This window comes from Pagrus major, chromosome 8 (assembly GCF_040436345.1).
Source record: "Pagrus major chromosome 8, Pma_NU_1.0".
In the NCBI taxonomy this organism is placed as follows: domain Eukaryota; kingdom Metazoa; phylum Chordata; class Actinopteri; order Spariformes; family Sparidae; genus Pagrus; species Pagrus major.
In genome coordinates this window covers 30,602,539-30,724,434 of record NC_133222.1, presented here as the reverse complement: position 1 = coordinate 30,724,434, position 121,896 = coordinate 30,602,539, and the positions used below count along the sequence as shown (strand labels likewise).

Genomic DNA, 121,896 nt, shown 5'->3' with positions numbered 1-121,896 from the left:
GGAGGAGATCCATTTGAGTTGATTTTATGACACATTTTAGCAAATTTGCAGGGGGGAACTTTAAATGCCTTGTAAAACCTGTTCCACGACGTGCAAGACCACCCCATTAAGTCTGACATCCCATGTGAATATAAAGGAAACTGACTCAGGACTGTACTTGTTGCTGCCGAGTGTGAAGGAAATGTGACTTTTTTGCATGGCGGAGAATGAGAAATCCATAAATTAAAATGCACAGGAAGCGAAACAAAAGCAGAACACCATAAATTTATTGTGGAAAAGAAAGCAACATCGGGAAGAAAAAAGTCTATCCTGGCACATTGTTCATCTTTATATTACAAAAAGGAGAGAAAGGCTACAAATCTCGATAATTTATACAAATACAACAACTTTCAAAAATAAATCTTTAATTTAGTAAACGCTCTGTGAACACGATTCTGCAACAACCCACCGCTTGAGATCCCTGAGCAGAGACACAGAGTGAAACGCTTGTTTTTTCTTTTTTTCTTTCTTTTTTTACATCTTCACTCGAGCAGTAACAATTATCAGTGTTTGTTCATCAACACTTTATATACACACACGGGAGAAATGAGAACGCTGCTTGTCTGTGGGGAGTGTGAGGTGTGTGGGGCACGAATGAACTGTGAGGGTTTTAGTGTCGACACCACTGTGACTGCAACACGTGACGAATATATTCAAAATTTGTATCCTCCATTGTGGGTGTTGCTCTGTATTACATTTGTAAGGGGCCACTCGACTGCATTAGGACATCATGTCTGCTAATGTCCTTCGTTTAACATGTAAAAAAACACAGTGCCAGCTGGTTCAGTTGCTCAGATAACACAAAGCAATAACTTACAATGTATAAACTCAGGACACAGATAGCTCAGGAGGTTTTGCGGCCAATAACAATCAAATGATGACAAATACTGTACATATTCTTACTTCTGGGGGGGAAGGTGCCGTTTCACTTACTGTATGCTGACGACAACAAGCAAACAAATAGACAAATAGATGTTAATTACACAGAATATATACAAAATGAGACCTTAAGACTGAGTTTTGACAATATTGGAAATACTTCATGTAAGGAACCAAACTCGCCCAGAATCTGAGCTTCCACTTTTAAGTCTGGCTGCTTTTTTTTTGCCGCGTGACTTTTTCTCTATACTGTACACAATGTAGGTATATATTAGGATTCATTTATACAAACACAATGAAATTAGTTCTATTCCAATAAAAACAATAGGCATTAAAACATTTCCCTCAGACGTGCTATGTCTGTGCATTGTTCTGTGATGAAAAGGTGTGCATCGGCATAGCTTTTGTATTTGGTTATAGAAGAACTTTCATCTGTTTTGACTCCACGCACTCGTACAAGCATGTGGGGAGAAGCTGTCACCAGATCTACCGTACCTGCCTCTGTGTTGTCTGTGACTTCCACAGGAAGATAGCTTACTATTTCCATTTGTAGCTTCTCACTGTTTCTTTGCCAGCAGAAGTGGTAAAAACGCCACCTGCATGCTACTTTACACTGCCGAAGAAGATTCACACCTTCTATTCTAAGGCATTACTATGTGAAAGGAGGCCCATTTCCTTTGCTTTTGAGGTCTCTTGCCAATACGTACTGTGTTTGGCAAAATCCAGCCTTCCGGGAGCTTCGAGAGGCTATTGTTGTGCTGCGATGGCTGCTAGATTAAATTCCCTTTTTCAAGTTTTTCACCAATTATCAGGACATCTGCTGTTTGCAATGATGGTGCTAATTTTCATGCCTTCATTATGAAGTGTGTGTAATCTCATTAGCAAAACTAATTGACCATTGAGGATGTGCATGGAGAATTAAGTGATTTAAACTTGATTAAATTGGTGATCCTTGATGGTATCAAATTCTTCATATTGCCTTATTTTCTTCATTATCTGATCAAACCAGGAATTTTATTAAATGATGATGGAAAATCCCCTCAGTGCAGTGCTCTGAGATTATTTTCCCTCTTTTATATTTTATCTCACACTGCTCAGGGAGAAATTTCACTGCTTTGAACTAAAACAGCCTGTTTATTAAACCCTAATTCATCACAAATGTTGAAGGATGTACCTAACTCACTTCAAGTTCAAGTGCTCTAGTTATAGAAGAAAAAAAAAAGACCAAATAAAGCATGGTTCCTGTGAGAGCACTAAGTTTGAAGAAAGTTCTAAAGAGTCCAAATACCATGTAGCGCCTGCCAAACTGTGAGCAATGCTTTAGAGAAAAGCTGCTGGCCTGAGGTGTATGCAGAGCTCAGGAGTTATTAGGAGGGCCTGAGCGGCACAGTCACGGCCTCTCTGAGCAAACATCCTCCCTGAGTCTCTCTTCCATCTCTCCTGGATGACAAGAGCGAACGCAGAGCGCGTAGGCCGTCCTCTCCCCCAGGTCTGGCGTGCAGATGGCAGGTAGGCGGGCGGGCAGGGTGAGCTCAGGGGCTCATGGTCCTCAGGCCCTGTTTCTCCATGATGTTCCACAGCTTACGCAAGTTGGACTGGGTGATGGTGTCATCCGGTTTCAGATGAAGTGCTCGGAGGTAATTGGCTTCAGCTTCTTGCAGTTTCCCGTTGAGGTGGAGGATCGCCCCCAGGTTCATCAAGGCTGCAGGATACTGAAACCAAAAAATAGAGCATCTTAGTCAGTTCAGGATTAGATCAGATCAGATACACCTCAGGGTAGCTTAAAGTGGTCTGTCCAAGAATAGCAACACAAGACTTCACCCCGTTATTGAGAAGCTATGAGTATGAAGAGAGTGATTCAGCTGCCGAGACACAGTGAGCTGACATACAGGCAATAACAGCTGTTTACTCACCACCAATAGTTTGTTTATACCAAGGACATTTATGATGAAAAATTTACAACTTCAGAGGCCATGTGTGGATATTTGGTGAGATGAATAATGCAAATGAACACTGGGGGTATACATAATTTAGCAAGGATTGGAATGTGACCAGAAATGTTTTATATGTCAGCCACATCCAAACTTTGAACAGATTTAGTTCTCATTTCTGTAAATTTGAGATTTATTAAAAAGAAGAAACTAGTGTAAAACAAAGGAAAATGTCGGGCTGAATGAATATATAAAGCTACAGAAAAAAATAATTATTTTGTCACCGTAAAAGAGCGTCTGGTCATCTTGTGAGGCTTTATAGCAGACCCAACATGCTATTGGTTCCTGTTTTTCAGATTACCCAGACTGTTTGGTGTTTGGTTACCATGCTGCTTTTCCGTGTCCCTGTGTCTTGTCATGTCAGAGGGAGCAACCACCACTTTGAAGTGGGTCTACATGAATGTACTGTATAATCCTCCTGGTGCCAAGGGGCAAAATCATCATCAGTGTGACAGGGGGGTGAGTCATGATGAGGACATAAATACAGAAAAGTGTCCGGGATGCAATCACAGCGAGACCATGAAGCATCGAGGCCAAGGGAGGGACCACATCTGATCTCCATTTGAGTTTAAAGTGTGGAAAAGATGTCTAATCCTGCAGCGAAGCTACTGTTTTACTGCTTCAGACTATTGTAATTTATGTAATTGAATCTCCAAGGAAACAAAGAATGTTCAAATAAAACAGTCTCAGAGAAAATGGCCAATCATGTGCTTTAACTGCACTGTTTATGACTTGTTGTTCCCATAATTATCACTTTATACCAAGTTATCATCCAGAATGGCATCTTAACATTTAGTGATGTGTTGAACCATTAGCCTTAATTTTTTTCTCATGACCTATTGAAAGGTGCACTGTGTAGTTTTCGGGAAGAAATTTTAATCTGAAGAGGAAGATCTTCATTGATTGACTTCTCTTTGTCTTTCTGTTTTCATGACTAATCAAACAAACTGACCTTAAAGGACACACACTGTTTTACTTTGTTTATATGTGGCGGACCCTGCCACCTTTCTAGCTTCAAACAGTGTTCTGGGACCTTATTTTCCTCTGAGAGCAGCTTGTTTATTCAGTTATGGAAAAAATAAATATTTCTGAGATTGTACTACCAAAATTGAGTTTGAATTTCTTCTGCAAAACTAGTGTCCCTTTAAATATAACTTAACTTCAAGGGTAAGAGCAACACTCTTCGAATGAGAGAATACTGTTTTCTATAAATGCTACAAAAAACTGTGGATTATTAGGAGAAATGTGTGGAAATGTGAACCATTTCCAGCAACAGCAGTGCTACGTAAAGACATTGAGTGCTTTCTAAAAATAAAAAAACGTATAAAAGGATTTAATAACCCTCTTCATGCACTACATAGCTCATAAAAAAGTTTTTGATCCAATTTGGTCAATGGTTTTTGAACACCTAACACACTATGAAATGTAAATTATGTTTTTGAACAAGAGGGCAGGCAACCACAGATGACTTTTTGAACCTAAACACTTGCCGTATATCTATTAGAGTGAATCTGAAGTTCATACTTTGCATATTCATGGTTTAGTTATCCATGCATTGAGAGAGTTTACCAAGCACAACCGCCCCCCGATAGTACGGCCATTTATCTTGCTTTGTCCACGCTCGTGGTTGTGTGATCTGCCCTCCTTTCCTCGGCTGTTCCACCCTCGTCTACCACACTCACAAAACTCTCAAAACATCTTGCTGTTTTTCCAGTGTCAAGCTTGGGTGAGTGATACCCCATGCATGAGAATTTCAATGGGAACAATATGTCCAATTGTGCTGCTTTTCTCATAGGCAGAATAAAATTGATGAATAAATCAAAGAGTCTCTGGAATAATCCTGTTGTCCTTAGAGAGGAGCCACTTTTCCCCTGAACACATATAAAGCTTGCAACAGAAGCCTTGGGCCAAAGTAAAGGCTGGCATGACCATCACTTCTACTGCTGCTTACCAACCCAAAAGGTGCAGCATTAATGTTACTCGACACCGATGCACCACACTCCCTGCATATTGTGCAATTAGATTAATCCCCAAGCAAAATAACATTTTCTCTCTGTGTTTCAATTTTTGCTCACAGGAGCAGCCAGAGTTTTTGACTTTAATGGTCGGGGTAATTCTGAGGCTGTTGGCGCAGTAAATTACCTTCAGTTTGACCCGCCATTTTAAGGTCGAACCACAAAATAACGCTGGGGGATAAATTTGCAAGTTAGGGGTTTTTACAACTCAGAATAATGCAAGCCAAAATCTAACTGTTTATACATATGGACATAGTTGGAAGTGACAGTGAAGGGGCCACACATAAATAATGTATCAACAACATGTATGTGACAAGTAGGTGTATATTGGCAAATAAGTGTTAATGCTATTAGTGCCGTTGGTGATGCGCCAGGGTTAGTGAATTGCAGTTATCCCTTAGCCTCAGTTGAAGACATTAAGACTGGTTCCAGAAGAGTGTGTGGAAAAATGTTTGACAAAAAAACCCAATCTCTACAATGAACCATTAATATAAAATGATTATTAATATTTCATTTTGATCTTTACTGCATAGATTGCCATCACTTCTATAATCTGAACAGTTTAATTAGTTTTTTTTTTGCCCTGAGTCGTGTCTAAAGTCCTCAAAAGCTGCAAGCAACCCCAACAATCACCACGAATGCAGGGTGGCTTGTGTGTTTCCTGAGAGGCAAAATACAGGGCAAAAAACATCATCTAACCCTAACCCAACCCTAACATAAAAAAACATTTAAACATTTATTTTATATTTTGTTGCAATTTTCAAAACCCAAAACCCACCTGTCACTATGACTTCAGGAGAAACACCAGTTTATACGTCAGAGAGTGAGGAAGTATGTTGGCGAACGTGACTAAATATAATGTAAATAAAACTTTAATATATTAATTCGTCATTGGCACTGATGATTGTTTAACAATAAGGACAACAACTCCCATGATCCCACACTACTTCATGACATCATCAAACTACATTTTTTGTTTCTATCCTTTTGATTGAGAGAACCCTACAGGCAGAAATTAAACAATGTGCGTTTAATCAAACTGAAACTGTATAAGTGAGGGGGAAAATAAAGGAATTTGAAAAATGAATGGAAATGTCCCCCTAATCCGAAGTGGAAATTATGCCCTCAGTCTTTTCCTACGAGACCAGTCAGTTGATAAGGTAACATGACTCAGAATAAATGGAGTCTTTGCAGTCACTAAACGAACAAAGACATTGGTCAACTAATACCCTTCTTGCCATGGGGAGAAACAGCCACTGTACATCTGATCGCATGTGTGGATTTGAGCACTGGCAAATGTACACAGGAATGTTTCACAATAAAAGCTTCTCGTATCATTCTCTTTTGCCTGTGGCAATATAGTGCATTTGAGCTCTCACATAATAGAACGGACGGAAATGTTTCTCTGAGAGATGACACAGGTCGCTGAATAGGCTAATGGAGAGCAAGCTTTTAAAAAAGATTTTCTTTTTGCCAGAGTAAAAAGCATCTGTTCAGGAAAGAGTAGGTTTAAAATGGATGAGAGTTTGGTGAAGATCAACCACAATTCCGAAATGGGATTTGAGGATATAAATTGAAAACCTTTGTTGAGTCATTGTGAAGACTGATCTTGAGAAAGAAGCTGACCTGAACAGCCCAAACCTACACAGCTGAAAGCCTTTTGAAACCTTGCGCAGGCTCCTGGGTAGAATATCAACCAACTCCTGGTTTTCCTCTCAGTGCGTCGCAGCAGAGACTTGAAAGATCGTTTTCTTTTCCTCTTTGCAAAACTTATCAATTCCTGAGTTTAGTTTCCTTCCTCCAATCTCCCCTGCAGGTTCCCACCTTCATCTCACTCAAGCATTCTCCCCCTACTTCATTCAGCTAAGACTCTTGATTTACACCCCTACTACGGCATTCATCCTCACCCTGCAACACTTGCAACACTCTGCAAAATGTTCCCTTGTCAAAAGCTTTCATTTTTTCCTCATTTCCTGCAGCTCTGTAACCTCTCTGCCTCCCTACCCTTCCCAAAATTGGCATGTAGCAGCAGAGGCAAGGCCAGATGTGGAGCATATTAGCCTAGACCGTAAAGCAACATATGCTATAAAGACTGAGAGTTAAAAGTAAAGCTAAGTTGGGGAATGACCTGACCATAATGACTTCAGATTGGCATTTAGGTAAAGAATATCTACATGGAATGGGAAACTTTGAAAGGACAGATGTCAAAGGGTGCAGAGATCGACCAAAGCAAACCACGCATCCGATAGGATTTAGCTCATCTAGATAGGGGGAATTGTAGGACTAAGGGGCCAAATCCTTTGAATGGAAGGAATTGTCCTCTCTCACTCAGAGCGAGCAAACATATGTGCTTAATATAAAACACCAGGGCCTTTGGAGAGTGAAGAGTCAAGCCGCCGTAAAGCATGAAATGACAAATGAAGACGGACAGAGTACATGGCTTAAGTCAAGTCGCATCGGGAAGAACAAAGGATAATGGTAAGGAAGATGGATGAAGATGCTGAATTACAATTGTGCCTCAGCTGTAAGCAATACAGATGGCAAAAGGCATCCAAGCAAAAGTGACCAAGTAGGGGCAAAAGAGTGCCTCTGTGTTTGGATGTGGACATCAAATGCGTGTTTGTACAATTACAAATACCAAGAAGCAGTAATGTGAAAATGTTCTGGCCCTGTAAGAAACACAAGCATGTTTTTAATGAAGAACATATCCATCAGTGGGTGGCAAAGCCGTGGTCTTCTCAGTGGTCAACCCTGTCTCCCTACAATAACTCCCAAAGGGTCCAAAGGTCCTGAAGTTGGGAGAACTGTGGTGTGAATGTGAATCATAAATGTAAGAGAACTGAAAAACCACCAAAATGGCGGCAGTTCATTTAATTGAAAGCTGCTCGTCCAACTGCTCTTCCTGTTTTTCCTTCTTCATTGTGTCGTCCACTGCACTTGTGTTTGTGTCTCTTGGTGTCTCTCAGTCTTCAAGACTTTGTGTTACAGACAAAAAGCCAATCCTTTTTGGTTGCAGGGGACATTTTTGTTAGCAAAGCTCCCTCGCCTTGTCATATCTTGGCCATGTTCTCTCAGAGGTGCAAAACAGGTTTCAAAAGAATGACAGTTGATTGTTGAGTCTCACTCCCTGGTCGTCAAACACTGCCGCTTTAGGTTGTTAGATCAGCTGGCCACCAACCCAAAGCGTCAGTAATTGATGACCTGGGAATAGGATTCAACAATCAACTACAAAATTGCTCATTTAGACATGTATTGTGCTACTACATCACCACAGACTGGTGACTGAAGTCTACACTACTTCTCAACCAATGCATTCTAAATCAGGTCCAGAACCCATGACCCTCAAGGGTCCAATTTGTATGACAGTTGATTGTTGAGTCTCAGTCCCAACTGGTTAAATACTGAAGTTTTGAGTTTCCCAGTGTCAAATACTGACCCATTGGGTTGGTGGCCGGCCCGTCCGACTAAACCAAAGCTTCAGTATTTGAACGAGCTGGGAATGAGACTCAACAGTCAACTATCTTACAAATCGAACTTTTAAAGGGACAAACAGGTATAGAAAATGACTGGATGAACAACCATCAGAACCAACCAATATCTTATGTTGTTGGACAAAACATAAAAATCCTGCTGGAAAAACAGGCTTGATTGGGCTGTTGGTCAGGTCCAGTCCCAGATATTCAAGGATGCTTTATACTACTCAACACAACGTGAGAGTCAGCCTCCGGCTCTTCCCTGGAACCTGTTGTTCTGAGGGCGTTTTGCACGTAATTTACACACCAACTGGACAGTTGATTTCTGAGGTAACGCCCTGCACCACCAGGTCCCATTCACAATGATTCGCTGTCGCAGCCCTTAAGTCTGTATGTGTGAACAGTCCATTAGCTCTCAGGGTGGGGGCACACCACTGTTATGAAATAAAAGCTTACAGTCCATATTCTAAAAGTCCTGCCTGCTGCTTATGCATTATCTAATAGGTCACTGATGTTGCCAGCAGGGGATTGAACGAGCAGTGATCTGCTTGTGAAACAGTACCTACTTGTAAAATATAGTGTCCCTTTAAGATTTCCAATCCTTTCTTTAAGATTATCCTTTACTGATCCCAAGAGGAGAAATTCGAGAATTCGGAAATTCTTTAGCTCAAAAGGTTCTGGTACCTTCTATAAACAGATAAAAACGTTAGCAGTGATTAGATGGAAGTGAGAGTGTTCTTACTGCACAGAGAGAGGATTAATGGAAACATTCCCACAACTCACCTTAAACTCTATTGTTCTCTTACATTATTTATGTATGCGTTTGAATTGAAGTAATGCGACCATTATTTTTCATACATCTGGGTTTAATTAGATGTTAAATAAATAAACAATTCTCTGGCAAAAGTTGAACTCTCCATCGACACTGAGAACAACAAAGGGGATAAGAGCTCAATTTCATGGTTTCTGTGGATATCTTAAATTGTATCCTTTTGTTCGACTCAGGCTGTTGTTTGTCTTTTTGTCCGTCACTGTTTGTATAGATTATGCATGCAGAACCAAACTTTAACGTCTGTATGACATTGTCCAGAAATATTTTGATCATTAATCCTGAACTGATTTCTTCTAATCAAGACACAGGAACAAACAGGGGGACCACATGCCAAACATATTTCGCTCCCTCTGCGGACCTCGCTTTAAACAACGCGACCCCTCCTGTCAAAGCTCTCAGACTGGAACCCATCCATTTTCAAGATGTCAGAGTCCCCCGCCCGAGTGTTATTATCATTATTCTTTTCAATCTACTTACCCTGGCCCGGCCTTTGAAGTTGGTGATGGATGCTTTGCAAACAAAACTCTGAGCTTAGTAAAAACCTAGCCCTCACTTTTCTGACATCCACTGACAATGAAGGCCGTTGTGACAAGGCAGACTGGGCAGTAATAATATTGGAAAGCCACCCAGACTGTGACTGCACAGTGTCAATCATGCTAAATAGTAATGGGGGTGATTAGTTAGTTGAGGCTGTACTCACATTAGGTCTCAGGCTGGCTGCTTGTCCGTAATACTTCTCGGCTGCCTCATTCAGGCTGGCTTGTCTGCAAAGGGAAAACAGGGAGAGAGAGGCAATCATTACTCATCTTTATTGCTCCTGGCTTGGGATGAGGCCTTGAACCTGGCGTGTTTACTGGCACTCAGGGGTCAGTGAGAAAATAACAGGAGGGAACAGTGTGACGGATGAGAGAAAGCCGATCCAATCGCCTTTAGGTTCCTTGTCCGATAGCATCTTTTCACTCGATAACATCTGTGCTGAGCAATGCACAGCAAGCACTTTCTGCTCTAATTGAACCTTGAGGTCAGGACATTTGGCTTATTGGGTACTTGCAGAGAACTCATCAACACACCAAAGCTGATCAGGAACATTCTCCATACATTTATGTGTACAGCCTGTGGTTTCATATGCTGGATGGATGCTGGGACACTGATTAAATGAGTTTGTGTTTCCACACTGTTTGCATTTCATCATACTATCATAACAACCCGGACAGCAGAGTAGATGGCAAAAAATGCTGTATATGCCACACTGCGGCAAAAAGGATTTTTGGGGCAGATGGCTTGTCGGCATGACTCCCTGGAACCAGAAATGCTTTATTCCTGAGGACAAAAATAAAACTGCAGTCAAGTCAGGAATGTCCTATATTATGCTTCTTATCTTCTTTCATAACCCCCTGCTCTGCCTACTGTTATACACAAACCTGTGGCTCCTCTGTTACAGGACACTTCCTGTTATTAATACACCGGTATCTGAAAAATCACCTTTATGGTCCACAGCTGCATGCTATTCACTGATGGTAACAATCTCATTGCAAACAATTTAACTTTGACGAAGTCAAGGACAGAGTCAATGACGGCAGGCTGTGGCGCCCCTTAAGTCGTAATGATCAAAGGCAGCGAGGCCGTTGGAACCAAAGTTTCATTTAGGCTGTCGCAGTCTATTAAGGGATCATCATCCATATGGTTCAAGATAAAAGGCAAAGCTTTTATTTAAGGATTACTGGGTCAGTGGCCTAAGTAAACAAATAGTATTTATGTTTGGTCCGAAAGACACTGTCTTGTGTGTTCTAATATTGTAAACTATTCTACACTGATGAATAGGTAGGCAACACATGATTTTCAGTTACATATACCACGGTAAAACTTCAAATGTAAAGCCTGGACACATTTTTTAGAACTGTTACCATGCAAACATTAGTTATCAGCACTAAACACAAAGTACAGCTGAGGCTAATGGGAATGTCAGTAGTTTTCCAGTTCATAAACAAAAGTATTGGACAACTTACAATACATTTTGAACTCATATTTGAACTGGGTAAATAGATCACAATAATAATAAATGTTGAGACATTTTTGACATTATTGAGACATTTCAGTGGACACAAATGTCCTAATCATGGTGGCACTAGACTCATGGTTCTCAAAATGGGGTCCAGGGACCGCCAAGGGGGTCCTTGAGGGGGTTCCAGGGCCCCACAGCAAAAAGGGGAATCATTTACTTTCACTATAATTCCAACCACAAGAAATGTTATGACTCTTTTGGTCATGGGTTTCATACACTCAGATCAGGGAAACTGCAACAAAATCTTATAAAATAGGGTTCCATGGTTTAATTATGGGTCCTTCAGATGAATACTTTCGAGAACCACTATGCTAGATGGAAAGTCGGGATCACCAAAGTCAGGAGGATTCATCCTCTGGGAACCATGAATGCTTGTACAAAACTTAATGGTAATCTTACAGATTGTTGTTAAATATTTCAGTCTGTGTGGTTGACCAACCGAGTCATGTTAACATGACTATAACACATCATTTAGATCTTAAAGAATCCTTTAAAAAGACTGCAGTTAGCCACTTACATACTTGAGATATAGAGAGTGCCACTGCTGTTTATTTTTTTAGTACTTTATTTTTCCAGCCATGTTCCAAAGAAGCATTTTACATTCCAGAGGCAATCCAGACACCGACTTTAGTTGCTGAATTTGTCCTGAGATTATAAATGCGGGTTACACGTCCAACCACAACCATATGTTTGTTTGCCAGAATAATATTTAGAAAGCACAACCTTATGAGCAAAAAAGAAGCACAAATCTAATTCCATAATATCATTATCACATTTATAAACACATTATCAGAGGAGAACTGGACAGCTGCCACGCCATGGCCGAGGGAGCAGGGAGACCTCCAGGGGCTGTCTGCCTGCGGGTTCTGAGAGCGCAGAAGACAATGGAGGCCAAGAATGTAAACCACTGCCTGGGTTTAAACCCAAGGAAGAGTCAGTGTGAGGCTACAAGAGCTCAGGGACAAAGAGAGCGAGAGGGATGGGAAAATGGAGGAGAAATGTATTTAAAAAATCCCCTGAGGTAAAAAAAAAAAAAATCTTGACCATATTTCAAACCAGAAACTCCACCACTGATCTTTGTACTCTGACATCTTGTTGTCTTGAGATGGTTTATTAACCCCAGACATGCACAAATCACAGCACTGACAGTATTGCTCATAAGCGTGACGCTGTTGGAAACTAATGACTGAATGAACAAATTGCATTTTCAACAACAGCCAGATATCCGCGCTTAAACCACAGCCGGCCCATCTGTCTGGAGCACAGAATTACAAAACTCTCTCTGTTAGAATGCTACACTGAACACAGACAGCTTCCCTAAGGCTAGTGCTGAATATGGACTACACCTAATGTAACTTGCTACCATCTCCTTTTATTACCATTATAAGGTTATAAATTTAATCTAATTTATACACTTGGAAATTGGAATAGACAAATACGCACAAATTGGCCTACCTAACATCATGACATGCCAGTAATAGAAAAAGTATGGTGTATTATATTATTAAATACGACACATGGTTTGGATCGAAATACATGAGGTGAGCTAAACGTGCATTATCTGCTCGGGTGTGTTTTTTAGAGCTTCGTTTTCCCCTAATGTCTGTGAATATCTACAGATTTAACGTTACTGTATGATGTCACAGTTTTCACTTTCACTGAGATGTGACACAGTAAAGGCAAGTACAAGCACAACCCCACTGGCCTCATCATTAACTAACCTCTGCTGTCTTATATTCATACTATAAACCAGTTACGTGGAAAAAATAAAAAGAAAGGAAATGTTCAAAGGAGGCAGAAGGAAATTATTAGTGTAGAAGCTAAATGGTTGAAAACCAAGCGCTCAAGAGAGCAATAAAAGACATTTGCACATCTGAGAGCCTCTGCCCCTCCTTTTAATCTCTTCCGTTCCTCCGTGTAGATTCACTTGTGTCCCCTCCAACCGAGGGCCTTTCCACGTCTGCGTCCAAGACAAACACATAAAGACGTTGAGCTGTGGAGGAGTGAGACCCCATGCCAAGCAGGCGGAGAAAGGTTCAGCCCCAGCGCTGCTTGAAGCTCTCTTTAGCTGCCAGGGGTCTGGACCCTGGAAGAGGCCCTCAGTACTGAAAGCTGTTGGTGGTGAAGATCCTGCGCGATCAGACTGGCGGGGGAAGAGCTATGCATAAAGCAGCTGGGTCAAAATCTTATATAGAGTTGTGTAAGAATGCTGTACCCTATGGGTTAAAGCAGCAGCTGCTTATTGGCCTCTGGTGGCTCAAAACAAAAGTAAATGGTCTTACAGGGTTAGGTTTGAAGAAACAGAGGAGATTGATACCACTCTCTCGTTAAATATGAAGCTACAGCCATTAGCTGGTTAGCATGGCTCAACAAAAAGACTAGAAACTGGTAAACAGCTCATTAAAATCTGATAAAAAACGTGTATAGCTCATGGTAAATCAGCTAAATTGATTGTTTGATTGACAAGTGTGTGCAGGCTAGCTGTTTCTGACCGCCTCCAGTATTTGAGCTAGCTATGCTAACCAACTGCTGGCTGTGGCTTCATGAAAGTACTGTCGATTTTTCTCACCTAAGCCTCGGCAAGAAAGACGTGAGGCAGGCTAACTAAGCTAACTAAGCTAGTCAAAGGTGCAATATGCAAGAATTTTAGTTTTAAACAATCCAAAAATTGATTAAAATTCTCAACATAATTTAAACAAATTACAGTTTTGACATTATGTTAGGGCCACTTCCAGCCCAAAGCTAATGTTCTAGCGGTGTGAACAACACCAACATACCCCCAGTGCTCCAAGCTAGCTAGCTAATAGCAGCTACAGTTAACAGCAGTTGGTGGTTACTCTGTCGAGATGCTGCCCCCTATTTGTTTGGGGTGTGAACTGAAGAGGTGGCTAGTTCTTACACATTGCACCTTTAATGTTACAGCTCAGCAGAGGACATTAATGTTTACGTCTGTTCGGTCGAGAGCACGAGCCTCTCATCAACGAGTAGATGCACGCTGCTTCAAAACTCTGCAGATCACACCAAAACAACCTTGATGCATAAATAGCACTTCTGGTAAGACGAAAAATAAGTATACTTGATTTTAGGGTGAGCTGTCCCTTTAAAGATAACCATTTCCTTTCAGGCAGCTGTAATTTAAAATGATGATGTGTTTAAAGAAGGAGATGGCCACACTGGGTCAAACTATATAATTGTGTAGGTTTATTCAGTAAGTGGGGCGGCATGCTGTAAGTTGGCACTTGGCTGTATTTACAAATTTCCACTCATGGCGTGTGTTCAGAGACACAACAGCTTGTGGGCTGCTAAGGCTCATCATCAGCTGAACCGAGCGCTGATTTGGAAGCAGACTTTCAAGTATGAGCCAGGGCCAGCAGAGAAAGAGTGAGACAGAGGTAAAGAGAGAGCGAGGGAGAGCATATGAAGATACATAGCTGCACAGCACGCTAAGACAAACCAGCAGCTCTCTGGCTGGCACTGCGGCGAGAGAAGAGGATTACAGAGTACAGCCAAGTAAATCACACTGGCTGAGGAATAATGTAAGCCCCTGGATAAACCATGCAGACAGAAGACCTCCCCCTCTCATACACAGCCTTTCTACTCAGCCCTGGAAAACTGTGGCCCACACATCTCAGCTACAAGGAATGAAATATATTCACTGTCTCTGTGCATGTGCTGGGGATATGGATATCACCAAATAAAAAAAAGAAAATCTAATCAAACACTCACCTGAGCATGTGGGCCGCACTGAAGACCACATCAAACTCCCCGCTGTCGAGACGCGCAGCTTTCTCTGCCATCTCCGCCGCTTCCAGCAGCCGCGACTCTTCCAACAAAAACTGACCTGAAGGCCGAGAGAGAACAGCGCTGCTGTTAAAACGCTGAGGGATCCCCACAGACGCACAGAGGGATATGCAGTCTGCAAGTGTTGAATTTGGCCCTGATAGAGGGACAGCCTGGTCTGCCCCTGAAATAATACACTGAAATACTAGATATGAGTTTAAAATACCATCATTCTTTGGCCATCTCTCAGACCCATTTGTCCACATTAGCCGACCTTGTTAGATCTGTTTCTTTAAAAATGAAAATGTGTCTCGCTGGAGCTTTGTGTCTTATTACGGGTGTGGCTGCGTTGGAAGTCAGCCTCTGTGGACCTGAACGAGACTGGATAGTGGTAGCTTGACAAGGCCATGAACTGAGGGTGGACCCCTCGGTATGGGTTAGGTTTAAAGTGGAATTAATACCCTGTTGACTTTGGTTAGCCCCACTACTGGACCAGGATGCTAACCCACTATGTGAACCTAAGCATATTTTCCTTAATAACTGTGGATGAAACTGGAGCTGTGAGTACAGGCCTGAGGTGAGAGACAGAGGTAAAGTGAGACTTCAGAGCATGACTGAGAATAAAATAAAAATAGCTGTAGGTTACAAACACCTCCACAGTTATGGAGGAATCATGATATATCAAATCTATGAGTCATAAAGGAAAGACAGTCCCATCAATAAATGCTAGTGCCCTGTTATATTTTTCAATATATTATAAAGGTGGTCTGTATATACAGACTTTGATGATGTAATTTATTGTAAGATTTAGTTCTGAACACAGAACATGACCAGCTCCACCCACTGGGCTTTGTCACCTTTGTTAAATTGAAATTATGAATTTCCAGCAGTTCACAACACAATTTTGTGTATTTGTTTTTGATGGTAAGCTGTTAAATATTCAGTGGCTAAATTGCATTGTGGGTAGTGTAGGCGCCAGCTTTTGAAAAATAGTCCACTGCTTTGCACTGCACTCCAATAACACTGTTGACTCATTATGGACTGCTTAAAAACACATGATTAAAACTGATACAGCAGAACCAGAGATATCACATTTATTTCTCCCCCAACAAGGTTCTTCTTCCTTTTTACAACCTGGTGCCTACATTACCCACAATGCAATTTAGCCACAAAGTGACATCACTGGAGGCAATTGATCAGATTACATGCAGCTTCCTCTGGAGCCACTGAAGGATTTATACTATTTTTTTCACATATGCAGTAATGCTCCCAAAGATATATTATTTTTTTGTACAATGTCAATTTTAACCAAATTTATGAGCGTGATTTACTTTCAGACTACTCAACTAGTGTTCATTTAAATGTCAGTTTAAATGGCAGGGAAATTAGTTGTACAACAACATAAATATAAACAGAAGAGGTGAATTGTTTGTGTGTGAGCCAATAAAAAGCGAAGAAGAGTTTGCAAAATGTGTATGCTTCAACTTCAATGATTTGTCAATTGCATTAATGAATCCCATTCTTTGTCTCTGCACTCTTTCCTTGTGTGGATCAATACAGCTTATCTGATCTTAAACAAAGTTATTGACCTTTAAAGACAACAACTCAGACAAACGAAACCTCAAAAACTCACCATTTACCTGGTGAAGTTCATGTCTTCAAATGTCAAATACAAGCTGGTGCAATGGTAGCGGCAAGCTGACACATCAGTTCATTATAAAATGCTGCTTCTGACAGACGTGGCTTTAAAGGGTTTTGAAGGAAGGAAGCAAGTTACTTGTCAGCTTAGTCAAACTCAGTTTTGCTATGACAGTAATTATATCCAAGAGGCGACGCGGCAACGTCAACTCATGTTGAGTCACATGGAAAATAATATAAGAGGAGAGACGCTGAAATTGTCACGTTCCATATTTCCACCAAATTAAAGAGAACAATCTGAGGAAACCATCCTCTCTTCTTGCGATCCTCTGCTAACCACGTGCAGACTGACACCACGGCTGTTTAGAGGAAGGGATGGCAAAGAGGTCAGCCAACACTGCTGTCCCAACAACCTGCCAAGGTGTGTAAGTTCCTGCCTTTGTGTATGTGTTAAACTGCCAAATTCAATATCAGAGGTTGTAGGATTAAAGTTAGGATATGTCAAATTGAGAGCAAAAAAAATACATATCTATGCTTACCATAATGCATGTAACAGTTTCCCTTTGTGGGATCGAGTTGGATGGCCTTCAGGAAGTACCTCTCCGCTTCTGTTTTCTGCCCCTGAGGAAAGACGGATTAAACACAGTGTCATTATTGTTTCAACTGCTCCTCAAAACTACTCATTATAAAAACACCACACTCAGCTCCAGGGCCAAAATACCATTGTGTGTACCTCATGTCCCTCTCCAAACCACAGACCTACTTTAACAATAAATCTTAATAAATAGACATGAAACACATGTACCACCAGGGTTATTCTTTCAGGCTCATGTGTCTTCCTGTCAAAGTGCACATTGTCATGCTTGGCACGGCCGACCAGACGGGGGCAAAGGCTCATTCATTACACACTTTTTTCAGTGCATATAACACTTCCAGAGCATAACCGCAGATTGCCGGTGTGTGTGGCCTCACCACTGTGAAGCAAGACGGAGAGGAGTGGATGGGATCGGAGCGGGAGGGTGGAAAGGAGGGAAGGGGAAAGAGAAACGGTGAGCTTGATCATACATCTATAGGAATCTGTGGCTTCATGTAGGTGCACACAGGTGCACGGCACACACACACTGACGCTTTGATCCGTGTGGGCAATGTTGTTCAAGCCTTTAGCGAGATGAAAGAATCCATACTGGGAGGGTGAGCATGCCATGATGAGGGGAAGCATCACCGAAGCCCCGTGGACCTCAAGAGCTCCCTCAGGTCCTTTACACTGTGACACGTAACCAATCACAGCTCAAACAGAACAGAGCAGCTGGCCAATAGAAGTGCCAGCTGGGACTTTGACACATCCCTGCTCTCAGTTGGGCACCAGATGTCATCTGATCAACAATTAACAATGTGCACTCATCTATAAAGCTGATGTTTTAGCATTAGCAATGCAACCATTAGTGTGCATTTCATTAAAATATAATGCCTTAGCATGAATAATTGCATATATTGTTAACTTGGACTTGTACCAAGACTATAATGTATTTAAACTCTGTGCAAAATACCTCAGTTTAGTCAAACAGAAGAATGGGCTCTGATCCAGTCACAGGGTAGCATTAATGACTGTATACTTAGTCGAGCATATACATTTCCAGAGAGCTGTGGATTCAATAAATACATAATTTTCTAATGTAAATATCTAAGTAGGGTTTCCCTTGATCCTGTGGAAAACCAAGCCGGCGATAAGTACATGTTTAATATAGTCGATAGTGTCCAAGCAGTGATCACAGTTCTAGTCTGAAAACATAATCTCTGTATATTTTTATACTCGTATTCACAGATGGAGGAATGTGTATGTTTGAGGGCCAGCTGGTTTTATAATAACAGAGGCCTGCGTCTGTTTGTTAAACCTCAGAATTAAGTTTTCACTCAGTTAAATGAGTTGCAGTTGTGAGTGGATGGATGGAAGATTGGGATTATGACACGTCTAAGTATATGAATGGATACCATGCCCGGAGTGAGTTCTCATTTGTCATTATTCATCTTAAAAGAAATGTTATTACAGTTCTTATTAATCCCTTTGGAGGCAATTTGTTACACTTGTTGTATTACTTCACTACTGAACCCCCTTAAACTGGCAACTGTATTCTCTTTCATCTACAACATTTCTGGATTATAACACATTTGGCTCACCTGTACGTCTCTACGAATAATCATGAAACCCAACTTCTGATCCAAGGCACTTCTTTATTGAACGTTTTGTGTTCAGTGAAGGTTTGTCCTAAAGCTCTGCTGCCTAACCTTTGCTTTGTACAGATCAGGTTTGGTTACTGTCAAATGCAATTTAATTTTCTCTCCTTCTCTCTCTGACTGTGCCAATCTTCTCTGTCCAAATGTGTTGTGTGTTGCAACAAGATATGCATTGCCAAGTGGGAAGACGGAAAAAGAGTATGGCCAATGTGTTGCACATGCCTGGCAAACTAGTCAGTGACGAAAAGATGAAATTAAGCAGTTGGACGTCTAGTTTGGTCTCTTATTTGGCATGCTAAAATGTGCTAATTAGCACTAAACATAAAGTACCACTAAGGCCGGGGTTCTGTCATGTTAGGGCTGATCATACCAATATTGCACTGTTGTCATGATATGAGAATAAGCTAGATATGAACATAGATATAGAAGTGTTGTCTTTTTCTGGCATTACAGTAAATCAATGTCTTTTTCTGAACTTAACAGACCGTTCGACTTGTTCAAATACTTGCCTTTACCCACTTAGACATTACATCAACATTTCCAATGATTATTTATCAAAATTTAATTGGGTTAATATTTTGTGTACCAATGTACCAATAGTCATTCCTACAATATTGTCGCATTGATATGAAGGTCTTAAAAGGTAAAAAACATTGTTATAAATAAGAGTTTGTCACCAGTCATATGACATTTATGAAGTGCTTTTGAGGAGATTCGAAAACATTTAGATAAACATCGTGGATCATCATATTACAAGATTATATTAAGGCCATATCACCCAAGCCTTTTACAGGTAGTTGGTTGTAAACAGAAGTATCAGAAAAACTAAAATTTTGACCTGACGCTTAATAAAAGCACTTTTTTCTCCTTTTTTTTCTTTTTTTAAAGGCACCCATTTGCCATTATCCTGGCATGTTTACCTGTTTTAATGCTGCCCTGGCTTTTTCCCCCCAAAGTGTAACCTAAATATAATATCTCTTCTGCGTGACACGAGTGCTAATGGAAGACACTCAGGCGAGGATCAGTGGAACCCACAGCCAGCTTGCTCGCTGTCACTTTCCATATTTCCTGACATGACCGCTCCTCCGATGCTGACATGGAAGCACCTTGAGGCGCCCAGCGTGGGGAGGGGCTGGAAAAACACAAAACTGGTACAGGAAGTCGATAACAAAATGTCAGACACCCTTCAAACCAAACTTTCCATTAAATATATCCACTTCTCATTCTAGTCGGCTCGTTGTGTGGATACAATATCCTCCCTTTTGACACACACATGCTGAGCCGTGTGGTGCGTGCCTGACACGTTAAAATCTCCTGATACCGTCAGATAAACTGCAGATGTAGCTCTGGCTCTGTGGACGGCGGAGTGATTATGAATAAAGCCTGAATCGCATTAGCTGAGGAAGTGACAAGCATACGACTGAATCCAATATTGCAGGCGTCAAGGAAGCCGTGTCCATCTCTGACCTGCTTTGTGTACAGAGAACTCTAAATTCATCCTGTTTCCTGGGGTGTCAGCGGAGGTGTGGAGGGGTCAGCGCAGCGGGAGGCCGATACTGATATGTGTGATTAACTCTGCCTTCCTCCTCTTTTTCTGTCCGCCCTTCAGCCTCAAATCACGGCAGCTCTTAGCTCCAAGTGCCACGGCCACCAGCTCAGCTCCACCATCCTGCTCGTCACCCTTCTCTGACCCTGCCATCAAGCCTTATCTCGCAGTCTTTCTACCTCTCCCGCAGGGATCTGAACCTCTAAACCCCTGACAGTATCTGAAGCGTCTTCATCACTCACCGGTGCCACAGGGAGTGTGGAGGTAGGGGATGAAAGAGGCGAGGGGGTGGTGGGCGGTCAACTTCCGGCACTGGTTTTGATCATGCTTAAACGCTGTTGTCATCAGGCACAGAGGCCACAGCCACAATAGGAAGAGCACACATTAAACTCCAAGTCATGGGTACAAACTTTCCAACAGTTTAGAGTTAAAAAATATACTTCTTTCGTCTTTCTAGACGCTTCTTTTTTTCATGGATAAAGAGGCCCTAAACTTGTCCAAACAACTTCTCTGATGACATTATTTGCCCTCGTGGGATTACGGAGGCTCAGAACCCCTCCACCATCTATCATCGTCAGAGATCTACAGATATTCATCCCTGCAGGTTTGAGCTCCGCTTGCCTCCAAAATCAATAACAGTTTCGTAAATAAAATGAGTTTCTCTTCACGGCCCGCTGAATTCATCCCTGAATCCACTTCACCAAATCTTAACACTCTCCTCTATAGAACAGTGTTGTTCCCCTACACTGTCCCCGCTGACCGAGGCTGCTTTCAGATCATTTTTGATGCCCGGTGGCTTTTGTGCAGAAAGGAATTCATGTCAGCTTAACAAGCAACTTTTATCAATGTTGTCAGCTGAACAATTCTTTAAGCTGACCATCACTCTGACCACAGATGGGAAAATCAATACAGTTTGGTGCTGGGGCTCAATTTAATTTAGACTCACAATGATTTACAACCGTAAAACTGCTTCACTGACAATATACTAATGGCATTATTGAGCCAAAAACACTTGACAACCATTAGGAAGAATTAACAGAAACGGTGTAACGGAAAAGTTTGATATTTCACCTCATTGCGTGGAGTTAAATGAGATCATCCATACTACTCTCATGTCTGCGCGGTAAATATGAGGCTACGATCAGCACCAGGCATACACTTCACTGTTATGGACAGTGCCAAGCTAGCTGTTTGCAATGTTCAATGTGCTAAGTGCTAACCAGCTGCCAGGGATAGCTTCATATTTGCCATACAGAAATGACAGCAATAGCAATATTCTGCAAAAAAGTGAAAATGCATATTTCCCAAACTGTCAGGGCTAACGTGTTGCTGATCTGTGGATACAAAACTGGTTGGATAAACTGGAAAAAAAAACATTTTTTCCCAGCAAGCTTAGGTTAATGGGGTGCGAGTATAATTCTTTCACACATATCAATTATGAAGACACAATCGAAGAATTTGGAAAGGCAATGAATGAACAGAACTTGAAAAAGACTCCGTCTCCATAGAGGAAATGAAAAGGGACAGGGCTGGGAAGACTTTCTGTGGAAATCCAGATCCCACTGCTCCAGGCTTTTAAACACATTTTCTTCCTTTCATTAAGGCCCAGACTGTGAGGAGAGGGGTGTCAGCAGAACGCGCCCTCCCTTCTTCTGACCTTCTGTGCAACTCTTCCTCTAATTTGTTTATTTTTCTTCCGACAGTCCCTTTTCAGCTTTGACTGCTCCTCTCGGTCAGCTCTACTCCAAAGTAATGCCTATCTAGCTGCGATCTGTAACGGATGACTGTGTGACCCGACCGCATGACCACCTTCTCGTAAACTCGGGGACACTGGAAACTTCTCCTGCCCCCGAGACCTTCCCTCAGACGACAGTTTCTTTGGTTTTTGAAACACAAGTCAGCTGTGTGACCCTAAGAGGATTTTTATCTCTGCTCTCCTGGTAAAGGCTGGGTGCGTTGATAGATTTCTTTCTTTACGATTTCAATTCTATACTTTGCAGAGCGACGTCACAAACATGTCAAATATCTGACATGTTCTGCAGGTTGATTTAAGGTTGTGAAAGCAGGACAAGCCGGGGCAAGATTTTTAATCAAGAAGTCCCTCTTGCCATGAGAGACGGGCGCATCTTGAGAAATGTGTCCACCTGCTCTCGCTCCTCACTCGCTCTCTTCCAATCCTTTCCCTCTCTCTCACCTACACACTATTGATTGACTGTAGAGACTTCAGGACATTACGACCACCAGTAAAGAGCTGGAGAGAACAGATGAAAAGGCAGCAGAGATGAAAGAGATTGCAATAAAAAGAAAGTGAAAAGAACATAGAGAGTACACGTAGAGAATAAGAATGGTTCAGGGAAGAAAGAAGGTGGACGATGTGAGGTCAAACATGAAGAAGGCAGCCAGGCAGCCTTTAGACCTGACAGATGCATTCAACTACCCACACATCCATGTATGAGTAAAGCTGTACTCATCTGTTAATGGGAGTAGGTTTAAAATAATAACTGAGCATTAGATTTCACGTGTTGATATCACCACTGCAACGCTAGATGCGTGTAGAGTTTAATACATGATCGGGCTACATCAGGCTTTAGTTATATCCCCTACAGTAACTGTGTTCACATTGTTTCATTTACTTTGTGAGGGACACGCACAAAAGCACTGAAGGTCTGCAGTGTCACCAGATGTTTGTTTGTGAAGAGGAGACGGCTGCTGAGAGTCTGTCTTTAAAGTCCTTAATGTTGTCTTCAGGCTCAGCAAAGTCCACAAGCCTCTAAACAACCCTGTCTCCAGGAGATTATATTTTTATATTACTAAACAGTTTTCATAATGACGTTGTGGTGAAAAGATTACAAAGTGCAGGACTGTGACACCAGAATCCAGGGTTTGCATCCAGACTCCTGTCTGTGGTTAGGTTTAGGCACCAGAAGCACTCTGGGTAGGGTTAGGAAAAGATCATTATTTCAGTTTAATGTTTAAAAATAACCACATGTCTTAAGTCACTGTTTTTTCTTTATTACACAGACTGTGATCTCTCCCTAACCTAATATCATACAAGGGCTGTCATGAGGTGCTGATCACTGGAAGTAGACGAGGAAGTCTTGAAGAAGGCCTGAGGGCCGAAACGGCATCAAATTAAAATGGAAAGATGACTATGGAACCAGAATGTGAGACACTTTCTAAACTTTTTTTTCGATAGATATGGCGGGGCCCCTTGAAGGTGCAATATGAAAGAATTGACCACCTGTCAAAATCATACTTAAATAGAGGGCAGCATATCACTAGAGTAACAGCTAACTGCTGCTAGGCTAACTGTAGCTGCCATAAGCCAGTTTGCTCAGTTAGCTGTGTAGCTAGCGGTACAGACTGGGAGCTCAGAGAACCGGGGGAGTGTTGGTGTTTACACTGCTAGCACAGGACTGGGGCTAGCTGGCTAGCTGGTTAGCATGATGACTTCAGTAAATATCTCATAAATGTTATTTCTTCACATTCTGTTGACAATTTGAATTCTTTAGTGTTTTCAATTATAATTCTTATATATTATGCTCTTAATGCAGATGTACTGTATAAATTCAGCTCATAAAACTGCCCGAGTGAAGCTACAGCTCAGTGGTTAGCATAAATCCTTACAGATATTTTATTTGGTTAATTGCATTTGTCTATAACTGTATGAGTTTTGTTGAAAAAGTCCATTAATTCAGTGAACTTACTATGGCCCACAAGTCACACGCAATGATTGTAGCCACTTAAAGCTAATGGTTATACCAGACCATGAAAGGCTGCAACAGCAGAATTAAAGAGTGTATTGAAATAAAAAACAAAGAATTGTGTTCCTGAGGAATTTAACCTTTCATTTGTAAAAGAAATAATGTTTGGTTTCTTTCTAAAGTAACATATTCTCGCCTTCAAGGAAGGATGACACAAAAACCTAAATCTTACCGTCATAGCCAGGAGTTTGCCGTACGTGAGGTGAGCAGGAATGTGGTCCGGCTTGGCTCTCAGGGACTCTCTGTACCAGTGTTCAGCTTCAGTCAGCTTGTTCAGTCTTATGTAGGCCTCCCCTGTGAGAGCAGAAACAGGGTCGAGTCAGGGGTCGAGCTGTCAGAGGTTAAGACATCACACATCTTCCCATTGTTCAGCTGAGGGTTTCCATGACAGTGAGACGGGACTTCAGTCCAGTGGGGCACGGAATCCGGCCTTGGTATTATTACTTGTATATCTGACACTGAGCTAAGAGAATGGAAACATTAAGAGTTCTACATTAATACTGCAGAAACAATTAGATCTACTTTTGATGTCTTTCACAGCAGCAAACATTTGATACCTAATGGGTAATGGAGATATATGACATTGGAGGTGTTTTTATTTCTTAAAAAGTAAAATATCCTTCAGTTCTGAATGATAGGAGAACATTACTGAACCTACACCACACTCCCTCACTTTCCCTGATCTGTCAGACATCATCCGATACCTCCTCCACCACCAGCTCTGACCCTCCGCCTGCTCACACCTGAACAAACAATAACTCCTCTTTCATAGCCATCCAATAACACTTGTATTATTGCAAGAATCTGACAACATCAGCTAGTAATTGAACACGGTTAAAATGAGCATCATGACATTATGAGGGGAGGAAAATGATTTTATCCGAGTTGTTAAAAAGTCACTACAACTCGGTCACATGGTTTTTATTTCAGATGACAGGTTGTTTAGGCTAGAGAGGACTAAAACTTCAGATCCCTGCGGATCAGGACTTCCTTGATCGGAAACTGTGATAAGCAGCAGGTGTCACATGCGTAATCACAACTCTGGAACCTGTTTAATGATTTGAAAACATAATTTCTCTTTTCGGAGCGATAACGCTGTGTAATGACCATACTTCTCAGCACATAGGTATGTAGAAGGCATCAAATTTAAGACGTAACTTCCTTTATTTGGGAAAAAAATGAAAGCACCAGACTCAAGACTTTTCCCTTGAGGGGCAAAGTAATACATGAGAATATATTTTCAAGATGATATCCATCAGTACAGCCTCATGTTTCAGATTTAAGTGTTGGAAATCCATGATAACGTAGCAACATAATGACAATATCCTTGTCAATAGCTAACATCAAATAGAGTAAAATAATGGATTAAAGAACTGTTGCCATACAGAGATAGTTTGGAAATATTCCTTAACTACCATGGCCAGCTTCAACTTTAGTTTAATAACTCATCTGGTTTTCAGAGATTTCCCACCAACCCAAGGCGCTGAACTATTTAACAAAACGTATGTTCAGGTCTGCTCTGACATGACCTCTTCATTTGTTGACGGGTTTTAAAGCAGCCAAAATACTCCTCTCGCCTTCCCGGCAGCAGACCTCCACATGAGATTAGCGCTAACATCAACGCGCCATAAGAAGTGACACCGAAAACCAGCTCCTCGGTGTGGAACATTCCTCGACCCACCGGAGAGTGTTGGAGCGGGACCAGCGGGGTGCAGATTACCACCCAGGTCTGCCTCTGATGAAAGCTGCTGCTCTTTGGCGTCTGACAAACAGCATGAGAGCTGCGCGGTGACTGGAACTGGAAATACATATGAGCAGGTGTGCCAAGTGTGCAAATCAGTCCAGCGAGGAAACAATGCTAAGCTGCAGAAATCACGGAACTCTGGCTCGGCGCCGCCATTACAGACGCAGAGCTGCTCCTTAACGGTGACTGGAGCTTTCATCAACATTTTGACATAATCTCAGTCGGCCTGTCAAATTGCATTTTGCCAACGCATAAGCGAACCTGTGGCACTACCTAGTCTGGATTACAGACATGTTTCAAGTGTGTGTGTGTGTGTGTGTGTGTGTGTGTGTGTAAGTGGCTACATGTGTGTGAGAGGGTTAAAAGCAGAAGGAAGACAGAGAAAGAAAGAAAAAAGGCAAAGAGAAAGCAGCTATAATGAGTCTGAAAGCAGCTGTTCTCCAGCTGTAGTCTAACAGGCTCGGTTGTTCTTGTAGTGAAAAGCAAATGAACTCTAATTAACATGGTTTTGTAAACCTTACAACCGTCTGGTCTAAAGGCTGTAAACAGCATTAATTCACATTCAATTTTTCACTGATATAAATGGATATATTGCTTTTTGCTTGATGTGTATCTAAAGCTGATTATACACAATTTTCTGACAATATTTTTTACTGCAACACTCCAGAAAACTTTCTGCAGTATATATATCTTAGCCCTGGTTTAAACTGAACACTATTCCACAGGAAGCTAGAGCTCTATCTCATTTTCATCTTCACATTCATTGAGCGAGGGCTTACAGTAAGCCCCCAGAAATCTGAACCCGGGGTTAATATCTTCTGAAACCTCACAGACATGGCATTACAATCAGTGCGTTTACTGGAGGGATGCATGTGTGATTGACAGTGGACGGCAGGCGAAGAGCGAGCGCGAAACTGTCCACTCGTTAACTGATTGCTGATGGCGTTGTTCTCTTGTGAGGATAAAGAAAAAGTAAGATTATAAAATGCTAAAGCCTTTCGCCAAATGTACTTGAGAGGACTGCGCGAGTAAAGTCTGTGTGGGAAACACTGATATCAAATGTTTTACCTCCACTTTTTTTACACATGAAAATGTTGAATCATTAATAGTAATCTACAATCACAAACAACTGTTGGTTTTGTGGCAACTTCAGCTGAAATCAGTGATTTTAACCTGCATTTTGTTATTCTGTTGACTTGTTTACTTACATAATCCCAAATGTCAACATAAAAATTTCAAGAAAACTCAAAACCATTTTAAACTATTAAAATTCCTTTATTGTCACGCCATGTTAGCCCTTAAAAACAAGCTCTAACATGGCATCAAGCCTTTGTCATGAAAAAACCTAATTTTACATTTTTTGATTATACCAAATGTTTCCAACAATGTTCAAACCAGAGAAATCTGTAATATTTCTCAAGGTAACAGTGCATTTCATTTGGTCGTCTATTGGTATTACTCACAAAAAATAATTAGACGATATGCGTGTGAGGAAATAAGTCTATGTATGTGACTACAAATAATGTTAAACATTAATACATTACCTCGGCTGTGAACCTGACTTTGCTCGAGTCGCTGTCAGATAGATTTTGATCAGTGGTGGTGGTGGTTTAATAATGAAGACAACAACTCCCATGATGCCACGCTACTTTATAACATCATCAAACTCTGTTGTTGGTCTTTTGTTGGCATTGTTTTTAGGCAGAGTTTTAAGGTGCATGTCCAGAGGAAACGCAAAGGTTTTACATTTTAAAGGACCCAGAAGAACAAAGAAATAGCTGCCTATTGCTGAAAAAATAGCCCAAAAATAACCTTTAAGCATTCGTTCCACTGTCCAGTTCCACAAAGCAACAGATTTTATGCTCCAGGTCTTGAAACAAAAGCCGCTCTTACCCATCATGTTGTAGAGGCTCTGTGGTGCAAATTGTCTTGGCATTTTCTGTATTGCTTCTTTAAACACTGTGAGGGCCTCCTGTGAATGAAACAAATAAAAAAAGAGAAGGAGGGGGATGTTTGCATTAGAAAGTGGAGAGAAACTGGCGTTGGAGTAACTAGTCATTCCTCCCCTGCAGCCAGGGGCCCTGACACAGTGAATACACAGCGTGGAATTGGGGGTCGCTGGGAGGCTGGTTCATACAGAGTCTAAAGAGAAAGGGTCTATCCTCAGTGTCACGGCTGTTAAGACGACTAGAGCGGTGTCACATATTGACTCTGGTATGTATAGAGTGGAGGTGCAGCGATTCACCTCGGAGTTTAAATGGTGGAGGGAGCTGGAACTACTTTATAGCCGAAGGGAAATGTTGTGGTTAGAGGTCGGAGGAAGTGGGACTGCTCGCTTTCTCCTGCACGCCAACAATTTATAAAAGCTTTTATTGAATCTGCGGTACCACTGCTTCAGTCCTGATTGAATCAGCAGCATCAGTGCTTGTGTACAATATAAATGTGCAGCGTTGGGAAAGCGTTATTTTAGCCAGCACTGTAGGTCTTTGGGGGCATGAAAGGGAGCGAATTTGTTAGAGACAGCCTGAAGATTATCTGCACAAAACACTCAGTCCCCAATGACACAGGCAATTCTGGAACATGTCCATATAAAACGGGGCATTTTCTCAGTGTCCCCCAAAGGCTCCTCAGGCGACTGCGTGCATTTTTATCTCAATTCACCATGGTTTTACATTTTCCAGCGTGTCCTGCATGAAAAGGAGCACTCTCTGGACTCCCTTGTTAGCAGTGGAGCTGTTTGACTGACAGAGTGTGTCACAGATATGTTGCAAAATACACTTTATTCGCTGACCTTGTCTGTAACGTATAAATTCAACACTATGTTCACTACTGAGTTCAAAGTTAAAGGTAGAGTAACACTTTATAATAACCATCATTAATTAACGGTACATTTATAGTCAACTGAACTTCAGTTAACAGTTAATTCACTGTTTACAATGTAATGTTACAAACCATTTATTAAACAACTGTTAAAGTTTATAAACATCAGTAGCAACTGTTTAATGGCTGCTCACACATAATGTTTAGGTTCAACTACACATTATTTATTAACCTTTCACATAATGTTATAAACATTAGTTGCAACTTTATAATACACACTTGTTTAATACATGGTTTATAAAGCATTTCATTGTTTGTTAACAGTCAAATAATTATTAACTGAAGTTTAATGATCGTTAATATACCATTAATTTATTTATATTCTGGCTACTATAAAGTGTTACCAAAGGTGGTGTTGTACTCGACTACATTTTGTTGAGAGGTGTTTCTATTTGTTGTCCTTCCTACAGTATTTACACAATAATAGAAACACCATGTGCATTTCGCTGGATTTAATTGTGTGCATGTATTACATTCAGTCAAGGTATTTTCTACTTCAAACTTTGAGTAAAGTTTACATTATAATGATAAAGCTACAGTATTTTGAAGGAGTGTCATATTCATGTGCTGCATTTTTTGACAACAACAAATCATCTTGCTTATCACACTTACATTTAGTTGTACTGATCAAAATAAGTACGTGAGGTTTCATTCAACAACGAGGCAAAGCCATTGCTCACATTGGGGAGTTGGTCAACTTTGCACTTAGCTACTGTAAGTGTGATATATACATTTCTTTATGGTAAACTGATGCTTTTAATGAAATTATGTTTGGTGGAATTACGTGAACTTAACACTAATCAGGTCTTTACCTCCTGGTGTCCCTGCTCGTGGAGCAGCTTGCCCAGGTTGTACAAGCAGCTGGTGACTGAGCTCTTGTGGGCGTGGGGGTCCTTCAGGTTCTCGTCTGGGATATCGGCGCAGGTCAGGAATGTGCGCTTGGACTCATCTAGACGACCCTGGTTCATCAGGATGATGCCTGTGTTCAAGTAGGCCGCTGGTGGGAAAACAAAACATGGAGATCAGTTCAGGGAGGAGTGCTTAAGTTCAGGTCACTACAACCTGCAGATACGTTCATGCCGACACCATTTGCTTACTCCCCCATCCCAACCTCCTCCTTGCTGTATGTGATGTATTTTATTGTTCTGTTGATCTGACTGACATTTAATGTTCATGTACGTGTTTATTAAGGGAGGTCGGCTCTTCCAGCAGAACCTTGTTGCTGCTTGGATTCTTTGAGAGCTCCATCGAAGACAAGAGCCAATGTAATTAAACAGACATGTTTGTGTTTCTGCAGCTGGGGCTGTCGAAGCGCAGACCATTTTCCCTAAGTGGCCGATTCTTTGACATCTCTCACTGGCCTGAAGCAACAGACATCAACGGTGCTAAAACGATGAGGAAGATCATTTAAATATGAAACAATCTTTGCTGTACTGTATGTTTGACTGTTCCTGGGGGTATGCTTTGGATTCTCGCGAAACTTTTCTTGAGTGTCCAAAGACAGCATCAAATGATCAATATGTAGGTGAGAGTAATTAGTCTCTGTGGACCTGCCTCTCTAAACAACTCCCCATCAAGTGTGGCTGTTGGAATACATTAACTTGATACAACAGATCAATCTGGAAGGCTCCTCTATCGGCTGCTGACGTATAATCGAGTCAGAGGGGGGCGGCTGAGAATCACACAGGCCTGTTTATCCCTCAACATACATGTTATCTTCTCTTTTCTGTCCTTGGAATGTGTTATCTCAAAAGCTCACATTATTTTTACTATACATTCTTAACACCTCATAGTCTTATCTGTCCTGCATGGTGTTGCACTTCTGGATCAATAACTAGACTTTTGCACTGAAAGCGGAACAGATAAGAAAAAACCCACCAAACAGACGGACAAAAGCAAGTTTCTTTCTACTTCATCAGCCTTCCTAAGTGATTTTCTATGTGCAGAAAATGTGACAGAAATCAATAGCACGTTATCACAGACAGTATAGCTCTGCATATCAAATAAAACTGTGCTACAGTTTGCTTGAGTTAGCTCCCAATTAGGCAGTGAGTGATGGTGTAACCTTGAAAAACGCTTTAACTGTCACATCCTCGCTCTCCTTTCAACATGTCTTCTGCTTAAGGTAATTAATTAACCTTGTTATCGGCTGGAACAGAATGAATAATTGCACGCTGGATGGAAATTTTCAAGTCTAACCGGGATCTTGATTAGGTCTATAATTAATCCGGGAAGAAGAGGAGGGGACGTTTAAGATTCTCTGTTTATCTGTCATTGACTGATGCCGGGAACAATAGGGAGCTAATTTATTGCATGATCAGGTAAGATTGCGAGCTATTTGTACTAATCAGGGGAGTGAGGCTGCTGACGATGACACTGTATGGAATATTTTTTTCCAGCAAAAGCAGGAGAGGAAGATTGAAGAGCAAAGTCGAAAAACTGACACAAAGAAGTAGATGTAGTGAAGGAAGGAAGGATGAAATGAAACAAGAGTGTCACGGCCTGAATTCATAATAAATGACATCATGCAGTTGCTTGATCTGTTGACGTGAATCGGCTTTGAAAGCCAAGTCAGACAGCTGTCTCGAATGCACAATTCAGTCGTATACCCACTGCCCTTTGCCACCTATTACTCTCCCTTCACATAACCACAGCCTGTGTTCACTGTTGCCTGGACACAGCACAGCCACAACCACAAGAGCTGGAGATTGTCAATAAAAAAGAAGAGCTGTACTTACAAGCCAGAGTTGGCCGGCTCCCAATGGCCAGCTTATAGTAGTGGAGAGCCTCTGAGAACTTGTTGCTCTCCTGCAGCAGCAAACCACTGAAACAGACAAAAGACAAGACAGCACAGACAGTTTAGAGCTTGAAAAACTCCAAAGAAGAGACGCTGAAACTTAAAAAGCCTCTGTCAGGATCAGACAGGCAGCTGATTAAACTGAGGAGGGAGATTTAGATCTTAGCAAACCACAGACATTTGAGCACACTGCGAGTGTTGGCTGTGGATGTTGTGCGTTTCCCCCTCAGGCTCAAACAGCATCATTAATAATCCTGTCAGACAGACAGCACTCTGGGGAATACAAGACAACAGGCACTTCCTCTGAGAGAACAGCTCTGATCAATGGACGCACGCACGTAAGCGGAGAACACGTTCATTTGTTCGCACACAGTCGTATGTCATTGAAACAGCCGTGAGTGGAGACGCACTTAGAAGAAAGTCAAGCACGAAAGCCTTACAGGCACACTTTGACACAGACAGATACTAAACGACATAAAAGGCAAACGAGCATTGAGGATAAAGAAAATGTAAACTACAGCATAAAAAATATGATAAAACACAAACTCACAGGTTATACAGCATGTCGGCCATGTTGCTGCGGTAATACAGGGCATTTCTGTACGCCTGTTCAGCCTCGTCCATCTTGCCCTGGCTCTTCAGGACATTTCCAAGGTTGCCCCATGCTGACGGATCACAAAGGAAAAAGATTAATCGAACAGAAAAAAAGGAAAAACTTCTTCAATACAACTTTCATAGAAAGCTCTTTGATTGGAGCAGCAGGAGAGGCCATTTCTGTGTCAAGTAATCATTCTCTTTTGTTATTCAGAGCCACTCACTGACATGGGTTCAGTGATTTTTAATCTCTAAAGAAAATGCTGTTCTGCTGCAGCTGGTATACCAAGAAGACATTAGGAGTAAAGAGAGCTGACGCACCGGGGGAGGTTTGTGCCATACGCACCACGGTGAATGAAAGGAGGACCACCGCAGAGCTATTGCACAGCTAATGGCAGTGCTGTTGAATGGCAGAGTGAAGTAATTGACAGGTGAAATAAGGTTTCTAAAAGCTTTTGCACATTTTGTGCAGAGACTGTGGAAAGTAAAAAAATAGAGGTAGAGGGGCGTGATTGAATAAAAAGAAAATAATTGGATGTAAAATAGTAGCCCAGGTTGTAGCTATATAACATAATATCATCATTGATGTGTTTTTAAGGTTATTTTATGATAATAATTACGATACCAGAATGAATTTCTTCAGAAAAAGTCAACTGAATTACAGACACACTGACAGGTATAAAGAGGCCATTTATGGTGCATGAATACACAGCACAATTATACAACAAGAAGTTCTGACCAAGCAATCTTATTGGTCAACTAGACATTTAGAACGTGATCAAGGTGGCACGACAGCTCTCCTTGCCCATCTAAAAAAACCTAAAAATATTACTTTGCCACTTCCATGGCGGTACTAGCTTACAAAAACATAGAATCTGTGGACTTAGTAGCTAATTTGTCCATGGAGAAATCATTTTTTCATCACATATCTACTGACGGGGATTGTTTTCCAGTTATTAGTCTGACCAGGGAACCAGAGATAACACTAGCAATATGTTTTTTATTTTGAAAGGGAATTGCCCCAAACACATGAATACATTTTGATGAAATCTTTTATTTTGTTGCTAACTGTTGTATAACTGTAATAATAGATTCGAGGGTGAACTTTACCATCATAATTGGCATGACAGTATTGCAGACAGTATTTCGTATCATTTTACTTTAAGTGGCAACAGACAGCTTTTCTCCCCTAGTGTTTACATCTTTTTTGTTTTCCTCAGAGTCACAAATAACAATAACACAGGACAAAACGTAAGTCTCGTCACTTAGTCTAAAACAGAAATGGATCACCTGCTAACTTTCTTTTTCTCAGTGGCAGACAAAATTGTAGTGATATCGAGGTTTAAAGCTAACCAAAGTAACGCATATGGTTCTATTATTCTATATCAATTACACTGTGCAATCAACATTTACTTCATAATGATACATTGAAGCAGAAAAGTCGTCTATTGCCAGTTTAAGTTTCAGAATAGTATGTTTAAAGATGTTGTTTTTCCACTTGGTATATCAAATAGGAATACAAAGCCTTGGCTCATGCTGCTTTTGCAGATAAGTGTCTGAAGTGCTAAAATATGCAGTGTGCCTTTAAGCAATGTGTTTACAGACAGACTGCAGTTGTTGAAAATCATAACATCTATGAAATCCTAGAAGACGACTCGTATAAACAAGCAGAAAAACAACCCAAAGCTGCCTTCAACTGTGCGTCCGCTAGTGCACGAGTTCATTCATGACGTTTCTTTTACAGCAAAGAGTTGTGCATTCTGAAATTTCACAGTCCAGAGCATCCGTTGAGTGTCTGTGTTTGAGGCTGGGCTCTGTTCAAATCTCATATTAGCCATAATGAATGTGAGTCGAGGACATTGCCGCTGCTCTGTTCGGCTGATGGCCTGCCAAAACAAACAGCTGTCATGCCTCAGCTCTGCTGCTGAATCTGAAAGGGAAATTAGCTAACACAACGTGTCCCGCTGTTGCCTTGCGAGTACCCTGCCCTGCTTTCCCTCCTCAGAACTTTGCTCTGGATGGGAATCTGTGTCTGATGACCTTGACTGTGAAGGCTACTGAATATTTTATCTGCTGTTAAAGGTGCCAGTCAGAGACGGGAGATGGTGCCCTTCCAAGTAAGACAGGGCATCTGGTGTCATTAAACAGATTGCATGCTGGGTATAAAACATGTGCGATGAAGAGATAGAACAACAGCAAAATTATGTGCTTTTAGCCTTGACTGGTTACAACCCACACCAGTTTAATTTTGCTTCTGGGGCATAGAGTTCTAGTCATGAGAGCTTGTATATTCAGTGGTAAGGCTGAGTGATGGAGAGAAGACATGTTGAAGCAGCTTTACTTTGAATTATTCATGGCGGCAGTAGTTCTAAACCTTGCCTAAAAGCTCGCTCACTACTCAGACAACCAAATATGATGGATGAAAGAGGATTTGGTGCGTGTAACAGTGCATGCGGTGCATGTGTTGGGTGTTACCTTTAGCAGGATTGACATAAATCCCTGACTTGTAGAGCATCTCCTCATTCTGCCAGTCCCGGTTCCTCAGAACAGTTTTGACCCCAAATAGCAGAACCAGGGCGGCGCTGCAGTACACCAACACAGCCCTGGAGGACCTGCGTCGCAGACGGACGTAAAGGGACCTCATCCCCACTGCCACCAGCAAGCAGAAGCCCATGCTGGGGATGTACAGTACTCTCTCTGCTATCACAAAGCCCACATAGAAAAACAGGTTTGTGGCAGGGAGGAAGGGGATAGCCAACAGGCCAAGGGAGAACACCACGACATTTTCAGTGGTGGGCAGTGGAGTCCTGCTCTCATAGTGCTTTTTGGTACCATTTTGTGCACTATTAATATGAGCATCTGTGTGGGAATTGTTCACATGTTCATGATTGTTATATTGGTAACTGTGTCCATTCGTGTTCCCATTTTTGCCATTGGTGTAATGATGCGCTTTGCCGTTGGTGTCCTTGCCCTTAGTTGTATGGTGCGTCATCAGGCTGAACCAAGCCAGCAAGAGCAATCCAAGGTAGAAGGCGACCGTATGAAAGTTCCTCCAATCAGCAAGGCTCCTGATCAACGGCAGGGCGTCCATTGACCAGTCAAAGCTGAGCCTGTCCGGGCAAAGGAGGAGCCAAAAGTTGATGGCAGGCAGGTAGAAAAAGGTAAGCACCCTGGTGAGGAGCGAGGGCGCGTCGGCCGCCGGGTTGTCAGAGTTGGAGAAGTTTGGGGGTTTGTTACCCATCCAGTAGAAGCGGCAGGCCAACAGGATGGCTCCCCAGGCTGCCAGCAAAAATACATTCAGCAGCAGGTGGACGTTCTTTCTCTGGAAGACAAAGAAAACAGAAACAGGGATCAGATCCTCAATCCACTGTGAGGGAAAAGAAAGATTGTTGGAGAAAATATACTGCACATATGAGAGCATCAAGCCAAAGCTAGTTTTCCGGATGGTTGTAATATTTATGACTCTTGGATCGTTATATTCACTCTGACCAAGGTTAGGGATTGATCAAAGGAGCGCCTGATCTTACATCACTTCACCTCTCAGGAATAAAATGACTACTACACAGCCTCCACAGAGCAGCTGCACGAAGCCATCTGGAACAAAATGAGTCTGAATGACAATTTACAAAGTGTTGACTTTGTAGAGAAGTTTTTATGCCTTTTCATGAAAAAGTTTTGTTTACGCAAATCAGTTCACTGCCATCTATATCTTTTTTCTTCTCGACTCTTTAAACCACTTTCTCAACCGAACAAGAAGCGGAACACTAACTTTTATTGAAGCCAGCTCATTCACACTGAGTCAATCCCTTCATTGTTTATAAATGAAGGTGACCTTACATAATAGCTTTCTATTCATGCTCAGTTCTTTCCTCCATGGCCTCCACAGACATATCAAAACAAACACAACTATATGAACTCCATTCATCAAAATCCAGACTTATTATTAAACACTTTCCCGAATGCTGTGGGGAACCGCTTATGAAATATTTATAGTGTGTTTGGTTGTTTAATACTTTTGCTGGCAGAGCTTTGAAAAATGACTGGACATATTTCCCCGCAAGCATGTTCCAGTGTTAGGACCAACTGACCTGTCTTATTGCGTTCATGTTGGAAATCCAACCAAGCAACCACATTTACAACTTTTTCTAGATTCAGCACAGCCATGTCCACTTGTTTCCTGCAGTATTAACTTGTACTTTGCCTCAAGAATGTAAAAAAATTCAACACTACAGAATACAACAAAAAGTAGACAATCAATAAATGAACTATGCACCAGTGGCTTGTTGCATTACTCTCAGCAGTCTGAATCTAAAACTCCAGGGCCGAGATGGAATCCTTTTCATTATTTAAACTTAAACCCAAGGAAACACAGGCTAACCTCACAGTACCTTTGCTTCAGTGACTGTGATCTTTCTCCATCCCCACACGCCAAAGGCCATGAGCATGTCTCATCTGTGATCATAAACGTCATAACACCACTGATTTCGGGGCGTACTATTGATTTCCTCGCCTGCCCATTGTCATTTACAGATCTCATCCGTGATGAGAGGCTTCAGTAACCTCTGGGGACGTCTGACTGCAGGGGAAAAGCTTTGTTGTCTGCTCATCATCACCACTAATGCAAAGAGCTGCAGCCCAACCCTCCTCCTCACAGGAAAGGAGACTGGAAACACAGCAGTCAACATCATGAAACTGATATGCAAACAATCAATTGCAATTCTTACTGCGGTGCAATAAAATAACTGAAATGCAACGCAATAAGATGCAACATGTAAAGCAGTACTATCTTGAGTAGTTACTAGAGCACCAAGTGTGGCTGAATATCGGTATACAATATTCACAGCAGGGTTTTTTTTTGTTTTTTTTAAATATTACATTTACATGAGGAAACAACATCCATAAGGTCAGCTCTGTCAAAAGCTATGAGGAAGACCTGACAACAACCCGTAGTGCTTCGGTATTTCATGAAGATATGCCACTGCTGAAGAAGTTATTCAGTCGCTTGGCAACAAAAGGTCAACGTGTCAATCCATATCACCATTTCTCATTAGTCTGAGCAACTGCCAAAGGTGATACAGTCAGCTCCTCATGAATCCCACATGTAGACAGGACACAGTGAGCTATTTTATATAGTATATAGTATATATGTAGTATGAATATAAAGGAGGCTAGAATGATGAGAAATAGCAACAGATGCTGTTAAATAACACTCAATTAAGAGTATAAAGTCAAGGTGCCGTGCAGGGGCTTAATGGATCAGCCATTTCAATTATTCAGCCATAATGAACCTACTTTAGCTGGAAACCCACTGTGTCAATGATTGCTCGAACATAAAAACGACCACAGCCAGGCAACTGGATATCAAACACTGGAGTCTATGCCAAACAATCATCATTATCGCAATCTTATTAAAAATAACTAAAAAAGTACTACCATCTGTTATTCTATACAGATACGACTGATAACATGGCTCCAAACGTGGCACTAAAACAGGGTTTTGCCATGTGAAAACCCAATGTGAGTGACTGCAACTGTGCCAGGGCTAGAACAGAAAGCACATGGGTCATGAAGCGAGAATTATGTTCAAATGGTCCGGTAAAAAAAAAGATGTAAATAAGCCCGCTTCCTGACGAACAAAGGTTAAGACCATGTCTATGCATCATTTTAATTAGGCCTTAAGTGACAGACCAGTGTAGCCTCGCTGTTCCTGCTGATTGTGGGATTCACCACAAAAGCAAACACAACCATAACAACCAGATGAGACAGATGCTTTTATAAAGGTTAAAAGAGTAGTTCATTATTTTTCAAAAAACATTCTTGCTGAGAGTCAGACGGGAAGTTTGATACCACTCATGTCTGTATGAGAAATATGGAACTACAGCTAGCATCCGGTTATGTTAAGTTTGCTAACCATTAGTGTAAGAAAGTCTGGCATATAACACACTGTAAAACCACAATGTGACATTTTGTATTCTATTCTAACAAACAAGGAGCGATGTGTTAATCTGTGAGCTTTAAATGTGCTGGTAAGTAGATTTTGACGTCTTTGGACGGAACCAAACTAGTCGTTTCCCTCGTTGCCACTCTTGCGTGCTAAGCTAAGCTAACTGCCTGTTGTATGTACCTTCATACTGTTTATTGTACAGACTAGGGCTGGGCAATATACAGTATACGATATACAGTATATCGTTATCGTGATATGTGACTATATACCGTAAATTATACAATTTTCTAAACTTACCAAACTCTTCTACTTGCCTTTACCCACTCTGTCATTATATCTACATTGGTGATGATTATTTATCAAAAATCTCATTGCGTTACTATTTTGTGAAAGTACCAATATCGAGCATTCGATCAAAAATATGAAATATTTGATTTTGCAGCTCAGTCCTAGCATTTCTGAAGTGCTTTTGAGTACATTTCAAAATATCGAGATATATATTGTGTCTTGCAATACAGCCTAAAAATATCCTGATATTATTTGAAGTCCATACCACCCAGCCCTGGTACAGACCTAAGAATGGTATTAATCCTCTCATCTAACCCTGTAAGTGATATTTCACAAAATATCAGGCATGTTCAGGCATGGGTGGACAAATTAAAAATATGCATAACAGAAAAAGTAGCTACTTACAGTCCCTCAAAAGTAACACTCCCTCCAACAGCTCAAACTAAAAATCTGCCATCTGAACTTCACATGAACTCTTTTGATGGATGAATGGATGGATGGATGGATATATGGAGATCATCCTCTTCAAATCTCACACACCACATTTCATCGTGCACTTGGAGTCAATCCCTAAAAATCACTGTAGCGGAGAAGCAGAGGTCCCGTGGCCGCTCTTTAATCTAAGCAGGTGAGCAGAAACTCTACAAAGAAATGAAGTAGACTGAAGTGGTCTGTGAGGCCCGGGGGCTGTACTTGGTGCTGACTTTTCCGACTTGCTGAGCGGTGTTAATACATCTCAATCTCTGCTTCGGGGAGATCCAGCTTGGATTCACAAGGCTCTTAAGTCGCCTCTCTGGCCCAGGCACGAGTTTATGAGACACCACCTGAGAGTTTACTCATGAGGAGATACTAGAAGAAAGGCTTCTTCTATTTTTGGAGCGAGCAGGTCATCGAAAATTAAGTGTTACAGTATAAGGAGACAACACCCAGATCACCTCAGAGTAAATTTCTGTGCTGTTTATGGCTGATTTTTGCAGAAGCTTTGATTCTTTGCTCCTGCTGTGATGAGACCACCGTCAGTAGGGCAACGGTTAGGTACACGTTTCATGTTTTTGTGTATACACCTCTGAAGCCCTTTAAGTGCTGATGCCAGCCACTCCCATACATACTCATAGCTGGCTCTGCTACAAACAGATATGTCATCCTGACTCTTCCCAGACGCAGCACACACTCAGACACCACCACCTTAACCACATCCATATGTCTATCCTGAGGAGTTTCATTTACATTCTTTTGCTGCACTTGCACTTCGAGATTTCCATTTTTCTGTCTTTCAGAATAAAGTCTTTGAGCAGCATTGAGAACATAAAACAATCCTTTGATTGCACTTCAGCACACAGTCGTAACCCCGCTGCTCCTCCTCTTGGCCTACTTTGCCAACTGCGCTGACTTTCTAAGAAAAATAAATGTGAAAGCAAAGAAGTGTATAAGGAAGAAGCAAACAGGAAGCGCTCGAGAGATGTTCTGGAGGACACATTACTGGGGGGACGACATGAGCCCGAAGTCGATTATCTCTTAAACAAACATATGCATCCTCCCTAATATGCCTGCGGTTAATATGTCTACCATTCAAAAACATAAGTTCAATTACCAGCCAGGCAACGGCTCCCCGGGTGCTGTGGCTCTATTATGCAGGAAAACCAAAGCATTCCAGCTTTGTGTCTTTTGTCTATAATCCAGTTTAGTTTGAAATAAGTGGTTTAGCACAACCCTGTAGGAGGCATGAGGGCAGTGCTTTTTTCTTCCCTTTTGTGTTTCAAGCGCAATCAGTTCAGAATTGAAACAATTTAGCCTTTATAAGGAAAGCGTGTGAATAAAATATCCTTGGAGATGAAATGCAAAACAGGCCAATTACTGAATCCCCATTTGTGCCTGTGCCTGTCTTTTTACTCCACCACACTTTGATTAGGTTGAATTGACTGAGAAGAAAACTCAATCTAAAAGTTTTTTTTTTCTAAACGTCCGCTGTGGTGATGTGAAAAGAAGCAAAATAAAGTAAAAAGAGCTCAGAGAGAAATTTAATTAATTAGTTTGGAGAAAGTACCCTATTCCCTGGGTACATACACACACAGCCTATTCTGCATAATTGGCTGACGCACACCATACCATTTTTCAAGAGCGTTTTAAGAACAATCCATCGCATGACACATCTAACTAGCCCATCAAACTGCGATGCCGTGACTGGCTCACACTACAGCGAGCACCGGGGAGAAATTCCTGTGAAAGAAGAAGTGGCGTGTCCGACCTATCCCCTCCTCTTCATCATTACTGAGATCAATTGTCTGCAAAGGGCCTTTCATCAAGATCCTGCTTCACATTGATGGACTCGTAATGAAAGTGAAAATGAGCTCAGGGTACCAATCTGAGAGTTAAGCCACCTTCAAAGCCTGCACACACACACACGTGCACACGCGAAGAGAAAACGCTCAATTTTGGAAAGAACAGCAGATCCAAGTCTGCATAAATCTTTCTACAGGTTTGATGGATGGACATTTTCTCGACCGGTGTCCTTGTTCCCTGACTGCTGGATCAACTAATCAAGCTCGTGGCTGATGAACCACAAATTCACCACCTATCTTTTGTCTTTGTTATCAGCTGCAGCTGTTGTGCTCCCGTCCTTAGAGACAGTAAAGAACCTGATAGTAAGCGGGCAAGACAAGATAAGAGCCCGACTATTTCACTTCCTAACAACATGTTATGGATTACCACCAGCTGGCTCATGCTTTCAAAATGTGATTAAGCTCATGCCTGACAATTTGTCCTCACACAATATTGTTGTTTTGTTGTTTTGGCCAATTTCATGGCAGAATAACAGAAATAAATTGGGGAAAATTTTCCAACGGCTAAATTTGCAGATGGGGAAATATGCTAACTTGGTCTGATGAAGGGAGTTTGATAAATATGGAGCTAAAGCAAGCAGCAAAATAGCTTAGCTTAGCAGAAAAGACAGGAGGTAGAGAAATGGCTAGTTTGGCTCTGTCCAAAAGTAGCAAAATCTGCTCATCAATACCTCTAAAGCTAATTAATTATCATGTTTTACATTGCTAATTTCATCTGTACAAAAATGGAAGTGTAAAAACAACATGTTGTCAATCCAACATGGTGGTAACTTTCTGGAATCTACCTTGTTTCTGTGTTTCCAGTCATTGTGCTAAGCAAAGCTAACTTCATAGCTAGCTTCATATTTCCTGTACAGATATGAAAGTAGTGTCAATGTTCTCATCTATCACTTGGCAGGAAAGTAAAATAAGCATATTCTCAAAATGCCAAACTATTAATTAATTAGTCTGGAGAAAGTACTCTATTCCCTGGGTACACACACAGCCCCTTTTGAATAAATATGGGGCAAAAGCCAGCAGCTAGTTAGCTTAGCTATGCACAAAGAGAGGAAGTAGGGAAATGCCTACTTTGGCTCTGTCCAAAAGAAACAAATTCAGCTCAACAGCACCTCTAAAGCTAATTAATTAACATGTTTTACATTGCTAATTTCAATTGTACAAAATCATGTTGTTGTTCCTCCTGGAGTCTAGCTTGTTTACCTGTTTCCAGTCATTGTGCTAAGCTAAGCTACCCAGCTAGCTTCAGACATGAGAGCAGCATCAATGTTCGCATCTAAAACTTGGCAGGAAAGCGAAAATGCATATCTACCAAAATGCCAAACTAGTAAAACGGGAATGTAACACTGAGTTTTGATAAATGTAAAGGTGAAAGGTGACAGGTGCACTCACTTGTCTCAGAGAGTTACCGAACACCCAAGAACTGTCTCTTAACTATTTCTCACAGTCTACTGTAGGAACAGATGTTCAAATCAGACTGTGAATCCTCTCAAGGCACATGCAATAAATTCACATTCCTCAATTTGTCACATAGCTAAGATAAGCTACATCAGTCCTGTCATCACTTCAGATAACCCTCTAAAAATGAGTGTTCATAGCTGCTGTGGATAGTTTACTTTAAGTCAAGTGGACAACTGCTGGATTGCGAGGCCACATGGTGCAAAAGGCCGTCGGGTCAAACTCCAGAGCGGACCTGCCTCGCACCGCTAATCATCAAAGCTTTCAACCTGTTTGAACCCATCAGAAAACCCACAGAGTCAGCTGGTCGATCTGGCTGGTGGATAGACGGAGCAGAGAGCCGGGAGAGCGAGAAGCTCTGGAAGAAGGCCAGTGATGAGCAGGAGTCGGTTGGAGATAAAAAAAGCAGACTTTTATTGACTGTGAAACATTAAAGATAAGAGACTTAAAGACATGCAGCTTCCAGCGCTGAGGGAGACTGCAAAGGAGGCAGCGGGAAGGAGACCAAGTGCAACACACAACATGATGAAAGGCACTGACAGTATTCATTTCAAAACTGAATATGAAAACATTTTCTCTTTGTCACTGCCCATTTCCAGAGTCCTACTGTGAAATAAGGTGAAATTTAAATGTGACGAAAGCAAATAAATCCGAGTAAGAAAATTTCCAACCGAGACGTCGTAAAACAGGCCAGCTCATGCTCTCTTGGTCAGCCTTTATTAACCATAATCACTGAACCAACACGGGATACATTTCCCCTGAAACCTTCATTCGACATTCCTGCTCGTCTCACCCTTGAACACACTTATTTGAGATGGCCCAATCATGCCACAAAATGTCTCCTTGTCATGCCAAAGCCAGACGATCCTTGTTTAGGGGTCAGAGAAGGTCTCCCTCTCCCCGTGCCATAATCAGCGTACATTTATTTTGTCATCAGCGGTAATCAGACCTGGATAGATTTATAACGGGATAGGAGAGATCTCACGGTGTCACTAGAGGGGATGAAATCTGAACTTCTGGCAGACTTTAAATGGAGAAGTGTGTTATAGGTAAGCAGGACGATGAAGGAGTGCCTAAGGCAAAGATACATAAACAGTTAATCAGCGGAAAATCCTGCAGTTTGCCAAGTTCTTAGCGGTTGCTAAAACCTGAGTTGTTAAAGTGTAGGCTATGGAAAAGCAACAAAGCGTCTCACAATATTTCCCAAAAGTCTTGAGAGTTTGTCCTCCTAAAGTTGAACTCACGCAACCACTCAACTCATTTACTCAAAGTGGTAAGAAAAATACCAATGCCATCTTGTTTTCTGTTGTTTTCAAGATGTACTTGCCGGTTGCATCGAGGTCAAGCATCGCATTTCATTAGCTGGAAGTCCCGGAAAAATGAAAAAACTCCAAATTCATCTTCATTAGTAGTTGGTACACACTGAAGTCCTATCCGGAAAAGGCAACAGCTTCAGGCAGACCAAACAATAAGAATATAATGACAATGGAAAACCAACTTCGACTCAGAGTCCTTAACATTTCAGAGGAGATATTTATTGAGTGAAACCACAGTAATTGTTTGAAAAATAAACTGAGTGTTCCTGATTTCTGGTCTTTCGTTTCCCATATTTATTTGTACTGCGAGGGCCAACTAGCCGGTGTGACCGCTGCTGCAAATTTGCTGTGACAAGATGCTGATTCAAGCTCTACAGAGGAGGGTGAAATGTGGGTTTGAGGGAAGTGCTTTATGCTCATGGACCCTCGAGGACTTCAGTGATAAACGGAAAAGAATATACCGAAAGAAAATAAACCAAAATTTACTGTTTCTGAGGGATGCTGCCAGTTGTATCCAAACCAGATTAGTCCTGTCCATGCATGGATTCTTAGTCATTACTATGCATTTGGGAGATCAGAGCTTTTGTATTGCAGGGTTTTACAGAGGCGGTAAGCTCCTACAGAACATGAATGAATGAGACACACAAAGCCAGAGCTGGGTCCACAGCTAAGCAGATATACTGTCAGAGGGATGTCAGATTTTGGATGTAGAAAATTGCTCCGATTGCATTTTTTTATCCGAACCGCATTTTGAAAATAGCTCTCTGGTGTGTCATGTTACGGTTGACCACCAAATCCCAGTGACAGCATGCCATTTGTTTCTGTTTATACTGGCTGGTAATGAGCACGAGAGGAGCTCAGCAAATATAAAAAGATGACTTGTGGTGTGGGACGATGACGAAGAGCAGAAACAAGCGTCGGCCATGAAGCAGTCAAGGTCAAGATCCAGTCTGAGCTTCTCATCAGATGATAACGCTCCACTTTTTACCTTGTGGAACTTTACATTTAATGCTCTTTCACAGATAAATCAAATGTAATCAAATGTAAGCGACAACAATGGCACAAGGTGAAAGGGGTCGTTTGCCTGGTAATAATGAACTTGGCGTTAATCATCCCCTGAATCTGCCGCTCCGCTCAGCTTTACAGAGATTTATAGTGACTTTCAGCTCATTGTTTTCCCGTCCGGCCCACAACTTTACGGTTTTGGTTCAATCTCACCACTTTCATAGCATCCTTTCCAAATGCAGCAGGCAGCTGTTTTCAGCAAAAAAGCTGTAAAACCTCACTGTACACGACCTACTCCGCACCGAACGGCAGACAGTTAGCAACTAGCTTGGGAATTTAGTGGAGCATCTGGCCAGAAACACCACTCCAAATGAATGACAACTCTTTGACTGAACTTTAAAATATAATGGACAGTATTTCTACAAGATTAAATGGCTTTCTTTCAGCATAAAGCAATTCTATTGGTCCAACTGAATGTACTTATGTTGGGTCAACATAATGTATTATAGTTGATTTAACTTACGGTATATACATGGGTTTGGTCTGACTTAATGTTTAACTTAAGTACATTGAGTTGGACCAATATAATTATTTAATATTTAAAGAAAGTAATTCATGAGAATTACTCATGTGAAAATATTCCTCATGCTTTAATTAAGTTAATTCAAAAAATTACTTTAGAGTGCAACTTTTTTAATAAGCACAACAAACATATCCAACTTGTTTTCACATCTGGCATTAACATTTCTGTACTTACTTACTTCTATTCTAACCCTACTGTCTTTTTAACATACAACATATAAGTTGAACTAAATGCTAATGCCAGCGTGCTAATAATAACATCCTTAATGTTTCGCAGCTAGGCTACTGTTCACTAGATTTACCTTCTTTGCCTTCTAGTGTGTTAGCGTGCTAATATTTGCTAATTAGCATGTAAAGTACAGCTGAGGCTGATGGGAATGTCATAGATTTCAGTTTTTTTGTCATAAACCAAAGTAATGGACAAACTTAAATTTTAGCTAGATGAAAACTTAAAGACTGCCAAAGTTGTTACAATTGATGGGAACATTAATGTCAAAATGTTAAAGGCAATCCATCTAATAGTGATTGGAGATACTGCAGTGTGGACCAAAGTGGTGGACAGACCAGATTAGAGATCCTTGCAGCTAAAAAAATAAGTCAAAAAAATAATAAAGTAATCCTCCTCAGTGAATAAAACTAAACACTGTAAAAACACAAGTGCAATATATGTAAGTAATAACAATGAATCATTGTCAGTTCATTAGAAGTCGTATTCTCTTTTAGAAGTAAAAGAGAATACGACTTTCACAACATAAAATCATGGAGCTCACAGAGAAAATCACCAGGTAGAATAAACTCAGAACACCAACAGGGCACTGTTTAATTTGTGAAGTCACAGTGCCATAGATCAGACTCATAAAATCATCATGGAATCATAAAACTCACTGGAGGACCTTGAAATTACTTTAATTTGTAGTTTTCAGCAAAGACTGTAAATCAAAAATGGCCACAAAGACAGAAATATTTAGAGCACTGAAGAGGGAATGGCAGGGAAGAAAGAACTGATGAAAAGACAGAGAGACAGAGCCCGAGACATCAAACACAAAGCCCAGAGACTGTTAATGTTGGGCCTGCCAGACATCTTTCTGTAGGTCTGTGAGCCTCCACGTGTCTCCATACAGGCTTGAACTCCCACAAGGGCATGATAACTCAATTCTACACTAATACGCTCCCAGATTACCAATGAATCTGGGGATTGAGAGAAGAATTCCCACATGTGCTGGCACAGAAATCAAGCACCTGTGTGTCTCCATTCGGTTCAACACTCAATCCGTCTGAGACACGATGGTGAGATGCAACGCCAAACCTTTTCTAACAACGTTTCAAAGCCAACAAAATACAGTTATTTGGGCTGAGTTAACATCTTGTTGCTCACAAAACAAAGGCTTAATCACACAGGATTTCATCAATGTGAGTCTCAATAGTTAAATTTCCTTTTATAGATCCTTTTGCGGAGGAGGATTCTTTCCACTGTTTGCATCGATGTTTACAACCGGCAGATTGTCCCGCGTGGCTTCGCTTTACCGCTGCGATAATCATTCCAACGTGTCACAGAAGAGAAATTGCAATTGGGTGTGGGCCAGGGTCCATTTAGTCCACACGGTCGACTTAATGTTTAAGGACAAAAACTGCAACTCAGCAGCTAAACAAGAGAGACTGGAAAGCAATTAGGTAGCAGTGTAAGAGCAGGAACGAGTAGGAAAAGAGCTGAGGAGCAGCTCTCAGTCTTTGAGGGGCTGCAGCAGCAACATGCCCAGCAGTGAGATGAGTTTGTTTAATCACTAAGATTTTGAAGTTCACTAGGATGCAAGAGAGCTCCCTGGCTGCTCATTCATCACTTTGCTTTAATGCTTTGACATATTAAAGAGAATATAATCTGAGAATGTAACATCAGACTGAAAATGGCACTTTAGTTAGGCTGAGAAATTAGATAAATCAAAAAGTACTGTGAGTGGAAGAGTCTTGAAGTAGTTCAGAAGAACTCAGAATGCTAAATGTCGTCTTTGGTTCATCTCACAGGAGAGACAAACTCTTGATCATCAAATCATGTCTGGATTTAGTTGATAAAATAACCATTAAAAAAGCCACACACACTCCCTACACCATTATTACGACGCTCATATAACGACTGTACTTACTGTGGTTTAAGATGGATTACATTGACATTTTGAATCGATACGCAATTCCAATATCTGCACTGTGATCCGCTCACAATCCTCATGTGACGACTGTGCAAGACGTAATGACACATCCTCAAATGTCCCTTGAAACCTCACCATTACATACGCCGCATGGACTTTTTCTCAGGTTTCAAAGCAGAAATTATCAATCAACTTTATATTGAGCCTTTATCTTCCTACCGTTGTACCAGTTACAGTTTCAACAGCTATTAAATCCTTTTCAAAATTCCTCTTTTCACCAGTTTTTTCTTGCATTTTTTAAACATATTTTGCAGGAATATTAGAGAATAAAAAATTCCAATTGATACATATTTTATGTATATATACATATGTAAGATGTGTGTAGCCTAAATGCGTATATAAGATATATGCTTGTGTGTATTTATATATGCATATATACAAAAAAAAAATTCCAGTTATCCCTCAAATGTAGTCATCAAACACTGACAAAGTCTGTATTGGAGGCAGGATATTTTACAGTTACATGATTAAAGGTGCATTATGTAAGAATTTGCCACCATTTGATTCAAACTCTTAAAAACTAGAGGGCTGAGTAACTGCTAGCTGCTGCCAACTGTAGCTGCCATTAGCTAGTTCGCTCAGTTAGCCATGCATCTAGCAGTCTAGACTGTGAAATAGGGGCAACAAGGGAGTGTTGGGGTTTACACTGCTAGCGAGGGAGCTTTGGTACGGGATGGGCCGGGGCTAGCTGGTTAGCATGCTAACTCAAGTAGATCTCTTCAACACAATACACTGACTTATTTCTTCACATTCTGTTGGTAATACACTTTTGAACGTTTTTGAACTGAAATTTTTACATATTGCACCTTTTACTTTGTTGTCCGATTGACATTAGTGCACTGACATAGTGATTTTCATTTATAGTTGTGATTATAAATTACCTAAGCATTTTTCTCTGCGTTGTGTTTTGTAAAAAACAGAGCTTTCATATCTGCCCATAACAGACAACATACTGTAACAGTATATGCAGATACAGATCTATGATACATGGGCTGGGCTCTGTTATATACATATGTACACACACAGACACTTATGAAGCTGCAAGTCGTGATCCTAAACCTTGTCCTGAACACTCGTGTCTTCTTGGAGAACACATCTGTACACCCTGTGTCTACATATTGTATACATATGGGGCACATGATCAATAATGTCAATACTAACAGTATTAAAAAAAAAAAGAGAATAAAATTACAAGGGAGTAAAGCCTCTGAATCATAGCTGTATACTGAATCCAAGACAGCTTATATAATTTCAGGTTTAGCAGCACTTTCAGCCCTTAACTCTGAACATGCTACAGTTAAATACAGAATAAACGTCTAAAATGTTACTGAACAAATAAATAAAAGTAAAATTGAGCAGTGAGTGCTATTGCAGGTTTGACATGTGCTCAGAGAGAAAGCTCTCTGACTGATTCATATCCTGTGTTTACTACAGAGCTGTAACACCAGCTTGGTATGAATCCATCTCTACTCTGCGTATCCTAAAATAGAGCACCCAGTGGCTGATGGTTCATGGGGAGCGACAGGCCATCTAACAGAAGAAATGCTCAGTGGAAATGTCTCCGGCACACCCTCTCCCTCTCCCTCTCCCTCTCCCTCTCCCTCTCCCTCTCCCTCTCCCTCTCCCTCTCGCTGTCCCCTGGCTGCCCTGTCCGTTAATGTCTCTCTGCCTCCTCTTAAGCACAGTATTGCTCTGTCTCCATCGCACGTGCTCTGTTTCTCTTCAGCCCTCTTCCTCTTAGATGGTAGTGCCCACGGTGATGATAGGACCTCTGCAGCAGGCCTTTGTAGATACACGCACACGGGGAATTTCTGCTGGGACCAAACCTATTCAGGTAATAGACCACACCGCTCTGCCTTCAGGAGCCGTTGTGGATATTACAGGACATGATGAAATGAGGCAGCAGTGGTTTTTGCAGATATCCCTACATTTGTTTCTCTTTCCCTTGTTTGTTGAAATAGGCCGTTTGCCCATTCCACATCTGAATGATTTCATTTCTCTTATCCGTCTGAAAGATTCTGGCAGCAGTTTGGAGTTTATTGGATATCTGGTTATGCTTGTTTTGATTAGGATTCCTACAGGCCGTATTAACAGTACAAAGCGCACAAACAACTAACATGAAAAACTCCCGCGTGCACAGTAAACCTGTCACGAGGCTTTGAGCTATTCCAGTTTTTATATTCGTCCTTTTGTTGAGCCTCACCAAACAATAGCTCACAAAATGTCTCAAAACTAATTGAGTTTGTGAACAACTGTGGCTTTTTTTCCCCGCTTTGTGTCAAATTATGTGCATAATCAAAACAGTATTGTTTGGGATGAAATACTCCTTTGAGTGTAATTAGAGTAACAAAACGACACGGAGAAACAGGAAGAGAAACGTAGATTCAGTCTGAAACTACACCTCACGTCCACATGAGGCCTAACGAAGGCCTACACCAGTCTGCTTTTTACTGGTACTGTAGCTGGAAGTCTCAAGTAATGCAGTTCTGGCTGACTGATTTTACATGCCAGTTTATTTGCTAAGACCATAAAAAGGAGCCATAAATAGGCGCTATGGTCAGCAACTGAAACAAAGGCCCACACTATATTTCACTTGTGTTGAAGCTCTAAGCTATAATTTGCAGAACTTTAAATGCAAAATATCAATTGACCTTAGAATGAGCTGGACGAGTGAGTCTCAGGACTGTCCAGAGGAAGACAAAATGTGAAATAATACACTGAAAGCATTAAAAGTAGGTGATTTCCTTAATTGTGAGTCTGTCATTTGCGGTAATACTTCTGGTTGACTCAATTATTCCTTTGTAAGAGCTTAGTGATTTACAGAAAACAGGCAAACCAGCAAATCTATACGGCTCCATTAAGACAGCCCGATGCATGCATCCAGGACGCTGGTGCTGTGGGACATTCCTTTCCACGACTGAGGTCTTACATAACACGCCACTATCGATTCACAGACATGCCGGCTATAAAAAGAACAGGGCGTGCGATCGTTTTCAGCGAAGGCGAGGGACAATGTGAAATATTTCTTGCTGTTTTTCACATTTGCTCTCATACCCTCACCAGGCTTTGTTTTAGGGGCTTTTCATTCTTTCTACCAGCTTCCATCTTTCCACATTAAGCAGAGTCAGGGTCACGGCGCTGGCTGTCGCTGGCACCCTGCCTGTCAGCTTCACTTATGCCTGATGGACGGTAGGCTGAAGCAAACCCAGCTCAAGTCACTTTCTATCAGTGTGGCTGCTCTTGCCTCGTTTTACCCCAAAGCGAAGACTTTCAGACCTGTTCATTCATCTGTGCTGGGAATATCTTTGCTTTTACTCTGCTGCTGTACGTGCTGTTCTTCAGAATGACAGAATATGGTCCATGTTCACGTGATCACTCTGTGTGCTAAGTCAAGCTATTCAGCTGCTAGCCTTAGCTACCTATTCACTATACAGATGTAAGAGTGGTATTCTCGTTTCATTTCCAGCAAGAAAACTATGCTTGTTTCGCAACAACATAAAATCTCTATGCATTACCCTTTATCTACAAATGTGTTTCCATTATGCATGCCTCCAACTGCCCATCTCCATATCCAGACCAGAAGCGGTGGTGTGTATCCCCATGTGAGAGGCAGGTGGGTGAGGGCAGGGGGCACTAGCAGAGCCCACCAGGCCCAATCCATCACACGGTGACAGGAGCCATTAGAGCATGCAGGAGCATCTGTGGAGCCCCAGGTAAGAATGTATTGGCTGGGCTGTGTTTCCTTTTACCTCATCTAATACACAGCAAGGGTATGTATGGATGTCATATTTGGTATGCAGGGTCTATAGCTCACACACGCACACATACACGCTATGGCATGTAGACGTAGCTGCACACATACATATGTTCGGAGGGACCTCCCTCCCCATCACTAAGGTCAGGCCTCGCCGGCCTCACCAGCTCCCCGACACCTGAGCTCTCAGCGCAGGTAAACTCTGTCAGCTCCGTCACCCTCCAGACACATAACACACACACACATGCTGAAAGCAGTGACCTTGCGCTAATAGCCAAGTGTGAACAGAAAACGGGAAGTGTGAAAAGATAAAGTGCGTGAGCTTGACATTCACTAAGGGCCAGCTGGGTCTCGTCCCAGATTTGGAAATAATTTTCCGGTGGCTACGTCGTCGTACGATGGGCGTGAACAAAGGCGCTCGCTGAGGAACGCCTCAAGTTTCTCTCAAGATATATCCGAGCCTCTGTGTAGTCCTGATGGACCTACAGCACCAACATGACATCACCAAGATAAACCCTCTTTATCCGGTTTACACTTTCAAAGCATCAGATTTCTCTATTATGTTTTCAAAGGGTGTTCTCGTGGTGAGTGTGAGGCCCTCGGGTGGTGCGGCTCATGCAGTACCTGTGTGTTAACAGTATCTTCTCTCCTGTGTGAAAAGAACTCACTGACACTTTCTGCTTCTGGTTACAAATGTGGACAAGGAGTGTAGCATTATGTGGGCAGGACTGTCAAACAAAAAGAACAATGGACCGTCGTGATTAAACAAAGCCGCCCATCAAAAAGAAAACGACTGCAATCATAGTGGAGATGTTTACATTGATTTATGGAGCCAAACAGGTCTTGTTTTTCCCATCGTTAGAGTTTGTGTTCAGGCCCATTTCACCTCTTCAGTTGTCCAAACATTTATTGGTCAACTAACAAACAAAGACCGGCCAAGTCCTCAGGACAGACGATTCATTGCCTCATGCTATGGAATAAACAAAAAAACACTGTGAGATCACATTAAAACACATTCCTTCCTCAACTAAATTACGAGCTCCAATTGTGTTTCACTATCTCTCACTGAAAATGAGCCTTATTAACTAACGCTGTGCAGGAAACAGCCTCGTAAAAAAGCACGTTTTTTCCACATAAACTGTGGTCGCACCGCACACCATCCATTGCCAGCTATGTTACATTTGAATGCAGTAAACTCATTGCCTGGGAGTAGCTCAAAACATAAGAACACATGGCCGTAAATGCTTTAATCAGGCACAAAGGCAACTGGAGAATACCAGCACTGTAAAGGTCAGCTTGAGTAAACAGTTTAATGACAGGTTTTTGTTCCACGTTCTGAAGACAAGTCTTGGAAAGAACTAATTAGAACACACTGTAGGCTGTCGGCTCACACTGGCACCAGTTATGAACACTGTAAGGGCTGCTGGGTTCAGCTCTAAACATACACACTAATGACTGGGAGGAGGGAAAGGACGGGGGTAACGTTTGTTCAGAGGCATACAGGAGATTATGGATCATGACAAGTTAAACTTAATCCATGCATAATCTGTAATAAAGAGGTGTTTTGTATGTATATATTCATTAAAGGTGCAATATGTAAGAATTGGACACCTGTCGAATTCATACTCCAGACAAATAGGGGGCAGCATATCACCAGAGTAGCCGCTAACTGCTGCTAACTGTAGCTGTTAACTGTAGCTGCCATTAGCTAGTGAGCTTGGTTAACCATGCAGCTAGTGGTCGGAGCACCAGGGGAGCGTTGGTGTTGTTTGATATCGGACTATCACCTCTTGACAAACTCTTACAAATTCTTGCGTGGGGGCTAGCTGGATAGCATGCTAACTCCATCTTCCACATAATCTCAAAATCTTGAAAATTTTAGTTAAAATTTTACCCTCAAAGCAACTTTCTGAAGAGCTGATGGGAGACTTGAGAGCACTGGGATTTTCCTCGAAAGGTCACTCACATGCAAAGGTTACACCAAATCTCTTAATAAGAGCTTTCCTCACGGTTCGGATGCCAAGAGCTTTGACTCCAGCGTCAGCGTTAACCTAACATGTGCTTATTCAATTACTGACTGGGCACTATTGTTTCCCTCTCGCCGCCTCTGATCCCTCTATGAGTCTTTCAGTCAGAGAAGATCCTGCACTAACATGAACATAGGCAGGAGGTGTGCTAAACTTGAATGAACGACTCTGAACACTGAATATTTAATGAGTCTATTGGAGAATATGTGTTCGTCTAATCCCTTTAAGGATTTTGTATTGCCCAGGGACAGTTTCGTTTGATGAATGGAAGAAATGGATCCTTGTAAGCCCTAAAGCTGACATTACACAGACAAAAGCACGCAATAAGAAATCCATGAACAGTACAAACAAATTATATTCTTTTCAAATTGACAATATGATACGACCTAATTTAAATACAGCATGCTTTGACGCAATGTCTCTTTTTACACAATTATTTCTTTCATTTTGCTAAAATCCTAAAACAAAGCTGTTATTTTGGAGATTTATTTTTACATACAGTTAATTATGGAGCATGATTCTTCTGTTCTGCAACATATAACCAATAAATGAAGATAACATCCGTCCTTGCATTCCCTCTTCCCTCTGATTTGCATGCAGAGAGTTTACATTTGACGTCCTGATGACGTGAGTTATGAACCTACGCGAAATTACAGCGAAGCTCTCAGTCTCCCTTCAACCTTCGGACCGCACACAAAAGCCGTAATGACATGATGGGAGATTTGCAGCAGATTTGAAACTGTAATGTAATTGACTGTGCGCCACGATCAGATAAGCAGGCCCCATTTCACCGCTTCCAACGTTAAATGTCAAATGACTGCAGCTGGAGTGGAGAGCCGGGTGATAAAAAGTGGCGCTGGCTCGTTGTGGCCTGCCAGTCACGCGACGAGCTTGACGCCTTAGTTCGACTGAAGGATGACTTTTATGCCCTCAAACAAGTGGAAACGCTGCAACACGCCGACGGCTCCTTTTTCACGCTTTTACGCCTTGTTTCCCCTCTTATCACACATTAATGTTACAGTCCTGCTTTCCCATTTACAGTACACACTTCCGTTTGGGGAGTTAGCCGCCAAGATTTCAGCACCTGATAGATCTCGAGCCCTAACTTCAGGGAGGGGACTGTATTTATCATCACTGTGATCATTTTCAGCTCTGTACACAACTCATGTTCATGCAGGCGGCGGTTGGAGGCTGGACTCGCCCTGAGGAATAACTCCCCGTTGCTTCTCATCATTCAAAGTGGCTGCCTCGCTCCTCAGAGACATCGAGACAAATGCTCACGCTCCATGAGGATAACAGATCAGGTCACAACACTCATACATATGAATCTATGATCACACAGCACCATCACATTACAGAGCAGACTTATATGACAGAAACCTCCCAAGTGAAGATGATTGAAGCGGTGATGACAGCTCTGCATCTCTGCTTCCTCTTATGTTGTCTGTGGAGTGACTAAATGACATGCTGCCATAATGACTATTGTCAGCTCAGAGTTGCACGTCAGGAAAAGCGAGCCATATATGGATATATATTTTCAGAAAAATGTGCTGTTTTACGGTCTTTTCTCTGAAAAACAGTTAGTTGTTTTGCAGAGTGTTTTCTCAAAGTGCCTGACAACCCACACAGTCCCTTATTTTCCTCTTCAGTGCACGAGTTACCCACAGTGAGCCTTTCTTTTCCTCTTTACTGCAAGAAAAAGGATTTCTCTCTTCAGACTCTATCATATGTGTTAGTTTGTTTTTTCTATTTTTTTTCTGGCTAATTCACTTAAAACCTTTGGACGTGATACTTTCTTTGTGATTTAAAAGGGCACTATGTAGTTATGGAGAAGAAATTCAAACTCAGAATTTTAATATTTACAATATTAATGAGGTAATAATACATTTACATTAAACATTTTCCATGACTGAATAAACAAGCTGTTCTCAGAGGAAGCTAAGGTCCTCAGAACGCTGTTTGAAGCTAGAAAAATGTGGCAGGGTCCGCCACATATAAACAAAGTTTTGTCCTTTAAGGTCAGTTTGTTTATTCAGTTTATTCAATATGAAAATTCCTCTTCTGATTAGAATTTCTCCCCCAAAACTACATAGTGCACCTTTAAGTCTACAATATAGAATCAGGCTGGATGGTTGTTGTTCAGTGAGTCACATTTCACATTTTTATTAATATCTTACAAATGAGTGTGAAGTGATGAATCTTTTGGCTCTAGCTGTTAAAGTACACCCTGCTGCTTTAACGCTTTAAATAGAAATGGCTTCAGAGTTTCTAATATCACAAAGGTCTCAAGATAGAGGGTGTCGTAAATGGAGCAAACTGTAAAGCTGTGACTTTGACATTGCTATATAACTAACATTAGCTTCACTTGCTGGTAAAGAAAGCCATAATTTTAAGAGGCCTAAAAATTCCTGCCAAACAGGTTCAATGAGTAGTAAAAAAAAATAGACAGCGAGTGATTCATTCTTTGGGCTTCATTGTTTTGGCCTGGTTTCACTGCTTTTTGGACTTTGCACTGCTTTTTTAACTGGATTACCAATGAAACTAAATAGACTTCAGCATGTAAAAATAAAAGGCTGCCTGAGCCTCGACCAGAATAAGTCAAAGAGAGCACATCACACCCTTTTCATCAGCTCTACACCGGCTCCCCGTCTCTTTAAAGTCAATCTTAAAATCTATTAGGCTCTGAATGATTTAGCACTTTAATACTTGGTCAACTGTATCTCCCTCTGTTCGTCTAGCCTCCACTTCGGTCATCAAACACTACAGCTTTAGATGTTACAGCAGTTAAAACAGAGAAGAATCAAGAAGGCGCCTGAACATGTTACTGACCAAAAATGTGGAAAAGCCTGGCCATGAACATTCAACGTGCAACTTACAAATGTAAATTAACATCAAGAAACAAAAACGATGGAGTTTCTCATTGGGTCACTTATTTTCCTGAAGAATTGTATTCTCTACATAGTTTCATTGTATTCTGAATTGTCTGAGACCTTTTAACCTTTTAAATGTTTTAAAAATTGTTGTTGTAAAGAGCTTTGAGTATGAAAGGTGCAATTATTTACTGTATGAATTGTTCCTATGGTCACTCCTGAACAAAGATACAATTTTAAACAAAATCTACAAGTGCTGCTGTCTGAAGTAGAGACACCACAATGACTGTGTCTTCCTCTAGCCTAACACATCTGCCCCTGGAGACCCTTGCCAAGTTAGTTACCCAAGATGGCACACCATGAAAGAAATCTGTAGGGCTTGTAACTATCTGCCAGTCCATTTCTTTTTCCAAAGACAATGGGATCAGCAGGCTTTGTGGATTTTCAATCAAAAAGCTGAAAAACTGTCAGCTATGAGGCATCATCTCCTTCAGCCCTCTTGGCCCGGCTTCCTCTCTAGTCTAGCCATGCCTGACAAGCCATTAGAAGGCCTGTCTGCCTGCGGCAATGGATGGGCCATACTCCAGAGGACACGGGGAGTCAGATAAGGCTTAAATCATGAGAGGACAGCGAGGAGAAGATGGCTGCAGAGGCCCTCATGCTTAACTTCAACACTCTGCTGAGCAGGGAAAAGTAGAGGCTGGATTTGCTCTTCACTTAACCATTTTCTCTCTTTGTTTCTATCCCTGCTGACCCCTACCCCTCCTTGCCACATAACACATCTGAAAGTGTTGTTCTTTGCCGGGGCATGCCGGAGAGCCAACCTCTCATTGGCTGCTCCGGAGGCCTTTTGTCACGTTTGTGCACACGTCTTGTTGAATTTGTTATGATGGGTAGAGAGTCATGGGTGTCACATTGACTAGAGAGCAAACAGTAAACACTTCTGACAGGAGCTGTTGGGGAAAAAGGCAACTTAATGGCTGAACGCGTCGGAAGCGACAAGGAAATATAAAATGGTCATCGCTTTCTGTTATCTCAGCAATTTCTTTTGAAACATGTTTTCATTTTCTTTTCTTGCTCTCACCTTGAGCGTTGTGAATATACAAACGTACGTGTGCGTGCACACACACACACACACACACGCACACCGATGCACAGGTATATACTGTATAGCACACACATAAGGTGGGAAAACCCTTGAAGGTGCAAAATGGTGCTAGGATCCCAACTGACTTCAAAGTGTCAGTCTATATCATAATTATTTAAAGGTGCAATATGTAAGAATTTACCACCTGTCGGATTCATAATAAGAACACATAGAGGGCAATATTTCACCAGAGTTAGCGTTAAATGTTGCTAACACTAGCTACCATAGCTAGTTAGGTAGCTATAGAGCTAGTGGTCCAGACTGTGAGCTTAGAGCGCCAGGGAAGTGTAGGTGCTTACACCACTAACACAGGAGCTTTGGACTAGGACAGGCCAGGCCAGAGCTAGCTGGTTAGCATGCTAACTTCAGGAGATACCTCCTCAACATGATACTTCACATTCTGTTGATAATTTTAGTGTTTAGCGTTTAATGTTTATGACTAAAATTGCACCTTTAAATATACATTTTTTTTCTCTCTAGAAACATCTGGTGTGCCAATTTGAACCTTATGGTGAGCCAACTTCGGGAAGCCCTGCTCTAAAGAGACGTGCACAAAATGATTGGTTGCAATGCTAATGGGTAACATGTGGCAAACAGCTCACTTTATGTCATTATGTTTTATAAAGACATCATCCATTTCAAGATAATAAACACTAATGGGTCAATAAGCTATTTATTCTCACACTGGGTTGGATTTTATTAACTTCTCATTCGATAAATTGGTTCTTAATTGTGATGTTTAGAATTGAATTTTCTCCAAGACAAGAACACAGAGAGTCACATGGAGAGACACATTTGGATTCACACAGGCAACAATTTGAATTATAAGTTGGGACATAAAAAGTAACAGGCCAGTTAGTTGTAGGTTTGAGCATTAGACTGGGTTTAGTCCTGAGGATGAATTCAGCAATAACCTACCTCTTGCAGATATAATGATTCTTGATTACCATAATGGTACTTTATTCATCAATAGATGCATTTATAAACACCTTCTTCACAAACAGGAATAAATATTCTGTTTGCTTTCTTTTCCTAATGTGTGTTTCCTTGCGTTGAACAGAAAACACAACAATCCGGCGTGACTGACACAGCTGTGCATATACCGGCAAATGCTGTTCGAATTATATCGTGATGAAAAGCAAACAAAACACACATATATAGCACACACAGGCACACACGCCTACAGTATATCAACTTTCCCCTGCTGTTTGACAGCAGCAGCAGGTGCAGGAAATCTAATGCAAGTGAAAAGCAGCAACACAGAGCAAGAGCAAACTGTTTACCTTGTAGAGGAGCATGATGACCTGCCGCAATTTGAGCCTGTGGAAAACACAGACGTCGTAAAGCGCTGACACAGCCAGGACGGTCACTCCGAGCTCCTTCCATAGCATGCTGCACGCAGCGCAGCCCAGGCTGCACAGGAACCAGGCCAAGAGCCGCCAGGGCCCGGCATGGCCCCGCAGCTTACAGTGACGTATGTAGCACAGCAGGGACAGCAGAAAGAACAGGGCGGCGCCTTCATCGGCGCGACCCACGACACCCGCCACCGCCTCGGTGTGGATGGGGTGAGAGGCGAAGAGCAGGCCGGCCAGCAGGCTCCACAGGCCTCCTCCGAGCAGCAGGCGAGCCAGGGAGGTAAACAGGCCTGTCACAGCTCCGTGGACAGCCACGTTAACCAGGTGGTAACCCCAGGGCTCCAGCCCACCCGCAGCGTAGTTGAGGCGGAAGGAGAGGGTGCAGAGGGGCCGATAAGACTTATGGCTGCCACTGTGAGTGAGTAAGGTGCCCCAGAAGTCATCGTAGAAGATGTTTGTCCAGGGGGTCTCTGGAAGCAGGTCCTGATTGGTCTTGATTGCACGGCTGTAAAGAGAAGAGGAAAAGATTAGAAGAGCACGTCTTGGGAAAGAAAAAGATGATTTATATACCGTAGATGAAAGATCAACTATTTCTGTCAATTCAATTAATGTCAGACTGCCTCCCTGTCAGACCACTTCGATGCTCTGCGTCATTCAGGAAAAGCACTCCATCTGAAAACAGTGTTTATGGTGTACAGCACTTCTTCTGGCAATGCACTGGCGGACTCTCCAAGGAGGATGCACATCTATTCTTTACCAGTGCAGACTAAGCAGAAAATATAGGTTGCAATGAAATGAGACTTTGCATTTGCTTACAGCTTTACCCCGGGAGTGTGGTCATGTGGCATTCACAAACAGAAAATCAGAGGGCGAGCTTCGAGCTCTGGGCAGCTTTGCCACCACAGCCACAGCTCTCACAGCTGGGGAACTGGGGATTAAGCAAAAGCGCCACACCCTTAACCACAAACATATACTGGCACGCAGTAGGGGAACGCCATGTTGGCAAACGCAGCTGAGAGAGAGGCGACCTGCGGCGACAATCTACATGGCAGCTCAAAGTCTGTCTGGGGATGAAGCAGCAGTGGTGCATGAACAGAGATATGTCCATTTTTAAGGACAATTCTAAACACCAAATGTGTGCTTTCAGCTTGACTTGGTGTGGCCACTAAGTAAGGGGCCGATTTGACTTCCCTTGTCAGGGATGAACCTGCGTGACCTAACCTAACGATGCTACATCAGCCACAAGCTACGAGTGTCATGGCTGGGGAGAGGGGCCAGCAGGGGTCAAAGGAGGGAAAAAGGAAGGCATGCTCTCCTTTCAGGAGTGTTAAACGTTTTTCCTATGTTTTCTGTCACGTTACGAGGTCTCTGGTGCAACAGAAATAAACCTCCACAGAGAGAAGGTGGTTGGCAAAAAGCAGAACAGAGGTGTTGCAATTAAAGGCGAGATAGATGGGACGTGACGCGTGATAACAAGCCAAGTGCACCAGGTTGCGATGTGTCATCACAGCAGTCACAATTAGCACACTCAATTAGTTCAGAAAGAGATGGGTGGGAAAAAGGTGGGAGGGAGCCAGAGACAACATGAGAGAAGGTAAATTATTTGTTCTATCTGTGACCAAATTCAACATAAATATGAGCAAGAAAGCAATTCGCTAAAAAGTGATGAACGTCTTTCTCAGCTGTTCTGAAGCTCTTAAGCCAAACACTTTACCTTGGCAACTGACACCTCTCAATACCAGAAAGCTCACGGGGAGTTCGGCGAGGTGCAGCATTCATCAAATCACAAAAAGGACCGGCTTTTTCTGAGAAGGGTCGGCAAACGTGTTAGATCTAAGGAAATAAAGACAACCTGGCCTCAGGATGTTGGAAGAGGCATAGAAATAATCAGCTGGGATCTAATAGAAATGCCTTGGATGTCAGTGCACAGATGATTGGGTTTCTCAAGATTCTCCGACGGCCTGGCGGAGGCTCCAGTCCTTCACCAGCAGGCTTAAGAGTCGGTAGCCCAACTCTCTACTTAATGACTCAGATATGCCAGTTTATTTTCTCTGGCCCATTTGTCAAGTGAGATCTTCAGTCCACCGCAAGATGCTCACATAAGAGGTATTATGGTTCAATTACATCTCAAAGCCGTTTTGGAGACAAGTGCGCTCTTTTTCCATTGCACAGTGCGGTGGAGCCAGCGAGGGCAGATACATTATATATTGCCTTGAAACCACACTAAGGTTTTTTGGCAGCGAGGGAACAGACAGGAGCCAGTGCCAGTCGCTCAAAAGACCACCGCGTTTACAGCCTTGGTGAACCTCCTGAGTTTGTGTGTAGGAGGTTCTCAGATTGTCTACTACTTTTAAGTGACAGAGGTACGCGAGCACCTAGCACACTGCGGTTGACAAGCAGTGAATAGAGTTAGAGAAAGAGGGAGATGTAACCACTTAACCCACTCCGCAACAACTACTCAAAGTGGACGAATGCAGCTGATGTAACACATTTGCATCATTGTCCAACTCGTCATGATCAGTCTTCCAAAACCTGCCCCTCCACACCAGAAGAACAGCTGTGCGGTTCATCCGTTCAAGCAGTTTATTAGGAATCATGTGTATGTTTGTTAGGTGTCAACCTCTAGTGGCTGTGATGATTTTGATGGGAGCAAAGGAGGAAGTCAGGTGACGTAGAGCGTCAAAGTACCACAAAGTATGGGTGGTTGGATGGCTGAAAAACGTGACCCGCGTGAAACCATAATGTCAACATTGACAGCATGTATGTAATGTAAGCTAAGTTATGTACTTATTTTAACCCAAAGCATGATCTTCACCAAAACTTAGCCAAGTAGTTTGGTGCCTGAACCTAGGCATACTGCAACCACTTCCCAAATGTTAACCAGTGACATAGAACGTCTAGTACACTTGTCGCTGGTCCTGTCAAACGGTCATATATGGTATGTCGTTTTTAATTCATACAAACCCAATTCCAAAACAGTTGGGACACTGGGTAAAACTAAAAAAACAGAATGTGATTTACTTATTCTTTTTGACGTACAGTACACTTATTGAAAACAGTAAATATACTGTATTTAAAGGTTGAATTTGTAAGGACAGCTTGAGAGATGACAAGAAATGGGATGAGAGAGGGGGGATGACGTGCAGCAAATGGCCGCAGGTCGGACTCAAACACTGGGCCGCTGCAGTGAGGACGAAGCCTCTGTACATGGGTCGCATGCTCTACCAACTGAGCTATTTCTGAACTCAAATAATAATGACGAATGAAACCCAAAGCGTCAGTATTTGACGAGTTGGGAATGAGACTCAAAATTCAACTTTCTTACAGATTAGACCTTTAAGGTTTTGCCTCATTTACTTCATTATATTTTGTAAATATATATTTACTTTGAATTTGATACAGCAACATGTTTCAAATAAGTTTTGACACGGGCAACGAAAGACATGGAGAGTTGTGGAATGTTGCATAAACACCTGTTTGGTAAACAGGCACATTGGTAACAGGTGATAGTTTCATGATCGGGTGGGAAATAAGCATCCTCAAAAAGGCTCAGTCTGGGAAGAATAGGGCGAGGTTCACTTCTGTTTTTATTTATGTTTTACACAGTGTCCCAACTTTTTGTGTTTTATATGTCTTTTTCGGGAGTCATTGGCAATCTCCGAAATTCAGACGTTCAGGTATGAGGACGGATTGTCCCAATCTATGTCAAATCACTAATCCACTGCAGATCTTCATCATCATCAGACTCTCTGAGGGCTAAAAGGCCAGCTGCAGAGGTAGATTGAGTTTCTGCGGCCGGCTGGGCCCATTTCTCAGTCGAGCTGGAGGCAGGGAGGACCTCTCTGTGCACTGCAAACCTTATCCAGCCGAGAGCACATTCCTCCCCCAACCGCGCGCCTGTGCGCCGACTCCCAGAGGAACGAGGGGATCATGTGGCCACTAACAAGAGAAGCCCCTGAAAAACTTTTTACCTCCCATTACTCAGTCTCGAGCATCTACTTCTCGCTGCCAACCTCAATTCCACCACAACTTGTCTGGATCTCAGTCATGTGCCTCGGTCTGTTTGCTTGTCACAATGTGGACTGAAACAAGAGGTGAAGCCAGAACCAAAAGTTTTATCCTTGTTTAGATTTTCCTTAAGCAAGCAAAGTCTTTGATTATTAAAGTAAAGGCTTGTTTACTTATAGTATGGAATATGAAGACAGATAATGCTATTATCTAAGCTCTCTGTGCCTATACATTACGCTGTACACAATAGCACTAATTAGAGTAACTGTGGTGAACCCAGGGACCCTCGAAATGTTAGCAGCGTTTCCTCAACTCAGTATTTTTAGAATAGTGCTGCATGACTTCACCAAAACAATTGTGAATCCCGCTGAAGAGAGAAAACAAAGAGAGCATTGTGTCTGTTGCTCATATCACAGGCTAACTGACTAACTCTTCTTACTGCATCACAAAAAAGATCATTTTTGCTTCAACACAACAGACGAAGGGACTATGAAAACAAATAACCCATTTCTTCTACAGCACAGAGATCATTTTCTTATGCAATATAGCATTTGCATAAATGAGCCTTGAACGAAAGACAATGGCTGACCGTGTAATTCTAACCCAAGAGTATGGTAACGGTTTCCTGTTTAGGTGTACCCTGAGTCCTTTCTGCTGAGTTCAAAATCATTTCCATGAAAAATGCTCCCACTATCTCTTTATCTCCTCAGCTGAGAAGTAATCGCATGAGAGCCAACCTCTTTACCCCTGGAACAGCTTCACTTATAATGTGAATGCACCAGCAGGGTGGAGAAAAATAGGCAGGTCCAGTGACTACAGGATATCACGTAAAGAGGCTATCTAAAATTGAAGATTGATTGGCTCTTCGGCACAGAGTCTAAGCAGCGGGCGCACACGGGAGATGGGACTGGATATTAGAAAGGAGATTGAAAAGCAAGGACATGTCATCTGGTTCTTCCCTTTGCAATCACTCAATGAATTTGAGATGAAGCTGTGAGTGAAATCGAGCTGTAGGACCAGAATACAACCTTTGTGAAATCCTCCAAAGCCTGAAGGAAAAGCACATAGAAATAGGGAAACTACTATGACCAAAGAATGTATATGTACGTATCCGTCTGCAAATCATACAGGGTGCACAACCACAACCTTGATCCTATTTCAGCAATTATAGCAGTTTTCTATTGAATACATTTGAGAAGGAGAAGATAACTCAAGCTAAGGTTAAAGCTACACTTCAACAAATTCAAGCGATTAGCTTATTCACTTTCTTGCTTTCTTCTTTTGGCAACCAAGTGAATAAGAGTATTTCTGAAAAATGTCAAAACATTCCTGTTGGGTAAGGTTTTTGAATGGGAACTTCAGTGTTTGGTTACACTTGCACTTTTTAACAATCTGGTTAAAATTTGGCAAAAGCCTTCAGAGAGAAGGAAACAATCTGGTATAAATGTTTCAGTTTCATGAGTCACAACCTTTAAAACTTGAGTCGTATTTTCTACCACAACAGCTACCTTCAACTGGGCTGCTTCTACATCAGACACCTAATCCATTGAGGAAGGGAAAGCATGTTGAGACTGATTGCACAAACGTTCACAGGAGAATAAAACAGACTAAAACGATAACAACACAATAATTAGACAAATGATCTCAGAAAAATCACAAAATGGACAGAAAAACAAAAGAATGACAAAGAAAACCAATGATTAACGTTCACACCGACTCCACAGCGGGTGACATAAGCACACTAACAAGTTGCCCAGTTTGGATACTGAAACACTGAAGAGAAAGTCAGCCTGTTAAACTACAAGGCAAATAAGGATTTCCATTTGTGACAGCATGTGAAAAGAATATCAACTCTGGTGGGAGTTAGGGGAAAGTGATCGAAGGTCTGCCAACTATATGTCATCAGCCGGCTTCAATATCTGAAAGAGGCACAGTGGTATTTTTAGACAGCCCACAGAGACACCGGGGTAGCCCGCTCACTGTTTCCGGCAAGCTCTTTTGTCTAATGTTTCTTCCCATGGGCATGCTAGCAGGTCATTAATGGCATACCTCCACTGCACTTATGGTACCTAATGTAGGAAAGTGAATTTTCCTATGGCTGAGAGTTCATAATCATATTTATTTTATTTTTTTTATCAGAATGTTGTATAACTAAGGAAATTAATTAAAAATAACATCTTAACAATCACATTTTAACGGGCTATTTAACAACAGGTTTTCTCTGAAATTAAAAATAAATAATGTCCTATTTTGTGCCTGCAGGGTGCTGTGATTAATGTATTCAGTGGCATCAGAAAAGCAATCCAACTCTCAAAAAGCTCATTTGAATACATCAATTATTAATGCAGACAGTGATGGAGATGAAATGCACAAAGACGGAGGGGGAAATAATTTGCCAAATGAGAGGGGGAAAATTACTATTTTGGGGCATTGTTACGAACAGCTTCCTAAAGCACGGGGATGAGACCCGCAAACAACTGGCATGGGTCGCCAAACAAGATAAAATGTAATCAAGCTTAAACATTTTAAGTCTAGCTCAGCCGGGGAGAAAAAAAAGCACCAGGGTCCCATTCAACATGGAGAAAAAGTCCACATTTGTCTTGGCTTCTATTCAGAACTCTCCATATCTTCAGGCTAAAATGTAATTAATAACTCCAGAATCAAAGTGTCACTGAATGTTTTGATATTTTAGCTTTAACAAGAGGGCCGCACAGCGAATGAAAGATGAGGAAGGCTTGAGGACAAACAGAGAAAGTGGTTTCGGGGAAGCTCACTGTAGCCAACACACCACCACTGAGGGCGCCGTAAAATCCCTATTGTGGAGAATGAATGGCTGCTTTCTTCTGCTTGACATATGTGATTAGTAAGCCTGTAATAAAAGCCCTTGATAAAAGAAAAACAGCCTCAGGGAGTGTTGAAGAGCACATTTTTTCACACGGGACAAAATTCTTAGAATTTCTTACTATTTCTTAGTTTTTAACACAAAAAAATACAGTATGTGATGCTACTTCATTTTAATTAACAGACCTGAAAATATTTGGCAAATACCAACAGGTCTTCTGAGTGACGAACAACATTCACCTTCATCTTTTTTCTCCCATCAAACTAACCAATATTGTGTTAAAGGTGCAATATGTAAGAATGGGCTGCCTGTCAATACTGTAGCTGTCGTTAGCGAACTAGCTAGTTAGCTCAGTTAGCCGTGAAGCTAGTGCCCAAAGCTAGTATTCTCTGCCCACACTGGGAGATCGGAGCACAGGGGGCGTGTTGCTGATCCTTACTGTAACAGCAAAGTGGGTAGGGGCTAGCTGGTTAGCATTCTGACTAAAAAGATTCTTGAACTAAAATTCTTACAGACCGCACCTTTAGTTGCAGGACCAGAAAAACATTTTCTTAAATTTTTTGCGGTGTTGTCCTTTATTTTAACTGTTCCTGAGGGCAAATTAAGCAGAAGGTGTTACACTATTATTTTTGGCGGTGGACACCTGATGCCTCCCTCCATCACTGCAGGCTAATTGATAAAAGGTAGGAGAGTAAGGATGGATGAGACCGTGGTGACGGACAATCAGGATAAAGGTCAGGGACTATGGTAATTAGGGGTGGATCTGGACTGAATCTACTCTGTCCTTCTAACGAACAATTCTTCCCTTCACTGTTCTTACACCTGATAGTTTGAGTATCATAAGCTCGTGTTTGTCCCAGAGCTTTTTTTCTTGCAATAATCCAAAATCCAATTAAAAAATCCCAAAGGCTTTTTGTCGAGGGAACCACCACAATGCTAACTACCGGGTTAGCCAACAAATATACACCATCCCTGCTGTTCTCTATAGTCATCCCAACAATATTGTCAAAATATTCTTATTGTGGTATTTAGTCAACAATGCCATGATTCTGTTGCTTTTGATGAGATTTCAAAATACCAAGATATACATGATGTTCCACAATATCTCAATATTACTTACAGACCATATTACCCAATCAAGGTATCGTCAAGTTGCAACTTGGCCAATCAATCAAGAAAACTGCTCTTTTGAACAATAAAACAGATGTATAAATACAGGATCCACTGCTTCAGTCACAGCTAAAAGAGTAGATTATGTTGTGTAACGTTATATTGCAAATCTGCATCCATATAAAATGCACATAAAGACATCTCACAAAAGGCTCACCAAAAAGGATCGGAGAGTTTATCAAAGTGCAACATGCAACAGTGTGTCCAATTCATCCACAACACTCCCTAACTAAGTGGAATGGGTCTTCCCTACAGGGAGGTTACTTGGATTGCTCCACTGGCACAGTCATACACACTCACTTCATTTCATGGCACAGTAGACAAGCAAACACTAAGACACTGAGACACTGAGTCTGGAGCGGGGCAGGCTCATCCAGCTCTGCAGTGTGTTTTAGCTCGGTGAATACCCGTGCCTGCCGTTTAGCATCCCTGATCAGCCCTTTGTCCTGTACGGGGTGGGCACAGTAGGGCATGACCTGAATGCTGATCTCCAGAGCTAACCAGTCTGCGGACGGACCAACCAGCGAGCCACACTTCTGTCCAGCCAACCGGGCTGACAGAGAAGGAATCCTGGCAGCCCAGAACTGAATGGTGAAAAGTTGCCAGGGGCACGTATGAGACCTGCTCAATCCTCTGATGTCCAGCAGAGGCCTCAGGGCCACTGCTCTGTTTGATAAAGCTGTCTGGAAGTCTGTCTCTATTACTCTCTGACCAACTAGATAACAATCTAAACCCAGACAGTACAGCCTGCAAAAACAGTATTTTGCAGGCTGAAGAATCCAAAATATAATTGAACAACTTCAGTTAAATGGAAAGATTGTTTCTCGGTGAGGTAGAATGCGGCCTCATTTTACCTTACACTGGCTCGGGATGTTGTTGCTGCTCTTTGTGTTCAAGCTAAACCTGAGAAGGCTGAAGCGTGCTGCTCTCTGTCCAAACCAGGATTGCTCTAAACAAATCACAAAAGTCACATTTTGCAGCCGAGTGTACAGTTGTGTCATGTTTATAGCCGATCGCAGGTGTAGGAGGCAATTACAGGAGCTGCCTGTGCAGAGCAGAGCAGCGTGATATACACTCTGATTATTGTAGCCAATAAATCTGTCAGCATGTGCAGGGCTGTGGCGAGATAGCAAAGAGCTGCTGGGTCACCCCTGTAGGCCTCTCTCTCTCTCTCTCTTTCTCTCTCTCTCTCTCTCACACACACACACACTCCTCTCTTTCTCTTTTCTTCTGTCCAAACAGAAACTTGCTTTGGATCTCTCTCTTCAGATTGGGAGAGTGTGGTGGGCAGTCATAGGTAAGAATTTTCCACGGCTGCAGCTCAGATGGTTTTCATAAGAGTTGTATTAGCATGCTAATACACTGATGCAACTAGCAGATATAATCTTTACCATGCTGGTTTAGCATGTTAGCATTCTGAAATTCCTGATTAGCAAACACCAAAGTACTGACAGACACCTGATTTTCTTCATCAAGATCCACGTTTTATTTCCTGAGAAATCCATGCAAATGTCTACCTATCTCACGATGTTAAAGAAAGTGGGAAAAAAATGTCCTGGATCCGTCCGCAAAATTCATTGAGGTCTATTCTGGGCCGAGACCCATCCTCCATCCAAGTTTCGTGGAAATCTGCAATTCTTTTGTTATCCCGCTGACAAACCAACCAACCAATGGACCACGGGCCAGAACATAACCTCCTCGGCAGGGGTAAAGATTTGAGTGCCTGTATCGAGGCAATCCATCCAATAGTTGTTGAGGTATTTCAGTCAGGACTGAAAGAGAGGGACCATCCAACCCGCAGACTAACATTAGCATCCCTACAGCCATTCTAGCATAGCCAACAAAAACAGTCTTACAGCTAAAGACAAATGATTTTCAAAACAATGAAAGAAAAAGAGAAGAAGCTGATAAATCACCGCTGAATAATTCCTGGAATAAAGGTTTAAAAAATAAATGGTATTAAATACCGATCTGCCAACCAGACTGCCAGAGAAATAAAATCTTCATGAACTTGACTGTCTATACCGACTTGAATTTCCAATGATGGTCACCAAATTGAAAAATGTAATTTCTCACCGTCTGTTCAGGCTATTTAGCCAATTTAACACTAAAGTGGAAAATTTAACCAAACAGGTTTTTATTAAATTAACGTCACAGCGCAACAAGAAACAAGAACAAGCTCTTTGTTCTCTAAATAGTTCTACCTCCATGTCTCCCCTCAGACTGACCCATGTCTAATGCTGCCGTAGTCACACAGGCCCTGTTTGGAGATGGGTGGGGGGGTGGGGGGGATACTCCACTGCATTCCTCCTCACAACAGGAGGCCTTTTGTCATGCTCTGACCTTTTCGGCCATGTGGTAATAAATTTGTTTGATTTGTTCCTCCTCTCCTGTTTGGAGTGCTTCTCTTTCACACGGACAGGCCGATCAATGCAAAGGGAGTCCGCTCTCTCCTAGCTTGCGGCCGTGTTGCGTGCAAGACCCATCCGGCCTGTGCGACCACTGGGCTGTTTAAACATTCTAGTTTGGGCTCGGAAGATGTTGACCCATGGAGAGGGTTAGCGAGACCAGCGCCGCATGGAGGGGACCGGCAGAGAGGGATGGAAAAATCCTGCGCAAGCCAGAGAGGCTCAGACGTCTGAGCAGAGAAGCAACAAATGAGTGAATGGATACTCTGTCCGGCATTTCCCATTCTTCTTCCCAAACCTTTTTTGCATGGAGGGGCTTTTTACGAGGCACAGCAGCCCTGAAGGATGAGCCTGAATCATGGCACATCAATGCAGTGGCCTCTGCTCACTGATGTTTATTGCATGGGGGCTTAGGTGGAGGAAGAGCCTTTGAGGATGCCAGTGGAGCAGAAAGGAGAAGACATCTTTAGTGCCCCGACCATCTTACATCTCCAGCATTTGAAACAGCTGTGACTTGTCCCAGTTCTGCTCACGGCCATAAGGCTCTTTCTGTTTAAATATGAAGATGCTGCAGGAGGACTCGGGGGGCTGTTGTGATTAGTGGCTACTTTCAAGAAGCCCTGTGCAAACAAATTCAAGAGCAAACCAATCAGCTAAAGGCACTGACAGCACTGGAGAGAGTAGGCAGATGGAGACCAGCAGAAAAGAATTGATTACTTCATTCACTGTCATTAGCTTTATATAAACCCTTTCTTCCCTCTGCTCACCACGCGGCAGCAACCACAACACAGCGTGTAAGCTTATTCGGTGAATTGGAACACACGCATGCACACAGAGTCATTACATTAATGAATGACAGCGTTCAGAGATGCAGCTCTGAGTGATCTCATTAGATACTATCACAACAGGCCAGTGTTCTCATACTGCTCTCAGCCCAGCCTTTTTTAACCTCTCCCATTTGGGCTCCAGTTGCAGGCCCTATAATTGAAGGCACATGTAAGTAACTCACAAAGAGATGGAGAGCCCCCATCGACAGCCACGTGAGTGTGCGGAGGCTGTCAGCGTTAACGTGGAGGGAGGGGGTTTGGCGCTCCTCCCGGGATCGGTCTTCCGATGACAGGCGCATTGAAAGCTAGCTGGTATCGCCGGCTCGTTAGCTTTTGCCTGCTTTCATATAGTCGATGTGAGCTTGTGCACTGGGAGGAAATCAGGTTAAGGCATGATGGTAATCTGTTATTCATTTTTAATTTAAACTGCAAATGGAAAACGAGGCTTCAGGGGGCTGTCGCTTGAGAGATCAGCTGCACTGCAGGTTAAAGGTGCATTATGTAGTTTTGGACCCTGCCACCTTTCTAGCTTCAAACAGTGTTCTGGGACCTTATTTTCCTCTGAGTTCTGAATTTTAATTTCTTTTCCAAAACTACACACTGCCCCTTTTAGTTTTTTTTTTTAATGTGGAACTGAACGAGTGAAACAGATGAATATAATAGGGAGGAAACAACAAGAAAGGCAAAACTTATATCAAGTCCATCTCTGTGGCCTGAAGCTTGCTTTTAATGCAAAAGTAAATATCTCCAGCGCTGCCTGCCATTGCGTGAGACAGCGCTGCCTGGTAAACCTATAAACATGTCCACGAGGAACACAAATAGCCTCTTACGTGTTTCTAAATGCTTTGTCTTCCACATGGTGTCAATTTGCATTTTTGCAAAGGAGCTCATTTACGCATTTTGAAAGTTTATGGCCACCAAATCACTCAAACCACACCGCCCCCGTAACCAGGGCCCGTGCTTTTAACAGACTTTGGATTTCCTCATTTAGTTTTCCACTACAGAATCTCTCTAAAATACATAAATCAACACACGTAAACACAGTGACCAGAAGGAAGTTGATTCACTGAGTTCAAATCGTCATCGCACGCAGATCTTCTTTCACGGCGCATAAACTTCTTTGCTCTCCTAAGTGCACAATATTAAAATTTTAAAAAATCAACTAATCACAAATGAATGAAACAATGTTACTGAAACAAATCCAGCATACAAGCATTTAATAAAAGGCCTTTGTGTCCTGAAATGTACCAAACACCCTCCTCTGTTAACGGCAATGTTTCCTCCTGTGTCTTCATGTCTTCTCTGTATTGTATTGTCACTCCACTCACTGCACCACAAAAGACTTCCCCCAGCAAATCTCCTTCTCTGACTCAATAACATTCAGAGGCAATTTTCTTCAGTTCCCATTGTCGGCTTAAATTGAATTCCAAAATAAGATATGGCATATACAGCCACAGTCAGCACTATTGGATTCCCTAAAACCATTTGTTCAACACAGGCAGTGGTGGGCTTAGAGAAAGCCCCATTCTACAATATACAATACCAAAAATGAAGTAATATTCATAATAAAATAAGAAAAATCTTATTAACTGTACATGCTGATGAAGCTGCATCATTAGCTCTGAATTACTGCGGGATGAACTGAGCAGAGTCAATTGGATAAAGTGGGCAGTAATCAATGTGTTCGGCTGAGTCTCGACTTCTGAGAGCTGGTATCACAAAAAGGCGATCTATAGCTGCTCCGTCCCGAGGGCAGGCCTGATTGTTGATCAGACAGCTGCTTGTTTTCTTGTTCCTAATTGGCTGACGTAAATGATCAGAGTCATGTGACTCCACAGGGAGAGTTGCTCAATGTCAATATTCCCCTGAGAGGCCTGCAATGAAACTGAGAAATAGCCCCAGGTGATGGAACAGTGACCATATACCTTCATATTACAGCTGCATGATGTGATAAAAAAAAATCATATAGCCATGATTTTGACAGATAATGTGATTGTGAAATGATAAATGATATAAATAATGACGATGTTACACTTGTTTGGGTCTGTGCTAAATAATATCTTTTCTTACATCTAGATGTCTACATGTCCAGCACTGAGTATTTATCGTGTGTAGTTCTGTATATGAATTAGTTAGACATCATGAATAGAGCTCCCCAAGTGAAAGTTTTTCCAGCCCACTGATACATCAAAAACTTATTGGCCTTTATAAAAACTGTGTCAAATACTACAGGCAGCTCGGTGACCTGAATGAGTGGAACGGGAAGAAGAAACAGGATTTTTTTCAAGGCCCCTGCAAAGGCTACCCAAGAGGTAACTGTTTCCCTTTGAAGTTTCCCCACACTGTATCCCTGGTTTGCGGCGAAACAACAAAGGACCATGTGGTGTGGAGGACTTATTACTTGAGTGGACCGGCATTAAGCGCTGCAGTTACGCTTCACTCCTGCAGATCTGTGCAGGCAGCAACACATCAATGCCACTCGTACGACACAGCGGAGAATGATTTCACGAGGGACGTAAAATGACATCCCTTTAACAGTTTAAACTGTTTCAAATGAAATCCTAGTCAAGGAAAGATGGGGATTTCATTACATATACATTATTACCATCAGGCATCATGTTAATAAAGTGTCAGTGGTACAATCGCTGTGAGGCCTGACAGGAGTTTTCTAAATTAGCAAAGCCTCCGACATAATGAAAGAAAGAAGAAAGAAACCTCGCCGACATGTGTGTCAAACATCAAAAAGCTCAGATAAAAAGAGAAAAAGCAACGTTAATAAGCCTCGGATATAAAGATTTATGGTTGCAGAGTCAGGCATGTTGGTGGACGTGGAGACATGGGGACATATATTGAGTTTTTAGTGTAGTATCCAGACTTCTGACGACGTCTGTGTTCTGGCCCTATAATTCAGTCAAGTATGATAAATATGTCTACAGGTTTGATAAAAAAAAGAGCCCTTTCTTGGATTCATGTGGTCTGTGATTGGGGTTACTCAACTGGCGGGGACTGCTGGGGCCGAGGTCTGCTCCTTATTGTTGAGCTGTCCGCAATTAAAGCATGCATGTGGTTTTAATTCCCTGATAATACTTGCATTTCATTTAGAGCAAGTTTTTAGAAACTGCAGCACGTAAACAACAATCCCTCACTCAGGAAAAATGTTAATTAAACCCCTTAAAGCGAGAATCTCATTTAGTAAGGAAAAGGAATGCTGGGATTTCATGTACTCCCATGAATTTATTTCTCCACATCATCAGTTCAGCTCAATAAACGGCACCAAATCGTCAGCGAAACCTCCTGAGCAACATGAAATCAAAACCTCCTTTTCTCCGTCTTTACTTAGGCACATTCACACTGACAGAAAGACCTGCATTCATTGCATTTCTGGAATACTTGTTGGTGGCATATTGTAGGTGGAGTGAACAAAGCTGAGGGAGTGGATGCTGAGGCACCGGGCCCCCAGATAGGAGGACAAAGGGCCCAGGAAAGGCTCGGGCTAAGTGAAAGGGCCCCAGACAAAAGGCTGAGAAGAAGAGCGCTTTATGGGCCTGTTGGAGGGGAGAGGAGCCCTGTGCCCACGCACCGAGGGCCCAGGTCTTGGTGAGCTGCTGGAGCACGACCATGTGTGGTCCATTATCACACCCAGCGAGCAGCGAGCGAGCACCACGCCTCCTTCAATTGGAAGACGGATGCCCCTTTGCTGATTGCCCCAAAACCTGTTAAGAAAGGCGCGAGGAACAAAGGCACCCGCCCCGTTGGGAGAGGGCCATTGAAAAGGTCGCGGGAGCATGCCTGCATGGGCTTGCTCTTCTTCGGGGGGAGGACAATGGAGCTGACAGGTGTTGGAGGAAGACGGACAGGGCGAGAGAAAGGGCACGGCTTGAGTGTGGAGGTGGATGACGAGCTGGGAGAAAGGCGAGACACTCCTAAGAAGCGGCAGGCTTCCTGAGGGGAGCACGAGTATTTATGTCCTACATTTTGAGTTGGCTCGTTTATTGACGGAGCAAACAATGGAGCCCCGCCGAGTAAACACGGCCATGTTGAATTGAAACAGTTACAGACAGCGATGTTGTCGGCGGAACTGCTTATTGTTTGTCTGTTTGTAATGATGCCTGACACACAACAACCCTCGTAGTCATTTAACAAACTTGTCAATATTTTCCGCCGACCGCGCTCGAGCAGAAGGACGTGTCATAACAGGAGAGCAGAGCCGTGACTCATCCTTCCGTTTATCCATTTGTCTTCATCCGATCTGACTGCGAATGCCGCAGCCGTCGGGAGCAGGAAACAGATGGAGCCGTGTCCTTCATCAGATCAAAAACCCAGGCAGGCAGTTCAGGCCCTTCAGCGCCCCGTCTGCAGGCACTACAAACACGCAGCCGCAGTCTACGTCAGCTGCTCCCCGCGCTGTTTCCAGGTCAGCCGCCAAAGGGGGGGGGGGCAGGGAGCGGGCAGTTCTCAGGAAACCTTTCCTTAAGGAATTAGGGTCAGTGGCTCTGCTCCGACGACCTCCCAACGCTCAGGATCACAGATCAGGGGAGGATGGAAGGAAGAACGGGAGGACACTTACGTCATGCCCTGTACCCTCCCGTCCCGTCTTCTGCGACCAGGTCTCTTACACAAGAGGCTTTAGAGCTGCATTATCCCGATGCTGTTCATCAGACACTACGATCCCTGTACCGGGTGTCCAGCACACCATATCTCACAACTGTCACTACATATCCGTCAGCGCTGAGCACGCATGGCACATGAACACGCACACTTCAAACATCACTCAGCAGCTTGTCGCAGTCCGTGATGGATGCCTGGGAGTGGCCCGGTTGTGCTCGAGAGGTTTAACAGTACTCCTGTTTCCACACAACAGGCCGTGTTTGAAATCAGCTCTGATAAGGTTAAATAAACGGCAACACAGAGAGCGCTTTCTACTCCTGGACAGAGCGGTTTGTCTCACTGCTGTAAAACACGGTGAGTTAATGTCACGCAGCTGCAAAAGCTACATATTTTTTTATATCCAGGCTGCTCTCATGGTAGCATTTAAACGATAAAATGAGCAGGTCAGTCTGACCGCGTGTTCACACTGTGAGTAACAAGATCAACAAGTCACCAGAGGGCCATTCATGTCTTATAGAGAGCTGAGCGAGGACACTCAGACTTGTGCAAGAGGCCTGCGTGAACCTTTCAGCCATTAATATCCAGTAAATCTGCATGCTCTACTCATTTCAATGTAATATTCAAACAGTTTTCAGTGTCTTTCTATGTTTATTGTTCAATTAATGCCATTGAATTAGAGCTTTCTGGATATGCAGATACTGTATATCAGTATTTTGTAGGTGTCGGCTAACAAGAAAACTAGGTTTGAGGTAAAGTTTATGAAATAATACGAAGAGTACAAAGTAGGGTAGGGCGATGTCCGAACTGGCATATGGCCTTACAACGTTATACCGAGGGAATGCAAATAACAATGGCACAATTGAGAGAAACAAGCTAACAGTGGCCCGCAGAGAAGAAACACTGCTGCCAACAATGTAACCCAGCGTCTTGGGATGCATAACTGGACACATGGAGATGTAATGTTGCACTGAGCAGCAACACACTTGTTTTCATTCTGTCGCAGTCTTACGATGGTACAGAGGTCAGAAGTCGATGTGTTTCTGGTGATTATGTTTCAAAAAGGAGGAGCATATAATATTTGAGGACACGACATTCATGTGTTTGGAGAAGCAGATGTTTCCTTTTGTTGCACTGTTGCCGAGTTTCTTTAAGCCTATTTAGACTTAGTCAGCCTGAACAGTTCTTAGTTGAGTTTGACCTGCAGGACTTTCTGATGACTAATGTGAGGTGATTAACTGCAACAGCGGAAAACAAAGTGAAAATGAGTCAACATTTCCAAGAGCATGAGAGTGTGTGAGAGTTTGTGAGTGATAAACAAATCGAGGATTTTGCTGCGCGGACAAGCTTGCACATAAGAGATTAGGCTCTGGTTTAATGGAGGTATTTCCTGTTTCACTTCTACAGAAAGAGTACTCCTCCGACTGACAGTATCTCAAGGGAACCTTCCCAAGAGGACTAGTTTGATATGAAGAGTTTGTTATTATCAGAAAGCCTATTTGCAAAAATAGATGTTGGAAAGTCGTCTTATAATCCAAATCTTATATTCTGGCCGAATGATAGTCCAGTGTGTGTTCCTCCCTCAGAGGAGAACAACCCATCTGGCTCACATTGTGAACGCTCTGTGAAAACAGAGGTGCTGAGAGCTGATGAGACCATCATTAGAACATCTGGAGGGGAAATATCACAATGCCAGTTTTGTGGCTTTGTCTGTTAAACAGTGTGGTCCACCAGTTAAACGCCCCTGATGTGTGGGGTTAATTTTTCCAGAACCAGGAAGAAGACAGAAACAACATTTGGTTAACAAACAAGCTGAAGCCATTGTGCAACATCGCTATGGGTGTGACCACCCAGGTCCAGCATCTGGGATCTAGTCTGGAAATGAGTCCTGCAGTGTGCAACACAAAGACAACCCACATGTTCCTCCTGTGGTGCAAAATCAAAGCTCTTCCCTCTAAGATAAATATCACCCATCAAGAGCATCACACGCTCTTTAATCATCAGGCCAAACATGGAGGAGGAACAACCATTTTACAGTACGTGCAAACATGGAGGCTAATTCACAAATGTTGAGGGAGTCTGAGGAGGAACAATAACGTGATCGCTGCCAAGAAGCTTCTCATTGTATCTTTGTTTGCAGCCAGTCCGGCATGCTAACCTTTACTGCAGAAACTCCCTTGGCTTATTTCTCTCTGGACTGTTTGAATTAGCCTGGGATGCGCCGTATCACACCGTGGAGACAGGAACATTTAAACAAGTGAAACCGAGCCAGCGATGGTGAAACCCTCCACATGATCAGTCTGGCCAAAGACAAGGTGATAAGTTCATCATTATTCAGTCTCCTCCACTCACCGTCACTCCACTCCCAGATAAAGACATGACGTCCAGATATAAACTGAAAGAAGAGATCAACGATGTTTGACTGGAGCGGGCCAGAAATACCATTCGGGGGGTGAAGGTTGCTCTCAGAGTATTTGTCCAAGTAACAAACTGTCATTTCTGGTATGTGCTACTGAATATAATTGGCTGGGAAGGCCCTCACAAAGGTGCATTTTTCATCTTGCAACACCTCCAGCTATATTTCATGCACAACCCTCAGGCATATGCAGAATATTAATAAATCAAGACAGAAATCATCCAGAGTGCTGCTTTTGGATGTTTCCTGCACACTGGGGAGTAATTTGTTATTGCAGGTGGCCCCTTACAAGCCCAGTGTTTCTTCTCAAGTATCCCAAATAAAGAAAACAAAGGCTCTCAGATTGGATATAGAGCTTTCTCTTTCTTTGCTCTGCACAGAGAGCATATTAAAAAAAAGTAAAAAACAATATTTAAAAGGGGCACTATGAAGTTTTGGATAAGAATTTCAATCTCTGAATTTTAATGTTTACAATGTTAATGAGGTGATAATACAAACTCAGAAGTATTTATTTTTTTCCATAACTGAATAAACAAGCTGTTCTCAGAGGAAAATAAGGTCACCATAACACTGTTTGAAGCTAGAAAGGTGGCAGGGTCCGCCACATATAAACAAAGTAAAACAGTATGAAAGTGTGTTGTCCTTTAAGGTCAGTTTGTTTATTCAGTCATGAAAACAAAGAGAGTTTGTTTATTTGGTTTGTTTACGCATAAAAAATCAGTCAATGAGGATCTGGCTCTTCTTCACCAAAACTACATAGTGCACCTTTAAGCAGTTTTTGCTCTCTAATATCAGGGCTTGTGCAGCAAACACTTTGCATAAGTAAATTCACAGAAGTAGATTAGTCTGTTTCTCCCATAATCCCTTTGTTGCCCAGAGGAAGGGATTTGTGGGTCAACCCTGAAGGGGGCGGGTGGGTTTCGCTCCGTGTCCACCTACAGCAGCGTGGAGAGAGATGCTGCGATGCCTCGGCCAGACAGGCGGGCCTCGCTCCCCCTCCCCCACCAACACACACACACACACACACACACACCCAGACGTACAGACACATGCATACATCTCCCCTCAGACAGACCAGTAACAAACCATAATGGCACAATGACCTACAAACCACAACCCCACAGGAATTATTCACAAGCTTTTAAATCAGATTCCATTAAAAGTCAGCTGCAGCAGGAGAGGGGGGGGGGGACGTACCCAACCCACCCGGTGCCCCTGCATTCTAACACACCATTGTTTAATGAGCTCAAAACAAAAGACATTCATGCTAAACACTGGTGCTTTGTTTCCAACTGACTGTATATTGGTTCAAATAGTCATAAAACAAGGACAGTGGAGAGGAAAATATAAAATGACACTTTATTCTTCTTATGCTGGTGATGATACTAAAAGTGTAGAAAGAACATTAAAGAGATATATTTGTTGTCAGCCTTACAAAAAAAATCTAATATTCAATATCCAAAGCTCATATAATGTTTTTCCATTAGCAGATATATGGCTCTTATTATAATTAGATACAAGTATGATTGAAGTAATTAACCTAACTAAACCCAATTAAAACTCAGTGTAGCAGGGTGTAATTTCAGATAAGGGCTTCACTGCGGGAAAAAATAAAAAGTTTCATATAACGCAGATAAATCAGCGAACTGTGCCGACTCATGAAGACCAGAGTTATTCATCATGACTCAGACATTTACCACAGCAGCAACTACAGCTGGGAGCAAGGCACAACCTCTTTTCATGTTTATCGTCTCCTTTCAGGACCGGTAACGCAGAGAGAAGCCTAAGTAGATTCAGCAGGGACAGGAAATAAGATGTTGCCCCTGTGCTACGTGGTAGATAATAAAATGTTCTGTATTTTCGCTTTTTAGTCATCAAACACTTCTTTCGATTTCCCTCCTCTTTCTGTTTGTGAATGTTTGATGAATCACTGATGGTTTATAGCACAACTGTTCTGGCCTTCTGGCCATAACCTCCTGAAAAATGAATTTTTGATCCCAACCATCACAGTCAGTTAAACTCCAGGTACAACAGGGGGCTTTGAGCTAAGTGTTGACAGCAACATGCTAATATGCTCACACATTTGTATTACATTCGGTAACTTGCATTTAACACAAACACCAGCTGAGGCACTAGATGTGTCAGAAATCTACAAATCTGAACCTCACAGCACCGCCAGAGGAAAACTCATTAGATTCCCAAAGTCATGAGGATTCATCCTCTGGGGACCATGCAAGACAAAAGTTTAATGTCAATCCCTCAAAGAGTTGTTGAGATATTTCAGTCTCTGACTAAAGTGGTGGAAAAACCAACCCACATCGTCACCCTGCTAGCAAATAAAAAGCATTTTGTGACCTTAGTTCAGCACTTTACAAATGTAGTTTTGTCATAACTTTCACAGCCTCTTTGATGGCGTAAAATGTTGCAGTTGTACATTTCTTCAAACCACCAATGTGTTAAATTTGAACTTTACATATGTATCATGTCAACATTTCTACAAAACGTGCCATATCCAGCTCAGATGTCATGTACTGTAACTGCTTCCATGCCTAAAGGTGGAGGGGATGTTGGTGCCCTTACAGCTAGAAGAGACGGCTGCCAAGCCACAGACCACTGTTCAAGACAGCATTTCAACATTTGTCAGCGCAAACAATTGTATATTATTAATGTCAGGACAATTTAATGGCAACATAAGCAGATGTTTTTGAAGAGATGTCAGGACCCATTGCAGCTGTGCTTGTGGCGACCAGGTAATACAAAAAATGATCTTTTCCTGACCCTAACCAAGTCTTTGTTTTGTTTGTGCCTTGACCTAACATTACATTTCCAAGCTAGAATGATATAAATACATCTTTATGAATGCAAGTACAATGAATGCAAAAATGGAACTGAATTGGACGGCTGCCAATGTTTTACATGCTCATCTTATAGACCGCTGAGTCATTAAAGCAGCTGCTGCTTAACATACCACAAATAATCTTCCTGAAATATGGAATGAGCCCTGTCGTCCACATTACATAAACTGGAAGTGTGACTGGAAACAATTAACACTTTTACAGCTCTTTTTATTCCAGCTGTATAAATTGTGCCCCTGTTTTATAAGGTCTTGATGTGGGGATCATGAAACAAAGCAGCTTGTTCACGGCACAACTCAGAATGTATGAAATGTCAACAACCTTAAATCAGCCAATAAACTGCGACTACCTTCAAGGTTTGCTGAAGTTGTTTGATGACTCGCTCTACAAACCTCAGAGCATCAGAGGCTGCCAATTGCTGATCCAAGAAATATTGTGTTTATGATTCCATTTCCTCACCGGGCCGAGAAAAAAGTAACACCAGCGGTACAAGAAGAAAAAGCCTCTCTGCACGGCAAAGAAGCAACTTAGACACAAACCGCCTAATTCCTCATGTTCTCTGCGCTCTGATGGACCACCTGTTAGACTTGATGCTCATTAGGCTGGAGACTGGGAGGCCGCCATGGGGCTGTTCTATCAAACAGCCAGACTCATCCTGGAGGAATCCGGCTGTAAAGCGAACTCTCGCTGGGAAATCGCTCAGACGAGCTCATAAAAAGGCACACACGAGCGTTTACTCACACACACACACACACACTTAGCCCGAATATGCACAAACAAACACTGAACTGCGTACCAGTGAACGCAGAGGCAATCACTATCAACGGTCCTGAAGGATTCAAAAGCCCATTATCCAGCAGGTTTGATTTTCTGTTCGGGTGGCTCCAGCGTGACAAGTTACTGGTGAAAAAAAGATTATCTCTCCAGGGAGCAAGAAATAACTCCCTCCAGCACACAACAGATGATGTCTTGTAAGCATTCTGCAGTCCCATTCTTCTGATGGAGTAAATGTCGTCAGCCTTTACTGGTTTCCATTACTATAGTAGCTGTACTATATTCTCCCAGTTAAGCCAAAGACATACCTTACACAGTTTAGGAAAGTGGTCAACAGCTGAGATATCACCACTCTGCAAGTTCCATTCTGTCCTTCGATTACCCAGAGTTCCTCCCACTAGAGAGAACAGATGATGCCGAGCTCACCTCGGGTATTTATAGGTGTTAAACGAGCACATGCCGTGTCGTTACATCGTCTGCCGGGCCCTTTGTTATTTATATGACTTTTCTTGGGAAGCAGCATCGCCTCCACCACATCATGGAGGATGTCGACTCTCCGGCAAACTATTTCGAGTCTCTGGATCAGGTTACAGTGTTTTACATGAACACGGGAAGTTTTTCCAGGGGTAATGAGAATCTGTGCCAGCCTCAGAAAAGTGCAAAGCGCACTCAGCGGGCCCCAGGGGCAGACAAAACAGCATTAAGTATTAAGGCTGCTTAAATGGAAAGAAATTCACTGTGTCAACCCAATTTCCTCGTGAAGGAGCGAGGAAGCCATAATCGCAAAAATAACATGTTGACAGAAGGTGTGCGCTCGTCTTGCTACCAGTGCTGAGGTAGTAATGACCAAAGCAGCGAGGTGCGCAGAAATTAGACTGGCCCCGGTTTGTGATCCTCTGACTCACAGGAGCAGATTAGTAGTTATGAAATATTCAAGACCACTGCGGGAAGGAATAAACTTCCATCCCAGTTCACCTGACATAGTAGTTTATGATATTCCAGAATAACAACAGAATGTAAAAGATAACCTGTTGAAATGATTAGAAAATTTACTGACAGGTGTTTTAATAAATGATTAATCGTCATTTATTAGGCAAAAATGCTAAATATATTTTTTTCCAAGGTTCTCTGATAGGACGATTTGTAGCTTTTTTCTATTTTATTGACAACTTTGGCATTGGCTAAACAAACCACTTCAAAAATGTCACCTTGAGCTCACAATTATTTGACTAGGGGGTTAATCAATTAAAAATACTGTTATCACAGACTAATCTATAAAGAAAATAACTAGCTGCAGCCTTAAAGCTATTTAGAAGTAGTCTACAACCAGTGTAAATGCTAATATTAGCATGCTAACAAGCTCTCAGTGACAAGACATGCAAGCTGATGTTGAGCATCTATACTGTTCACAATCTATTTTTAGCATGCTAACATATGCAAAGTATTGGAGGAACTGAAATTTGGACCAGATGATGGTGATAGGAGAAAGGTCAGAGGATCACCAAAATGATTACCTTTCACTCTGAGGGGAACATGAATGTCTGTACCAACTTTCATGCATCATCCAATAGAGATATTCCAGTCTGAACTAATGTGATGGACTGACATTGATATCCAGAGAGCCCCAAAAAGCATTCAAGTAATTGAATTTGTGAGCTAAACATGGTGATGTGAAGACTTTAAACGTGTGATCAATGTCAACAAATTTAGAAGAAGAAGAAACCGGGCGAATTCCCGCAAAACACTGAAAGATAAATAGTAAAATTCAAACATGAACATGAACAAAGAACATGAATATCCCCGCTGGTAAACACAGCCGGCTCCCTCATGCGTTAGTCGTAATGTCTTGTAGGATAAATGTGACATGAGTTCTTCCAGGACAACACCTGCATGTGACGTCTCCATGGGCTATTTGTGGTGCAGTCTCTAAACTGCTAAGCTTATGTGCTCTGCAAATCCTGCGGCTTCGGTCCAATCAGTGTCAGAAAGTTGCGTGGGCGAGGTTTTGTGTTTGCATATCTGTGCCTGAACGAGAGACAGAGACAAACTGTCGTCTCTACCGCCAGAACAAATCAGCACCAGTGAGCCCTTAACTCACTGATGTACTTAATTAGGGCCAAACTGCATGCTTAATGATAAACGGCAGGGCACAGTGGAGGGCAGATCATGTTGAAGCGATAGAGTCAGAGACGGATCATGTAAGACACGGCTGCATGCAGATTTGAACAAAGCAGAGGGGTTTAATTATATGAACCTGCGAGCACATCAGATCACTGATAACAGGGTTCAGAGGAGGACAGGCCTTCTCAGAGGAACGATTAACCTTCCTGTCTGACCTAGAAGCAGTCGGTGAATTAAGAGTGGGAGTGGGATGATTCATTTTAGCCTCCTACCTAGTGGGCCCATACAATCCAGAATTATGATTAGGTCAAACATTTTTGGCTACATACTGCATACATCTAATTCTTAGATCTAGACTTACGATGCAGGTGCAGAGCAAAGCATTTCTTTTATCAATATTACAATATCTGACATCACCATCCATGGCTGCATGGATGGTGATGTAAGTGAAATATCTTGACAACTACTGGATGGATTGACAGATATTGCCTTTTCCATGTCCCCAAAGGATACATTGTAAGAATTTGGTGATTCCTCTGACTGTTCATCTCTGGCAATCATCAGTTCAAAGCTGAATTTACAAATACAAGCAAAACTAATGCAACTCTCATCAATATCAGCAGTGCTTTGTGCAACGTACTGTCGGCAAACTAGCTAAACATGCATGCTAACAAGCTAGACTAAGAAGAAGGTAAACTTGGTAACTATAACCTGACTATAATTGTCACTGTGGGCCTGTTAGCTTGCAGATCAGAGCATGTCTGATACATCAGCTGGCTGATATTGGCCTATCACACATATATCATCATTAAAATATATGTTGTCAGATATGCGCCAATATGTGTTGTGTTGCAGTGATATCTACTGAACTGAGCATGCTAATCAGCTAGCCCCAGCACGTCCTGTCTTGTAACACCACCCCAAGCTCCCAGTATGGACCGCTTGCTGCATGGCTAACTGAGCTAACTAGCCAACAACAGCTACAGTGAGCAGCAGTTAGCGATTACTCTGGTGTACGCTGCACCTATTTGTTTGGAGTGACCGTGCTTAGACAGGTGGCCAATTCTCACATAATGCACCTTTAAAGGAGAGCGACTACAAACTGATGAGACCAAGCAACTGGCATCTGGGCTGACGAACCCGAGCTAATTCTGGTCTCAGCCCAAAGAGCAAAATAGGCTAAAGATTAATTTCCTAGTTTTTGTTAGTGAGGATGAATCAGAGGGCTCATCTGCCGGTTTATCCACTCGTAATTCATCCACTTAAGTTCAGTATCACTGCCAAAAAGTAGCAGTCAGTGTACAGAATTATGTAATCACTTGCAGCAGATGCAACGGAGACCCCCCGCTCTCTGCCATGTGCAACACAGCACATTCCTGGATTATTTACTTAGCAGATATTAAAAATATAAGTCACGCAAACTGGGTTAAAACGCCACACAGCGCACACATTTAGTCCAGCTCAGTAGCCGAGGTCTCAGGCCAGACTCCTGCACTCGTGGCAAAGAAATACACACTTTAGCGCTCCGGAGTGTCGACTGGCAGCTGCGGCCGTCCAGAGGAGCCAGCAGGAAAAGGCTGCTCAGCCATCACTCAAAAAAAGAGAAAAAAAGAAAGACATTCTCGATGTTCTGTCACTCCTGTATCACGCCGAATCTGAGCGAGGAGGGCTAAAACATACACATCAGTGGTGTGAAGGCAAACATCATCCTCTCTACTGCCCTCCCCATCACTTCTATTATCCTCAGGGACTGCTTTGAGGGCCGCAGGTGAGGGACCTTCAGTGAGAGGCCTCCAGCAGCAGCACTCGAGGTGTGCTAAGGTTTTTATGAGGTGCAAAGTGAGCTATTATTCCCTCCAACCCCTTCAGCTGCCTTTCCTGAGGGCGAGGAATTCTCTCTAAACCCCAAAGAAAAATACATGTCTATGGATTTTTATGACTTGAAAAGTGTACTTGCAATTGACCTATCCCCTTTTTTGGCTTAGAAAAGCTGAGTTGGAAAGTGTTGCTGCCAAATACTGCACCGTACAGCCGGATCCTATACTGTACATGCAAAGAGATGAACAAAGCACGACGGTCCGTCTCTCCTTTAAAGTGGGAGACAGACCGCAGGAAAGGCTCGTGCCATCTCTGCACTGGTGTCCTTTGCTTGTATTATTCATGTTATACCAACAAATTATTTAGACCTTGCCTCAAGCAAATACCAGCGCTTGGTGAAATTAATGGACGCCATTTTTCCCCACACATCAGGTGTAGTCCACTGCAATCTAACCTACATCCCAGAGATGTGAGATCATCTACTTCCAATAGAGCAGAAGTGCGGTTATTAATCTTTCTAACGACTTCTAATGTGGCATTTGAACTGCACACAATACAGCACAAGTGTGTGGCGTCTCCATTCCTTTGTAGTGGGACTCCATTACATCGTATATGAAAAGCCTCTGTTTGCACTTTATGTCCTTGATATCACTCAAAATGATGGGCAGTTAAAAAGAATGATTCTCCGCCTGTAGCATGGAAAACCACATGGTCAAACATATGGCCAGTAAAAACAAACGGCCTGTGTCACTGAGATACGTTTCTTTTCTAATAACATCACAAGTGGACTGTGGCAAAATGCTTTGGTTTATAGCTGAGGCCCGGCTGAGAACAAAGAGCTGCGGCACCATTTCCACACCCTCATCATGTAGTATTGATCTCCTCTGTGGGTCATGGACCACCTTTTTTTCCCCCCCGTCATCCCTCCCTCCACTCAACTACGCCTCCGGACTGTACTTGTCATCTCATTTCACCGAGCCAGTAGGGGGGCTTTAACAAATCAATTACCAGCCTCTTGCTGGTTAGCTCTAATGGAGGCCGCCACCAGCCCTCGATTCTGGGGGAAACCACAATGTTTCCGTCTGCCAGTGCAGCTTTGTGTTCGACTCGTTCAAAGCCACGAGGCTCAACTAGACCAGCCTGTCCACTGTGTCACTGTAGCGTTTAGCCTCACTTATCTGTGAAGACAACACTTTTATGTGGTCAAGTTACCAATAACACACATGCTCCGGTTCCATTTTCAAAACAAAAGCACCAAAACTTCTTAGGTTAAAAAGGATCAAAGATCATGGGTTCGCTTAAAACAACTGCTTCCTGAAAACAGTCACCACCAGCTGCTTGCTTCACGTGGGTGTCAAACCTTTATCGCCAGGGTAACAGTCCTTTAAATGAACCATCCAAAACCCCCGATCTGCTCCCGATCTCGACTCTCTGGCTTTTTGAATTGCGTTTGTCCGTTGTTCTTGTGATTATCGCCCCCTGCTGGTACTGCACCATCATACTCGCATGCACTTTCGTACCTAGGCGAGCCAAACCGTCACCCTCACACGCTGACCTCTAGTGGATCGGCAGGTCTATTACGCGCTTCGGCATGAGATCGGGCAGAATTATTAGTAATAAAAGACACCAATTGACAAATAAAAATCTAAAATTTGTGGTAAAAATGAAAAGCTTGGTGTCTTTATTTGAGGATGTCCACATTCTGCTACTTTTTACTGCCACTCCACTACATTTTAAAGGGAAATGTTGCAAAAATGGCTCCTAATTACTTTGCAGATTCACATATCTATTTTACTGGCAACTGGACAAAAAAACACACCACCAATTCAGATAATCATAAAAACGCTATTTGGGATTATTATCTCTGTCGTACTAACACTAAAAAACAGCTTTGACTTGATATGAAGCCAGCAGCGGTCTTCAAAGGAAATGTGACCATATTATCCCTTAGTGGAACAAGTGTGGCCAGAGCCAGATATATCTTATTTCTCTGTGCCACAGAACGCCGCTGTTGTCCAAAACCACATCAATGAGCCACACTGTTGCACTGAGTGATGTGTTCCATCATTACAGTGAGCGTAGGCACGGCACTTTAGTTTATTTTCAATCCCACATCATCCTGCTTGTGTTTAAACTCACAGACTAGAGCACCAGAAATGTGTATATATGCGTATTCATGCCCCGCTTAAAGTAGTCCTCCACAAGTGCACTATTTACTCCTCTTTAACAAAATGTTTACTAAGCCCTCCAGTGCCCAGCTGTTTAAGGAAATAACTGAGTGTCTTTTTCAATAAGAGGATATTTGTGATTCTTTTTTATTTTCACGTCTTCAGGAATAACACATGGGCGAAGGCCACAGAAAAGAAGAGTAACCCCGGCACATCTGTTTCAGTCTATTTACAGCTAAAGCAGCAGGATAATCACCTTGGCTACTCAACATCACTCATACTTGCAGTTGCTTCCAATCAGAGAGCATTCAGGGAAATTTAACAGGTATTTTCTGTTCAATCTGAGCCAGGCAAAACCATGCCATGGTTATCTGTAAGACAGAGTGATTTAGCTGTACCAAAACTCTAAACAACACTGAGCTGGTGTTTTATCCTCCTCATAAATCTCACAATTATCTAAGTGGGCCTACTGTATCCTGCAGAAGCTGGTCCCAAACAAACAGCCTTAAATCCTGCTCAAATAAACACAGTCCCAACAGCCATAAACACATCACTAACTGAGCTAATAACCCAAACCGAAGCAGCTGAGAATAAGGCAAGCAAGTGTGTGCTGCCAGGCCCTGTAAGCATATAGAGGAAAATAGTGTTTACTTCCTGCATTTGGCTGAATGATGCTGGAGACATGCCAGGATGTTTGCAAAAGTATTGAGTTTGTACATGATGTTCTTTCCATTGTTGGACTGCCTCATTAACCTGCATCATTTGCAGTTAACACCATAAGGCCTCAGGATTGATTTCATATTTCTGTGCTTTCATCCAACAACACACTGTGTGTTCCTGCTAATAAAGTCTGCTTGACCTCCTAAGTATTTGCTAATGAGGGCATTAGAATAGAGTCCAATACGTATCGCGTGAAAAAATAAAAGTGGAAAATGAGGAAAGCAGCTCAGGTTGATGAAGTCACGTCGTGATAAGCTAAGCCGAGTGTTCCAGTAAGACTTAATGCTGGCTACTGAAGGAAGCTGGCAGGAAGAAAGAGAGTCATAGATCAGCCAAAGGTTGCACCACACACAGCTAGACTTGCATCATGGCCGCTTTGTGGGATCGACAAGGTGAAGGCTCTCAGCTGCACCACATGTTACATTCATAGCCAGACTGAAACCAGCGATCTGACGGATCGTGTTTACTACAGTAAGCGTGCTGAGACTGACAACTCTGGATTCATTATGATACACGATGCACCATCATGATGTATCCGTGTAGAGAGAAGCTGCCTATCATTGTTCTGCATCCTCAACAAGTCACCCACACTACATCATACACAGACCTGTGAACATGTTCAGAGCTGAAGTTCCAGGTAGACATCAGCTCCACCGTACGGATGTTTTTGAATACGCGAGAGACCTCCGCTCAAAGGTTTGAGCTGTCAGAGTGTGTAGCTGTGTTCAGGTGGAATCACTGTGCATACACTCGTAGAGGAGAAACTGGGTTTTATCTGCAGCTGCGGCCAGTAAGAAATGTTCATTCTTTGATCAATTTTTTAAATATGATCAAGATGTTTGACCAGTGTTGATACACTTTGATCTCCGTCTTTTTTTTCTCTTTCTGATCAAGATCAAATGCACCTTTCTTTCAACCCTCTCCCTTTTATCTTTTTATCATCTCTCAGTGTAGTCAAGAATCAACCGGCGATTATTATATTTTACTTTGTAAGAAATTGGACAAAGTTTAGAATTCCAGTCCTTTTCATGCAGAAATCCCCCTGCAAGAAAGGTATGGGTCTAAATTAGGAGATGTTTAACTGCCTCTCGGCCGGCGACTAAAAGTTTTAAACTCTTAATCTGGTTTAGACTGCAGGCGTCTACTGCTGCAGCAGCTGACTCACCCCTGGGAGTCCGCTGACAGTTACACAGAAAGCCTCCTAAGTCGGACAAATCTGCAAATAATTTAAGCTTTTGAGGGAATCCTCTGTTTTATTAATTAATGCATCCCAAATCTAATTTGAGGATAATTTGTTTATGTGAGAAAAGCATCTGTTAAATGGTTTTAGATTAAGAAGACTTTAATGAGATGTGAGGACATTTGCCAGCCAACAAAACAAAATATTTTTGACGAGACGAGAAGAAGTAACTTAGCCGGTACTGTTATTATTATCATTATTATCAGTAGCGGTTCAGATGAAGGAAACACATACAAAAATCTGTTTTTTGATCATTTTGGACAACACAGTAACTATGCTGCACGTGTAAAACCAGGCAACTTAAAGCAGTCAATGGACCTGTGGGCTTCTCTTCCTCACTACTCTTTCTTCACTCTCAGGCCAAGGATCCCCCTGCTCCCAATAATTAAAGATATTTGAACAGAGATGAACTGGTTAGGTTATGAACTGGAAATGCAATACTGCGGGAAAAAAACGACCACTGATGGCTTCCAAGAATAAATAAGCCATATTTCATACAGCTATTTTCTCCATCAATCACATGACAGACATGATGTGAGACAGCAGAGCTGCTCTCTTGAAGAAAACCAGAGGTCTTCTTAATAAATGCCATGAGATCATCCGTAATGATGATTATGTGATTATGGCACGGCTCCGAATGACTCCTCTCCAACCATATCCTCACACAGGCGGTGTATTGTAAAACTATTAGGCCTTGGCAACACGCAGCATGAATGTCAGGACAAAAATCCAAGTAACATATTGAGGAAGCACTTTGCAGCACATCATTTCAAATTTCTACCAAAAATATTCTTATTTCTATTTAAAACATTGATTTTTGGGTTACTGCAACAGGAGGCCTCCTCGCGTTAAGCAGGTTGCTGAGAACAAGCACGGCCTAATCACGGCTCTCAGATGGGAAATCATGATTGCGCGGAGTGAAAGCCAAGTTTGCAATTTAGTGTGAAAACACAAACTACCCATGAAAACAACAGCCAATTACACTGGAAGAAACAGAATGCATAATCACAGCCAAACTGAGAGCGAGGGATAATTTTGTGTGCTAAATAAATAAATACAATAAAGATTAATAAACTAGCCATGGAGGCAACTGTGAAGTGTCTTTAAATAAGTCGAGGGGTACTGGCACCAGAAGTAAAGGATCAGTTTACTGACTAATGCCTCATGTCAAGGAGCTTTCTCCAAGATGCATAGCACCACTTTTCTCTTGCACATTTCCTTTGAATGGAATTGCATTTTTTACCTTTCTGTGCGTGAAACGTTCCCATCAACACTGATTCTGATTTTTAAAGCTTTAAAGGTGCAGTATGTCAGAATTGGCATCTTAATGAATTCATACTCAAAACAAACATGGGGCAGCAATAACTAACTGCTGCCTACTGTAGCTATTGTTAGCTAGTTAGCTCAGTTAGCCATGCAGCTAGCAGTCTGGACTGACTAGCTCGGTGCACCAGGAGGGTGTTAGTCTTTAGCATAAGAGCTTTGGAATGAGATGGGCCGGGGCTAGCTGGTTAGCATGCTAACTTCAGATGTGTCATAATGGCAAAACTGTTTGTTTTGTTTGTTTTTTGACTAAAATTCTTACGTAGTGCACCCTTAATTTCTAAAACCCTCTGCAAAAAATTAACAACATTATCAATCTTTGTCGTTTTGTACGCAGTCCAGAGAGGAAACAGCTCTTTGAGTCGTCCACCAAAATCTCATTTTCTGCTTTCCAAAGAGCCCTAATTTGCTGATGTCGAGTCGTTACCGCAAATTAGAAGCTCATTGTGCAGGAAAACATGCCAGCGTGTGTCCTGCCAACTCATCTGTTCATTGTGACAACCTGTATAAATCATTCATCCGGATGATTTACAGCCGAACGTCTCCAGCAGTAGAGCGTCAGATGGATCATCAGCTCACGTCTGAACTGTACTTGTTGGCCACATGCAACAGATTTCGTGATGTTTTACTTCCACATGCGAGCACATCTCCATAATAAACGTAACCTCTTTTTCGGACGCTACCCTCTCCCACAGAGAATATGCTTTACCTACAAATGGGCGATGCTGTGACGCTGCAGGAAATAGGTGCACGGTATAAGCCATTCATTTTTCATTATGGATTTACACTTCATTAAATGAATGAATGGGACAGCTGCAGAAAGAAATAGATGAAATCCTCATTCACCTAATAAGGGCCAGCCATCTGTGTGCTCACTGGGAAACTATGGTGGATTATTCCATCGCTAAAAATCAATAACCTCTCAATGAGCTGCCAGTGGTTGATGCCATAGCCCCTGATGAGAATGAGAATGCGAGCTGCAGGACGTGCGGTTTTGGGGAGGTGACATAATCATAGACGCCAATCAAGGTCTATTGTCTCCCGGCAACAAGGTCCCGAGGGAGCCGGCACGGCAGGTACCCCGGAGGCCTGCCTGCTTTATTTCAGCTGTCATGTGGGAGAGTCATCAGCTCCATCAATCAAGTGGAGTGATGGGCGCGCTGCATTAGCAAATGTTTCGCTAGTACGAAATGAACAGCAGAGGCGGGTGAGAGCAGCGCACAAGTCATTTCATCTAATGTTTAGTGCTGAAAATGCATTTTTCTTTACACAAGTGAAGGAAATCTGCCAGCAGGGACAGATAATTTCACTTCTTCACAGACAGAAATCGACTTGCCTCACCAAGTTTCCTGATATAAGTGTCAGTCTGCTCAGCGTAATTAGTCTTTTTCTGAGATGATGGTGCTTGTTTCTATTAAAAAAAAAAAAAAGCAATAAGCCTGAGTTTAAGTCTCAAAGACTTGCTAAGGTTTGAGGTTTCTGAGTGACAGCTTGTTTGAAAGGCAGTGCGCCTCATGTGTCTGAAGGTTAGGGTCTTCATCAGGACCTCAGCAGTCACTCACACATATGAAAACAAAGCTTACAAGCCAGCAGGGCCGTGGATGAGTTTCCCTCAAACTGCTTCCTGATTAAAACAGCCGCTGATGTTTCTACCATGTGTTGGAGAGAAATATGTCTACTGTACAGGTTGGACACGTTCGGAGGAGCCACTTGGGGGATCCGGTGTGGTTTCGGGCCCTCTTAACATCTCATCAGGTAAACGTTGTAAGACCCTTAGCAGCTGGAGTTCACAGCCAGGACAACATGTGCTCCAGGCCTTCACTGTCACACTTAAACAATCAGGGATCAGACCTTCCATCTAATGCCATAATGCTCCGTCAATTTCTCTCAGTTGAAAAAAATATTTTTCTTGAGAGCGCATTGAAGAAGTCTCATTATTCTGTCAGAGCGGCTGACAGCGCTTCTCCCCAGATCCTCGAACTCCAGGGGCTGCTAAAGGAAAAACACTTGTGCACACTTTCTCCCAACCCAAACTTCCTCCTCGGATCAAAAATAAACTCAGGCCAATTGTGTGCATCCACCTCCCGCCGAAGAGGAAGACCTCACTTGGCAAAATAGCCAGGGGGTAAAGTCACACATGCCAGAGGTCAAGGATGAGGAGGAACACCGCGGCCGCAGATACTGAGGGTCAGCGCTCAGCCAAAATAAACCACTGAAGTCAAACCCCGCAAACCATCATGATTCCATCAATCTGTCACCGGCGTGATTTTATTCATGATGACAGAGAGCGAGCAGGAATGAGCACGAGAGAGTGTATGAGAGAGTTGGCTCTGTCTGTGAAATACAATACAACACAAGCTGTTCCACATCTGGAGTCATGTCAGACTCGTCTGCCTCACCGAGCCGTGACAAGCTACATTAGAACTTGTCAATTTACACCACATTTGATTGGATCTGGTAATGCGACATACACGTATGCAAACACTAAAAACAAACGGTCCAACACCTTTCTCGACACGACTAATTGAAAATGAAATCATTTATTTAACAACTGTGTGTATTTTACAGGTGTAGCTGGTGAGGAAACAGTAGCAGAAAGCCAGCACCGACAGTAGGAACTTAACCTACATACTGTATATATCTGGTTTCATTCCTTCATAACCCACACGGGCATTTAGTGAAAAGCCCCCTAAGGCTGAGATTACAGCCCTGGATTGGATTCAACTCTTGCCCTCTCTCACTGTAGCTATTTGATGAAAGGCTTGGCAAGGGTCACATCCAAGTGCGGTGGGTATGTTTTTTTCTAAACTTACTTAAATGAAAGTATACGAGGAGCCCGGGCCAGACCGGTCGTCGGGTTGTAAATAACCTGTGGTGTCCCAGAGGGTGGCATACTGCAGGCTGTTGTGCTTTGCACGCATTTTGCAGAGTACTGAAACCACGCACTGGGTTCCCAGGGCTCAACGGTATCAATTAGAGGCAGCTTGTGAAAAGATGTGCTTCCTCCGCTGCTGTGGTCTGACAGAGGTAGGAAGTGAGGGAAGAGAGTGGGAGGAGGCGACTCCGGCAGTGGGGGACCAGAATTCAGTCCTCAATTTGCTCTGTCAGCTTGTTCACAGGTCCACAAGTAAAGAAGGGTGTGTAACAATACTCGAACGGTCCCTCACTATTTCCTTCCTCTCGTCCGAGGTGTACAGTGTGCTCCATCTGTACAGATACCTCAAATGACTTGAGAGAACACACAGCGTCAGATTAAAGGCCACAGAGGGCACATGTTTAGTTGTGTCCCAGTGTTACAAGCCCAAGGGGAGCTGCAGGTTACCCACAGTGGCTAAACTGGCCAGACCGCAGGCCCTTCTGCTCTCAACGTGACTCACTCACCACACTTAGGAAACACCAGATACTGTAATCATATTTGAAAACCACTTTAACCACAATAGTAACACAAGTCAGAGAAATCCCAACACATGTGTCCTTCAAGAACTGAACCTGAGCTTGACAAGACTGAGGATTAATGTCGAATTAATAAAACATTTTATTAAACGTGTTTAATAAAACACATCACAATCACTCGTCTTCACTGATGGGTCTCTGGACAGTGCTAGATTTATTCCCCTGGGATAAACCATTTCATTTGGTTTATCTGCCACTGCTACCGTGTTTTGGTCCCAACAAGTGCTCCAGATGTAACTGACATAAAACATCATTTGAATCTGCCGTCTGGTACGACACATGGAAGCGTCTTCTAATTTTACAACCCTATCAGCAGGAAGAGCATTTGTCTGTGCCTCTCAAATCCGTTACAAACCACTGTGGAAAAATAAATACATTTTATGATGTGACAATGCTATGGTTAGGGTTTGGTTAGGCTTGGGCACAAAAATGACTTGGTTAGGTTGTGGGAAATATCATGGTTTGGATTTAAATGACTACATCGTAAAGGTTAGGGGAGCTACGTCGTCATGGTTACAGTGATAAACATATGTTTAGGGTTAGGGAGGGATCTGAGTTATGCGAAAAGAAAATGTTCAAGTCTGATGTCTTGTTGACCCAAACGATCCACCGTGACCTCCTCCGTATGCAGACTTTGCTTCATAACAACAACTTCCTCCTTTGCCTCCGTCGTAAGTACTACAGGTCGTTTTGGGACACTGTCTTCCTTTGTACGTAGTCTTCACTGGAGAATAAGTGAATGTCGGTGCCGCTGGTGCACCGATTTGATCAATGTGATATGAACATTAACCCACAATTCAGTACAATTAACTGCAAAATGAAAATGAAAGAGAATCAGAAACTAGTATAGTGTTGCTACAGGAGTAACCACATACTGTGCAACACAAGTCAGGACAGGAATGCAGCAAGTCAGGTCATTCTTGAAAGCTTCACAATTGTTTACCTCATTCTCAAACACAGCAAACCTTCCACAGTGAGAGATTGAGCATATTTTACACAGCCCCAACCAGTCTTGATGTCACTGTTTCATTCCTACAATATGGTTTATAATTACACCAGAATATAATTGCTCAAATCATAAATGACTGAAACATGGCAACCATTCTGTCAGCTTTGGCAATCAATAGCTGATGGACGGTTTCCAGCCTGGCAACCAGTTCTAAAACTTGTCAGACCTCATTCCCACAAGAGCACTGACGGACGAACCATCTTTCCAGCGAAACATCCATGCCACAGGTTGAACGGGCATATTCCTAACACAAAGCAGCTTCTGTTAGCTCACTAGCTATGAATCCTCTGCCCTCCTTGCTCCATCTCGCCTCTTGAAAACGCTAACCAGAGCACGTACGACCGTAATGAGTTCACCCAATTGGTTCTGACAGGTTTGGTCCGCAGAGCTGCAGCAGTTTTCTGCTTTGTTCAAACGCTGAACGCTGAGGTCTTGCTTCTTTGTCCTCCATAAACAACAGGCCAACACAACCAGGGCTTAATTCCCCTCTGTTTAGGGGACAAATGGCCTCCTTCACTGGGTCCAGGGAGAACAGAGGGACCACACAGCCCTTTCGTCTTAGAATGGACAAAGGCATTGCCCCCGGACCGGCCAACTTGTGTCATAACCTTATCGAAACGCGCCAGTGGTCCTCGTTGGAGAATAAGGCCACCGAGATGGAGAGGCCCAGTGAAGAGGGGTAGCCTTCTCCTCTTCCTTACTGAAAAGGACAGACTATAGCATCCCTGTTGGGTATGGGGGACAGGGGAGTTTTTGTTTCTAATAGCTTGGGGTTCTCTGCTTACACGTCGTGCCCCCTCTCATCCACAGTCCTGTTAATCCCATTAATATGAAGAGGGCCAAGAGCCTGAGAGTGGCCACGGCTTAAGAGCCATCAGCCAGCATTAGCCCTCGAAATCCAAACCCTTGTCTAGACCCATTAACAACTTAGCCCCGGCAGAGTCAAATCATTTGGGACTCATGTTTAATGATGGGAGCATAACCTATAGCCAGCATTTACTGATCTCTGCTCGCGTTCAAACGTTATTTTCAGGAGCCGCCACGCCAGATGCATCATGACTAATCTGTTTCTGTTGGTCAAACAGCACATTTGATCCATCACTTTGACTCAGTGTATTCCTTGGCAGCTTTAATGCCTTTCCCACTTTATTGAGTAGCTGTGTTGAACGTCTGCCACGCAACACTGACCATGTGATGGATTTGCTTATTGGATGATTCAGTAAGGTTTTACACACCATTCCCATTTAAGGCGATTAATATTGCTGTGTGTGTGTGTGTGTGTGTGTGTGTGTGTGTGTGTGTGTGTCTGTCTGTCTGTCTGTCTAAGTATACTGTATGTGTGTGTGCTGCTATAACCGCATGATGTATTAAGAGAGATTATCTGTTGGCTTTTAATTAAATAGCCAGGCAAGGAGCACTGAGAGTATTCAAAGAGGACTAAGGTTAACGCCTTGTGCGGCGCAGCGAGGACAATCTCTAATGTCTCAATCTACCACCAGGCATCTACATATGGTCCATTTCTCATCCCACTGCATACCAGTTGGGTGATTTAAAAGCATTAGAGCCTGATTAATGCAGCTTTGAAGCAGCCTGCTCTGGCCGGGCTTGAGCACAACGAGGGCTTTCAAGAAACAATGGGCACGGGGACCGCTCATGAGCAGCTTTCGATCCCACAGCAAGACCGGTGACCTAGTGCTGCAGTGTATCACAAACGACAATCAGTTGAAGCGGGCAATCACAGGAGTGATTCAGTGATTCTCTTCACCCTGCCAGACATATTCAGTTACAGCAGATTGCAGTTTGCTCCAGCAATCAAAGGAAGGTGCCTTCAGCTCCACACTGTGATCAAGCTATCACAGGTATTTAAGACTCGTGTGTGTATCGAGTTTCTCTAAGAGTCTAGACGTCATCTGGACACAGAGGTTATGGGTATCTGGTGGCGTTGAAGGAGTGTGTTTCCTGTGTAAAATGTCATTCAGGTTTACTGTGAATGAGTGAATCACTTGCTCTGCTCTACAGCCTCCTGTTTTCACACACTAATCAGTTGCAGCAAAACTGCATCTTCTTTATAATAAATGCAAGGTCTGTGAATAGTTATCTTGTTGTCTGGCTTTTAACCCACCTGATATTTTAGGTAAACACATTACATAACAACATATATTCAACGAGGATCTCTTATTGACACAACAGGGTAAGCTGCCAATTCCAGCACTCCAGGGGACGGCTTATGTTACCCAACAGGCCAAGCAATGACAAACGAGAAAAGAAAGCGGCAAAGAGGCTGCCTCGAAAACAAGAAAGGAGTAGTGCAAGCGTGGTGATGTGCAGAGGAGGGAGGGGATCGCTAACTGCAAAACGGACACGAAGCCAGCTAAAACTATCTAATCCATCTAATGGCAGTCCAAGTGAGGGGACCCAATAACCAAAGTGATGGACTGACCGGCCCCAAATTGCCATCTGTCACGGAGCAATGCTGCTAGTGTGGCTAATAAAGTTGTTGTTGTGGGTTTTATTGTTAATTTAGATGTTTGGCATGTCTATACTGCAATTATTCATCAGCCGACATGCTTGCCTAGCTGAAAGTGCAAAATATTGCAAGCATCCAAAACCAAAAATAATTGTTACATTTCCTCTGTTTCCTCTGGAGAAGAAAATCGTTTCGAACCTTTCAATTGCCAGAGCAGTGACAGAGCTACTGGAAGGAGAAAGTTTGCCGAAAGCCAGCCGGCGTCACACCCACCAACACACAGATCACAGTGGAAGCTGCCTTTCCACTCTGGGCCACACAGGAGTCTAAGGGGGCTAATTTAACTGTTTTGACAGTCACTGAGAAACCTGGTGACCCAGAATGGAAAGGTAAAGGAAGTTCACGGTTAGGCAACAGGAATGCACTGTTCTGCCGCGATGTGTGCGTTTCCACACGTTTTACATGTTAGGAAGCACACCAGTGAAACACTTTCTCAAATTGCCATTGCACATTTTCCAGATATGCAGGTATTTCAGATTTTTCCTCTCTGCTCTCACCGCAGGGAGTGCAGCACAAAGGCCAACATTTTTAAAAAGGTGAAATTCAATAACCAAGATACAGTATAATGAAGTCTCATTCTGGGCCTGTTGACAGTGAGGGAGAAGAAGGAGCATCATATCTAGTCAGCTGTTTCCTATTGACCTAAATATGAACTCACTCTATCCAAGACTCTGACGCTTCAAGTAATTCTGTAGGGTTTTGTGGGTAAGGGAAGCAACTCACAAACATATCAAACCCCCTCATTAATGATATTTTTAGACACAAATGAATTCTGCCAGGCTAGCTTATCTTGCAATTGTGGCAAGGGTGAAACTAATTTCTACCCTCGTCGGCTATCTGTTGGAAAATGAGAGGTTAGGAAAATGGAGATTCAATCTATCTGTGGTTAGACACTGAGCTGATGTTTCCAGGCTGGTGGAGCTCAAGTAAAGCTGGTAACAGTGGAGGCATTTACTAATTAGGGATTTATCCAATTCTGTAAAATAACTCAATGTCGGGAGATTAGTTATTGTTTCTGTGTTGTAAAATGGGAGAGTAATTGGAGTGAAAATTGCCGAGAACTTTTCACATCCAAGTTTGTTTACACGCTTCTGTGCCAGGAATGCGAACAATCTTAAGTTGGCGCAGAGTAATTGCGAACGATCTGTAAACGTTGCTCAGAAATCCCAAACACCGTCTTCCCCTCGTTTGAGACAATCTATCCGAGAAAGTGTGGGGCCAATAGGATTGGGTAGGATGCCTCCCACATATCTTCCTGCTCTCCTGCCAACAGACTGTACTCTCTGGTGGTTTGAGGAAGGAAATGCAGGAACATCAAAGCTTCACCTTCTAAGCAAAAGATACATTGCACATTGAAGTTAGCCACTATCACACTGATCATCAGTCATCTGTACCATCAGTTTGTGTTTCTATTTGACATTTATTTAAACCTGCAATACCTGATTTTATTTGCCACTTGGGTCCAGTGTTCACAAGCTGTTACTAAGTGCTACAGCTAACTTGTTAGCAACAGTTAGCTTGTTGCACATTTAGCATATATGTAACAACGTGAGCATACATTTGGAGTCCTATTTTTTTGGCCACCTAGCAAAGGTAAGTCCAATATTTACTCTTCTTTTAGCTCCGTTTTTGTTCTCCACCAACTCTTGAAGGAACATGTGTGTCTTTAAAAGGTGGAATATGTAAGAATTTTACTTTAAAACATTAAAAAAAAGAAAACTTTTCAACAGAATGTGAAGAAATAACATTTGATGTTATGTCAAAGACGTGTATGTATTGTGTTGCAGAGATATCTATTAAAAAGTAGCATGCTAAACGGCTAGCCCCTCGCCACTTCTGATAGCAAATAACACTAACACTCCCCTGGTGCCCTGAGCTCCCAGATCCAGACAGAGTCAGCTAATACAACTGACTCCATGTTCAGTAGCTTGTTGCTAAGTTGTTTATCTGCTGTTTGTTGATGGAAAAGTAGTGTACAGTGGCTTTTTTAGAGCTATAATTATTATAACTCATCCACTGCTATTTTAAAATTATTGATTATAGCTGCTTTAAAATGACTAGAATATGTGACATGTGCTTTTGTAATGAGGCCATCCTCACTGACTCTATTACGCACTGTCTGTGTCGTTGGGAACTTTGATGTCTCCATCCTGGCAGCTCCGAGCAAACACAACATCCTCCATTTGAATCCACTTCAAACCTTCCCCTTCAAACTGCAGAAGGGAGAAAAACCCTAAACTGCCTACCAAACGGGACCATCTGGAGGCAGTCGTTGGATGATGGGAGCTGGAGGCCTGAAAGGCTTTGGGGGGTTGTGGAAGAGAAGGCAGACAGCGAAAGAGAGAGAAGAGAGGAGAGAGACAGTGGAGCAGCTACGTCTACCAAACCATGTCGTGAGTCCCTCTCTGCAGACAGGACGGTAATTACAGGGCGCAGATGGAGAAAGCCTTACTGGGGAGGAAAGCGGAGATACTCAAACTGCTGGGTTGCCGCCCTCAACATAACCGCAACCAGCCCATCCTACGGCGAAGGCCATGAAGAGGAGGGTTCCAGATCATTGCACTGAGAGATGGTGCCAAGGAAGAGGCAGCCACGGCCACAGATGGAGTCCACAGAGTCCACGTCAGGCCAGGTAGGTCAGCACAGGCCAGACCACACAGAGCCTTCAGTACAGCTGTGCAAAAACTGATTTTATCGAATATTCAAGTCTACTCTTCTGCCTAAGACATAAAAATACACCAAACAGTAAAAATTAAAACGTTAACTGTTGTTTGTTTCCCCGTAACCCGGTTGGTACGACCACTCAACAACATGAGTCACCGCCCAAAAAGCAGTGTGGCTTCTTTGCCGTCATCGACCCGGAGCTCACATCAAACTGCATCAGCGTGAAGTGTTCTGTTCAATCCCGACTTCTCTAATAAAGCTTTCAGGGGGCACGGAGCAGAGCAAGAGCGGGTCGTCTTTACCAACTGTCTGAGCGTTATAAATCATCGGCCATGCCCAGGGAGGCTGCGTCCTTCAGCGTGACCCGCAACCTTCACACATCCTCACACAGTCAAACCTCACGACATCACACCAGGGCGGAGAAATGAGGTGGGTGCAGTTCATCACATCCGTCAAGCTCCAGACAGAGAACGGTAATCCATAATACCAGTGTGTGTGTGTGTGTGTGTGTGTGTGTGTGTGCAGGCTGAAATATGCCATGAAAAGAGCTCAGTGTTTTCAACTGAATGGAGAAAATCTCTGCCTTTCTGACTTCACCCGATATTTTCACCTTGGTTAACCTGTGGCTGAAAAGCTTTTGTAATTCATGAATCAAGCTGATGTGCACTCATGCCTGAACCAGGTTTTGCTGTTATGATACCGCATGTTTGGAGTGTGCAGCCTCACAGCATATTGCGCCAGTATTTCTCCTCTGACATTTATCTGGGCTCTCCCATTCCTTCACTAACCGCGAGGTTACAGAGATATGAACTGCATGACGTATGATCCCCGTTTTCCAGCGCAGGTGTCAAAGCTGTGTACGTGCTCATGATGAGTGTGTCCACGGGAGGGAGAGGAAAAGCTCCCCGAGGGCGATTTGGCACCGCGGAGCAGGCCACTCGTCCAGGCTGTCTTTTCTAATCGAGGGAGGGGCCCGTTGCTGGCTGCAGGGTCCAAAAACTGCTTTGCAAAGCCTGACGGATAACATGTAAACTGTTTAGTGTTTACTTTAACTGTGACCTCCTGGTGGCCTTGGAACGCATAGAGTTTGCTTAAGTTAATGTGTAACCACTGGACTCACCTTCAGCGTTGTATAAAGTACACAAAAGTCATTATTGAGTAGATGGGGCTAAAATAAAAAGTCACCCATAGGAACAGTACTTGAGTAAAAGTATCTGATATCAGATGCACTTGAGTATTAAAAGTAATTTTCCAGAAATAAATGTACTTAGATATCAAAAGTACAAGTAAAAGTAATTTATAAAGTATAAAGTAGCAAATAATATAGTATGTGACTCAAAAACGCAACCCTCCCTTCACCATGAGAAGAACAAATAAAGGGAAAGCAGCCAATCATTATGTATTCCACTGCCATATAGAAGCAGCCAATCGATTGCAGCTCCTCAGGTGTCGTCAACGCCGGCGCTGAAGAAGCCTGAAGCCGTCCCAAACACGCACCACAATTCTGCATCCTAACTTTATACGCTGAGTCGAGCTAATGCATCAGTTTCACAGCCAGGAGCGAACGGGAGGCACAATCTGTCTCCTCACAGAGAGGAATCAATGCTGCTCTGTGACAAACTATCCACATTCAATTCTTCTGCAACTCCTCATCGTCATCCACTCTCATTCAACGGAAGAGCGACAGAGTTTGCTCTCATTTAAAGGAGACATCAGCGACACTTCTTTACTTCTGAGCCCTTACATTGTGCAGCACTGATGTCCTTTGAGTTGCTGAAAAAAATCTGAATGATCCATAAATTACTGTCAAGACTCGCAGCTGAAATAAATCCTTCCTACAGGCTGCAGGGGTAATGGCAGGCTCGCAGTTTGATTTATCGTCATGCACAAGTTCACTATTTTCCACGATGACAGCTTCTTTACACATCAGCTTCTTTTCCTACACAGCATTACCAAGTTAGATCAGCCCGTGTGTCCACGGCTGGGAAATTATACATCTGAGTCGCACCCTCTCTCCCTCTCTATCTCCCTCCCTCCCTCCCTCCCCCAGTGGAGCCCGAGGGGACAGGAGACGGCTGCTAATTACAAGCCCCAACCAAAACACATGGTGTTAAAAACAGATAATGCTGCCTGACAGATTAGCCTGCGATGAAAAACTCATCAGAGGCAGAGCACGTCAGACAACAAAAAAAAAACCTAGAAATATCCCTGGCTGGCACTGAACAACTGTGTCATTCATCTGTTCCCTAAGAAGCCTGCAATAACTTGGCGTGGTAATAAATAACATTATGCTAACATCTCCTCACTGAGTGATCATGGTTTGGATTCCTGTCTTGCATTAAGATTTTGGAGGCTCTCCGGCAGCCACACAGCAGCAGCCGACTCTGCAAAGCGGTAGCCTCTCACCTCTGCGCGGGCGAGGCTGCTCCCTGACAGCTTTATGGATGCTGAACGCCATCGTTCTCGCAAAGGAGTTGCACCTGAACACAACGCAGAGCGCACAGGCACGCTGCAAGAACAGCATCGTACTTTCAGCGAGAAGAGGCCTCAGGGAGTGTGTTACACAGGAAGTGTTCTATACACACAGCAGGGAGCGGAGATGTAAAGGGAAATACAGCACCGGCTGATGTGGAGAGTGTTAATGCGCTGTTTCTACACCGAGATGCTCCCTCTGGGTGGGTTTTAAAGGTGCACTACGTAGTTTTAATCAGAAGAGAAAGAGCTTCATTGACTGATTTCTCTTTCTTCTCTCCTCTGGAACAAACTGAGCTTAAAGGACAACACTTTGTTGATATGTGGCGGACCCTGCCACCTTTCGAGCTTCAAACAGTGTTCTGGGGACCTGATTTTCCCTTGAGAACAGCTTGTTTACTCAGTTATGGAAAACAATGTTTGTATTATAACCTCATTAATGTTGTAAATATTACATGTATTCTCCAAACCTGCACAGTGCACAACACCTGCTGGCACATACAGCAGATTAACACTCGCTCCTAATATTTATATCTCATTATTAATCAACCTTTATTAGTTATGAAATAATGGCAGGAAGAACTAACGATGCCTCTGACCCACATCAAGGCATGGGTGCTGCATTAATGAGCCCGAGGCTCTGACAGCCATTCAGCCATCAAATATCAAAAGGCCAGCTATGAGTAATGCATTACCCCGCTGAACCCGGGCACTGAGCTCCATCTCTCAGACTGATGGTTTCAAGCGGAGGGCAACAACTCGCTGTTCATTTCGAAGCGGATTCATAACAGGAAAGACTTTCAGCAGGCTGCACATTCGCAACAGTTTGGGACCCGTGCTGAGGAGTAGGAAGACATAATTTCTCCTCCAGAGATCAATTATTTCTTCAGTACAACTCAGAGACTTGGAGAAAGTTCAGACTCTGGAGGCTGCAACACTTTGCACCGAGGCTATGTACTTCTGATTGCACTGCTCATCCTGTAAGAAAATGACCACCTGCTGCTGCAGGAACATGACAGGAATATGTGGAAACAGTGTATGATCATGATCCCTGTGAACTCTCCAAAAGCAAGTGTCTGCAGGAGACAGGTATGTAGTGATTTCTAAGTTACTGGCACACCTAATAAGGAAGAATACCAAGAAGAGCATTGCATCACAGTATCAGCTCTAATGATGAAGTGATAATCACCCTCAGGCTGACTGTTTTTATTAATGAAAAGCCCCCAGTGCCAGTGCTGCTGGTGCACTGACACACTGCTCATTCACAGTTATGGCATCACAATGAATGAAAGCCCGTCAGTACTGCTATGCTGTCGTGCAGTGTGGAGGCACCGCGGAGACAGTGGTGTTAGTAACACGGGGCTGGATGTGTCATTCAGTCATTCAGCCAACAAGTACCTGTCATCGTAGCAGAAATCGGCGCCCAGAGTGTTGACATACAGGACCAGAGCCACGGCGCCGCACAGCAATTCTGCAAACATTTCTCTGTCTCGCACACACGCGGGGGGGAAGTGATGAAAAAAAAAATAATAATAAAGAAATAAAATCAAAAACAAAAGAGATGCAAAGCGAGACAGAGAGAAAGCAGCAGCGAGTCCCGGTCTCCCTCTCAGTCCCCGTCTTTGTCAGGATGTCTCCGCGAAAACAAGTCCGTCTCCCCCCCCATCATCCTCGCTGAAGTGCACAAAGTGGATAATCCATCGGTCGCTCCTCTCCTCTCCTCTCTCCTCTCTCTCTAACCCATGTTGAGTGTGAGCTGTTTTATCCTGCTGGGAGTTGGACAGGAAATAAAGGACGAGCAGCGTTCAGTGGATGTGTGACAGCAGCAGCAGCAGCAGCAGCAGCAGCGGCAGCAGCGTACAGCACGCCTTCCCTCCCGACACACAGGAGGAGGATCAGCGCTCTGATGCTCAGCGGCCGCTGCCGGATCAGCGACGTGAGCCACACCGACGTCAAGACAGCCGCAATGGCATGCGATACTTCCGGCAGGACTTTCAGAATAAAGTCACGTTGATAAAGCTCACATTCTAGTGGGCGACAAATGGTGAGATGAGATTTTCATCTGGTTTTATGACGTTAAAATCATCTATCAACCGCGTTAGGTCAGAAAAAAAAAGGAAAAAAGTGTTATTAACCGACATTATTTGCAATGTATGCATGTGAATTTCCTATTACCGCTGCCATTTATACCTTAATACATTATACCGATGCCCAATTTAAAATAGCCGATCAATCACCCAGCTTCATGATTTGATATTTAACATGTAGTGCATATAATAAAAAAAATATTCATATCATAGTCACATTTTCTTCTACAATAAATTAAGATTACCTTAGATCACATGTTCTTTATTGTCCACAAGGGGGATTAATTTTCCCCAGGTCAACAAATAATACAGCATAAATATATAAGATACATATCACTTTTTAAAACATGATTCTGAAAGGTAAATTACCTTTAAAAAAAAATGTGCCTTGTAATGTAGCTATATATTTATGCTTTAATTTTGATATAAACCTGCTTCACTTCCGCTCCTGCTCCTGCTGTCTCTGGGTTATTGACGCAGCCGCGATCCATGTGGTGTGGGAGCTCTCAAGCGCATGCGCGCTGCGCCACCAACGGAGATGGGGATAAATCACAGCACATGATGCTGAGATCAGTTGGTTAAGGGTCACTTGCTACCACTAACAGTAGTCCATAATATGGAGGTGGTCCTCGCTGTGACGTTCAAGGACATCTAGGAGACATTCAGGTGGGTGCTGTGGACTCTGAGCAGACTCCTGAATATCTGATTTATTTTCACTATTATCTCCTTCCTTAGGGATTACACTATAATGAATGGGATATGATTTCAGTCAGTAATGCAGTAATGTCATTCTGATCATCAAACAAATACAGCACATTATGATATAGGCTAATATGTATATCTTTAATAGTGTTTAATTAGATACATAATGATTAAACCCAGAGGCTAGAAAGTATAACAGCAGTGTGAAATCATCCAGTGTGTCGTGGATGATTTTAGTGAACGTTCATAAGGCCTTCAATACTAATCTGGCTTCAATAAACTGAAAGTAAATGCAGAAAACAGTTATAAATAGCATTTTATATGTTTTTTCTTTATATATTGATAAAAAGAGAACAGTTGGTTTTTAAAGCGACTTTATAGTTTGCCTTTAGTAAAAAATCATCGTTTTGTGAGTGGAGTTCTGTCAGAGTAGAGACCACTTCAATCTCAAAGACTGGTTGTCCTTCAGATCAAATCTCAAAGGGAAAAGACCTTTTTAGGTAGCCGGTGTTCATCACACTGGCTACTGAGAGTCTCTTCAGCGTCACTATAGTGATCGTTTTCTATTGATTTAGGTGTGAGCAGGTTAAAAGATGAGCGTACAGATCAGATGACCCCACAGTGGCCAGTAGAGGGCTCACAGTGCATGATGTCTGTGGGGACGGTCATTATTTCAGTCTCTGTTGTACTAAATTCGTCGTCCTTAATTAAAAAATAAGATTGTTTCAGTTGATGATGGATGATTATCCCATCATTCCAAAATGGCCCATTTAAAATACTAATAGAATAAAATAACACAAGTGTTCTTTTCCATGATGAGTGTAATGTCTGGTAGCTATTATACTTTTCTAGATTGGATCTTGTTTCATTAATTTTATTTTTTAATTTCCAACATCAATACGTGGCATTTTAACATCAGAGGTCTTTATGTTCCCGACTGTTAAAATGTTCTTGGACCCCTCTCCACAGAGGATATTACACAATATAAAGATGTAAGACAGCAGCAGCTAAGCGACGAGAAAAAAAAGTGCTTCACAGACAAAGCAAGTAGCCTGGCCCACTGCATATTGATTCAGAGTTGTTTCAATGGACAGGCCCCATCTGTCGGAGCAGACTTCAATGTAGCCTTTCACAGGACGGCAGCAGGACACTTCCACATTACACATTTCAGGAATTAATTAGACTGATCCGAGCGACCGGCACGATGAATGATACAGCCATTGAGTTCAAAAGCATGTGCGTGTTTTGACCGTTTCTCACTGCAGGACACTGCAGGAGACCAAAAACAGAAACTTTGACTGTGATCAAAGTGATAATAATCTGATTATTAGAGGAATAAATGATCAAATGCAAAAAGTTATGTAATGTGTTTTTATAGCTGCTCTTCTTCTACTTAACATTTGTCTCTCTGTCTGTCTCCCAAAACACCACAGAAGAAGTAACAGGGGGTTGATAGGCTGTATCTCAGCTCAGGATGTTTGCTTGTGCTTTATCATCCACCACTGGCTGCAGCACTACACTGTACAAATCTGAAGTACTCGTCCTTCACTTGAGTAGTTCCATTTATTTCCATGTTCTGCTTATATTCCAGTACATTTTGTGGCTTTGATTTGCCGGCTATAGTTACTATTTACATCAGTAGAGATGAGAAAATGACTAAGATGATCAATGGAAAATGAACTGGCAGCTATTCTGATAATCAATTTTTCATTTTTCAAATAAACACTCCCTAATTCCAGCAAATCATTTCTGAGAATATGCTGCTTTTCTTTGCCTTGTGTGATAGTGGATATATTTGGGTTTTGGACATTTTCTAATATTTTATACAGCAAGCAATTGATTGGTTATTTATTAAAAAACAAAAAACAGGACAATTAATCAATATAAACATAATTAATAAAGAAAATACTCCTCAGTTTCAGCCCTATACTTCACAGATTAAGACATTACATACCATGCAGCTGATGAAATATCGGTGGTGGTGGAAGTATTAAGATACTTTACTTGAGTAATAGTAGTAATACCACAAAGAAATACTCCAATACATGTGAAAGGCCTGCATTTAAATTGCTGTATGAGGAGAAAATAGTTAAAGATATGAAAGTAAAAGTGGTTGATGCATAAAAAACTGCCCTGTGACTGCTGTATTAATATTTCTTATATCATTAAATTATTCTGTCAGATGCATTTGCAATGCTGCCGTTGTTTTGTGCAAAGGATAATATTCCTTATCTCAAAATTCTGCAGTTTATTGTAATTTAAGACAAAGACCAGCAGCACTTCCTCTCATCTGAGGAGCTACAACCGTGAAGTGTTTTGCATTTTTGCATGAAAGCAGATTTAAACAATTATACAGTTTCACACGATTAAGCAGCTAAACTGTCAGCTGACTGTTGCTGTGGTAGTCTGATAAATAATAATGAATGCTTCATATTTTGTAAGCTTGCCGTATTGTCTGTTTGTACTTAAAATCTTAGTCTGAAAATAAACTATAAGAGTTCAATAAATGTGGTGGAGGTAAAAGTACAACATTTAGAAGAGCTATACGGTGCCATTAAATGGAAATAATGTTGACGTTACCTGAAAATTGTACTTTATTACAGTACTTGAGTAAATGTACTTAGTTATATGTAAAATATGACGTTTTCTAATGGATGAAAGTACACAACAGTATACAGAGTCATTAATATAAGATACATCCTGATAGAATTCATTTGAAGTAATGATCCAGTATGAAATGTAATAATGTAACACTATTACAGGCCTTTTTTACAGCATAATGAGCACTATTGCCTTTGATGCCTTATGTTTTGCTGATGATATTAACTTTTTAAAGATTTAAAATGCAGGACTTTTACTTGTTTTTATTTTTTTTATTTGTGATAAAGTTTGTGCAACAAACCAGCGCACACAGAACGACAAAAAATGAATAAATAAAACCAAAAACACTTTTTTTTGAAAACTTGTAATAGATTATTTATTTGCTGCAATATAGCGACCCTTTACACCCATCTGAGGTTGGTGCATGAACTTGACAAGTGTGTCGAGGGTGTAAAAATAGCGTCTTTTCAAATCAATCTGGGATCCCGGGGCTTTCGGGAACTTGGATTAACAACTTGAATAAATAAATAAAGACTTGTGGATTCAAGGAATTAATTTTTAACTACCTACCATTTCTATATTAATAGTTAAATATTTGAATGTCTAAAACACAATTTATTATTGAAAGCATTTGCATTGGGACGTCTGTGTGAGGGACTGTACATAATGATGAGAAGTTCTCAGCTTCACACGTGTAAAGTGAAAACACGTGTGTGGGTGACGGAGTGAAAAGGGCGGGGGGTACTGGGGGGGTACTGGGGGGGTACTGGGGAGCTCTTGGCTGATGTGTGGGACAGTAGGAGACCTCCCTGAATGTCTTGGGATCCTGGACGGTTTGAAGGAATTACAGGGACACTGTTCTGGCTGTTCGATAATTACAGGTTCAGACCCACGTCTGAGGGCCAAATCACTTCTGCATGGGAAAAAAAAGAAGAAACGTGAGTGTGGTAAAAACAGAAAGTGATGCTTAACGCAGGCTTTCTTAAATAGGGCTTTGCACGAAGCCATGAGGCTTAATGTGCTTTGTGGGTGTTTCGGAGGGACTGACATTCAGCACAATACCAAACAAGAAAACACATAAAGCAGCAGAAGAAATGTACAGAAGCCCTGAGAGGGACAAGTGAGGACATTCGCTTTTTTTCTAGTGATCCATTTTCTCTCCTGTGTTTATTAATATGAGAACTGGTGGGAAAAAAAACAACTTTTGTCAGGATAATATTTCTAAGTTCAATATTTTTTTTTTTCCCATTTGTGAAAACGTGTGAAGTTATTTTCATGTGTGTTTTGGCAGGACAGTTATTATCTTTTGTGAGGATCATTTTGATCACAAGAGGCTGAAGTGCTCCACTAACTCATGTTCTAAACAGGACTAAAAGCATTCATGTGTTCTTCAGGAGAGTTTTAATTTCTCGGTGCACACCAAACACAAGATGCGTCTACTGTGTTTCAGCAGGTTATGTAACATAACTGTCAGGTCTTGCTTTTGGCGAGGAATGTGTTGTAATTTGTGCTAATCTGCTGTCAGTGTCCCCGGTGGAATATTGTGCATTATCAGCAAAAAAAAAAAAAAAAAAAATTCTCCTGAAATAAATATTTTTTCTACTTGGTTTCACACATGAAAGAGAAAATAAAAAAAACATTTCTCCCAGAAGAAAAACCTTATTTTTTTTCCACATTTGGACAGATGGGGAAAAAAAATTGAAGGAATTTAGAAAGATTATCCTGACTTTCCACCGGTTCTCATGTAATAAACACAATTAAGATCAGATTTAGGTGATGGATCATCGAAAAAAAACATACCTCAGGGCTTCCATAGAAATGCACACAGGTGGTGTATTTTGCAAAGCCCTTCTCCTGTGATCTGGGTCCACTCACAAAGACACTCTCTAGCAATCAGGAGAAACACGAGATCATTAGTTTGAGACGTTACCTCTGAATATTCATCTCCACGCAGCTGACTCAGCAGTAAACCAGCGTAAAGTAAATTACTTTTCGCTTCAGAGGTGACGGTGTAGCTGACGGACGGATCGGGCGGTGGTAAAAGAAGAATGTCTCTATCAAACACTGGCACTTCCATTAATATAATTTGTCGTGCTCTTTTCATTAGGGAGTTAGCTAGTCAATCCAGGTGGCAGGTTTCATTAGCTGCGACTGTGGCTGGAGGAGCACGAGGCCTAACGCTGCGGATGCTGTATGAAGCGTCGGTCTGGGGGAGGTTCGAGCTGCCTGGTCGGGTGATGTCAGGATGATTACACTGGACCTGGTTCTTCTAAATATATATGGAGATAACTGCTCGCACACACTCATACGTACACCGTCCCCTTCTCCACATCTCGGTGTGCGATGGTGCGCAGAGAACAACAGCTCCAATTTAAAAAGCAATTAAATGGTGAGCAGAGGAGTGAGGGGAGAATCCAGTGTATTATCGGAGCTGCAGCTCGCTATTATCTTTAGAATGAAAGTGCTTAAATTAGAGGCACATAACCCGAGGTTCTTCCACTGTTTTAAAAGAGCTGATCTATTTTGTTTTGGCTCTTTCTCAGGACTCTGCAGCTGGCTTTGAACCCTGATGCCCCCTGCAGTGGCAACCACGCTGCTGCCGCTCTCACAAGTCTAGGCAGAGGGGGGAAAAGTCTTGATCTTTGCGTTCACAGCCTTTTCTCTTTTAAGTCAGTCGTAAGTTCTGAGCTGGGTTCTTGTTATTTGTCAGGTAAAATTAAAGCAAGCTGGAGTGTGTAAGCCCTGATGAATGACTTTGATTTTTGCCCTTCTCTTTACCCAAACGCCACCAGCTCATGAGAAGGATAGGATTCAGCATATGTGCACTGTGAATTATTCATGTGTAATTTGAAGCTCTAAAAGATCAGTGTACATTTCGCTGCAACAGAAGTGGGTAAGCTTTAATAAGCATGAGAGAGGAGGCTGATTATTAATGGCAGAGAACAATAAAAATAACAGAAAGCTGTTTAAAAGAGCAGAAAGCCAACGAATCATCCACTTAATGAACAGTTTCCATTGTGTGTATTTCAACACTTTTTTGTGTAGCCTGTTATATTAAACGTCCACTTTAATTTGTGTTATCATTAGCAATGGAGGGTTGACTAACTTCCAATTCTTTCTGATTAGGCACCACATTCTCCGCAGGACCAATATGCCAACACGGCAGCCGCCTGCTATAAATAAAAACAATAGATCCTCAAGTAAAAAAAGTGAAGCCGGGGCTCAGCACGGCCAACAACCCCCATCTGCTTATGCTATACAGACACGGGCATCGTAAGAGGAATGCTGTGGCTTCTTTCAGAATGCCATTTATTCCTGTTAACCCAATGAAAGGGGATAACTGCAACTGATCAGGAGATGGCTGCAGTGGTGACGGTGGTGGTGCTGGTGGTTGTGGTGGTGGTGCATGGATGACTCTGCCAGCCTGTGCTTGTCCTGCCAGCCGCACGCCGCCTGTGTCCTTTTCAGCACGGTCACAGTTACAGGAGCACTCACACTCATCTGCATAATGAAATCACCCGCAGCAAGGTCTTTCCACGGATGAATCAACGTCTCCACTCCAGAGACAATCGCTGAAACCTCTGTTATTCCTGACCTCGATGACCTGGCAACTGGTGCAATCCAAACTCCAGTGTGCACATTAGAGCTCACTGGATTCTTCTAAAAAGCTGCTGAAATGACTTTCTGGAAAACTGACATGGTAAGCTTTGTTTTTGTTTCAGAATATCCTTCAGGTACTGGATGCGTGATGCTTGTCTTGGAGGCAGACTTGAAGACATTTTAGTGCACCCTCTACTCTATCCCTCAGAAAAGAGTCAATAAAACTGCCTCGCTCGATCGACGAGTGAAATAAAACACAGAGATTGTTAAAACATTCATAGGAAAGGAATACTAAAGGGACAGTTCACCCCAAAATCAGAAATACATATTTTGACTCTTGCCTTCAGTGCTATCTGTCCGTCTAGATTGTTTTGGTGTGAGTCAGCCAGAGACATGTCCGCCTTACTCTGGAATATAATGGAACTAGATGGCACTCGGCTTGTGGTGCTCAAAAGAATACATTTCAGGAATTAACAGTACTACAGAGTATCACCACACAGAAGGAAGTGTTCATTATCATTATCACTCATGGACAAGAGGTCGTGCCCATGAGTAGATAGGCCTCAAGACCCAGTGCACGTCTCTGCTTAGCTAGCGCACCTCTCACCTGCACCCCATGAGTATGCTCTATAGGAGGGATGCAAACATTACTGGCATCCTTCCGGGCCGAGCTTATTGCTAGCCCTTGTCATACCTTAGCGAATTACAGGCGCAACATCCAGCACGTCCTGTCAGAACCGGCATTTTTCAAGGTAACAGGACGCTCATCATCTTAGGGCGATACAAGGTGTAATTCATTCATAAAGAGCTGAGTTAGCGACTTTATTGAGTACATAATACTGTTAATATCCCTTAACCCACTTAGCTAATGCTTCTAAAGCTTTGAAACAGCCGCCGGTGCATCAGTTATAACGATACTTAGTTATAACTGATGATAACGATAATCGTCTCCCCTGTAACCTTCCCTGTGACCTTCTCAGGGAACTTGTGGATAGCATTAGCTTGCTTAGTTAACTAGCCTCTCATCAAGTATAGATCCACGCTTCTCTCCGTGCCATGATATGGAAAGAAAATAGTCCTACGTGAAACTGCTCACAAAATGATGTGGATTCATTTTGAGTAATCTTGTCATGATTTCTGGAAAAAGACAATGCCGTTGAGTTTTCCAAATGTTTTTATTTTTTGCCGCTCTGCTCACTGCAAGTGGAATATCATCTAATCTCCAAAACTGCCTTGACAGATAAACAGCACTACAGGTACGAGGGAAGATATGCATGATTGATTTTGTCCCTTTAATGTTATTAATAAAACATGAGTACTTGGTTACCTGTAAATCTATGAACCACCATGTTTTTGCTCTGTAGCAACAACCTGAACTATAAACCACATTAATCACCTCTTTAATGAGGCACAACGCGCTTCTTATGCTTAGCTAGCACATCTCTCACCTGCATACCATAAATATGTTCAATGAGAGGATGTTTACAGTTAAGTCATTTTAATGAACACACAACTCCCAGAACCTCAGCAGGCTGTGAATCCCAGAGCTGGAGCCGTGTGTGTGTTTGTGTGTGTGGGTTTGTTAAAAAATAAGTAGGATACATGTGCAGCATGTGTGCCAGAAAGACAGATTGTGTGTGTGTGTGTGTGATGTTTTGCACATTCACATAAACCGGGGTGTCTGTTTATAAGAGCGCGTGTAAATACATCAGTCCCAGTCTTTTTTGATGTGTAACATTTGGTCGTCAGCCCGGGTGCCTGTGATGAGAACCGCAGCTGATCTGGGTTGATGTGTTCTGCAGAGGATTGACGAGGAGAGTCGAGTCGAGGGATCCTTTAAACGTCAGCGCGGGTCTCCTCCCGCTCTCAGCCTCCACTCCTCTGGTTAAGTGCACACCCGCGGAGGGATAACTATGAATAAAAGTCTCGCCGATGTTAAGGAATTGTGTATTTTCGGATGTCATGTCTTGAGACAGACTTAGACAGAATTACATAGTCGCTGGTCACAAGTCTCGTGGCTCGGCTGCAGTTTGGCAGATGTTTCAATGAGCGGCATTTTCTGCTGATGACACAGACAATGATGTTCAGGAATGCTCCTTTTTGACCAGTTAGGATTACTGTCAAGAAAAATTTATACACACAGCTTTAAATGCTTTCAACAAGCCTTTGTCACAACAGACAATAATTGTCTATTTAAAAATAAATGTATTATCTATTAGTATATGCAGAATCAAGTTAAAGTAATATATTTTTAAATACATACCGGTATATATTACCAATGTATTATCATAATATATGACAACGATCTCAAAGCATGGCACTTCAGTGTGCACTTATTTTCACTGAATATTGTTCTTTTGAAATGTTTAACTCTATCTCTATTTTGATTTAAGGCAACATCATTGCAAATGAGGGAGATCGCAACCTATGTCGAAGAGAATTATCACCTGACTCTGAAGTTCCTCTTCATTACAAGGTGTGTTTTGTTTTGTTTTGTTTTTTTACATCTTTTAGCTCGTTGTTTTGGTTTTCTGACCCTCAATTTCACTACTTTGGCTGACTATCACCATTCTCAGCATTGTTTTGTACAGCAGCTGTTTTCAATGTAAAACTAACATTACACTACCTGCTCAGCACCAAAAAGCAGGCAAAGTGAGCCTGCGAACAAAAGAGCCACCAATTAACCAGCTAACATGACGGTGAATGTTACCACCAGGAGTGTTTTAAAGCAGAACGTCATGCCGGCCTCATGTTCACTTGCTCCAATTTCGTTTATTTTGTCATTTTTGCTTGGTTTATGTGCTTCTATCACAGGTAATTATTAGTCTATACAGTTAAATCATTTCTTTTTTGTCTGTTTTAGTTGTGGTTATTGTTGTAATTTCCAACGTTGTTGTGCTGTAGACCTTGAGTCTGCACAGGGTGTTGCCACAAACATGCCATTCCTTTATCTGACTTCCTGCCAGGCTCGATCTGCTCTACGTGGCTTCTGTCTGCTTCGGCTCGGCTTCACCTGGTGACCAGAAGCATGATTTTAAATAAATTCTGAAGTTTCTAAAGTCTGGTGGAAGCTAATATCAACTTGTGGAGATATTATGTCTGATATTATGTCTGTTGTATTTCCAGCTTGTTTCCACTTGCCAAAGTGACCAAAGAAGCTGTTATTGCAGGTTCACGTATTCAGTTACACACTTGAGTCGGCCTATCAGACAGCTGAACACCTCAGGCCAGCTGATGTTAATTTGAAAAACCAACTCTGACCGATAATCCTATTTAAATAAGAGTTTGTCAAAGTCCACCGAGAGGCTTTGAGGATCTGTGGGACAACCCGGCCCCCTTTAGGCGCAGAGATTAGCAAACTCCCTCATCTCTGCATGAAAAACAGTCAGATCCTGTAAAACTATTAACTGAGTTGACATTAACTACAAGTGGCCGTAGACAGTATCAGTGGGAACTTTCAGAAGGAAAATCACTTGATTGAACTGCATGTATTACTGGAAAACACTTCTGGCAAAAGAGGTTTTTATTGTCTGTCGGGTGCCAATTATCAGTCAAATCCGTTTTATCAAGATGTTCTTGTGAATGTCATTAACGCAGAGGAGCGGCTCTGACTGCCAGCTTCGCACATAAAATCCAAATCAAATGTGAAGCGCTTGGAGTGGCCTCATGGTGTGCTTTGCATCAGCAATAACCCCTCAGTCGGTGCACCCCTCCGCTGTAAACATGCTGTTTGATTTATAGTGGGGTGAGCACATAGTGGAGAGTGACTAGTCACTGAATGCTAATGTGCCAAAGTTGAGCCTTGCATACAAATGTCTTCCCCCCTCTCGCTTTTGCCAACACACTTCTCAAACTATTCCTCCTTCCTGTCCCTCTTCTCTTTCTGTCTTTCATGCCCACTCTCCTGCTCTCGCCGTCGCTCCGACTCCTTCTCTCAGGAGACAACACACGGCTGACAAATGATTTGGGTCGCTCTCTTGCTCTCTGTGTAGTGGAATAGTTTCGGCGGTGAAGACAACACGCAAGCTCGGAGAGGCGAGCGACTCCAACGTTTTCCCTTTGTTCTCCCGCTGCTTTCTTTTCCTCTCAGCTCCAGCAGTGTTCAAGCCAGATATTCACATGGTGCTTCAGAGCTGAAGTGGAGCCACAAACCAGGATTTCAGGCTGGATTGATATGGAGGAGACACACAGTAACCTCTGTTTGGGGCTGCACTCAAGCTGTCATTCATCCCTATAATGCGGTCTAGGGGATTATGTGTTATTATACATCAGAGAAAACCAACATCTTTTACACTAGTAATAATGTCATTACATGTATGAGAGAACAGAGACGTGTGTCATCAGAGACAAATAAGAGGGATCAAGCACATTAGGAAAAATGTTCAAGTCAGATGTTTTCCTTGTAAATATATAATAAGTTTCATGTATCGCTGCTTTGGTTCTGGGATCGACTATGATTTATTCCTTTCGTTGTTGGCATGAATTATCCATGTAATGAATACTGGAGTACAACTCGGGCTGAGTTCTCCTGTCTGAACCCGACTGATTCTGAGATTGTAGTAACCGAACTCGACTCAAGCTCGACAGGCATTCTGTTTTTCACGTCCGAACCTGACTAATGTGAGCTGAAGCATTGAGGTTGTGTTACCCTTTAACCAGGGTTGGGAGGGTTACTTTAAAAATGTAATGCAACTCAAAGAGAGAAGACATATCAACACGATGACTTCTATTCAATCTTGACCAGTGTATTTGGTTTCACTTAAGACCAGAGGGATGTAGTGTGAGACTCGTGAAGTGTTGTAATGTGTGCACTAGTATATCATTCTTTTTATTTATTTAAATTGTAATCCGGTAAGTAAACCTTTTTTTTTTTCTTTTTACTGAATGCATCTGTAATTACATATTTTTTCTCTTACTTCACCAGAATAAAGTTACCACATTTTGGTATCCTCATTACATAATCCTGTTACATGTCCTCCCCAGGCCTGCCTGTGACTCAGTTGTTACCAGTGTTACACCTTGACATGTATGTGAAGAGCAGGTGACTGTGAAAAGGCATTGTTCTATGCTAATAGATATAACATTTTAAAAAGGACATATACATATATTTTATACTGTATCCATGGTTACGCACATACTGGAAAGAGACAATTAGCCTCTGTGTTAACCAACAACACCAACAAGGCTGCCAAACGGCTGACCGCAGTTCAAATCACACCAGTGCATATTTGTAAGGACACCTGGGTGTACTGCTAGCCATTTTACTTCTAACATACTTCACTGACATGTATTCTGGCTACTGGGTTGGATATAGTCCCAACACAGACAGTAGGTCCATCACTTAATCAGGTAGAACTTAAAATCACATATCACCCATTTTTACACTATAGTTCTTTAGTTTTATGCTATATTTTCACTAAAAGAGCTTTTAATCACAATGTCAATTTATTTACCTATTCTTATTGACGTAACTGAGCACAACCTGAACACGCACATCATTTTACAATTTTTGTGGCCTGGTCGGGCCTGATTCTGGTCGGGTATCCATGTTCCAATGCAACCTACCGAGGGCCCTGACCAAAAAGAACATACTATGATACCATTGATACAGTATCTGTTGTTGAATGAGTGGCAAATAGAGCTGAGCGTGACGACAGGTCTCAGTCACAGTAGAGTGTGTGTGTGTGTGTGTGTGTGTGTGTGTGTGTGTGCGTGCGCTGGGCTGCTACTTTGCAGCACACATAAACAACAGCAAGAAATGAAAAACTGTGACCTCTGCACCTTGAGAGACTGAAAAGGAGATGAAGCCTGAAAGATCGGTCTCGTTTCAACAACAAGATGCACAAACTGCAACCGAGGGCCTTTGCGTTCATTTAAGCTGTCTTCATTGTAAAACGATGCAATCTTATCTGACAGGTCTGAGGTCCACGGGGGATTTTCTAGAACAAGCTGAGGACGATGGCGCGGCGGCGGGGGGCGGGGGGACTCTCAGTGCAGTCGTGTTTGCCAGCGCACGCAATGCAAGGCGAAGAGATGACAGAAACTAAACAAGGGCTGAGTGCACAAAATACCACAATACCACAAGCAGCCTCTACATATTTTCCGTCAAATGTAATGAAATTGGATTTAAATGTTGCATACACATAGGGACGTCTGCCAGGACCGATGTACATGGACTGTGCGAGACGATTTAATGCGATCGGTCAGTTAAAAACTGCATGTGTACTTTTTTCCCCCTAGAAAACAAAGAATATGTTTGCTGTTGCTATTTTGGTGCATCGCAGAGCTCTAACTAAATGTTACAGCAGGCTATTTTCCACCATCGTAATTCCTGGTTTTCAGTGAAAAAGAATGGGGTGCAGCCGACATTATTCGCCGCTGATTACCATTATTCCCGCAGCCCAAAGCCAGCAAGCAGTCCATCACAAGCCCAAATTTGAAAAAAATGAAAATCTGCTTTATATGTGGCCCTGGAGCAGATATTAGTCTGTACTGTGGTGTAGTATACGGATGTGATAAGTGCAGAAGGCCATTATTGTTAATCAGGACTGAATCAGTGACAGGCGGTAACATTGTAAAGCAGAGAGCTTAAAAGTGCACAGTCCATACACAGACGTGTTCATCGGCAAAGCCCGGGAGATAATGAGAAGAGAAAAATGGTTCCAGCTCCTGTATGAAATTACAGAGAGTGCTCTGATACTGCAGCTCGGCAGCCTCGTATCACAAGTAACGACCATGAGTGAAATTCCTCCACACACATAATGATGTCTTTGTCCTAGCTGCGCTTCGGGCGCCGTGATATTTCAAACTGTTTATATCGTCAACTTGGATTACACAGAACCTTTGCTCTGCAGCTCCACCACACTCCCCTGTGATATAGGATACAGTGTCACTGAGGCTCTAATGGGCCCTTTAATCTGCACATCCTTTCAACGGAGCAGCCAGGCGCGGCAGACATGGGCGGGGATAGATGTGGAGGATGTCGAGCCAAAATATTTTGACTGGTGATAAACAGCGGCTTGATAATGTTTGGACATTTTCTCTGCAGCATTTCAATTTTGCAGGCGATTGTGTTGTGCAGGTTTGTGTGTTTGTTTGAGTTTATTTCTGGCCAAACATCTGGAAGTGATTCGATGCTGAATTCGAAAACGTTTCATGTCCTCAGATAAACTTTTTCACTTCATTTTATTCAATTTGTTCAATTTTTTTCTCAATAAAGTGCCAACAACTGTCTTATTAAAGCTGCATTCCTTGCAAACAATATTAAGGTGTAGCTTGATGTTGCGTATCAGGGGACATTTTGTCTCACCTAAGTGAATTGCGCACTTTGGCTGTATTGGGGAGTTTCCCACAGGGAGTTTCCCTGCCACCCTGTTCAACTGTATGTCCAGTGGAAAGTTTCTGATCTTAAAGCGAGCACCTTATAGACACAAGGACACAGACGGGAACACTAACCCTGCAATGTTTCCAATAGATCCTTGTCAGGGAAAACCCTTATCTATTAAAACCCGTTCAGAACCCAGCTGACCCGTCCTAAGTCCCGCCTGTTTTCCCTCAGTTGTTAAACATACTTTGTGCTAAGTTCGTCTATATTGGAAAGAAGAACAAGTTAATACGATGGTTGAAAGATGTTGCCGGGGACCTCAACAAGGCTTTTTATTTATTAAGTTTAAACTGTGTCTTACACTTCCTCCTTGCCAAATGGTCGGCCATATTTGCTGAGAAAAGGGCGTGTTTCTTTGCATGATGTGGGCGATGTGATTCATCCAGTCATATAATGGTGCAATCCTTTGTATCTCAGAAAAAATGACCTCTGACGCAGTAAAGTGCGAAAATGGGACGGTCATCCAAGTTGGACTTCAGACACAGATGACATCAGCGCACATAATGAATTAGGCTACCTTTTATCTTTTCATCACTTGCTACTTCATGGCGTGTCTGCGTTGTGAAACCTGCTGTAACAGCAACTTTGTAGTTGCCTTTTTATGGCCATTAAGTTGATTACTGCATGATAGAAGTCTTTACGAGCACGCGGTGCGAGCCGTCTCCTCCCGTCTCCTTTTTAAGTGTCCTAATCTGCTAAATTGGCTGCTGTGGATGCTTGTGAAGTTCACAGACTTGCTGTGCAAACATTCATTCGCTGCGGTCGTCCGTGTTTTCCCGAGCAAATGCACTGGGACCCATTAGTGTCAGAAACACCGACTTGGAAATATCAACTTCCGACTTGCAATAGATTGCAGCATATGTTTGTGCATTTTTTGTGGAGTCAGGTGACAGTAATTATAGATCTAGACTGCCTAGAAAAGTAAAATCAGTTAAGTTCAGACAGTCCGCAGCATCCAGTCTATATCATGTGTCCTATGGAGGCTTTCCCAATGCACCTGCTCTGCAACACACTCACATAAGAATGCAGAAGGACGTATTTATGACTTCATATAACTCCCACATTTCTCTTTAATGCTGGACGCTATAACAAGTCCTGCTGCATAGTGTTTACTCACCATATTTCACAGTGGAAACTGATGAGGAGCGGTTGACTTTAACACTGAACTTGAGTTATTGGATCCATTTTTATTGCAGCCTCCTGTCCTGCCTCCTGTGCTGCGAGGATGCTGGTCTCTCACTAAACACACACACACACACACTGGACGTGACTCACCACGCGTTAACGACCTGCTGCTGTTAACACACGGCTTCATTTTTCATCACATCAGTGCTAATATATCGTAAGTCCACCAAATTCACAGATCAAGGTCGGTTAAACTCGTCCAATGAAAGTCACTATTGAGCTACATTATGGGAATTGTAGGATCCAGCATCAGGATATTTCAGCTTCTGCTGCTTCAATTTTGACCATCCTTTTGAAAAACCATGTCCCATCTTCCTAAGTGCAGCCCGGGAATATCCTATTTAACATAAATGTGTTCTCTGAACCAAAAGATCTGACAATCAATCACATTCCCTCCAGTGTATTTGAGTAACAGAGAGCTACAATTAGAGGCTGTGATGATTGGGATAGTTGCGAGGTCGCAGTGTGTATGTTTGTTTAATGTAAGCCGAGTTTTCACTTTGACAGATAGTAAATGTTTTTCCATCTGAAAAACTGGCAGGGTTCAGTTTGCTCTACAGGTCTGAGTGTCACTAATTCATCACTGAGATTGGGGCTGTGAAAACTAATGGAAGGACGTGAGTTCCAGAGTTTGCATGCATGGAAGTAATATCAGGTTAATGATGATGATGATGATCAGTGGGTGGATCAGCCTCGAATATTTCATTGATAATTACACAACAAATCATCCGAGCAATTTTCTGTCCTTGCCGCCATCATTTAGCGCAGGTTACACAAAGTTCAGGCGAACAAATTGTTTTCATAATGGGAAGACGGAGGATGAGATAAACTCTAATGAAACAATAACAGAACAACTTTGTTCTGCCTCCACCCAAAGTCAAAACTGACTATGGAAACACTTTATATTGATGGTATATCTATGGTCCAATTTGAATAAGATAATAGAACATAAAAAGCTATATGCATAATATACATTATATAGGACAATATATGTAGGTTGTGCAGATGTTAGTATGAAACATCTCCATTAGTGCACCTATAGCAAACATGACATGTGTACTTTATACTATACAAGTAAAATAATGGGATATATGTATAAACTGGAGAGGCAGGAAACACACATATATGTTGAACTGTCCCTATACTTTTGGCCGTGTAATCCACCCTGCCATTGAGAGGACTTCATGTCGGAGCCTGTAGCCCACTTCTCATTAGCCCCTTTCTTTTCCTCTCATCACTGCTGCTTCCAGGCAGCTCTCTGTTAGCTGCGGCTGTGTTCCTGAACTTGCCACATTTTTTGTGTGGCTGAGCCTCGGGCTCATGCAATAACGCTACAAAAACCAAGTCATTCTAGCTGGATTCCCCGTTTTTTACTGGAATGAAGAGGAGGAGCGATCTTTAGTACAGTGAAACGAATCTTCTGCTATTTTAAAAATCCATGGCAGTTTGGAAATCAGGACGCGAGGCCGGGTGGATATGTGTGCAGTGCACTGCTTCACGTGGCTAAAATGAACTAACCCGACTGCATTTGTTTTGGTCAACTCGTTGCTTTGAAACACTGAATGGATATGAAAGTCATAATATGACACGGAAAGATTTTACGACTTTGGAGCAGGTAAGTAATGTGTTTAAGATGTTAAAGAAGGCCTCTAATAGGACTCAGTTTCCACTCTGTTTGTGCAACAGGTTTTCAACTTTCCACTTCCCATAAAGAGGCTTTTTTGGTTCCAGTAGAAATTGTCAAGTGCATCGCTTCCAATAATCCTTCTTTAACTACTTTTTTCTCTTACTCCTGGATCTGGAGGCAGTCATGGAGTTTGTTTACTGCTGCCAGACGCGCAAGGACAGTGTGGCCATTGTGTATCTGCTTTGCGTGAGCATCAGAGAGTGGGAGAGCGCACACCATTACAAACAGCAGGATGTGACAATGCAATGCCCCGAGTGGCCCTCCCTCTCTCTCTCTCTCTCTCTCTCTTTCTATCCGGCTTAAAACCAACATGAGAACATCTTGAAACGCTTAATCTCATCAAGGCTTCTCCTTTTTTTTTTTTTTTTTTTTTCTGTTCGTGCGGCCGCTCTCCTTCAGAAGTGGTGGCAGGCCGACTGGACTGAACACACTCCACCCATATGCAGCATCCCAAAAAGTGTGGGCCGAGGCCTGTGAGAAACCAATTAGCCTCTGGCTAAATCCTTTGATGATAAGGACCTGTGGTTTGTCCACGGAGCACAGGAGGTATTCTTGAAGCTCGACAAACAGCACCTCCTGCAGGAGAGAGGGGGTAAGGAGATGAGACGGAAAACAGGTGTAATATTTAAGACCGAGGAGAAAAAGTGCTCCACGGCGAGATAGTAAAATTCACACCCAAAA

The 121,896-nt window shown here is 42.4% G+C and overlaps 1 protein-coding gene across 1 annotated transcript; it reads right to left on the bottom strand.

Annotated features, from left to right (window-relative positions):
• Positions 1-244: 244 nt before the first annotated feature.
• On the bottom strand, positions 245-103,782 carry tmtc2b (transmembrane O-mannosyltransferase targeting cadherins 2b). Its single transcript, XM_073472648.1, has 12 exons — positions 103,368-103,782; positions 58,478-59,054; positions 34,742-35,588; positions 32,223-32,337; positions 31,614-31,699; positions 29,688-29,872; positions 27,889-27,967; positions 24,424-24,545; positions 17,249-17,330; positions 15,018-15,132; positions 9,930-9,993; positions 245-2,630 (listed from the first exon to the last, which is right to left on the bottom strand). The coding sequence occupies exons 1-12, from the start codon at positions 103,448-103,450 to the stop codon at positions 2,451-2,453; spliced, it is 2,535 nt and encodes an 844-aa protein (XP_073328749.1). The 5' UTR covers positions 103,451-103,782; the 3' UTR covers positions 245-2,450.
• Between the last annotated feature and the right edge of the window lie 18,114 nt (positions 103,783-121,896).

Bases quoted from the DNA above. Each gene is read 5' to 3' on its own strand.
- tmtc2b (XM_073472648.1), bottom strand. From the start codon at position 103,450: ATGTTTGCAGAATTGCTGTGCGGCGCCGTGGCTCTGGTCCTGTATGTC. The intron at 35,589-58,477 runs GTAAACAGTTTG...TTTGTCTTCCAG, and splicing joins TCATCATGCTCCTCTACAAG to AGAAAGAACGTCCACCTGCT. The intron at 27,968-29,687 runs GTAAAGACCTGA...TTTCATTCACAG, and splicing joins ACGAGCAGGGACACCAGGAG to GAGGCCCTCACAGTGTTTAA.